General features: G+C 48.7%; 4 protein-coding genes across 5 annotated transcripts; 2 read left to right on the top strand and 2 right to left on the bottom strand.

The window, feature by feature from the left end:
* Positions 1-8,798: 8,798 nt before the first annotated feature.
* On the bottom strand, positions 8,799-26,516 carry DCTN6 (dynactin subunit 6). Its single transcript, XM_021008329.1, is given in 8 exon segments — positions 8,799-9,297; positions 9,726-9,847; positions 9,850-9,867; positions 15,161-15,208; positions 15,920-16,008; positions 18,240-18,345; positions 24,533-24,597; positions 26,350-26,516. Coding segments are annotated over 8 exon segments (570 nt in total). The 5' UTR covers positions 26,373-26,516; the 3' UTR covers positions 8,799-9,198.
* A 2,048-nt stretch (positions 26,517-28,564) lies between these two features.
* MBOAT4 (membrane bound ghrelin O-acyltransferase MBOAT4) lies at positions 28,565-37,624 on the top strand. The gene is made up of 3 exons (XM_021008359.2): positions 28,565-28,688; positions 33,020-33,244; positions 34,882-37,624. The coding sequence occupies exons 1-3, from the start codon at positions 28,576-28,578 to the stop codon at positions 35,840-35,842; spliced, it is 1,299 nt and encodes a 432-aa protein (XP_020864018.1). The 5' UTR covers positions 28,565-28,575; the 3' UTR covers positions 35,843-37,624.
* Positions 37,625-38,427: 803 nt separating this feature from the next.
* LEPROTL1 (leptin receptor overlapping transcript like 1) lies at positions 38,428-66,627 on the bottom strand. Of its 2 annotated transcripts, XM_078148368.1 has the most exons (5): positions 66,517-66,535; positions 55,722-55,857; positions 47,315-47,390; positions 41,899-42,085; positions 38,428-40,771 (listed from the first exon to the last, which is right to left on the bottom strand). In XM_078148368.1, exons 3-5 carry the CDS (start codon positions 47,350-47,352, stop codon positions 40,655-40,657), a joined length of 342 nt encoding a protein of 113 aa, XP_078004494.1. In that variant the 5' UTR covers positions 47,353-47,390; positions 55,722-55,857; positions 66,517-66,535; the 3' UTR covers positions 38,428-40,654. The 2 variants fall into 2 exon arrangements, with proteins under 2 accessions (XP_078004494.1, XP_020863942.1); XM_021008283.2 differs by lacking the exon at positions 55,722-55,857 and having other exon boundaries at positions 66,517-66,627.
* Positions 66,628-80,399: 13,772 nt separating this feature from the next.
* Positions 80,400-96,657, top strand: SARAF (store-operated calcium entry associated regulatory factor). Its single transcript, XM_021008306.2, is given in 7 exon segments — positions 80,400-80,569; positions 90,464-90,642; positions 91,292-91,421; positions 91,424-91,735; positions 92,753-92,882; positions 94,113-94,264; positions 94,816-96,657. Coding segments are annotated over 7 exon segments (1,062 nt in total). The 5' UTR covers positions 80,400-80,436; the 3' UTR covers positions 94,842-96,657.
* Positions 96,658-121,896: the final 25,239 nt, after the last annotated feature.

Raw genomic sequence — 121,896 nt, 5'->3', positions numbered from 1 at the left:
AGCCAGCTGCTGCCCTCTTGTGGCCCCTCAGCCATCCTGCATGGGGAATGACTTAGCGCACTGCTGCCCTCTCGTGGCCCATCACCCACCTGCACAGGGGAATGATTTAGCGCACTGGCGCCCTCTTGTGGCTCATCACCCAGTCTGCCCGGGAGAATGACTTGGCGCCCCCCAGCCATCCTGCAGGGGAGATGATCCGGACCATCCTCTTCACAGTACCTGACCTCTGACTTTCACACTGGGCAGGGATGCACACTGAGATTCGTCCACGTATTTCCATCTAGCCAGAGAGCCGTGGCCATGTTGCCCGTGGAAGAGCCAAGACAGGCTGAGGTTGTGAGAGAAATGACCCGTCACTTCCCATGAGCACATGTCTTCCTCTGGCACGTGATTTTGGTTCCGCAGGGTTTGGAAGAAGCCCCTGGTCTGCTAACGTGGGCACCTCCCACGGAGCGCTAGTCTGTTTCATCTGAAAATTAAGAGCTAGGAAGAAAGAGAAATGGGGGGACAGGGGGAGGAATCAGGCTGTGAGCCCTGTCACTAGGACCACGAGCTCTTCTTCAGGATGGTGCGGTGAGAAAAGCTGGACTTGGGATAAGAGGCCCAGGGTTCAAGCCCCAGCTCTGTAGTTTACTACCTCTGTTGGTAAATCATTTCCCCAGTTCAGTTTTTTCATCTACAAAATGCAGGGGCTGACTGGGTTCATCTCTAAACTTCCTTCTGGCTGTGAATCCCGTCACGGCAGAACACTTGACCCCTCTGACCGCGGAGACCAGCGAGCCCGTTTCTGTGGCCTGGTGACGGGACGGTTCTCCATCCAGACCAGAGCTGCTGGTCATCCACCCTTCCACCTGCTAAAAGGGAGGGCCCTGAGCCAGAGCTTCTGGGACAGCTGCTTCCATAGCCACGCAGAAGGGCACTGCCCAATTCATCTCAGAACCGACTTCATCTTACAGAGACAGCACATTCCACTCAAGCAGCACAATCCTCAGAATAACCCATCGAAGTCGGCAGGGGGCAATGCAAACACTGAGACTCAAGAGCTGTTACATGACCGGTCCAAGGTCACACAACTAGTCATGGGCAAAAGCAGAATGTTCTGCTCTTATGATTCCTCGTTAATGTCCTCACCACATGCTTCTGAATCACTGAGATGACTGCGGGTCTGTCATTGTGTGTGTGCAGGAGACAGGCAGAGAGAAGAGGAGAGAGTGTTTTTGTGTCTGGATATGTGGGAGAGGAGTGAGAGAGAGGGGGAAAGAGGAGGGAAAGAGAGGAAGAGAAAGGAGCAGAATCAGAGAGAACAAGAAAAGGCTAGGAGAGACACTGCTGTGGTTCAGCCCATTTTTCAGTTGTGTCCAATTCTTTGTGACCTCATTTGGGGTTTCCTTTTGGCAGAGATACTGGAGTTGTTTGCCATTTACTTCTCCAGCCCTTTTTACAGATGAGGAAACTGAGGCAAACTGGTTCAACTGACTTGCTCAGGGTCACACAGCTAGTAAGTGTCTGAAGCCAGATTTGAACTCTGGAAGAGGAGTCTTCCTGACTCCAGGCCCAGTGCTGTATGCACTGTGCCACCTAGTTGCCTAGAGAGAGAGAGAGAGAGAGAGAGAGAGAGAGAGAGAGAGAGAGAGAGAGAGAGGAGAGAGAGAGAAGTAGAGACAGAGATAGAAAGAGACAGAGACAGAGACCACTGACCTCCCCATGCAGCCCCTACTCCAAAGTCCTCATTGATCTCCTCTTGTCTCTAGGATAAAATAAACACATCACATGCCTGGCATTCCAGGCCCTCCCCAGTCTTACACCCGCCCCTGGCCTGCCAGCTGTCACCTGGAAACAGCATTCCACTTACTGCTAATGTGTTGTTTTTTCTCCACTTATGAAACATTTATTTTTCCTACCTCCTACCCCTTCCTCCCCCACTGAAAAAACACCACCGCAGAGCCCTCATAACAAACATTCAGAGTCAAGCCCTGCTGGCCGTGTCCCCAGAGGCAGATGTTGCCTGCCCTCTCTGCTGTGGGCTGGTTTCCCCTAGAACTGTCGTTGGCCGGTCATTGCACTGGTCTGGATTCTTGCGTCTTTCACTACAGCGGTCTTCTCCGTCCCTTTGTGCCAATAATGCCCAATCTGGAAAATGCTGCTTCCTCACTTGGGCCTCAGAGTCCCTCGCTTCCTCTGGGGCACAGTGCGGCGGCTGCATCCTACACAGTCTTTCCTGACTCTACCCCAAGCCCCAAGCATTAGCACGCTCTGCCTCGTGAAACTGCTTTGTATTTACTTAGGGTCACAGAGTCAGAGTTGGAATGACCTCGAGGTCACCGAGTCCAATAGCCTCAGTTCATAGGGGAGGCCTGGGAAAGCTGCCCAACGTCACCCCTTATGCCCGCCTGGGCTGGTTTCCCCCTAGAAGGCAAGGAAGCTGCTCTAGAGGTCTGACTGCTCCCAGGGTGCACTCTTCCTTTTTTAATGGCATCTCTCTCCGTAACTTCCCCTTTCCACCTTCTCAATCCCATTCCCACAGGTGAAAAGGGAAAAAACAAACCTAGTAACAAGTGTGCAGAGTCAAGCAAAATGATTCCCACGATGACTGTTAAAAAGTGACTCTTCTGTGCTTTGAGTCCATCTCTTCTCCACTGGGAGGGGGGAGCGTGCTTCCTCACCTGTACGGTGCCAGACACTGTGCTAAGCTGGGGATACAAAAAGAGGCAAAAGACAAGCCCTGCCCTCAAGGAGCTGACACACAAACATATACAAAGCAAGCTCTACGCAGGATAAACAGGAAATACTTAAAAGAGGGAAGGCACCAGGATCGAGCGGTTGGGGAAGGCTGCCTGTGGGAGGTGGGACTTCAGCTGGGACCTGACGGAAGCCGGGGAGGCCAGGAGCCCCAGCAGAGGAGGGAGAGCGTCCCCGGCACGCAGCCATGGTCGGTTGCCGCATCCATCGGAGTTCTTAAGGTTTCAAAGCTCTTTGTCTTCACCGTGTGATCGTCATCGCATGATTTGGTCGCTCGGCTCTGCACGCTTTGCTCTGCATCAGATAACAGAAATCTTCAGATTCTCCTCAGCTGTCTCTTTGATCATTTCTGATGGCGCAGTGACATTCCACTTCATGAATATTCCATCACGGGCAGCCTCCTCAATTGACAGACGTGTCCTGTTTCTGCTTGGCCATTACAAAAAGAACTGCTATAAATAACTTGGTACGTATAGGTCTTTCCCCTGTGCTTTGATCTCCTTAGGGTATAAGCTTAGCACTGCTGGGTACCGCTGGCTCTACACAAGGCCCTGACTTTCTCAGCACAGTTCCAGCTTAGCATTGCTGGGTACTGCTGGGTCTGCACAAGGCCCTGACTCTCTTAGCACAGTTCCAGCTGAGCACTGCTGGGTACTGCTGGGTCTGCACAAGGCCCTGATTTTCTCAGCACAGTTCCAGCTTAGCACTGCTGGGTACTGCTGGGTCTGCACAACACCCTGACTTTCTTAGCACAGGTCCAAAGCGCTTTCTAGAATGGCTGCACCAAGTCATAGCTCTACCAAACATGGCGTCAATGCACCTGTTTCCCAGCAGCCTCTTCAACAACTGTCCTTTTCCTTTTTTGTCATCTTTGCCAATCTACTGGATCTGAGGCAGAACCTCAGAATTGCTTCAATTTGCCTTCCTCTATTTGTTGGTGATTTGAAGCATTTTAAAAAATATGGCTGTAGAAAGCTTGGGTTTCTTCCTTTCAGAACCATCTGACTATTTTTCCATTGGGGAATGGCTCCTGGTCTTATCAATTTGAATCAGCTCCTTCTATATCTTGCATATCAGATCTTTAGTAGAGAAACTCCCTACAAAATTTTTCCCCAGTAAATATTTTTACTGTTTATCTTCCAGCTTTCTTGGTTTTGTTTGCACCAAAATGTTTGAACTTCATGTGATCAGACTTATCCATTTCATGTCGTTTTCCTCTCCATCCCTTGTTTGGTCCTAAACTCTTCTCAATCCCTAATTGAGAACATTAGGCTCTTCCTTGCTCCTCTGATCTGCTTATTGTGTGACCTTTTATTTCTAAGTCATGCATCCACTTGGACCTTAGCTTGGCATACAGTAAGATGCTGGTTTGTACTTAATTTCTGCCAGACTCTTGCCTGTTCGTTTGTTTTTTTTAGCAGTTTTTGTCAGAGAGGGAGTTCTTGGCCCAAGAGTTGAGACCTTTGTGGCTATCAAACATCATCCTACTACATTTTTCAGCTTCTGTACATTGTGAATGTCTTCTGTTCCACTGATTGTACCAAGTCCTTCCAATGACTGTGACTGTGTGGTGGAGTCTGAGTTGGGGCTCTGCTAGGCCCCTTCAGGAAAAGGGAGAAGAAAGGAGTCTAGAAGTGGCAGAACGTCCAGGTGCTCAAAGCTAGGATGCCTTGGGGAACTTGAAATGAGAACTTTCCAAGTAGATGCCTCAGACTGTAGCCACAAGGGCTGAAGGGCCAGCCCACTGGCCAGGGTGGGGTAGGCAGAAGGAGATGGGAGTTCCCACCATGGGCTGATAAGTTGATCTTCAGTTACCTTTCTTTCCCCTGCAATCCCCCTTCTTGCTATTGCTGAGTTTTCTGATCTGGGGGCTTACTTCTAGTATTTGCTGTGGTGGTGGTGGTGGTGGTGGTGGGGGGAACCTTTCACTCCAGAATCTTCCCTGAACGCCCCTCCACCGCTCATGTGGTACTTTTTCTACCAGGCCACAACAACTTTGGTTAAGTATGGTGAGGAATTAGAATTTAGAGCCAGAAGACCCGGGTTTAGGTCTCAGCTGGGCCGCTGAATGGGCGACATCGTGCCCAGTCATGGTACTTTTCTGGGCCTCCATTTACACCCGTAGGAAAGGAGGCGTAGACCCAGCGTCTCCCACTCTGCAGCTGTCTTCCACCAAGGCTACTGCTGATAAGGAAAGGCTCACATACCAGAAAGTTCAGAGCTCTGCTCCTTGTGATAACAAAAGATGTGCTTGATGCTCGGGGAAAGGCCCAACAAATCGCACTCTGTTAAGGTCAAGGAATACAACGGCGGTGCCCGAAAGAAGGACGAACGTGAAGAATTCAGACACTTGTACAAAATGATGCAGGGCGAGGACAGCAGACCCAGACGACAATTTACACGCTGTCTCTAACACTGGGAAAAAAGTCCACCTGGAAAGCTACAAATCGAGGCTTGAATGCAAGGGTTAGTGGCCCAAGTGCAAGGCCCAAACAGGTTTCTGTGACCCAAAAGCATAATTTTAGAAAGTACATATACTTCCAGATGGAATCTGTTGGCAATGGTATCGAATGAATGAAAAGCCTTTATTAGGAACCTCCTCTATGCCAAGCGTTACACTAAGAGTGGGGATACAGGTATAAATAAATGCAAGATAGGACGTGAGGATTTTCATATTAACACGAGAAGGTCAACGCTCAGTGAGCCAAAGGCAACAGTGTGTGTTTCTATTAAAGTGGAGGCTTATTCGTTATCTGAACCATTCAGAAAAATCTATTAGACATGAAGCCACAATGTCAGTACGGAGACTGAACAAATATTATCCGACTAACCTGCCAAGCATTGATCTAATTCATGAAACATAGTTAAGTGGCATGGAAGGGAGGACGGCTGTGGGACCCTGGGCAAGGAGCATGATCTCTCAATGCTGTGGGCAACCCTCTGTGGTTACAGAGAAAGGGCTCGTCTGCACAGGCAGAAGGAATTCTGCCTGGGAGCTTCCTGCACTGAAAAATTCCAGGTCTGGTCCCCCTCATCACAAAACCAAACCAGAGCTGGGGTCTTTGTGTGAGAGAAGAGGGAGACAGACACAGAGAAAGGAAGACACAGAAGAGGGGGAAGAGAGCAGAGAGACAGGAAGAAAGACGCAGAGAGAAACCAAGAGAGGTGGAGGCAGAAAAAGAGGAGCTGGGAAGACAGAGACAGAGAGAAAAAGAGAGAGACCCTCCCCCTGGCCAGTCCATCAGAGTTTAAGGGCAGGATCTGCTACGTGGGATGGATGAGGCAACTCTGACTCACTACCTGAACTAATTTACAGAATTAGCTTTATGCTACTCAAAATAAAAAGGTGTCACCTTAATAGAATGAGACAAAATTCAATGCAGGAATAACAAGTCAAGAAATTCAAGGAAAATAATGAGAAAAAAGTGAAAAAAGTGAGGGGGGCCCCCACTGCATCTCAGATTCTCTGAAAAAGCAGCAGTCCTTAAAACTCTGTAGCAGTGGTTTAAATGGAGACTGGTAGAAGCAAATGAATACAGTGTTTGATAAACCCAAGAAAGCAAATTACTTGGGGCAGGACTCCCTATCGAATAATGACAGGAAAATTAGAAAGTTCGGTGGAAAATCAGTTTGGACCAGCACCTTATGCTATACACTATAATAAGCTTCATACAGATAGTCAATCTGCAAATCAAAAGACATTTCATAAAACAAGGGCGAAGGGAGAACACAACATAAAAAACAGACAACTTCAACGACACCAAATTGGAAAAATTTGGCATCAATAAAATCAACGTAATTGTAACAATGAGAGCAATGTTCAATGGGAAAATGTTTGAGTTAAATAATTGATAAAAGTCTGACATCTAATATAGGGATGACCGGGGTTCATCCCTCAATGGATGAGTGGTCAAAGGACAGGGTCCTACCTTTTTCAGAAGGATGACAAGCCCTCCACAATACTAAGAGAAAAATAAGCTGAGGTTTCACCTCGCACACATCACAGAGACAAAAGCTGAGAAAAGACACGAACAGGCGATGCTGGAGGGGCTGTGGGAAGGGACGCACACCAACGCATTGTTACTGCAGCTATGAATTAGCCCAGACATTTTGGAATTGTGCAAGAGCCAGGGACGAAGCTGCTCGTGGCCTTTAACCCCCTATTGAACAACCACCTGAGAAAGGCCAAAGACGGCAGGAAAAGCCGACCGGAACACTCATGGCAGCACTCTCTGCACTAGCAAAACAAGCACGACCAGAAATAAGATTGGAATCCAACCGATCAGGGAATGGCTGAACAAAATGGCGGCACACAGACCGACTCCTACCTGAGGCCTTGTACTGATTCCTCCAGCTACTAGTGTCTTTCCCCCAAAACTGCCTTTATCTTTTCCTTTTCTCACTGGGAACTTAAATGCCAAGAAAATTTCCAAACACACAATTGAACACAAAGAGGATTCTATATGAAACCATTAATCTCCATTTCACATCACTTGCTTTAAAAAGAAGCGATCTAATAAATTCTTCCTGCTCCTTTCAAAACCACCCTCCTTGTCTGGGCTTCCTTCTCAACCTCCAAGGTGATAAAAAAAAAAGTTTTCAAGGCCCCGTTTTTGGCATCACTACTGCTATGAAGGGGGGGCAGCTTGGTGGCGCCACAATGCCCAGAGCGCCATCTTCCTGGGTTCCAGTCTGGCCTCAGATATTCACTAGCTGTGTGACTCTGGGTAAGTCACTTCACTCTGTTTGCCTCGGTTTCCTCATCTGTAAAATGAGCTGGAGAAGGAAACAGCAAACACTCCAGGACCTTTGCCAAGAAAACCTCACGTGCAGTTGTGAAGAGTCAGACTCAACTGAAATGAGAGAACAGCAAAAAAACTGCTACGAAGAGACGGGCCCGTGGGGACGGGATTGTGCATACGGACGGCTCTATGGGAGACGGGGTGAAAAACAAAGGGCACCAACAAAGACTTTACACACGTGCACACACGCACACGCCACATGCACACACACGCACGTACATGTGTGTGCACACGCGTTCCACGACAGGGCTCCTCGAGGCCTCTGCGCCCCTTACAGCTGCAGGGCTCAGGGGAGGTTCCTGGGGAGCCAGGTTTGGGGTTGAGCTTTAAGGTCATGCAGAAATCCCAAAGGCGAAGACAGCACGTGTTCGGTGCGGGTGGCGCACTGACGGGCCATGGCTCAGGGTGGGGGTTTGGCTGAGAGCCCTGGAGAACACAGCGGCGGGACGCTGCGGCTAACAGCCAGCTGGTGGCAGACCGTGCCGGGCCCTGACTGTCAGCTTAGAGCTGCACTCAGTAAAAGAGGAGAGCAGACAAAGAGCAGTGGCGTGGGTCCTCCACCTCAACGCCCTTCAGGCCCCATTTCAGATGGCCTTCTTCGAGATGTTAATCCCCAAATGCATTTTTCCCCCAGAACTGAGGTGATTTCGTCTTCATGGGACAGAAGAGGAAACTGAGGCCTGGAGAGGCTGCGGTCTCATGGAGTGTCTGACCTGGAAGAGAATCCTGACCCTGTCTAGTCTAACCTCTTTACAGATAGAGACTGAGGCCCAGGAAGGACCCCACCATCCGGCCCAGGGGTGGAACCTGCAGCCCCAGGGCCACACATGGCCCTCCAAGTCCTCCAGTGTGGCCCTCTGACCTAATCCAAACTTGATACAACAAATCCCCTTCGTCAAAGGATGTGCTCTGAAAGACTCGGACTCAGTCAAAGGGTTGCTCCCGAGGACCTAGAGGGCCACGTGTGGCCTCGGGGCAGCAGGATCCCTCCTGGCATCCCCGCAGCACCCAGAGGGCAGGTGAGCACATGAGTGCAGGCATCTGCCCTGACCGGGCCCGCCCTGTAGGCCCTGCTGGGGTGTGGGCTCCTGCCCCAGGAGCCCGAGCAAGAAAGGGCCCCTGAGGCTGCAGCCTGGCAGGGTGACTGTGGTGGCCAAACCTGAGCGGTCAGCTGAGGCTGGGGCACTGGGCACCTTCAACGGGCTTGAATGGCAGGGACAGGGGTTGTGTGGACACAGGAAGAAATAAACCCAAGGATTCAAGGTGGAGCCAGCTGTGTGACCAATCCACCCGGCACCGCCGTCTTTATTAGGCATTCAGTGCCTGTTACAAGGGGATCACAGGACCGTGGGGTGGGGGCACAGAGGCAGACACCCTGCCGAGAGCCGTGCCCCGGGGACACAGGAGACAGGAACTCAAGTCAGTGGCTCCTCGGGGGTCACTTTAATTACAGCGGGGGGGGGGTGAAGGACGGGCCATGCGCAGAGCCCTCCTGGGCCTGGGTGTTAGGGGCCGAGGCTCCAGCCCCAAGGGCACACACACAGCTACCTAGCTACAAGACGGGTTATCACGGCAATGATGAAGCATGTGAGGACACGCTGAGGAGGGACCGACCATGTAAACATGAAGAGCGGCCAAAGAGGCGGCGCGGCCTCGTTCAGCTCTTGGCGGGGGCTGCGATCGCCTTCGTGGTCTTCTTCAAGTGGTGGTAGTTGGGCAAAATTTTCATCAGGAAATCCAGCTGGAGGGTTTGGGGCTGGGGACAAAAGACACGAGGAGCCCATTAGCAACAAAATCAGCGTGCAGGCCTGCCCACCGTGGCCCGGGCCTCAGCACCAGCTGCCCCCACACCCACCTGGGAAAGGAGCCCTCGTGGCAGAGCGACCCTGAGCACCAGGGCCAAACGCCAACACACCCTCTCAACAATGCCTCAGGAGGAGAATGCACGGGGTGGGAAGCTGGGGGGCAGAAACGATCCTGGGGCTCTGAGGTCCCAAGCGCAGCCCCTGACGGCCCTTGGATGGCAGGAATGCTCAGAGCGAGCAAAGCCCACCTGTCTATCTACAGATTCCAGCCCATCTGCTTCGGGAGTACAGCAGGACCCCAGGAGGGAGCAGGAGGCGAGGATGCACCCTGAGGGGTCTGAGGGCAGAGAGGCCCCTCCCTGCTGGATGCTAGACACACCTGAGGTCTCTCTGTCTGAACCCGGCGCAGGCAGTCGGCTCCGTAGATGACGGTGTTCTCGGGGATCACTTCGAAGGTGTTCAGGTTGCAGCAGGCCCCGATGATGCAGCCACTGGTCAAATCACGTTCCTCCCTACGTGGGCTGCGGGCAAGGACACGGCTGTCAGCAGGGAGGGCCACGGGACAGACAGGGGCAGTGGAGCTCTGAGGGGGCTGGAGGAGACTTCTCTGAGAGAGACAGGTAAGAGTCAGAGGACCCCTGGAGGCAGCATGCACCCCCACGAGAAAGGTGACAGGGTCAGGCTGGAGACTTGCACACCCAGAGGTGTGAGGCCCATGCTGAGCTCAGGGGAAAACAAGGCAGGGCCCCTGAGATGCTCGGCTGCACCCCTGGGCCCTCAGCCTCCCTGGGCTGCTCGGGCAAGTGCACTGGCCAGAGCTGTCACCTCCGCCTACAAGGACCTGAGGCTGCGTCCCAGCTCAGCTAACTGGCTGGCCTGGAAGAGATTCCTTCCCTCTGCAGCACGTCAGTTTTCTCATATATTAAAATGAGGGGGCGGTACACTAGATAACCCCCAGGACCCTCCCACCCCCTGACCTCTGATACCAGCTGGGCTGAATCAGAGGTAAAGGGTAAGGCTTGTTGAAGGCAGGGGTTACAGTGGGCCCTGGTGGCCATGAAGGGGAGGCGTGGGGACCACAGGCAGAAGAAAGCAAAGACGGGGTCCAGGGGAAGGGGTTGGATGATGGTTTCAGCACAAAGGCTGGAAAATGGGCATAAAATAGAAGAATTCTATGAATGAGTCCAGTGCTGGACTAAGTGCGTGCTGTCCGCTGAGGGATGCGCTCGGGCCCCCTGCAGCAGCCCTGGCTGGGGGGGCCGCCCTGGCCTGCAGCACCTGCTGCCCCCCCCACCTCCCCGGGGCTGCTCAGCTGTGACCACAGTGCTAGGATGAGGAGCTCCTGGTGGCCTTTTCTCAGTCCTTCTCCCTGGCCTCTGCGGCCTGGGCCTCTGCTGATCCTCCTCTCCTCCCTTGGGGTGGAGGACACCCCTGTCTCCTGACTCTCCCCCCCCCCCCGACCATTCCTTCGGTCCCTCCTTCCGGTCATGCCGCTAACCAGAGCTGTCCCTCGGGTTCTGTCCTGGGCCCTGCTCTGGGGGATCTCATCAACGCCCTTGGATTTAACGACCATCTCTATGCCAAAGATTGTCACTGCCCCAGACTCTGTCAGCCTCCAATATCACATCTCCAAATGCCTTTCAGACATCTGAACTGAGTGTCCAACAGACATGATAAACTCAGAACTCTGACACTGTGGAGGGTACCCCCTCCTCCCAGTCCCTCAGGCTCCCCAACTGGGAGTCACCCTGGACTCCTCACTCTCCCTCACTCCCTTACTCAGGCTGTGCCCAGGACCTGTTGATTTCCCCTCTGCAGCATCTCTCGAATCTGCCCCCTTCTCTCTCTGATGCTGCCCCCACCCTGGTACAGACCTTCATCCACTTGCACCCGGACTGCTGCAGTAGCTGCGGGGGGGACCTGCCTGCCTCTCCACACTCCAGTTCATCCTCTGCTCAGCGCCCAAAGAGTCGCCCCCTCACTCAATGACCTCCAGGGGCTCCCTATCGCCTCCAGGATCCAACATAAAGCACTCTCTTTGGCCTTCAAAGCCCCTCATCCCCTGCCCAGGCTCCCTGCGCCTCACTCCCCACTGAGTCCTCTTCCATCCAGCAACCCTGGCCTCCTGGCTGCTTGACCAGCAAGACCCTCTGCCTCTCAGCTCCAGGCGCGCAGGCCTGGAATGCTCTGCCTCCTCCGCGCTGACCGCAGACCTCCCCGGCTTCCTTCAAGTCCCAAGTAAAGCCGGCCTTCTCCAGGAAGGCCTCCCAGCCCGCTTCACTCCAGGGCCGTCCCTGTCCACAGCTTGCTTGTATGTGGTTAGACTGGAAGTTCCTTGAGGGCAGGGACTGTCTTTGGCCCCTCAGCACAGTGCTTGGCATGTCGCAGGTGCTTACTGATTGGTTAGTAGTTCACAGCACTTCAGTTAGCGCCCACAGTCAGCGCCAGGCCCAGGGGCAGCCCAGAGCAGCTCGGCTCGGGCAGCAGCAGGGACAGCACCTCATCTAGGGCCAGGCCTAATCTGGATGAGCCAGAGATTCAATGTGGAGAGGTGACTGAAGCCTGAGATGTGAACCCTTAACAAGGCTAGTCTCAGGATACTGGAGAAGGCCTTAAGAGTCGCACAGATTTCTACAGGCTTTGAAAACACAAGGAAAAACACCACTGGGGTCTTGACCTGCCGCGGGAGCTTTGTGTCAGCGGGAAGCCTGCTAATGGCACGACGAGGGGATGGTGTGTGACAAAGGACTCGCAAGGGCTCGCGGGAGGACAGGCACACGGGTGCATGGGGGCCAAGCTGGGCCCTAGGGCAGATGTTCTGGAAAGGAGTTGGACCCGCGCCGCCAAGGCCCCAATCGCATGCTGTCACCGTGAAGCCCGTGCTCCCGAGGCAGCTGACAAAGAGTGCACACCAACCTTGGTGATGGCGCTTTCTGAGGGGGGCGTCCATCAGCTGGGGCACGGCGGAGCAGAAGATGGCCTGGGGATGGGACAGATGGACTGCTAGTGTGCTGTAAGAAATGAAGAAAGGGACACAAGCAGAGAAACCTGGAAGACTCGGGTGAACGGATACAGAGCCACGCAAGAAGCAGCAGGAGCACCACTAACAGAATGCCTATAGTCGGGTAAAGGAGAATAACTGACCGACTCGAGGCAGTCACGACCAAAGCTCGACAGTGACACACAGAGCCTTGGGGTCAGCTCGGCTGGACCAAAGAAGGCGCGGAGAAGCCTGGAAAGGTGGACAGGGGCAGGCAGAGAAAGGCTCTCGGGGCCAGAGGAAGGCGTGTGCACTTAACCCCCACGCTGAAGGGGAGCCGCTGGAGATGACCCAGCAGGGAGTGACCTGCTCGGAGCTGGCCGTGGCGGCTGTATCGAGTACGAAAGGCGGAGGGGAGAGCCTGCAGGGAAGAAGGGGAGCCGCTCAGGAGGCCATGCCTGTGATCCGGGAGAAAGATGAAGAAGGCTGACCTGGGGCAGTGTCCACAGCAGCGCGAGAAGGGGACAGACCTGAGAGATGCTGAAGAAGAGGTCGGCCGGTGGCCGGAGATGGGGGCTGAGGGAGACACAAGGTGACGACGATAGTAGTGAGGGTGTGAACATGGAAGCCTGGAGGGATGGGGGTGCCCTTGGCAGAAATGCCAAGGAGGATGAGCTCTGTTTGGACGTGCTGATGGGTGGTGACACAGGCCTGGAGCACAGGAGGGATGCTAAGGCTGGGCATGTGATGCTGGAAGTCAGAAATGACAGCTGAAGTCTGGGAGCTGATGAGATTACTGAGCACAGAGAGAAAAGGGAAGGGAGGTTGGTGGAGTTGTGAACTGATCCAACCATTCTGGAGAGCAATCTGGAACTAGGCCCAAAGGGCTATCAAAATGTGCATATCCTCTGGCGCAGCAATAGCACTTCTAGGGCTGTTTCCCAAAGAGATCATACAAATGGGAAAAGGACCCACGTGTACAAAAATATTCATAGCAGCTCTTTTTGTAGTGGCAAAGAACTGGAAATGGAGAGGAGGCCCATCCACTGGGGAATGGCTGAACATGCTGTGATACACGAATGTAATAGAACACAATTGTGCTATAAGAAATGATAAGCAGGCTGACTTCAGAAAAACCTGGAAAGACTTGTATGGTCTGATGCTGAGTGAAGTGAGCAGAACCAGGAGAACCTCATGCACAGTAATAGCCACGTTTTGCAATGACTAATATTGATAAACTTAACCCTTCTCAGCAATGCAAGGATCTAAGACATCTCCAAAGGCCTCGTGATGGAAAATGCTGTCCACATCCAAAGAAAGAGCTGTGGAGTCTAAATGCAGATGGAAGCAGACTCTTTTCTCTCTCCTTTTCTTTTGTTGTTTTGTTTCCTCTTTCTGGTGGTTCCTCTAGGTGGCTCTAATTCTTCCTTACAACATGACTAGTGTGAAAATATGTTTAATAGGAATGCATAAGTAGAGCCTATATCAGATTGCACACTGTCGTGGGGAGGGTGGTGGGGAGGAAGGGGGCGAAAAATTTTAAACTCCAAGGCTTCTGGAAATGAATGTTGAAAGCTACAAACAAATAAATTAATTAATTAAGAAAGAAAAGGGAAGGGGGTCAAGGACAGAGCCCCGAGGAACATCCTGGGCTACGGGGCAAGAACGCGGTCCCTTGAAACCACCCAGAGCCGGGCAGAGATAGACACACACGCCCAGAACAACCAGCTCTGAGGAACGGCTAATCAGAGGACTCAGCAAACACTTATCGAGGACCTGCTCTATCAGCGGCCTGGTGGCCTGTTCAAGGACCTGCTCTATCAGTGGCCTGTTCAAGGACCTGCTCTATCAGCGGCCTGGCGGCCTGTTCAAGGACCTGCTCTATCAGTGCCTGGCGGCCTGTTCAAGGACCTGCTCTATCAGTGGCCTGTTCAAGGACCTGCTCTATCAGCGGCCTGGTGGCCTGTTCAAGGACCTGCTCTATCAGCAGCCTGGCGGCCTGTTCAAGGACCTGCTCTATCAGCGGCCTGGCGGCCTGTTCAAATGCAGCCTCAGACACTGACTGGGAGATGCTGGCTGAGTCACTTCATCCTCCTGGCCTCAGTTTCCTCATCTGTCAGATGAGCTGGAGAAGGACATGGCAAACCACTCCAGCATCTCTGTTGAGAAAACCCCAAACGGGGTCATAAAGAGTCGGACATGACTGAAAAAAAAAAGCCCAACTACTCTAAAAGGCCTGGTCCTTTTACAGACAAAAACAAAATACTCACGGCCCTCAAGGTGCTTAACCCCCAGAGAAATAAAAAAGAGGAGATCTGAGGGATTCCACAAGCACCTCCTGACCACCACTCCACGCGGGGCCCTCGCACCACTCCACTGCCACGCCATCAGTGACCACCTTAGCTCAGGCCCTCACAGCCTCTCACTCAGATGACTGTGACAGCCCTCCTGTCTCAGCTCCTTGAGCAGCCAGAGGCCCTCTGCTCATGCTCAGATCTGACAATGGGCCTCCCCTACTCGACTGCCCCTGATGAGCTGGGAACGCCCTGCACAACTTGTCCCCAAAACAGGCCATCTCCCATCTCCGAGCCTTTACTCCAGACCTCCCCTAGCCCTGGCGTGCCCTCCCCTCCCACCCTGTAATGTGGTTCCTTCGTACAGATCTGCATTAATTTACTTCACAGCTCTGCTCTCTGCATTTGGCTCTACCCTCGTCATCTCCCCCTTGGAAAGTGAGCTCCCTAGAAGGAGGGATGGCTTCCTTCTTTGTCCTTGTACCCTCAGCACTCGGCACACAGTAGGTGCTTAATGAATGCTGGGTAACTGATGGTTACCTTTGGATTCGATGACGTTGTTGTCTCCCATCTTCATGGCTTCAGAGTCTGGAAATGAGAGTCAAGTAAAAGATGCAGTCAAAACTGGAAAGAATTGCAAACAATGCAGCAAATGCAGAGAGCAGCCTGCGAGGAGAAAGTAGGACCTGTGCTCGGGACATTGAACATGCTGAGAGTGAGGCTGTCATCTGAACAGGAGCACGAGACAGGCCTCAATGGAAGACGTGAGCTCATGGAGAGCCGCTCTGCCTCACCCCCCCCCCAGACCTCAGGGCCTTCCACCCTGATCTCAGGGCCTTCCCCAGGCCTGCAGAGATGCCTCCGGAGGGAGGAGCCCAGAGGGGGCACAACGACTTGAACTCAAGTCTTCTTGACTCGCGGGTCACCAGGGCTCTGTCCACAAGCCGTAAACATCAGCTGGGAAATCAAGGGGAGAAGGTGCAAGGACGGACACGTGCTGAGCGCCATGACCCCCATGCTGCCCCCCCCACCTGCCACGGCTGTGGCTCTGCCTGCAGCTCCGGTCTGGGCAGATTTCCCACTCAGATCGGGTGATGCCGCTGCAGGAGCGCGAGGGTGTTACTGGCAGGGTCCGCACTGCAGCCAGGCCTCGGGGCTTGGGGCTCAGAGCTGGAGCCACGGCCCGGCCCACGCGCCCCAGAGGCACACTCCGAGCCCGCCGAGAGCCCAGGAGCCCCAGATCCACTGCCTGGAGCACGGCAGCCACCCTTGGGGCAGCGTCCTCCCCGCAAAGGATACAACAGCCAACTTCAAACACGTTGTTGGTGCCGATGACCATGGGCTTGGGCTCCACGTCCTCTGTGTCAGGAAGGATGTTTTCAGGATACCTGTGGAGAGGACGAGCACCTTTTCAAAAGCCTTTCTGAACACGTCCCCCCGATTTACAGAATCCCAAACATCTGGATCCCATGGCTTCCAATTTAGTTGTCGGTAAAACTCCAGGTAAGTGAGAGTGAAACAAGTCCTCAGAAAACACCCCTGGGAGGATGCACGGACTGGGCCAGGGCGGGACGGCAGGGTGATCAAATTGGGCGCGCCGTCTGACCCAGCAATGCCACTCTTGGGCCTGTACCCCAAAGAGGTCAAAGAAAAGGGGAAAGGACCAATCTGCATGGAAACATTCACAGCAGCTCTTCTCGAGGTGGCAAAGATCTGGAAACGGAGGGGACGCCCATCAACTGGGCAACAGCTGAGCAAGCTGTGGTGTGGGATTGTGACGGAACACTGCTGTGCCATGAGAAATGATGAGCGGGCCAACTCCAGAAAAGCCTGGGAAGACTCACAAGATGTGAGAAGAGCCGGGAGCTCACTGCATGATCAGCCGTGAGCGACTTGGCTCTTCTCAGCAGTGCAGAGGCCCAAACGGCCCCGAAGGACCTGGGATGGGAAGGGCCCTCCACACCAGGCAAGGCGCTGATGAACTCTGCCTGCAGATGGAAGCCGGCGGTTTTTCACTTTCTTCATTTTTTGCAACCTAACACGGAAATGTGTTCTGCACGACTTTACATGGAGGGTGGGATCACGCTCCTTGTCTTCTCAGCGGGTGGGGGATGGGCTGGAGGGACGGAGGGAGCTCAGAACTCAAACTTTTACAAAGGATGTTGGAAAAAACAAAGAAAGAAGAGCTATGTGGGTAAATGAGACCAAACCCCAGCTCTCTACCAAAAGCCCCGATTTGTACATGAGAAGCTCGCGGCCCTAGGACAAGAAGCCAGATTTCAAATGCTGGCTGGCTGCCCAGCATCTGCGACAGGGGACTGTTCACTGGACTTCATGAAGCTGCCCAAGACGCACATAAAAGCTGCTTCTTCCATGAGAAGCACCAAGGGAAAACCAAAGCATGATTGCCATCCTCGGCATCCAAGCTGGGCACCTTTCAGGGCTCTGGGACACATGTTCCACATGCTGCCGCTATGAAGGCGGAGACAAGAGGACCCTGGGACCCGGGCTCCCCGAGGCGGCCGGCAGGAATGGCTGGGGCTGCCTTTGGAGGGAGGCTGACACCAATGGCCGGCCCGTGGCCAAGGGCTCCGTTGACGGCAGAGCCGGCAGTGAATCCAGGCCGTCTGCCTCCCGGTCCAGACCTCCCCCCAACCTCGACGTTTCCCAGGCCCACCATGTCTGGCTCATTAATAAATCACGGAGACAGGCACATGCAGACACAGACAAACACGGGAGGCCTCGGATTCACATCTCTCCTCGGGCACTTACTAGGTGACCCTGGTCAGTCCCGTGACCTCCAGGGCCTACAGCTTGGCCTGGGACCCTGGGATAGATTGGTGGCATCATGGAAGGATGGCTATCTGTCTCAGGGAGGGCACTGCCCTATTCTGACAAGATCAAAGCTCTTTCACATATATCTTAGTGAAGAGTGTCTCCTTCTTTCCAAACATGAAAGATTTTTTACAGGGATCCCCGACCCTTTAAGCATAGTTGTAACAGCAGACAAGCATATGGATGCATTTAGAGTTAAATGTCCCCACTTGGAGCCTGGCAGAGGCAGCGTGGTGCAGCAGGAGAGGCTCCAGGCATGGCTTGCTCCCTCCCTGCAGCACGGGGTGAGCACCGGGAGCCAGCGCTGGACGGGAGCAGGCCTGAAGTCCGGACGTTTGTTTCTCAGCTGGGACCTTCAGCCTCGTGCCTTCCTCTCTGGAAACGGAGGGGACAGGCTAGCTGGCCTGATGTCCCTTCCAGCCCTGGATCTGTGACCCTGCAATTGTCCTAGCTCGAACGGCTGGGAGACAAAAGGAGCCGAGGCAAGGGTGGAAGGTGAAAGTTGGGGCTCTGTGCTTTGGGCCCAAGGCCCAGTTCACTATTTCTCCAAATCCCAGCGGCTTTGTGGACAAATCCAAAGGGGTTGAGATCTGCCCAGCATCACCCCATCCCTAAGACTCCCGTTCTCCCCCGGCAAATGCCCTCCATCTGATTCCTAAGGCCCATCATGGTCCCAGGGGGCCTCTCCTCAGTCCCTAGGGGCAGGCAGCTGGAGGGGGGCCCACAATGCAGAAGCCTCCCAGGCTCAGTTCCCAGGCTGACCATCGCAGATGCTGGTACTTACCCATTGAGGATCAGGGCCTGCTCCTCGATGAGGTTACCCTCCCCAATCACTATGGGCCCAGCTTCTGCGATGATCCGGGCCTTCGGGTGAATCACCGTCCGGGGGCCTGTGGAGGAAGCAGCACAGGATATTATCACTGGCCTTGCTGTGAAGTGGGCAAAGCTGGCCAACCCCCGGGGTCCTCACATTTACCGACAACAAACCTTTGTGTCAATGAGCAGCGCTGGGGACTGATACAAAAGATAAATTCAAGGCTATTTTCAGTGGAAAGAGACAGGGGACCTGGGTTCGATCCCCACTCCCAGATCCCCCCTACTTCCTCTCGGTGTGACCTCGGACAAGTCCCTTCCCCTCCTGGGCCTTTTCTCTATAAAATGAGGGGCTCTGAGTCCCTGCCGGCTCTCGATCAGTGACCCTGTGACTTACCGTAACAGTAAGGTGTTGCAGGCTGCAGCACTTACAATTTGTTTCACGGGTTGGGATCTGTACCCACAAAGACACGTTCACACTTTTCCCAGTTTATAAATGATTTAATAATGGCAATAATCATAAACATACATGCATATAAATGTGATTACATATGATTACATAATCTTAGAAGCAAATTCTATTAACAGAAAGACAGATAAAGAAGAAGAAATACATCACCAATCCAAGGAAGGAGGAGGAGTCCTGTCTCACAGCCATCAGGGTCTTGGTTGGGAAAGTCAACAGAGTGGGCATCCCTGTCTCTGAAACGAAGACCTCTAAAAGTCCCTTTCCCAAGTGGCCCTTTTTATATCTATGTAAACCATGGGAGAACAACCTTAGGACAAAAGTGGAGCTTGGCCAAAGCTCCAGATGCCTATGTATTATGTATGTACCCAAGGAGAGGCCAGCTCCTTGGATATGCACATGCTTTCCTAGAGGAAGCTACGCTATTCCTTGACATAAGAGCTGTTCCGCCCTGGGAACATTGTTTATTCTTTGATGCTCTGTTCTCTTGGTGCTCCTGGTCATGCATACTAACTTTAAATTACATTCCTCACGTCAGGTCACAAGGCGGTCGTGCAAAGGGCTGGGAAGCATCTCCTCAGTTTCCCTTACACTTACCCAAATAGCCTGAATCTGAAGGGCAGCATATGGGGCAGGGGGAGGCGCCCCCAAGCTGGCACAGACTGGGGGTCCAGGCACAGGGAATTAGGGCGTGAGGGGTAATTAGGCCTGCGGGAACAGGGGGAACATGGACCATCCATCAGGGTTCAGTCTGCTGAGAGGAAGCAGCGGGAAGTGAGACTGTCTGGTAAGCAGGCCAGGGCCGGATCTTGGGGGCCCTGAATGTCACGGCACTATCGGGTTTGGGCTTAGCTCGGCAGGAGACCTGAGGGACTTCAGCAGAGAAATCACAGGATCTGATCGATTTTTGCAAACAGAAGATTAATCTCGGTTGAAGGGTGGGCCCTGGGAGCTGGGAGCCTGGTCTTGTCCCCTCCCAAGTGACATATCTGCATCTTAAGAGGAGCCTATGGTAGAAACAATGCCCTAACCCGGCCATATCCTGCCTCATTTTACAAGAGAGGAAACTGAGGCACCGAGGGATGGGTCCCAGAGAGAGTGACTAGGGGATCGCAGATTTAGAGCTACCTGCTGATCATCTAATCCAACCCCTTTTCCTACAATGAGGAAACAGACCCAAGGGAAGTAAATTGGCCTCCCCAAGGGTACACAGGCAAAGCCAGCATTTGAACCCAGATCCTGTGACTCCAGATGCTGAACTCCTTCCAGCACAGAGGGACAATCCTCTCTGCAGCACTGATAATGAATCGGCATTTTTCTGCAGCCCTTTTTGCTTACCAAGTACTTTACAAACACAGTCTGGGAGGTGGGTACGAGTCTGATCCCCATCGTACGGAGGACCCTCTGCAGAGCAGGGGGCCCACAGCCAGAAAGCAACTGAGGCTGGATTTGAACTCAGGTCTTTCTGACCCCAGGCCTGCAGCTCCCTCCCCTGTGGCATCGCCAGCTTCCTTGGATCAGCCAAGAACTGCCCTTCCTCCCGGGGCAGGGAAATCAGACCCAGGGCTGCCTCCAGGGAGCCCTGCTGAAGCTGAGAGGGGGGATGCTCCAGGGAAGAAAGCAGATGAGCACTCAGACCAGTGAGAGCCTGGTAAGTTCAGGTACGACCCGTCTGCAGCTCGAAGAGCCAGCCCGTTATGGGGTAGAGAAAAGAGAGGCACCCCGATACAGGAGCCACTGCGGCACTGCAGCTAATTCCGTTTGAAAGGAGACACAAACGCACGCTTTCTCACACACACTCACACACAGACATGCACATCCATGCACACGTGACCCTAAGAAGGTCTGAGGGCTTCTGGCCCCCAGCCAGCATAAGATTCCAAAAGAACTGAAGGAAAGCCTTGAATGAGGAGGAAGGCTGGACCCTGGCCTCCTTCCCCACGCCTTGAAGTTGGCAGGACTCTGCCATCATCAGCAGCAGGTGATCCGACCAGCTCCAGTCATTTCCCACTGCTTACAATACAGTCTGTTTCAGACCCAGGTCGGTGGTCCGCCATGAGGAAGGCAGCGCCTATCCACGTCTGGCCCAGGCTCCCCCATGCCCAACGTCGCTGCTGCAATGCACCGTGAGCACCAAAGATGGGGAGGTAGGGTCCTTACCAGGCCTCTGGCGCAGGAAAGCATGATGGTGTGTGAGTGTGGCTACAAACGCAGACAACTATTGGTGCTGAGTTTGCAATGAGAAGCGCCCTGGCTGATGAGAAGCCTAGTGCTGGAATCATAAAAGATGGCTGACCGCAGTGATTTCCGTCATCTCCCAGCCATCCCACAGGGAGCTGAAAACAGGGCCGGGGCAAGGTGGACAGCGTGGGTGGCTTCTGAGCACCTGGGCTGCATGTTGGCTGCATCTGTCTTCTGAATGCAAGCCCCCCGAGGCCATCCCCCTCTTCCTTCAATGCCGGCAGCACGCTGTCTTACAGTGAAATCAGTCCCAATTCGGTGTGTCTGCATCTCATACCTGGCCCTCCGCTGTCTCCTCTGACAGCCACCCCTTAGAGAGAAGGTCGCCATGGCGACCAGCCCTGCCATCCCTCCAGGGCCGCTTCTTCCTGCAGGTGAGGCAGCAACGTTTGCAGAACAGAAAGATTTGTCATTTACTGAGATGTCTGCTTCCCAGTCAGGCCTGACCAACACAGACCGTGGACCAAAAGGCCGTGGACCGGCCACATCCCCGAGCTCCAAGTGGCTCCTCTCTGTGTCCCCCAGCTCCGACGGGGAGTCAGGATAAAGGGGGAAGGGAGGCCAGCAGGCTCCTCTCATCACCCAGAAGGCAGTGGCTAGTCCACCCCCGGGTCCCAGATCTAAGTACGTTCATCACTCTTGCAGTCAGATTTTTTTATGCTTGACTACTACTTCTGGATTCCTTCATGTCTTTAGTCTTTTTCTTAATTCAGCTTTATAAGATCCCCTGTCTGTCCCAGACGCCCATGGCTTCTCTTCACGTGAAGCCCCCGGTGGCCTCGGATTGCTCACTCACTGCCCACTTTCCATTGGGGTGGCCTGGTGCAGCAGGAGATACTTGACTTCAGGCCTTTGGTCCCGACCAAATCAAACAAAGAACACTTTAGTAAGCCAGTAAAAGATTTTGCCCCAGAGCAGTTGATAAATGATTTATCCTTCTGCCTGCAGGCAGCAGCTCTCCAGATGCACACATCAGCCCACAGCAGAGATAGCAGAATGTTAAGAACTTCAGAAATAGCCAGACTTTAGAAGACAGTTTCCAAAATGGGTCCGTCTAATGGAATACGGTTTATGGGGAGAGGGGAGAAAATCCCAGACTTCTCCTCCCCAAGGATTCATGTTGTTTTTGTGGCTGAGTGCCTGGGTGGGTCGCCAGCTAAGGGCTGAGCCCCTTTGAGATGCCTCTGGCAGCAGGCCTGGGCGGCTGGAGCCGTTGACAGTGGGGCACATAGCACTTATGCGCAGGCACTAAGTACCCTGCACAGGCTGGGAGGCATGGACAGTCCTGCCTGGATCGCCCTGGGCAAGGTGCTTTGCCATCCTCGGCCTCAGTCTCCTCATCCTTACCTGAGGAAGGTGACAGCACCAACCCCCCAGGGTTATCGTGGGGATCACAAGAGATGTTTGTAAAGCGTCTTGCACACAGTAGGTGCTTAATAAATGCTTCTTCCTCTCTAGAGGAAGGCCAGCTGTTTTCATCCTTTGGCATGGGGTGTATTTGTTTCTGACCTATTGTTAGAAAAATGGCATTCTTCAACGAGAAACAAGCAGAAATGCTTTGCCTTGCCCCTGGCTTAGAAGAACAGATTTAAGAGGAGGCAGAGAACAGAGTGGCCTGGCATGGACTGCCTGGCCCCGAGGAGATGCCTCAGAAGCTCTGCTTGTGCTCCATGACTTGGGCATGGAGGCCTTGGAATGCGCTGTCGTGTTGTTCCTGCCACTCTGGGCATTTCACTGGTATCCAGACAACTCAGGGATCTTTCCATTGCATGTGATTCTTTTGCTTGAGAAAGAGAAAGATTTGTTTATAACATTCCTTAGCAACATAGCAGCTGGCATGGTCTGGCCAGATGTTTGCAGCAGAGGACCGGTGGAAGGCCTGGGGGGTCAATTACAGCCCTTCCCTGGGGGTGGGTATGGGGGGGGTTGGGTTTGTATTTTTTCATGAGTGGTGAAGCTTCCAGGGATGTGGAGGGTCTTGTGGTCCTGTCTGGGTATTTGCCTAGTGAAGAAATAAAGGCCCAGAGTGAACTCGTCCAAGGTCAAACAGCCAGTGAACGGCACCATTAGAACCCAAGTGGCTAGAGACTCCCCCACGCCACCCTGTGAACTGGCCTTTGTTACCTTTTTTTTTTAAGTATTTTTTCCCCCAATTACATGTAAAGGCAATTTTCAACATTCTTTTATTTTTTCTAAAGATTCTGAGTTTCAAATTTTTCTCCATCTCTCCTTCCCCTCCCCACTTTCTAAAACGGTAAGCAATCTGATACAGATTATATACATACAGTAATGTAAAACCTATTTCCACACTGTCGTGTGAAAGAAGAAACAGAAGGGAAAAAAAACCATGGACAAAACAAAAAAACAAAATACAGAGCAAATAGTCTGCTTGGATCTGCATTCAGACTCCATAGTTCTTTCTCTGGATGTGAACAGCATTTTCCATCATGAGGCCTCTGGGGATGTCTTAGATCCTCGCATTGCCGAGAAGGGCTAAGTCTATCAATAGTCATCACACAATGTGGCTGTTACCGTGTACAACATTCTCCTGCCTGCTCACTTCACTCAGCATCAGTCCATGCAAGTCTTTCCAGGTTTTTCTGAAGTCAGCCTGTTCATCATTTCTTATAGCACAACAGTATTCCATTACATTCATATACCACAACTTGCTCAGCCATTCCCCAATGGATGGGCATCCTCTCAATTTTCAATTCTTTGCCAAAAATGATCTTTCTTAAATGATTGTTTCATTTCCCTTTGTTTATGAACTGCACTGCAGGAAATTCCCGTGAACAAAAGAGGGCTGTCTGGGAGCCGGGCCTCGCTGCACACAGCATGTGGGAGCCCCTGCTTTCCGTCTGGCCTCCTCTAGCTTGCTGGCATCCGGCCCCTGGGCCCAGGTCATCCCTGTCTGCCTTTGGCTCCCAGGGGTCCTTCCTTCAGGCTCCAGCTCTGTATGTCTGGCTCCGTCTCTCGCACTGATGTGGCCAGGACACTGCCTTGGCTGAGGCTCTCCTCGCGCTCGAAGGGGTTCCCCTCTCCTCCTGGGGCCCTCCCAGGCCATGGGACTTCTTCACTGTGTTTGCCTTTTTCTTCCCTTAATTCTGTTTCCAGGCTCCCTTCTGTACTCTTGGACGGTGGGCTGGACCGGCCCTGCTTGGTTCTCGACAGAAGAGCTAAGACTGGTTCTGCCTTGGGCAGGAATTCCTGGGTTTGGCCTCAACCCTGCTTTGCCCACCCTGGCCCAGGCATGGAGCTGGCTTTTTCCCTTGTTGCCTTGAGTTAACAGGCCCCACCCAGACGTTGCTGACTGGCTGGTAGCGGGTACTGCCCACACCCTTTCTCCTGCTGTGGCTTGGAAGGGCTGCCTGGGGGCTGGGCTTCCCGGGCTCTGGGCCGGTCCTGTCTCCTGCTCTCACTCCTGCCGTGGGTATGAGTGGCCTAATTTTAGGCCAGGCGCGGGCTGCCTGGGGGCTGGACGGGCCCTTCCTCCCCCAGGACTCTGCAGGGCTGCAGGCCTTCCCTCCAGCCCCGCCCCCACCACGCTGGCCTCTTACCTATGGTCACATCTCCCCTGATCTCACTCTCCACACATACCACTGCTCCCGGAGCGATCTTCACACTGTGAACAAGAGCACATGGTAACAGTGGCACGAATGGGAGCGCTTCCAGGGTCTGGGGTTTCCGTGGTGGGTTCCTGCACCCCTGCACCGGCCCAAGGGGATCCCAGATCACTCCACGTGCCCTCGGGGTCAGGCCCACGGTGAACACCACCCTGTAGGCTGGGGGTACTCACCTACTGTGTGCCTGACACATGCAATACAAAGAAAGGAGCAGGAAGACCTGAGTTCAAATCCAGCCTCACACATGTCCTAGCTGGGTGACTCTGGAATGGGGATCACCCTCCCAAGGGTGTGCTGAGGATCCAGCGAGATCTTCCCTGTCTGACCCGCTGACTGGGCCAGATCCCTGGGTTTCATAAGCCCCGGTGAGTCCAGGCGCATGGCCTTGTGCAGACGGCTGTGGGCTCAGCAGGCCCAAATCACACCTGGTATCTTATCTAAAAATGTCCTTCACACTTGAAGAGAAAAAGGCAAGTTTAATTTCTTGTGCTTGTTATTTTTCAGACGGGGCAGCTTGGTGGCTCAGTGGATAGAGTGTCGGGCCTGGAGTTGGGAAGATTCATCTTTTTGAGTTCAAATCTGGCCTCAGACACTTACTGGCTGTGTGACCCTGGGCAAGTCACAGGGTTCCCTGCTTGCCTCAGTTTCCTCACCTGTAAAGTGAGCTGAACGGCTCATTGCCCGGCAGGCGTGTCCCCGGACCCTTCAGGCGGCCTCAACTTCTGATTCATTTTAATGAACTGCTAATGTGTAACCCTCCCCGATGGCCAAAGAAGGCTAGCAGGAAGAGGCTTACACATGCTGTCTCCCCAGGACCATTGGAGCTCCTTCCGGGCAGGACCTGGCCGTGCACTTTCCTTGTGTCTCCAGCACGTGGCACAGCGGTGGGTGCACAGTAGGTGCTCACCAAGGACTGGCGGAGGGACTCGGCACACAGTGGCACTTCCATGTTGCCGACCTGATGCCTGGCACCAGGCCCGACGTGGGCACGGGCTGCCCAGCGTGTTGCAGGCCCTCCTTCCTCTTGTCAGACCCCCAGTGAGGAGGGCCTGCTGAGCCCACAGCCGCCTGCACAAGGCCACGCCCCGGGCTCACTGGGGCTTATGAAACCTGGGGATCATGAAACCCGGGGATCTGGCCCAGTCGGCGGGCCTGACGTTGAGTATCTCGCTGGATCCTCAGCACACCCTTGGGAGGGTGATCCCCATTCCGGAGTCACGTCTCAGGCCGGATTTGAACTCGGCTCTTCCCGCTCCTTATTTCGAATGGCACGTGCCCAGCACACAGTAGGTGCTTAACGAGTGCAGGCCCCCATGGGCCCGTTTCAAGCCTCAGCCTGCCCTAGCTACTTTTCAGAGCCCCTGAAATGGTAACAAACAACGTTATTTTGGGGTTCCGTGGTTCCTCCTCTCCCGCGGCTCCCTAGCACCCCCCCCACCTGCCAGGTCCCCCTCTGGCTGATTCTCCCCGCCCTCAGTCTGAGGGAGGAGCTACCAGGACCACGTGACACACCGCTCCCACCCAGGCTCCGCCCCCGGGTTCCGCAGGCGCACTACGACCGCCCTCCCTGGGCCAGCGCATGCGCACTGCCCCCCCCGGTCCCGCCCTGCCGGAGCTCCCGAACTCCCCGACCCCCGGCAGGGGAGGGTTGGCGAGGGTCTCAGACTGACCGTCCGTCTGCCTCCGTCACAGCCCGTGGGGCACGAGGGGAGGGCGGAGTAGGGAGGGCGCGGGACGTTAGGCAGACTCACCTCTTGGAGAGTTTCTCCGTCATTTTCCCTCACTCCTGGGGCAGATACCGCCGTCTCATCCAGTGACGGTGGGGTCAGCTCTGAGCTCGATTAGTCAGCTGCGGGTGGGGAGGAGAGCGCGTGCGCGGTGGATGGGGTGAGCTCCGGGCTCCATTGTTTAGCCTGATAGGCTGTGTGAGCGAGGGCGCATGCCCAGCGGGGCGGGGCGAGCCCAGAGCACAGCAGGCCAACTGGGAGGGGGGGCGCGAGTGGAATGCACATGCGCGGGCAGTTCCGCCCTGGAGGCGCCTAGAGGTTGAGTGGAAAACTCCTCGGTGCCTCAGTTTCCCTTCTGCACCTTCAGCTTTGCGATCCCCCTAGCTCTTCTCCCGAGACCCTGAGGAGGCACTGTCGGCTGGCGCTGCCCCTCGTGGTGCCTCAGTTTCCCTTTAGCAGGGGTGATCAGTCCAGAGAGCCGTGTGGCCCCCGCCGGCTCTCTCCCTTTCGGCGCCTCGGTTTCCTCTTTGTCCCTTGGGGTCCCTCGGGGCCAAGCTGTCCAGTCCACAGCGCTGTGGGACCCCAAGCTGGCTGTGCCCCTGTCTGTGCCTCGGGTTCCCCTCCCCTAGTCCTAGGACTGTCCTCTGGAGGCCCTTGGGAGGCCCCGGGGCCTGACTGTAAGACTGAGCTGAGGCTGGGCCTCCCTGTGCCTCAGTTTCCCTTCTGGGGGTCAGGGGGCATGGAGCGGATGACCGAGGAGCTGGAGGAGCCCTCCCCCCGGAGCCCCATTACCCGGGCACCCCCCCCCATCAGCCCCTTGACCCGGGCAAGCCCCCGCCTCTCTCCGGGTTTCCCTGTGTCCAGTGCAAGGGCTGGCTAGTGGGCCTGTGAGGTGCAGCTCCACACCCAGGATCCGGTTGTCCCGTGTCCTGGCCCTGAAGTGATGAGGGCGTCATTGCTCCGATCACGGGCTTTCCCTGGAGCGAGGGCCAGTGAGGAAGCAGCTTGGTCAGTGCCTCGGGAGCTCCCCAGGTGCCCTGCAGCGCCTGCTGTCCATCTTGTTCATGCCCCTGCAGCCAGGGACACCCCATTTCAATGATGCTCTGAACCAGCTGCGTGAAGCACCTGAACAGACAAGGGCTTCTGCCCCTCAGAAGCACAAGGCCTGGTGTTAAAAGCAAGCCTGTGGCCACTGCTTTAATATGAATGTTATTTTGCTCTTACTGCTTTCATGAAACGCTTTAGTAACGATCTGGAAAGGGGTGAATTAATAAGCCAAGGGACAGTAGGTGGGGACTGACCTAAAAGAGCCTGATTGTTGGACATGTCTCCTCCCAGATGGGGAAGCAGACTGCAGGAGCACCCACCCAGGGGTAGAGCTAGGGGGAACTGGGAGCTTCCTGGTTACCCACATCCTCCTCCAAGGTTTGGTGGTGGCCATCTGCCTGGAGAAGAAGCTGTCCCCACTCGGTGTCTGGCTCTTCAGTGTCGTGAGCAGCCCTGGACCTAGACTTGGGACCAGGCTTTAAATTCTGCTTGGTTTCCTTGCTCCCTGGGTGATCTTGACAAGGCACGTCCCCTTTGTGAGCTTTACCCGGTCAGAACAAAGCCAGCCTTGGTCCTGATGCTCCACCTCTGACCTTGCTTATCCCATATCCCTTCCTCACGGTGATGCAGTCACATGATACCAAAGCCAGCAAGAACTTTATTTTACAATGAGGAAACGAGTCTAGACAGGAGAAGGGGCTTGCTCAGAGCCACACAAGAATTAAGGCCATTTTTTGGTTTCCATATCACAGATCTTCATGGTCCTCTCACCCCATCTCCTTCCCAATCCTCCCTCCCTGTCTACCTTCCTTTTTTTCTAAGTATACGCTCAGATGCTGCTCCAGCTCCGTAGCCTAAGAGTGTGTCCCTATGGGAAGCTTTTTAATTCAGGGCAAACACTTTTACATTGACCTGGTGAAGGAAATATGGCAATGTGCATATGGGGAAGACAAATAAAGCAGTGCTTGCAATGAACCCAGCTGGCAGCTGCTGAAAATAGTCAGGTGCTTTTCTCCTTTCCCCCATTGCTAAGCAGTGACATTCCTCAAATGTTCCGGTCTCCCAAGTGCAGACAATCCCACTGAGGCTGCTTATCTCCACACCATATAAAAAGCCCTGAGACCCAGACCAGGGATCGCTGCACAGGGAGAAGCAGGAGGAAGACACTTTAAGAAGGCCCGGGGGCCGTTCTTCCCAGCTCCCATGGATGGGCTGTTCTACTTTGACCCTGTGACCTTTTACCAAGTGGTCGCTTTTCCCTTTGCTCTTCTGTTTAATTTTCTCTGTGCCATGGATTCGTTCTCCATCACTGCCAGGTAAGCACAGGAGTTCCTTTTCCTTTCATCTTGGTGAAGGCTTCACCACCAACTGGCTGTGTAACCTTAGGTGAATCCCTTCTCCTGGGCCTCAGTTTCCTCCTCTGTAAAATAAGGGAGTTGGACTGGGTGACCTGTGAGCCCCTCCCAGCTTTAAATTGATGACCTTCAAAGTAGATGGTGGTGCTCTGAGACTTGGAAGCAGCCAACAGCCACAGCCGGGGACCATCTGTGTTGCCAAGGAAGCAGGTGGGGCACATGACATTCACGCACAATTTCCTAAATGCCACCCTGCCTGCTTTCTCCCTCCTACTCCATTCCTGGCCTGGCTGATTGTCTTTCAAAGAGCCTGTCCCGTAGAGATGCACCAGCTCAATGGGGTGGCCTTCCAACTGTCCAGCCCAGTCTAGGCTGGTTTGTTTTCATTCATTTCATTCTCTTTGCACACAGTTGGTGATTTCACAAACTGTGCTGTGTGCTGTGTGCAGAAGAGTGAAGAGCATTATTAGACTGTGAGCTCCTTGAGGGCAGGGACTGTTCTTGCCTTTCTTTGCTGTTCCTGGCACGTAACCTACTGTGTGCCTGGTGCACAGTAGGTGTGCCATAAATACTTGTTGACTTATTGAACGTGCTTGGGGAGAAGATCCTCGGGTCTGAGATTTAGAGCTGGCAGAGACCTTGGAAGCCGTCGAATCCAACCCCCCCCCCCATTTTAGAGATGAAGAAAGAGACCTAGAGAGGGAAGGTTACTTGCTCAAGGTCACAGAGGTCGCCAGTGACAAGACCGAAGTTGATTGCTCAAAAAGGGTACCTTTATGAAGTGCATGTGCCCCCTCCATTTCGTAACTGTTTTTCTAAACTGGATCACAATTTAGACGGACTTCAGGGAGCTGTGATGGCTCCCCTTGTGAAGCCCACAGCCCTTTGGTTCTGCAGAACTTCACTCCTTAGGTGATCTCTTTGGAGAGTCAGGACCTTTGTCTGCCAGGTTTTCTGAGAGATGCTCAGACTTGCTCCCCCTTGCAGCCCAGCTGGCTGCCTGCGACTTTGTCTTGGCTGTGCAGTGACTTCCTCCTCCCTCTGACAGCCTTAGGAGACAGTCTTCAAGAGTTGTGGTGGCACACAACCCACCACCCAGTGACTGGGGCCACTCCCAACAGCAGGTTGAATGGGAGCTCCAACATGAGTCTCGATGGGTTTCTCCCACCTTTTTTCAATTCCTGTATTTGAAGACAAAGAGGGACCTGCTGGAGTGAGTGATCACGTGGTAAGCCAGCATTTGCACTGAGAAGGGAAAAGAGAACGCGCAGGCAGAAGACTTCCCATGTCCAGATGTGCTGATTAAAGGCTACTCTTTAGAGCCAACTTGGGGGAAGGAGCACTGTGACTGTCCAAGTCCGTCTAGATTGGAGTGATGGGTGCTAGGTCATATGCATGTGGTGGCCTTCCCAGCCTGGCCCTTCTGCACAGGGAAAGGCCCATCTCGGGCCTGTGTTGGGGATGTCCCCTTGCTTTTCAGGGGCTTCAGGGTGGTAACTGGCAGGGGGGATAATAATAATAGCTATCATCTATGTAGCACTTAAGGATTTGCAACACAACACACACACACACACACACACACACACACACAGGAGAAGGAAATGGCTAACTCCAGTATTTGTGTGAGAAAACCCTGAATGGGGTCACAGAGAGTCAGACATGACTGAAAACAACAAATGTGTGTGTGCATGCACACGTGCATTTGATCCTCACAACAGGCCTGGAGGCAAGTACTATTATCACCCACATTTTATATTTGCTGAAACCGAGGCAAACAGGGTGAAATGACTCACCCAAGGTCATCCAGCTTAGAAATACCTAAGGCTGGATTGGAACTCTGGTCTTCCTGACCCTAGGCCCAGCATTCTAGGTTGGAGGAGGAAGGGGAGTCTGACTATAGTTTCTTTTATTTTTTTTCAAATGTAAAATGCCATATTAAAGAGGGGCCTGTAGAGGACTGAAAAGCCGACAGTTTGGACTTTTCTTTTTGTCCTAAGCCATGTTTGCAATGGTTAAAGTTAGCTGTTCTTTGTTCTTCGTTCTTGGAGAGGGCCAGTGACATCGGGAGGGTGACGTCTCCTTTCTGTGTCTGCGGCGTCTTCGTGGGCATCCGTGCCATTCTGTCTGTTCCCCCGGCCACCCTAAGTCTGGCTTGGACTGTCGTGGTGGCCTTTGGGTCGGTCTCCCAGCCTCAGATGTCACTGCTTTCCCGTCCATTCTCTGCTCAGTTTGTCAGTGGCTGCTCCTAAAACACAGGTCCACCACATCACTTCTCTACTTTAAAAACTCTGGTAGGTCCTTTGTGGGGCCGCTAGGTGGTGCCATAGTGCACAGAGCGCAGGCCTGGAGTCAGACACACTCACAGCTGTGTGACCCTGGGCAAGGCACTTAAACCCTTTCTGCCTCAGTTTCTTCATCCGTAAACCAGGAATAATAATAGTGCCTACTTCCTAGGGTTGTGAGGCTCAAATGAGATATTTGTGGAGTATTTTGTAAATCTGTTTTTTTATTCCATCTCATTTATTTACTATAATTTGTTCAGCCATCCCCTAATTCGTGGGTACCCCTGAATTTTCAGTTCTTTGCCCCATTAAAAAGAGCTGCTATAAATATGTATATATGGGTCCTTTTCCTCGTTTTTTTAAAAATCTTTTTTTCTGGTCCATCAGTAGTTTTGAATGAATGAATAACACCTGTATTAAAAGCTTATTATGTGCCCAACGCTGTGCTAGGCTCTGGGGATGCAAACAGAAAAGCAAAACAGTCTGCTGTCAAGGAGTTCACAATTCATGTGGAAGGTTTCAGCTGCGAGTCACACTGGAAGGTCTCGTGGCCCTTAGGATGCTGAGGATGTGAAATACATGATAAACTATCTTCCTTAATGTTACGTCCACTGATAAAGCCGTATCAGTTTCAGATGCTGAACCATGTGGCAGGGCCAAAGACTGGTGGAAAGTTTTTTCTTTTCTGAGTCATCAGCGGTTGTGGCTCTAGCACTCGCTGCAGCAATTGCCAGGCTACTTCTCCAAGGAGTTTCTTCCCCATGGAGTATGACTGGCTGAGGACATTGGATGGGGAGCACCATTATTGCCAGAGCTGTTGGGTTCGATGTCCTCAGCTGTCTCCATTAGAGTCCGAGGAGATGGTCAGGGTAGGGGTGGGCACGGTCTGATTTGCCTGGCCCACGTTGCCGCCTGTTTCCCCCTCAGGGTCTCTTGCTGCTTTAGCGAGGCTGGCGTGCCTGCTTTGTGAGTGGCAACTGGTGGGGATGACTGGCCCCTTCTGCCTTCTGGAGTCTCTCCAGTGATGGCTGAAAGAATTCAGTTGGAAGCAAAGTTTAAAATTTTTCTCCCCCTCCCTCCCCCTCCCCAAGACGGCATGCAATCTGATGTAGACTCTACATATACATGCCTATTAAACATATTTTCACATTAGTCATGTTATAAGGAAGAATTAGAACCAATAAGAGGAACCACAAGAAAGAGGAAACAAAACACAACAGAAGAAAAAAAAATAGCAAATAGTCTCCTTTGATCTGCATTCAGACTCCATAGTTCTTTCTTTGGATGTAGACAGCATTTGCCATCATGAGGCCTTTGGAGATGTCTTAGATCCTTGTATTACTGGGAAGGGTTAAGTCTATCAATATTAGTCATCAGTGGCTGTTACTGTGTACAACGTTCTCCTGGTTCTGCTCACTTCATTCAGCATCAGTCCATACAAGTACTTCCAGGTTTTTCTGAAGTCCACCTGTTCATCATTTCTTATAGCACAATAGTATTCCATTACATTCATATACCACAGCTTGTTCAGCCATTCCCCAATGGATGGGCATCCCCTCAATTTCCAGTTCTTGGCTTCCACAAAAAGAGCTGCTATGAATATTTTTGTACATGTGGGTCCTTTTCCCATTTGTATGATCTCTCTGGGATGTAGTCCTACAAGTGCTATTGCTGGGTCAGAGGGTACGCACATTTTATAGCCCTTTGGGCATAGTTCCAACTTGCTCTCCAGAATGGTTGGATCAGTTCACAACTCCACCAACAATAGTGCTTTGTAAATCTTAAAGCATTATATGAGTGCTATTTTTATAAACTGTTATTATGAAGTGATTTGTGCAGGGCCATATAGCTAGTGGCTGAGGCAGGATTTGAACTCTGGTCTTCCTGCTTTCAACTCCAGCACTCTATCCACCGTGCCTACCCTCCCTTAAAGGAGACCATCCAAGGCGGGCCTGTCTCCTCATGAGGGTTCTGCAGGCCAGGGTGCCAGGGACCTCTCTCTTGTTCCAGACACATCTTCCTCATTCTGGGAGGCTGCCTGCTCGCCTGGATGGCCATGGCCCAGTATGCGGTGCTGGTCTTCATCCCAGCTTTCTGTGCTGTGGCCCTCTTCCAGTCCGTCAGCCCAGAGAAGGTTCACTGCTGGACGTTCTCCTTCCAGATGACCTGGCAGACCCTTTGCCACCTGGGACTACATTACACTGAGTATTACCTTCAAGAACCTCCCTGCATGAGGTAAAGGAGGGCCCCGCCCAGCCCATCTGTTGGCAGTGGCATCATTTGTAGGGACTGGCTATAGAGCCTTCCCAGAAATCTTTCCATAGCCAGGCACCTCCTTTTTTATTACTGACTGTTCTCAGCCAGGACTCCAGGGAGACCAGCTGGGACAGGCAGTGGGGGGAAGAGAATTATTTCCCTACATTGGGACAGGAGAGGTCAGGAGGGGAGCTCATGATGGGGAGAAAGTGAAGGAAGTCTGTCCCAGGACATCTTGAGGTTTCCCTGCTACCGAAGGACTGGGGGTAGGGAGTGGGTGAGAAGCCAAGGGTGTGACAGCTGTGGGAAGAAGAAAGCAGATCTGAGCTGGAGCTGTCATCACTCACTCCTGGGACTTGAGACAAAGACCACACTGCCCGGCCCTAGTTATGACTCAGGGAGGGAGGTACTGTGTAGTGACTGCAGGGAGGGGGAGGAGGGGAGTGTCAGCTCTGTTATCTGAAGGAGCTGGGTAAGAGGCAGAAAACCCTACTCAACAGGAAAGACCAGGGCTGGGGTTGAGGGGGAAGATGCAGAGACTAGCCATGGAAGGCCTTTGGAGGAAGCCAAGAGAACAGGTGAATGACTGTAATTTCCATTAATTACCCTCCCAACGTCAGGGAGGTCACCCTATTCTATAGATTATGAAACTAGGACGGCAAGAGCTCGGCCACATGCCCAGGGACTGGCGGCTGTGCTCCCATAATCCTAGCGCCTCTATCGAATCCAGCCCAGTCTGCCAGCGCAGAAGGAATCACTAAGTCAATCAGCAAGCATTTAAGAGCCTACTACGGGCCCGGCAGTGTTCTGGCCTATCAGAAGTAAATCCCAAATCAGAATTATACAGTCAAGACACACTTCACAGTACAATTTTCAGCTATGTTTTCATTTCTGGGACAACAATCTGGGAGGGGCTGAACCCAATGATTTTTTTATGGTGTTACACCACTTCTATCCAAGTTGTTTACCAACCGATGGTTTTAATTTTGTTTTCTTTTCTTGCTTTTTTTTTTTTGGTGGTGGTGAGGTAGTCGGGGTTAAGTGACCTGCCCAGGGTCATACAGCTAGTAAGTGTCAAGTGTCTGAGGCCAGATTTGAACTCAGGTCCTCCTGACTCCAAGGCCAGCGCTCTATTGACTGTGCCCTCTAGCTGCCCTTTCTCAGTTGTTTTCTAAATATAAATATATTTCTAAGTGTATATGGTTACCAAAATCCAGAAAAATACACATAAGGGAAAAAAAATCTCAGGACACAAACGAATGGAGTCGTTTTCTTCCTGTCTTGTCCAAGCTGAAGTACTTACCTGCTGGAGGGCCATTCTGGGCAAGAACTCTCCATTCACTCCTGCCTGGTCTTGACCAGCCAGCTCCAGCTGCTCTGGTGGCCGGTTATTCCAGAGGGAGCTCGGGCGGAGGGTTTGCCGTCCATCCTGCTAACAAAGGGGAATGGAAGGGAGCCCCAGGCCTCGGCGGTCCCTCCTGCTTGCAGCAGGCTGCTGCTCCCAGGACATGGGACAGTGGAGTCCGTGTGGGTCAGGCCTCCTCTCGCCCTTCAAAGACAGTCAGTCCATGCTGGGAGGCAGGCTTTTCCCAGTCTGATTTCTCCATCTCTTCCAGGTTCTGTATCACCCTTTCTTCCCTCATGCTCCTGACCCAGAGAGTCACCTGGCTCTCTCTGGACATCCGTGAGGGACAAGTGGTGGTAAAGGAAGCCTGGCGAAGCCCCTGCATCCTGTCATTTTGCAGCTATCTGCTCTTCTTCCCGGCACTTCTGGGTGGTCCTCTGTGTTCCTTTAAGAGGTTTCAGACTCAAGTGAGTCGGTCAGAATCACAGTGGAGGCCGCTGTCCTTCCGCCCTGCTGCCAGGAGGGGCCTGCTGCTCCTGGGGCTGCAGCTGCTGAAAGCCTTGGTGAGGGGGCTGCTGGGAGCCGGCAGCAGCCTGGCCGACTGCCACCTACTTGGCTGCACCTATGTCATGTGGACCACCGCTGCACTCTTCAAACTAACCTATTACTGTCGCTGGATCCTGGATGAATCTGTCCTCTGGGCAGCAGGCTTCAGCCTGGGCCCTGACCCACCCCTCCACGGGGAGGGGGACATCTCGGACGCAGACATCTGGACCTTGGAGACAACTCACAGGCTTGCCCTGTTCACCAGGACTTGGAACCGGAGCACCACGAGGTGGCTCCGGAGGCTTGTATTTGAGCGGGCCGAGGCCTGGCCGCTGCTGCAGACGTTCGCCTTCTCCGCCTGGTGGCATGGGCTCCATCCGGGGCAGGTCTTTGGTTTCCTGTGCTGGGCGCTGATGGTGCAGGCCGACTACCTGATTCACGGCTGTGCCAAGGTGCTGGTCTCCGCCTGGCCGGGGAGGCTGCTCTACAGGGCCGTCACCTGGACCCACACGCAGCTCATCGTCGCGTACATCCTGCTGGCGGTGGAGCTCAGGAGCGTCTCCTCGCTCAGGCTGCTGGGGGCTTCCTACAACAGCCTCTTCCCGCTGCTGTACTGCACGGGCCTGATTCTGTTAGCAAGGAAGAAGAAGCGAGCAGGAGCCTCCCCAGCCCCCTTCACCCAATAAATAGGGCCTTGCCAAGGTGCTGGCGTCCCTGCCCTGAGGGGCGTTACGGCCTCGTTGGGGACCATTTAGGACATTTTGATCAGAGACCAGTGACAAGACAGTGGCCAAGGGAGAGCTAGCCTGGTGGGTTGCATGGAGATGACTGGATGTAAATCTGGAAGGAAGAACGGAAAAGTGAGCACATAGCACCCAAACCAGCAGAGTGGTGGGAGCAAAGGCGTGGGGAGGGTGCGGTGGCACATGTGAAGCAGCCAAGTTGGGGCCGAGCTGCTCAAGGTCACAGTGCTCTTGCCACTGAAAGGAAGAAGCTTAATCCGGTTAGGGTGCGTCAGCACTCGGTCCTTTCCTGTTCTCATGGCCCGCAGGATGCTCCGCTGCCTTGCTCACTCACATCACCTCTCGCCTCACGCCTGCCACCATCTTTGGCTGCTTCTCAACTTGTGGAGGTGGTGGGCTTTGGTGGGATTACAGGCCAAGATGGGACCACCCTGGGGTCTGACTGTCCTTGGAATGGAGGTCAGGGAAACATGAAGCCCTCCTAACTCAGCCTCTTCTCACAGATGGGAGGCTGGAACAGTTCTTTGGTCTTTTGTAGTTTCTGACTAGGTGATCTCTGAGGATGTTTCCACCTCTAAAATTTTTTTTACTAAATGGCTCAAGTTTGAATACAACGTGATTTTTAAAATATGAGATTTTTATGTGTTTCATCATTCCAGGACCCATGATTTCATAAGTCTAGGAGCCTGACCATACTTCCACAAAAAAAGTAATAACATTGTTTGGTGATATTACAAGTTAAATGAAATCTAAACACTCCACTTCATCTTGAAAGAGCCTTTTCATAACAGGCCCTGCTGGCTTCTGTTCTGGAAGTTTCCACTTCTGTGGGTCTTTTTAACAGTGAGGAAGGTCTAAATGAATGGTGGCATGAGAATGTAATAGAATATTACCACAGGGTAAGACACAAAGAGATGAAGAATTCAGAGAAGCACGACAGGACTTTCCGTACTGAAGCAGCCATGTAAGTGGAAGGAAACAATATACACAAAGACATGACAAACAGGATGGTTTCAGAAAATCCTGGCAAGACTTAGATGAACTGATACAAAGGAAAGTAAGAAGAACCAGAATGTTGTACACAGTAACAGCGATATTGTAATGAAAATCAGTTGTGAAGGACTCAGCTAATCTGATCAAGACAATGATTTGAGACAATTCCAAAGGTCTCATGATGAAAAATGCCATTTACCTCCAGAGAGAGAAAGAACTGGTGAACTCTGAATGTAGATTGAAGCATGTTTTTTACTTTATTTTTCTTGTTTTTTTTTTGTCTGCGTTTTCTTTTACAACATGGCTAATGTGGAAATATGTTTTACATGATTTCACATGTATAACTGATATCATATTGCTTGCTTTCTCAAGGAGGGATGGGAGGGAAATGAAACTCAAAAATTTAAAAAAATGATGATTGAAGTCTTTTACATGTAGTTGGGAAATATTTAACAAAATAAATAAAAATATATTTTAAAAAATGACAACAAAGTAAATGGAAAGAAGAAAAGAATGAATTCTGTTTCAATTATAAGGATGAAGCCCACCCCACAGGAAAGTTGAGAAAATTTACCTCCTCCTTTCATTGCAGAGGTGGAAGACAATCAGTGAAAAATATTGCATAGACTATGGTATTAGTTGATATTGCTGAACTATTTTCCCCCTCTTAAAACCTTTGTTATAAGATTGTTTTTTTTAAAAAGGTTTATTATATTGTAGAAGAAGACATCAATTTTCATCCAGCTTTATTCCTATATGTTGCTTTTCTCACATTTGGTTTAGGACGTGTTGAGACTCTTTGTATCCCAAGATAAAGTGCATGACTGGATGTTAAATCAGGTGTCCTGATAAAGTTATTTGACTGGTCAGACCTTTTCATCCAGGGGGGCCTCAGAGTGAACACAAAAAAGTGCCTTTACAGTCTGACCTTTCTGAATACTCCCAACAAAGACTGAAACAACAGGGGCAGAGAAAACAATCATAGCATTGGAAATGTGGAATTTCATGTGGTGTTGACATTATTTTGCAGCAGTACTCACATTTGCAATGCCAATACATATAGTTTTTCAGAATAAACAGAGAAAATAGTCCTTTGATGTTTGCCTAACCAGAGCCAACTGAAGTGACAGTACCAGGAGCACTGTCCCACAAAAACATGATCATGCATTATATCTGCAGCAGTTTTACAGCAGAAATGCCTTGAGCTCATGCTCTGACGGTTCTGAGACCTGCCTTCGGTGACTCATCCGTAAACATGTTAGGCAAAACGCCATTTCCTGTCCTCATCAGCCCCCTTTCATGAATGCTCTACATCAGGGAGTCTCAACCACGGAGAAAGGGCCATTGGTTACTATGGTTTCCGTTTTAATTTTGGAAACAAAACTGCCTGCAAGGTTACCATTAGCGAGGCAGCCACGGTACGAGTGTATCCTCAGCTTCTTTAACGCTTTCCTTTCCTTAGGAGTAGGAGCGTCTCAGAAACAAAGAACAGGATGTGGTATGTTTTTGCTTAAAAACAAAATCTCACAAGCGAAAACAAGAACTTGAAATCTTTATTGTTTTGTCATCAAAAGTTTTCCCTCTCTTGGACAGCAATGTTCTATCAATGCATATGCTATGGAAAAGCCACACGTTAAGGATCTTAGCCTAAAAACCAGAGGCTGGGCCAGCACTATGTCAAGCCTACTGGGCAAGCTCTGAGGCACGGTGCTGCCCCACCACCGCAGTTAGTATATGACAGGTGTATGCAACAGGTAGAAAAGAGGCCAAGTAAATAAAGGGGAGCGGCAATGAGCCACCCTGAGGAAGACCACCACCAACGGGACATGGGGAGAGGCCAGGGGGGTCACAGGCATAGCCACAGCTGTCTGACACATACTGCCTCAGCACACTTGGACTAATCCAGGTCACAGACATTTAACGCTGCAGGTCAGTTCCAGCCCGCTGGGGAGGGGTACACAGTCCACCGCCCACTGGCAGTCCCTGCGATCTTGGGGCTCATTTCCCAGCCAGAAAAACAACGCAGGGTGATTTCACACATCTCTAGGAATAAAGTGAACGTGCAGACATCTGTTCCCACTTCCTTCAGGAATACACTTGATCAAAAAGCAAATAGTAACTGTCATGATCATTGCTCATTGTCTGAGAATGAGCCATTTTTAGGCATATACATCAGTAACTGAGTAAACAAAACAAACAAAGGCCTAACAGAATAGTCAGGTGAACTCAAGGTTTTCGAGAGTTCAACTTAACAGTTATTATTTACGTGCCTAGTACACCAGGGCCTCAAGTACATCAGAAGGTGTAACTCTGTCCTCTCTCTCTCCTCTCTCTCTCTCTCTCTCTCTCTCTCTCACACACACACACACACACACACACACACACACACACAATTTGATCACGCTCAGTTAAGAGTAAGATATGCAGCCGAGCATTTTGGGATCCGGTTGGGTCTAAAGTGGCAACAGTGGCGGCGAATGACTTTACAGGAATTGGACGCCTAAGGAAAGGGCAGGCCTGACAGGAAACTCTCAGACCGCTGAGGGGTATGCAGGAAACTTGTCTTAAATATGAAGTTACATGTGACCTAATGTTACAGAACACCCACTACAACTGTCATCGACTAAATGTGAAGATTATTAATGCGAGAGCTGCAAGACTGACAAATCACTTGGGAAATCATTTCAAGACTTGCAAAGAGAAAAACTGTAATGCTCTCACTGTGCAGGATGGCAATCCTGCTCCTTTAGTATGATTAAACTACATCTGAAAAGTTATTTGAGTTCAGATATACTATGTATAAAATAAACTTTAAAGTGGGCACGGGAGAGGGAGGGCTTTCTTTTCTAGATGCTGCAAACATAAAACTTTTCATCATCAGTAGTGCCATCAACATCTATCTCACCCAGAGTAAAACATGAAAGGCTGCTGACAAGATCAAAAATCTTACATATAAATAGAAACAGGCCTTTAAAAATGGAATTGCAACATCGGTTGCTCCCCGCAATGAAGCTCAATCTATTTATCACCACAAGAAACACAAATAAAAACCAGGCATAACAGATCTCTTTTCTCGCATCTTCAACCCCAGCATGGAAGTGCAACAAGGAAACACTCCTTCTGAGCAGCTCCAAAAAGAATTTCTCACGACGCAAACTCACAACCTGGCCCTGGCCACTGAGACTTATCCGTCCCGTTGAGGTTGGGCCGCCTGCGATTCTTTGGCACCCGCCATGTTTTCTTCCACGCGTGTCGCCGCTGACATGGCTGCTCAGCAACAGGACCCGTCGCCTGTCTGAACAGGCGCATCATCTGTGTCACGCGGGAGCCACTGTGGGAATTGGGGTGATTTCTGGAGGCTGAGCTGGACCTCGACCCCAGGACCAGGGCCTATTGGAGGATGGGTCTTCCCTTGGCATACTCAGGTGGTGCTTATTCCATTAAAAAGGGGTGGGGGCACGGCCTATGGAGCTAACACTGAACAGGGACAACGCCTGAGATGGACATCCCAACTCAGCAGGCTCCATGAAAAGCAGAGAAGCGAGGAGTCCACCATAGCTCTGAAAAAACAGAAGTCTGTGAACCCTTTAGTGAGTCACGGGGGAAATGCTCTCCCAGCCAGCAGCAGCGAGAAGAGTCTGTCCCCAGAAGAGCAGCCCCCGGGGCTGCTCGACCGTCTCCTCTTCTCGTCCAACCTTTGGGCGGCCTGGATGGCCACCAGTGACAAGAGGTCCCCGGTGGGAGAGTCTGGTAACGAGCTCCTCACCACTGCTGCCAGCTGAAATCATCGTTGCTGCCAAAGACCAAGAAGAACCCGAAGATTGTCGCGAAGATGACTGTGTTGCCCGTGAGAACCAGGGCACAAGCCCCCCACTCGATCTAGGGAGACAAGGAAAGAGGGTCGAGTCACATCACTCAAGAAGCCGGCAAGCTCTGATGCCCTGACCACAACTGCTGCCAGGCCCCTGGTGGCTCAAACAGATGGACAGACAACCTTGGACCCCACCAGCTCAGACAGACAGACACCTCCAGATCCGGCTGGCTCAGACAGACAGACAGACACCCTTGGATCCTGCAAGCTCAGACAGACAGATATCACTGGACCCGGCCAGCTCAGACAGACAGACAGACACCCCCAGACCCGGCCGGCTCAGACAGACAAGACATGCTTGGGCGGCTGTTGGGAATGAGAGGGTCTCCTCATCTAGTCTGGGAGACAACTGGGCTTGGAGATGGAGAAAGGGAGGAGCAGCCACAACCCTGCCCTCCTGTTTCTGCTTCTAAAGGCATTTGCCTTAACTCATGTTTAGCTAAAAAGAAAAACCTGACACATTTCTGGACAGACTTCTCACAATGTGCTCAAGGCTGAAATGAGGGCAGAAGAGAGGAGCTGGGATGGTTGGGACAAGGAGTGTGTGGTAGGAAGTCTACTTGACTTGGGAGTCAGGAGAGACCTGAATTCAAATTCTGCTGACCCGTCCTGAGTGCCCCTGTGGGACTGACTTCCCCTCTCCCAGCTTTAATTTCTTCATCTACAAAATGGGGAGACTAGTGTCTGCAGTACCTATCTTCCAGGAAGGCTGGGGGGAACACAAGTGATCGTGCTTTTAAAGTACTCTGGGAAAACGTCAGCTAGGAGGGGAAAGAATAAAAGGCGTACGCTTGGGTGACATTAATGGGGACACTGACAGTAGAGTTCAGTCCTCCCTGAAAGGTGGCCTCTGCTCCACCGTGTTCTTCTCTGATGCCTCATCAGGGGGCAGAGAGCACAAGATCAGGTGGGGTGTACTTAGCTGGAAAGGCTGCAAGGACGGTCCTGTCAACATGCTCAAAACAGCAGGAGACTGGCACCAAGGGATGAAGTCTTTGGTTGTGGCAACCCAGGAATGCTGGGCATGCCTCCGTCCGTCTGTCTGTCCATCTCTCCCCCTTCCTTCATGAGTCCCAGTTTCTCTGTCTCTGTATCCCTCTGCCTTCTTCCCCCCCCTACCCCATGACACACTTACCAGACGTGCCCTGGCAAACACAATGGGAAGTCCGAAAGCAGAGACCACAATGCCAGTTGTGAGAAATATGGCGAGTTCCTTACAAGCATTGCTCATGGCATCTGTGTCATCCACTAACCTTCTGGCGATGCAATATGGAATGGGAGAAAGGACATAAAAAAACAGAACAAACAGGGGCCAGTATTGGCTGCAAAAAAAAAAAAAAGAGAGAGAGAATGAGAAAATCACTCAGGCTTCTGCTGTCCAAGTCCTTCGCTCCTCTAACATTACAACAACATTGACCTTTTCAAAGAACCAGGGCACTTGCCCTTCCTTAAAAGAGGCCTCTGCTGCTACAAGCACCAGGCCAGCCTGCTTCATCTCTGTAATGCCCCCACCCAGGATCACAACCAAGGAGGAGGCTTCTTGCTCGGATGCTAAAAACTGTGAGGCTTTTTACAATCTCAACAACCAAGACTCCATGTCTTTATCCTCCATGTTAAGTTACAAACGACAAGTTATAGAAGGCAAAGGAACTTTACAATAGTCACAGAGCAGCTGAAGGTCCCTGTTGGGCTCTTCCTTGCCCCCACCAACACAGAAGAAACCTGTCCTAGACCCAGGTCACTGCTTCCAGGCCTGTTCTCCAAGGCCTTTCAAATACCTTCCACATTTAGATAATGCTTGAGGGCCTGTAAGGTGCTTTCCTACAAACAGCCCCGTGGGATCCAGTGGGACAAAGATGACTCCCATTTCACAGAGAAGGACGCCAAAGCTCTGAGGTGGCGGCATGCCTGTAGTCACAGATCTCGTGCCGACTTGGCGCCCAAATACTTTGGCCCTCCCCGGGATTCTCTCTTTTGTGTTCTCCTTGCTCCCCCTGGTTAGCCTGCGGACCCCTTCTCAGAATGTTGGGTTTTTTAAATGTATAAAATAAAACAGAACACACGAGATTGCAAAGAAAACCTAATGAAATATAGTTATCAAACATTTACAAAACCAAAGCAAACCGAGGTTGGATGGCTGCCATCTTTTCTCCTAGGGTCCCTGATTCGCCACCCTAGGGGTGCCCCCTGGACAGTTTTCTTGGAGCCCGGCCCAAGTATCTGGGCATTTTTTCATTGTTTCTTTCTTCTTCCTCCCTAAGGACCTTCCAGCCTAGATCCTCCTCACTGCGGCTCACACTCATCTAGCACTTCTAAGGTCTGCAAAATTCTCTACCATGAAGCCTGTGGAAGAGGCAATGCACCAGGCATTGCTGAAACTGAAACCTGTCACCACTCAGCTCCCAAGTGTCTGATGTGGCATCAGAAGCTCAATCTCCGGACCTGAAGGCCAGCACACCTCGCTCCTCTCAGCATGTGATGCTGGACAAACCTCCCAGATGGCTTTCCTCAGTCTAGCCTCTATAGTCCATATGCTAGGGGGCCAGACTGTTGGGCTCCACAACAACAGGGCCTTGGGGCTTCCTGCCTCACAAAGCAGAAACTCCTGATCTGGCCCTGCCTTCCTGTCAGGACTGACTTCCCACCACACTCCACAGAAAGTGTTTTAGTCCAACTAATTCCTTCCTGTGCCCCCCCAGCCCTTCCTCTCAACGCCAAGCCTCTGTGTTTGTGCTGTTCCTCTTTATCTGAGACGCTCCCCACCGCTGCCCCCTTCTGATTCTCTAGACTTACTTAACTTGTCAAGCTCCCAGGGAGATCTCCCCTTGCCCAACTCCAATACGCTGTCACTAGTACTTGTCTCTGGAGTTACACACAGTGCCTGGCACTGTCTACCCCACAGACTGCAAGGCTGCATGAGGAATCCAGCTTTATTTTCTGTTGTTCCCTTGAAGCAATGGACAGACTGCTGGCTGGGGAGTGAGGGGGCAAGAAAACCTGGGACCAAATCTCTCCTCTAGCTGGGTGACCCTAGCTGGTCACCACACCTCGAGGTGCCCCAGAAATGATCTCAGACTAAGTCCTGGGGCAGGGCCCGAGCTCTATCAGCGGACAGAGCTGATTGCTGGCACTCCCCATGCTCAGCCCCCCAGTGTCTCTCTTAGCACCAAGCGCCTCACGGGAACCCAATCGATAACTGACTGAATGGCTCCAATCGCTGGAAATTCCAATGCAAATAAGGTTAAACGCCCACGGTTCCACCTCCCACCTCAAAGGGTCACTTCCAACATGGCCAACATCTGATCTGAACAAGTGAGGCGCTGAGCAGAGACGCCCCCTTATTTAGCTCTGACAGTGCAGAATCAGCACGCTCATGGATTCTCCCCAAGGTCCCCTTCGGGTTCTATGAGGCAGACTCACCACTTGCAGCCATCAGTTGTTCTTTTTTTTTTTAAAGGCAATTGGAGTTAAATGACTTGCCCAGGGTCACACAGCTAGTTAAGTGTCAAGTGTTTGGTCTGAGGCCAGATATGAACTCAGGTCCTCCTGACCTCAGGGCCGGTTCTCTATCCACTGTGCCAACTAGCTGCCCCCATCGGTTGTCCTAAGGCCTCACATAGTGACAGTAGGTGGCACTTCCTCCCGTAGCATTCCTCACCCCCCCTGCCCGCTACCATTTTATGTAGGATTTCAAAGCCCACCTGCTGAGCTCCAGATGTCACTGCTCCCTGCTGATGCCTCTAGTCCACTCCTAAGTGTTCTCTTCTTTCCCATGGTTAATGGTTGGGAACATTTTCTTCCCTCATCCTACCTGAAGCCCAGCAATCCTAACACTTCTTGGCCTCCACAGAATCCAGAGACCCTCAGCAGCCATGCAGTCCTGGCTCCAGTCCCCAAAGAACCCTCTACTGGGGCAGCTAGATGGCGCAGTGGATAGAGCACCGGCCCTGGATTCAGGAGGACCTGAGTTCAAATCCGGCCTCAGACACATACTAGCTGTGTGACCCTGGGCAAGTCACTTAACCCCACTGCCTAGCCAAAAGAAAAAAAGAATCCTCTCTACCACACCCTACAGTTATCAAGCAGCCTTGGGCTGGAGATGCCCACAGAGAGTGAATCCTCTCCCTCCTGCAGGAGCCCATCCCACTGTGACTTCTTCCTGACATCGGCCTAGGTCATTCTTCCCACAACTTCCCCCTGTATCTCCTAGTTCTGCCCTCTCGATCCACGCAGAACCAGCTGGATCCTGCTTCCGTGTGGCAGCCACACACATGCTCGAGGCCAGCTCTCATACGCCCCCTAAATCTTTTCTCCAGGTCCAATGTCCTTGCTTTCTTCAGCTCATTCTCCTACAGCAAGTGCCTCCATCTTCTTTTCCCTGGAGGTCCTCTGACAAACTCCCTCCGTTTCCTGCTTTTGGCCCCTCATCTCAAGGCTCCCCAGCATCACTCCTCTCCCCACCAACGATGATCTCTCACTTGGGCCTCAGATGGCATGCTCTCCTATCTCCTCTCTACAATGACCAAACAAAGTTTCTTAATGATCCGCAATCTCCTGTCTCCACTGCCTTTTCCTACTACCTTTAAAAAAGACCAAGTCTTGCCAGTCCTAAAAGGGTCACATAGCTGGAGGTGAACAATGGTTCCAGGTTTTCCTTCCCCTCCTCCCCCAGATCTTGGCCAATCCTTGGCACTGTACACCCAAACTTGTCACTGTCCCATTTCTGGTTTTGAGAATGGGTGAATGAGTAGACCCAAAGAGTGGCAATGACTGGGTCAAGGTCAACCTGTGAGTTTCACTCTTTAGTACCCCAGAAATCTGTCTTTGGTCCTATTCTATTCACTATTATCATCAGTAGATTTCATAAAGGCACAGTTGGCATATTAGTCAGATCTACTTATGACACAAAGCTGAGTGGGAGAGCTAACGTGCTGGAGAAGAGAGGCAGGATCTCAAAGAATCTGGGCAACTTTACTGATGTGCTTCATTAAAGACACAATTTAGGTTTTCGGGTGTTTTGCTTTTTGGTGAGGCAGTCCAGGTTAAGTGACTTGCCTAGAGTCACACAGCTAGTAAATGTCAAGCATGAGGCTGGATAGGAACTCAGGTCCTCCTGACTCCAAGGCCGGAGCTCTAGCCACTGTGCCACTTAGCTACCCCCAACTTACGTATTTTAATGGGGATTTATAAATGTAAAGCCTTATGCTTAGATTCAAAAAGTTAACTGTACATTTGTATGAAAAGAGATTTAGGGGTTTTAGTGTACTGCAAGCTTAATGTGACAAGTCAGCCACAAGCTGATGCGATTTTTGGCCACAATGGGAAACAGCATGCCTAGAATGATAATTCTCTTTGCCCTTGGCCCTGGTCAGGCCATCCTAGAATACTGTGTTTCAGCCTGGTCCCACGTCTTAGGAAAGGGTCCACCAGGATGATGAGAGGAATGGAGTTTCCCCAATCAGGACAGGTTCAGAAACCAGGGATGCTGGGCCCAGAGAAGAAGGCTCAGAGGGACACGGCTGCTTGACAGCTCTCTTCCAAGCATCTGGCAAAGGGATGTCACCTGTCAGTGGTGAGGCTCATTCTGTTTTGTGCTTGAGGGAAGAACGAGGAGCACTGGATGTCCACTGCAGAGGCTGATTTCAGGCTGAAGAAAACTTTGTGACCAATTAGGAGCTGTTTAAAAGCAGAAGGTGTCTCCGGAGGTGGTGGGCTCCTCCTCACTCTAGTTCTCGGAGTGAAGCCTGCATAACCATTTCTTGGGGCTGTAAGGCTTACCTTTCCACCTGCCTATGCTCACCTCCTCCCCTGGAGGCGTTTCCACCCTCAGGCCTCTTCCTTCCCTCTTCCACACCAGCCATGTTCACCTCTGTCTCACCTTCTGACCCTCCAGACAACTTTGCACCTTGACCCCCTGAAGGCTCCCACTCTCCTCCACCCCCATTTCAGCTCCCTTTTACGTGATGTCTTCCCCATTAGAACGTGAGCTCCTTGAGGGCAGATAGATGCCTTTTTTTAATTGAAATTTTAAATTAATTAATTTTTAGTTTCCAACATTTACTTTTATGAGATATTGAGCTCCAAATTCCCCCCCCCCCCAAAGATGGCCTGCAATCTGATAAAGGCTCTACATGTACAATCGTGTTAAACATATTTCCACATAAGTCATGTTGTGAAAGAAGACAGACACATTCTTTTTGCTTGTATCTGTACTCCCAGTGCTTAGCATAGTGCTTGGCACGCTGTGTTTATCTGTCTCTGTCAACAGAGACTCCTGGCCTGGTAGAGGTTGGAACAGATGACTGCTGGGAGACTTGTCTTCCAAACGCTCTGACACTGGGACATTTATTGCAAGACTTAACTCGGTTTGGTAACTTTTTACAGCCATTATTATTTTGATCGGCACAAAGGCTGGGTTGGAAAAGCACAGTCTCTGACCCCCATGTTGAGGGGGGATATAATGACTTGGTACTGACTGCTCTGGAGATCATTAAAACACTGTTTTTAAAGACAACCTTCAACACGACCAAAAATAAAACCTTCATACATACTTGTATAATGGAAGGGCGCATCCAAGCATCAAAAACATGAGCCCGATTGCTCCCCCGAAGGACAAACTGATGAGCGCTGCAAGGCAAACACAAAACAGAAATATTCATTCACCAAATTAAGTCACAGCTTCAACAGTACTATTATATGGCTGAACATACCCAGCTATACTATGAAAAGGTAGAGTTTGTGACCTTGTAAGTAAAACATTCTGCTTTCCTTTTTAAAAGAGGAGGGGGTATTAAAATTAGGCCGCATATGGAACTGAGTACCTCAATCGTCTAGCCTCCAAATGATGTTCTCTTGTAGTATTTTGAAAGATAAAGTGTATCAATTTTCAAAACCTTCACATCATATCACCACATTCTTCAGTTTTGGTATTCTATTCCAAACTCATTAAACTAGGCATCTGAGTATAACAAATCTTAAGTGTCCTAGACTGAGGTTACTTACAGATACTTTGGATTTTTCCTAGTTACATGGTGTGTGGGGGAAGGAGGAGAGGAAGGGAAAGGTTTAACAAGAGTGACTGCTGTGGCAGCTAGGTGGCACAGTGGATAGAGCACCGGCCCTGGAGACAGGAGGACCCAAGTTCAAATCCGGCCTCAGACACTTGACACTTATTAGCTGTGTGACCCTGGGCAGGTCACTTAACCCCACTGCCTAGCCACAAAAAGAAAAAAAAAGGAGCAATTGCCGAAAAGAAACAATCCTAGACAAGTAGGAGTTTTCAAAGTAATGGTGATTGAATGAAACATTTTTATAAAAGTAAGCAGAGAATCTGTTTTTTCTACTCTACTAGGGATGCAGAAATGTTCTTTTGGGGGGTACTTAAAAGAGAACTAGAGACTGATACGACTAATGAATATTGATGAAAAAGGTACAAATAAAATTTCAGCAAAAAACCTCTAACAATATACCCCTAAATGTATTCATGGTGAGTGGGCTGGGTTTTTCTCAGGAATGGTTCAACCCCAGGAAAACAATGAACATTACTGACATTAAGGCTGCCAGCAATGGCTATTCCTCACTAAAGATAATCCCTCTCCGGGTGGCTTAGGTTGAATTTTCTCCTGCCTCCTCTTCAAGGATTCTCTTCTAGCAGTCAACTGATCTCTTTCAGTGACTTCAATCTCTTTCTCCATTGGCTCTTCCCATTTCCTTTCCCTTGTCTTCAAATATGATCAGGTTTCCCTAATCCTAAGGGGAAAAAACAGAAGGGAAAAAAAACCCTTTCTACCCCCAACCAGATCTAGGGTATTTCAAAGAACTGACTTTGACTAAATCAATAGATGAAAAAAAAAATCCTTTGAAAAGGATGGCAGGGGACAGGTAGGTGGCACAGTGGATAGAGTATGGGCCCTGGAGTCAGGAAGACCTGAGTTCAAATCCAGCCGGAGACACTTACGAGTTGCATGACCCTGGGCAAGTCACTTAACCCTGATTACCTTAAAAAAAAAAAGTAATGTCAGGAGGCTCCTTAAAGATATCAATCCAATGGCTTTTACATGTGTAATAAATAATACATGCAGCTCAAGAAGACTTAATTTCTTTTTCTTTTTTGGTGAGGCAGTCACACAGCTAGTGAGTGTTATGTGTCTGAGGCCACATTTCAACTCAGGTCCTCCTGACTCCAGGGACAGTGTTCTATCTGATTTCTTTAATAGAATACTGTCAGACTGGACTCTGCACGATGTACCCTCATCATGTGATGGCTAAGGGGGGTTGGAAACGCACTCCCCAAGGCCCCAGATTACACTGCCTGAAGACAAAAAGGGTGTCTCAAGGCGGAAAGTGTCCTGCATTCCCAATTGGTATTTGTGGATCATGCTGAGTATGAGCACATTTCTTCAAGTACAACAGTATCACTTATCTACACTGTATTTAAAGCTCACAAAATTAGCAATTTTTACACAGGCACATCACATCTGATATCCTTCACTGGTTTCATGAAAGCCTGTTAGGCAAAATGGATGGACGGAAGCCAGTGAGTTCTATAGTGACATTGTTATACAACAAAAAATTATCGGAATCCTAGGCTCTGGCTATGACATGTTAATTATAGCACTGGAAAATGAGGCTTGTTGGTGTACCTTTTACAGGGAATGGGTGTACAATCAGTCAGTCAGTCAATAAACATTTATTAAGCACCTCTATGTGTGCCAAGCACAGTTCTAAGTACTAAGGCTACAAAAGGAGGTAAAAGACAGTTCCAGCCGTCAAAGGGCTCTAGTCTAACGGGGTTGGGGGGAGACACCACATGCACACTACTAGTTACAAACAAGCTACTGACAGGATAAATAGGACATAGCAGAGAGAAGGCACTAGAATTAAGGAGGTTTGGAGAAGGCTTCTGGTAAAAGAAGGGATTTTCGTGGGACCTTAAAGAAATCCAGGGTAGTGAGCAGGCTGCGTTGGGGAAGGAAGGCATTCCAGGCATGGGGGACGGCCAGAGCCGAGAGACAGCGAGTCTTGTTTACAGAACCCCCTGGAGGCCAGTGCCACCAGATGGAAGAGCACAGGTTGGGGAGTGAGATGTGAGAAGACTGTGAAGGCAGGAGGGGACTAGGTTATGAAAGACTCTGAAGCCAAACAGGGCATTCTGTATTTGATCCTGGAGGCAACAGGGAGCCCCTGGAGGTTACTGCGTAGGATGGAGATGCCAAGGTCAGACCTGTGCTTTAGGAAAATCACTTTGGTGGCTGGACAAAGGATGGACTGGAGCGGGGAAGAGAGTCGAGGCAGGCAGCCCCCCAGCAGCTCGTGCAATAATCCAGGCGTGAGGTGCTGAGGGCCTGCATCAGGGTGGGGGCAGTGTCAGAGGACAGAAAGGGGCACACTCTGCAGGATGACAAGGGTGAAACCGACAGGTCTTGCGGGGCAGTACAACTGATAGCCACGTAAGCACAACACCAAGGGGGAGCAGATCTGTCTGTCTTCTTACAAACTTGGCCAACAAAAGTTAGGAGAAAACTCAAAACGGATCTTCTGGGCCACTGAGCTAATGCTGCATGTGGGCAACTGTGATGTGATCGAACCCGGCCACGGAAGAAGGCACATTTACCATATTTATCAGGTGAAAGATGCTAACAAGTTGGGACATCCTGATTAAGAGGTTTTTCACTTCACATTTCTATCCTTTCCACAAGCCTCAAGAAAAGAAAGAACTGCGTCTTTAAGATTTTCTCTTCTTGCTGTTCAGTCATTTCAGCCCCAACTCTTCATGAATCCATGTCCACGGCTTTTCTTGGCAAAGATACTGGAGGGGTTGGCCATTTCCTTCTCCAGTAGCAAACAGAGATTAAGTGACTTGCCTAAGGTTACACAGCTGGGAAATTTCTGAGGCTGGATTTGAATCCAGGTCTTCCTGACTCCAAGTCCAGCCCTCTATCCACTGTGCCCCTTTGCTGTCCTATCTTAGGAATTTGTTATTACTATCTGACAATCCAAATAGGATTTTCTCATGAGTACTCATAAAGTGCCTTAAACTCTGAGGTACTACCTCACACCTATCGGACTGGCTAATATGACAGAAAAGGAACTTTACAAATGTTGAAGGGGAGGTGGGAAAATTGGAACACTAATGCACTGCTGGTGGAGTTGTGAACTGTTCAACTATTCTGAAGAGCAATCGGAACTATGCCCAAAAGGATATATAAAATTGTGTATAACGTTTGACCCAGTAATGACACTTCTAGGTCTGTACCTCAAAGAGCTCAAAGAAAAAGGAAAATGATTAAGAAATTGGAAATTCCAAAGAATTGGAAATTGAGGGGATGCCCATCCATTGGGGAATGGCTGAATAAGTAGTGGCATATGATTGTGATGGAATCCTATTGTGCTATGAGAAACAATGAGCTGGATGCTTTCAGGAAAATCTGTGAAGACTTACATTGATACAACTGATGCAAAATAAAGTGAACAGAACCAGAAGAATATTGTACACAGTAACATGTATGATGACCAACTGTGAACGATTTAGCTATTCTCAGTAATACAATGATCCAAGACAATTCTGATGGACTTAGGATGAAAAATGCCATCCACCTCCAGAGAATAGAACTGATGGAGTCTGAATGCTGAGACAGGCGTTTAAAGAAAACTTTCTTATTTTTCTTACTTTTTTTGGGGGGGGGAAGGGTCTATACTTTCTTTCGTAACATGACTAATATGGAAATGTTTTGCATGATTGCACATGTATAACCTGTATCAAATTGCATGCCTTCTCAATGAGGGGGTAGGGGAGGGAGAGAATTTGGAACTCATAAATTTTTTAAATGAATGTTAAATTTTTTTTACATGTAATTGGGAAAAAATGAAATATTTGAAAAAAAAAACCCACCCTCATGGCATTTATTTTCATTATTACTATAAGATCACCTTGAGCTTATATAGTATTTTATCTACCCGGAAGGAAAAGGTTACCTTCACAACATTCCCAAAGGGCAACCAATGAAACACACCAAACAGGTTAAAATATTTTCCCCAAAGGTCAGGAATCAAATTACTGTTCAAGGTAAGACAAAAAACCAGTTCTCCTAACTCTAATCAGTGTTTCTCCTGTAAGATGACCCAGAAACCCACAACGACCTTTCAAAGATTTCCTGGTTATTTAATAAATAACAAGAGTCCTATCTGATCTTGGAGTCCCTTTGTCTGAGTAAGGGTTAGCTGCAGTTTAATGAGTCTCTTATCAGGAACATAATACTGGATCTCATTCATTCTCTTTCCCAAGGAAGCAATGCCACAGAGCAGGGGTCCAATTCATCACCATTTGATGTTTGCACATACAAGACTAGTTTAACTGAATTCCAAGAAAAAAATTTGTCACTAAAGTATAACACCCAATCACGCTGGGCATGAAATAGTAAAACAAAACTATGCGTGAAGTGTTAAAATCAAGCTCCTCTTAATCCTAAATTACACAGAATCAAAGTAAGAAGTAACCTCACAGACCCTAGGGTCAAATCTGAATCTTCATTTTTTTTTTGTTTAAAAATTGTTTTAATTTACTTTTCTCAATTAACGAGGATTTTCTCTCTCCCCACTAATTGGACAAAGAAGAAAACCCTGGCAAACAATATGTAGGGTTAAGTGAATTTTCTTTCCCCTATATTAACCATGGCCAAAACTGTGTCTTTTATTCTGTACCATAAGTCTATTAATTCTGTCAGGTGGTGGGTAGCATGCTTCATTGGTCCTCTGAAATCATGGCTAGTCACTGCATTAGTCAGAAGGAAAAAATAAAAGTTATGATTTTTTAAAAAGTTCTAAAGTTGTTCAAAGCTGTTTGACTGTACAGTATTGGTACTGTAAAAACTGTTCTGGTTCTGCTCACTTCACTCTGCAGTAGTTGATACAAATATCCCCAGGTTTCTTTGACATCCTTTCTGTCATTTCTTATGATGAAACAGTATTCCATTATATTCATGTGGCATAATTTAGTCACTCATTCCCCAATTGATGAGTATCCTCTCAGTGCCCAGGTCTTTGCCACTTCCAAAAGGGCTGCTACTAACATTTTTGTACCTATGGGTCCTTTTCCTTTTTCCTGTGCTCTTTACCTGGGTCAAAGGGGTTACAGTCTGGTGACTTTGGGTATGTGGCTCCAAATTATGTTCCATAACCACATAGCTCTCCCAACAATTGTCATTTGCCTTGTTGGGGCATCTTTTACAATCTGATGGGTATGAAGTAGAATGGAACATTTTTTTATATATCCATAAATCCATAGCTTGAATTTCCTTTGAAAACTGCCTATTTTATCCTCTGATCACTAGTCTATTAGGCAGTGGCTCTTATGTTCAAAAAATTTTGTATCAGTTCTTTATATAAAGGAAATGAAATCTTTATTAAAGAAACTGACTGCAAAGACTTTTTTCCCCAGCTACCCTTCTAACTTTAACTTTAAACCGGTTTGATTTGTGCAAAAATTTTATGTAATTAATATTATCATAAATTGTATGTAATCAATAGTTTCCATTTCATCCTCTTTGATCATCTTATTTGATTGGGAAATCTCCTCGTCTATAGATTTGAAAGGAAGATTTCCCCTGGCATTTCTTGTTTACAACGTGACCTTTTACATCTAAGTTCTATACAAGGCAAGCAGGTGGTGGTGGTGCAATGGACAGGGCACTGGGCCTGGAGATAGGAAAACCTGAATGAAAATCCAGCTCCAGCTGCTTATGAGCTGTGTGACCTTGGTTAAGTCACATAACCCATCTGCCTCAGTTTCCTTATCTGTACAATTAAGGTAATAGCACCTGCTTTCTATGGATATTATCAAGATAATGAGATTTACGAAGCACTTTGCGAATGTTAAAGTCACATAAATGCTAGCTATTAATGTTATTCCGTAGTATCCATTTGGAGCTTGTCTTGGTATGTGATATATAAGTGGTAGGTCTAAATCTAGTTTTTGCCAGACTGCTTTCTGCTTCTCCCAGAAGTCTTTGTTGAATGCGTCCTTACCCCAGGAATTGGGATTTCTGGGTTTATCAAACATTACGATATTTTTTGCTTACTTCTATGAGTTGTATACCTATTTTATTGGTCTGTTTTTATCAGTAACACATATTTCTGATGATTAATACTTTGTATTACAGCTTGAAATGTGGTACTATTAGACCCTTTTACTTCACACTTAAAAAATGCCTTGAGATACTCAGCCTACCTGCGCCCAAATGAATTTCACCACTTGTTTCTAGCTCTCAGCAATCCTTTGGCAGTTTCACTGATATGACATTGGATAAGTAAATTCAGGTAGTGGGTTTTTAAAAAAATTATATTGGCTTGACCTACTTATGAGAAATTAATATTTCTCTTTTTATTTCTATGAAATATTTTGTAGCATTTTATATTGTTCCTATCTGTTTTAGTAAATGGAAAAGTAATATTTCTCTACTTTGGCCTACCTTTATTTTCATAAAGAATGATTTGTGGTGTTTAAATAGCCTCTGCATGTGTCTCGGTAAGTAAATCCCCAAGTATTTTCTATATTCTGTAGTTTGAATTTCTTTATCTCTTCTTGCTAAGTTTTGTTAATATATAGAAATGCCAATTTATGTGGAGTTATTTTATTATCCTGTAACTTTAAAGTTACTACATCAATTAATTTGGAATCTTCTTTACAATGTGATAAACTGAACAACGTTCCCAAACCTCTAGTGAAAGTGAAAAAAGACCTTCTGCTAAGTAAGGCAGCACCCATTCCACTTGTGAAGCTGTACATTCTTTGCCAAGTCTGAGGTCTCTCTCTGTAACTCCCACCTGTGGTTCCCACTTGTACCCTGTGGAGTCAAGGCAACCGCTGATGACGGGTGACGGCAGCTGTCACATTGATGAGAGATTTATTTGTAAATCACTTAGCACATGGCAGATGTCCAGTAAATGCTTATTCCTTCCCTCCTTCTGTTTACCTGACTGCATCAGCTCACACAAGCCTTTGCAGGTTTCTCTGCAACTGGCCTTTTTGTCATCTGTTATCATACTAAAGTACTCCATTCCATTCCTACGGCATGAATTGTCCTGTCCTTCCAAACTCGATGGGCACCACCTTAGCTTCCTGTTCTTTGCCATTACAAAAAGAGCTGTTAGAGATGTCTTTGTAGGGGTAGTGAGGTGGTGCAGCAGATAGTGCACCAGCCCTGGAGTCAGGAGGACCTGAGGTCAAATTCTGCCTCAGATACTTGGCACTCATTAGCTGTGTGATTCTGGGCAAGTCACTTAATCCCACTGCCTGGGAGGGAAAAAAAGGCGTCTTTGTACTTGGGTCCCTCTCCTCTCTCTTTGACCTCTCTGGGTTACAAGGCCTAGTACTGGTTACCTCTGCAGAGTGTAGTGACACGTGGGGCATTGTTCCAAGTAGTTTTCTAGAGCAGCTGGACTGATTCCCAGCTCCACCAACATGCAAGCCTTTCTAACAACTGTCATCTTGCTTTTCTGTCACTTTGCCAAGCAAGTGGGAATGAGACGTGATTTAGAACTGCCTTCATCTGCACGTCTCTAGTTAACTAGGGATTTGGAAGGTTTTGTTTTCATACAGTTGTTGGTAGCTTGGATTTCTTCCTCTAAAAACTGCCTGTTCATATCCTTTGACCACTTCTCTACTGGGGAATGGCTCTTGTTCTCATAAATCTGAATCCATTCCTTAAATATATTCTCTTCTGCAGACTCAACCTTCCCAGTTCCTTCCATTTATCTTCAGATAGAATACTCTTAAGAACTCTGCCCAGCTAACTGCTGGTCACCCTCCAGCTTGTCAATGCTCTTCTTCAAATGGAGCAGGTGAAAAAAACACAATTGTCCAGAAGTGTTGTCCAACAAGGGGAGACCTAGGCCTGCGTTCATAACGCCCAAGACCATCAGTTGTCTCTGCCAGCCTGCCATGTAACACAGCTAACTCACGCTGAGTGTCGAGTCTCCTCAATTCCTCCAATCATTGTCACAGGAAACTTGTCTACCAGGCTTCCTCTAGTCACACTTGTAAAAGTTTGATTTCTGAATCCAATACAATGCATTTAGACAGATTTCACACCATAACCTGCATTTAAAAAAAAAACACCAATTTATCATTGTCATTGAATTTGAGCATCACTGTAGACTCGAGACAATCCAATTATTCTTATTGCTGAGGAATTTCCCTTCCCAAAGATGAGCACTGCACGAGTCACCTCTTAAGTGCAAAGCAAATGCTTCCTAGTGTGCTGTAAGAGTAGTGATACAAGACGTGGCCAGTTAAACCAGCTTCATAACAGCCTGTATTTCCCCCAATCATCATATTCACTAATGAAAAAAGCTCTGAAAAAACTGCTTTGAGTGCCTGACTCCATCCATCCGGACACTCTCTCCATTCAGGTCTTCTTTTTACATCACTTGGCCACCATCACTAAGGAAGCTGAACGTGAATGTGAAAAGGAAGCTGCCATGGCTTAAAAAAAAAAATCAGGTCAACAAGTATTTATCAAGACACCTACTGTGTGCCAAGCTAACCTCAACAACAAAAAGCATCCAACGAACCTTTCTGGGAGGTAGGCTGCTTTGCCATGTGCCGTCCTCAAAGGCCACGGAGCTTGGGAAAGCCGGCCCAAGCTTGCATATCACCGGCATAGCCTTTGAGCACCCAAGGTCATCTTCATTCCTCAATGTGGGGTTACTTGAAGTAGGAATTTAGAGGCGGCTGAAACATTAAAGTCTCCAGATTTACAAAGGGATTAAGTGTGGACTCAATGGACAGAAAGCTGAACCAACGGACGCGAGTTCTACCCCTGGCTGTGCCTCTCCATGTAACCTTACAAGATGCTCAACTCCTGGGTCTGAAGTTTCTGAACGCGTGAAATGAAGGGAGTGGCCTGAATGGTCAGTCTCCAAATGCCCATTCTGGAGTCCAACACATCTCTGGGGTCCTAACCCCCTACTGGTATCTCCTATACATCACCTTCATTTCCAAATATCCCTCCGCCCCCAACTATATAGCCGTCCATATCTTGTGACAAAATATTCAAAAAGAGTAAAAAGCAGTGTGGCAATAATATCAGCAGAGCCTGCCAGTGAAGTACACGACGTTCCACACCCAGAGGTGCTCAGCTTTCTGATGAAAGGAGAAGCACTCGCATCTCTTTTCTGGAGACAAGCTCAGTCATTCTAAGTTCAGAGTTTATTTTGACACTGTTTTCCTGGTTCTGTTTATTTCCCTCTGCCTCAGTCTACATGACTTCCTACGTTGCTGTTAATCCTTCCCATTCACTTTCTTACAGCAGGATAACATTTCATTCCGTTGTTGACCAGTTTGCTCAGCCATGCTCCAATCACCAGGCATTCACCTGGTTTCTTCGCTCTGAGTGTCAAAGTACCGATTAAGATGGGCATTCTTCATCTCAGGCAAACCTGCGCTGTAGTATCCAACCCACTTCTGCTCTCTTCAGGTACATGAACAAATCTAATGTGTGATTTTCAAAGCAGTCCTGTTTATCTTTGATCACCTGTTTCCAGTTTCCTGCTCTGAACATTTTGGTGAATGTATGAAATCTAGTTTTCTTTCCCCGACCTACCTGGGGTACCTACCTACCATGGCTAGCAGGGCCATCCCTGGATTGAGGGGTATGAAGAACAGATTTTTAAAATTAAATTTTATTTTTTAAAATCATAAAGCATTTTGTCTTCTTCCCATCTTCCCACTTCCACTAAAAATTACAAAAGAAAAACAAAATCCATGTAACAAAAAAGTACAGTCAGGAAAAACAAATGCCCGTGTCTGGCCGTGTCTGGGCATGTCTGGAAATGCGGCTCAGTCTGCATATGTATCACTTCTCCGCCAGGAGGGAGACAGCATTCCAGACACTTCTCACCACAGTCCATTATTCTAAGAAAGTTTAACTAAGGACTTAAAACGAGTTTTGCACGTAATCTCTACATGCATAATAAATTAACTTCTTAAATATTCAATTCAGTAAGTACTGGCCTGCTACACACCAGGCACTGTGCCAGGCAACCAGGGCACAGAGACAAAGTCAGGCCCTGCCCTCCAGGCAAGGTTTACCAAACATCCTCCCTCCAAGGACCAGGCCAAGCAGGTGGCACAAGCTGTTTGTTTCTCCACGGAATTAAGGAGGAAACTAAGGCTTGGGGAGGGGTCGCGTGGCCCAGCAAGGTCTGCTGCTCATCCGTGAAGGCAGCCAGGCTCCTGCCTCCATGGCATACCCTCCCCTAAATCACGAATGCCTTAGTGTCTATGGAGCCACCTGTGACAAGGAATCTTTTCCTTCCCCTTGAGGGTCCTTGATGTATCCTGTCCAGACCCTGCAGCCAGCACAGAGATGACTTAGCACGGTCCCCACTTATCCCATTTGCTCTCCCTTTCCCTTACACACAAGGGTGACAATGCACAATGATTCCGATGGCCCAGCTCACCCCCACCAACTCTGGAAGGTTTCTGGAGGGGGAGCTGGGGGCAAGGGAGGTGGAGAAACTGGGCTTCCTGGGAATGAAGTAAGGTTTATTACGGAGCAAAATTGTGTGTGTGTGTGTGGGGGTGGGGGCTTCAATCAGGCTGAATGACATCACAATGTGTGTGTGTGTGTGGGGGCTTCAATCAGGCTGAATGACATCACAATGTGTGTGTGTCTGTGGGGGGGCTTCAATCAGGCTGAATGACATCAGAATGTGTGTGTGTCTGTGGGGGGGCTTCAATCAGGCAGAATGACATCACAATGTGTGTGTGTCTGTGGGGGGGCTTCAATCAGGCTGAATGACATCACAATGTGTGTGTCTGTGGGGGGCTTCAATCAGGCTGAATGACATCACAATGTGTGTGTGTCTGTGGGGGGCTTCAATCAGGCTGAATGACATCAGAATGTGTGTGTGTCTGTGGGGAGCTTCAATCAGGCAGAATGACATCACAATGTGTGTGTGTATCTGTGGGGGGGCTTCAATCAGGCAGAATGACATCACAATGTGTGTGTGGGGGGGCTTCAATCAGGCTGAATGACATCAGAATGTGTGTGTGTCTGTGGGGGGCTTCAATCAGGCAGAATGACATCACAATGTGTGTGTGTATCTGTGGGGGGGCTTCAATCAGGCAGAATGACATCACAATGTGTGTGTGTGGGGGGGCTTCAATCAGGCTGAATGACATCACAATGTGTGTGTGTGGGGGGCTTCAATCAGGCAAAATGACATCACAATGTGTGTGTGTGTGTGTGTGTGTGTGTGGTGTGTGTGTGTGTGTCTGTGGGGGCTTCAATCAGGCTGAATGACACCACAATGTCTGTGTGTGTGTGTGGCTTCAATCAGGCTGAATGACATCACAATGTCTGTGTGTGTGTGTGTGTGTGTGTGTGTGTGTCTGTGGGGGGCTTCAATCAGGCTGAATGCCATCACAATGTGTGTCTCTGTGGGGGGGCTTCAATCAGGCTGAATGATATCACAATGTGTGTATGTATCTGTGGGAGGGCTTCAATCAGGCTGAATGACATCACAATGTCTGTGTGTGTGTCTGTGGGGGGCTTCAATCAGGCTGCATGACATCACAATGTCTGTGTGTGTGGGCTTCAATCAGGCTGTATGACATCACAATGTCTGTGTGTGTATGTGTGCGCGCACATGTGCGTGTGTCTGTGGGGGGCTTCAATCAGGCTGAATGACACCACAATGTGTGTATGTATCTGTGGGAGGGCTTCAATCAGGCTGAATGGCATCACAATGTCTGTGTCTGTGTGGGCTTCAATCAGGCTGAATGACACCACAATATGTGTGTGTGTGTGTGTCTGTGGGGGGCTTCAATCAGGCTGAATGACATCACAATGTGTGTACGTATCTGTGGGGGGGCTTCAATCAGGCTGAATGACATCACAATTCATTTCCTTGAACAACAAAGACCACTTGCTGAATGGCTTGTCCTCCTCACAGACACCTGGTATTCAGGAGGAGCAGCCGCGCTCTTCCCTTCTCCCTGGAACCGGCAGCTGCTGCCTGGATTACACCTAGAGTGGAACAAACTGGAAACCAGCACCGGCTGTGAAACCTCTCGTCCCTCTGGGCCCCCTGAATACCGAGCTCTGGTAAAGTTCTCTCGGCTGCCAGGGCTCCATGTTGATGTGGCTCTGGGGACACAGACCTTGGCACCGCGCCCTTCTCCAATGGATGGCTGTGTGGCTTCACGGATGTGGCATGCCTTTCCTGATGCCTCCCAGGACCCAATTCTGCTTCCAGCATTACTCTTGTCCGCGTGCTCCTCTAGCACTGCCACAGGCAAGCCGCCCTTCAGGGGCCTTCCTCACATCCTTTTGCCATTGCCCTCAATGTGTCTCTTACCTGTCATGAGTCCCCCTGCCTCAACACCCTGTAAAATGAAGGAACTGGGGGGCAGCTGGGTGGCTCAATGGATAGAGCGCCGGCCCTGGATTCAGGAGGACCCGAGTTCAAATGCAGCCCCAGACACATAATAACGCTCACTAGCTGTGTGACCCTGGGCACTTCAGTCACTTAACCCCATCGCCTAGCGCCCCCCCCCCAAAAAGGGAAGGAACTGGACAAGATGGTGTTAAGTGGTCTTCTGGCTCTGACACCCGACACGTCTATGACCTCTTAGCGATTCACATTCAGGGAGCAAGGTAAGGTGGACACAGTGTTTTCCTCTAAGCAGCTTTGTGAGGTGGCACTGCACGGAAAACTGGCTGTGGGAAACAGGCTCAAAGCTCACCGACCTGCCCCACGTCACACAAAGGCCCCTTGTCAAGAGTTAGGACGCTCGAGTGTCTCCCACTCTTTCTTCTCGTAACCAAGCTCTTTCAAGTGTGACACTCTGTTAGGAACAGAAGGTCAACAGCTTATTTACCTGGGAGTTAGTTATCAAGAAACCATCAATGTCCAAGAGACTTAAAAACCTGAAGAGAAGCACACTGGTCACAAAGTCAAAATGCCCCTAATGTTTGCCTTGGGCAAACAAAGGAGGCTCCCAGAGCCCCCAGAATTCTCATCTCCTAGGCCTGGCCCCAACCTAGGGAGTGCACAAGGAGGTCTGCTGAAGTGCACAGATGAACCACAGCACACCATGCCCCACACCAGAAATGGAGAGCTAGTAACAGCTGACGGTGATAGCAGCACGTGCTGATTGATGGTCATTAGCCCATGCCTCCACTCGATTTCTCTCAAGGCTGGGGTGGTGCTGACTGGGCCTCCGCTTCTGGATACTCTCCTCCTGCATTTCATGGTGTGTTCTGGGACTGGCTCTCCTCCAGCTGTTGCACTGACCTTGCACAACCCCAGCCTTGTTCCTCATGGGCAGCTAGAACCCGGGGCTGTCCTGTGTCCCTTCCTGCCTGTTTCCTCTCCATTCTCCTGTGATCTCATCTGTTCCCATGATTCACAGAATCACAGAACTTGTGCAATGGAGGGACGGCAGAGGCCACACAGTTCAGCCTACAGATGAAAGGAATCGGTGCTACCGTATTTGTCCCTAGAGGTCTGTCTCTAAGAAGGAGCCCACCCACCGGCTTCAGAGGCAGCTCATTTTCCTCTGGGACAGTCCTAATTAGTAGCAAGGTTTTCCTGACATCAGGCCTAAATTTGCTTTTAATTCGCTGTTCCCATCCAATAATCCTAATCTCTCCTCCACGTGACAGATCTTCAAACATCTGAATGCAGACATCATGATACCTTTGGTTGTTTCTTCTCCAAGGTAGGTGCCAGAGATAGAGTGACCTGAGTTCAGATACTTACCAGCTGTGTGACCTTGGGAAAATCATTAGCCTCTGTCTGACTCAGTGTCTTCAAGTATAAAATGGAAATAGTAATAGCACCTATTTGCAGGTGCTTGGCACAAAGTGGGTACTCTATAGAGAAATGCTTATTCCCTCCCTTTCTCCCTCCGCCTTCCAGAAGAAGCAAATTCGGCTTCTTCAAATGATCTTCCCATGCCACAGACTTGAGGCTCCCCCCATTCTGGCCGCTCTTCTCTGGACACTTTCCAATTGACCAATGTCCTTCTGAAAGCACGGATCCCAAACACAACACTTCAGATGAGGTCTCATAAGAACAAAGTACAGTGGGGCTCTAGCCCTCTGCTTGGAAATTCTGCCTTTCAGCAGCTCAAGATGGAATACGCTGTTTTTGGCTGCCACATCCCACTGCTGACTTGTTGAGCTCGCAGTCCGCTTTTCAAACTGCTGTCTAACCCTTAGTGGGAACAAACTGGGCCACCACATCGCCTGCCTGGCCTTCCACACCAGGGCCATGACCCAGCCTTACATCCAATCATCCACCCAGGTCTCTGCCCATCAGGTATCCCACCCTCCAACTTCTCCAGTCATCATTCCTCTGGATGGGCTGTTGTCCCTCATCAGAATCTAAGCTCTTTGTGGGCAGACTTAAAAACAAAAACAAACCAAAAACCCCACAGATACTTAGCACAGTGGCCCCCACCTTATATTTGTGATTTTTTGGCCCAAATCTAAGACTTTACATTTATTCCTACTGAATTTCATCTTGTGAGATTCAGCTCAATGCTCTAGCTTGTCCCTTCTTTTTGAATCCTAGCCCCATTACCTATGGTCTCAGTTATTCCTCTCAACTTTGGGTTAAAAATCTGAGGAGCAGATAGCTGAGGGCCAAGCACAGAGGCTTGGGCAGCTTCACATTGATATATTAACACTGAGTCCAGTCAATCAAACAGCTCTGACTGGTTTTAATTGTATTAGTATCTAACCCAACGATTAGATACTTCTCCATCAGACTGGCAGAAGATATACGCCAACAAATTTTATCAAATGGGCAGCTGGGTGGTACAGTGGATAGAGCACCAGGCCCAGAGTCAGGAACTCTTCTATCTTAGTTCAAATCTGGCCTCAGATCACACTACCTGGGTGACCCTGGGCAAATCACTTAGCCCTGTTTACTTCAGTTTCCTCATCTGTAAAATGAGCTGGAGAAGGAAATGGCAAACTGCTCCAGTATCTTTGTCAAGAAAACCCCAAATGGAGTCATGAAGGGTTGGATACGACTGGAAAATGACTAGATAACATTTCATCAAAAGTTTTTCTAAAATACAAACTATATCCACATTATTCCCCTCATTTACTAATCTAGTAATCCTCTCAAAACAGGAAATGAACTTAGTCTGGAACAGCCTGTTCTTGATGAAGCCTGGACAGCTCTTTGTGAGCACTACTTCCATTTCTAGAAGTTCACTAACCATCTCTTTAATGATCTGCTTTAGAATTTCCTCTGAAATGGAAATCAAGCTCACTGGTGCATATGTTGCAGATTCCATTCTCTTCCCTTTTTGAGGAAAATCAAGGCATTTGCCTTTCTCCAATCTTATGACGCCTCACCTGTTTTCTACATAATCTTTACTCAGAGAACTCCCAAATGAACACGTCCAGCCATCATCACTCTTAAGACCACATCCAGCTGGATGTCCTTCTCCAACTCTACGTCATTATCCTTCCACCCAAATCTAGCCTTCCTACAACAAACTTCCCTGTGCTGGCACTTCCATCATCCAGGCTGGTCACCTAGGGCGCCTCCTTGACTCTTCTCTCTCAGCTCCCCAGAACCAAGAATTGCAAAGTCTTGTCAATTCCACGGCCTCAACATCTCTCCCGTCTATCCCTGCTACTCTTTACATTGCCCTCATCGGCTCTCTCCTGGGCTATTTGCGATAGCCTCCTAGAGTCTCTGTTCCCTTCTCGCCAATCCATCCTGCCCATGGCTGCCAGTGGATAACCCTGAAGCACTGCTGACCATGTCACTGCTCTACTCAAGAAGCTTCAGTGGCTCCCTACTACCTTTAGAATAAAACACAAGCTCCACACTTTGGCTCCAGACTGTCTGTCAGGGCTGATTAGAGAGTTCCCTGCACCTCAGTGTGCTCCTGGCCATCTGACCCACTTGCTCTTCCCCATACAAGCTACAGTGCAGCCAAATTCTGTTTGTTTCTAGGTTACACAATTTTGAAAATAACTCCAATTATATTCCTCACATCATGTTACTTTACAAAAGTAAAAAATAAAATCTAAAAACTTAGGTGTCATATCCAAGTTCTTGAGCATGAAAGTGAAGGTGTGTCAGTGTTGTAAAATATAATAAAACCTACCCAAGGAGTTTCGTTTCACCTTCCTGCCTCCATTGCTTTGCAGGCTGTCCCTACATCTGCTTATTCTCCCTCTTCCCCTTCCCTTTTTGGAATCCCTATTGCTTCTGTCCAGGCCAAGCTCAAAGGGCACCTAGCCCAAGAGGCCTTTCCTGATTTGCCCAGGCAATCTTCCTCCTGACATCCCCTTCCCTATCCTGGCATTGCTGGGTCGGTTCTTCAGGTTGGACGTTTTGTCTGCTGGGCCCGCAGTCTCTCACTCCTGGAAAGCCTGTGGAGGGCAGGGGCTGACTCAGTTGTACTTGTATTGGCACGGCACAGCAGTGCCTGGCATGAAGTAATCCCTTCGTGCTCGCTAACTAATGTAGGAGAACCAGCCAGGGCAAAACTAGACAAAGTGGTCACAAAACTCAACGGGTGAGACGATCTGGAGCTATGTGGGCACGTGGACACCAACAACTAATGCCAGCCCGCCCTGCCACGTCACAGAACCCAAGGCCACAGTCCTAGGTAGACTTTTCTGCTCTTCGGAGAATGAAATGCTTGCTGGGGAGCCAAATTCCAAATGGGGCGGAAGGACACCAATCCACATCTCTTCTTTTCAAAGCTAGTGAGCACCAATGTATTCCAGGTACAGTACAATAACCAATATTGAGAATGATGGCTTTAAGTACAAGGTTCGACTCTGCCTGGTACACTGTTTAAGAAGCTGGAAAAGCATGTTGTCTATTAAGCATCACTTCCATGGAAAATGGCTAAAGCTGCAGCAAATTCAAGAGTAAATTGGAATAAATTCACTTATCTCAACACAAGATCTCAACTTCCCTGGATAAATGACAGATTCCTGTAAAAACGTCCCAAAGGTCTGCCAAAATTGTAGTTTATCTCAAGGCTGGCACGAACCAGGCAACTTGGCTGACGCGGAACCAACATTTGTACGTTGCCTTGCAACCCACTAACAATGCACGCCAACATAATACGCCAATAGAACCCACTAGCAATGTATCATGACAACCCAACGAGGCTCAAACATCGACGTGACTGGTCTGCTTCTGAAGCCTCCACCTAGACTAGGGCTGGACGGAAACACTACGCAGTGTCTAGAGATGGTGTACAGATGAGACGAGCACCAAAGGACCTGGCTGCCTTCTCTTAACCACAACAGGAAGCACGCAAAGGGCCTAGCAACCGTAGCTCTTTCGATCCTCACAACTACCCCGGGAGGCAGGCACAATGATTAGCATTAACCCCACTCCACACAGGAGGAAACGGAGGCTGGGAGAAGTCAGGTGACTTGCCCACAGCTGGGAAGTGTCTGGGGCAGGCCTGCCATCCTTCCTGACTCCAAGCCCTTCACCTCTCTCTCCACAGCCGACTGTAAGGGGGGCAGGAATCACCACGGCTGTTTAATTCAGATCCGCAGAAAGTGGGCTGGGGAGCATCATTGTTTAAATTACTCTATTTTCTTTGGCAATAACTGCGCCGTGGTTAAACCTTGGCAAAGAAGCTTAACCAGGATCGGGTTTAAAGACACTCGAGCACGTCTGAAACCCCTCAAAAGAAAGCTACCACAACATAAGCTCCCCGCCGCCGGGGGCTCACCCTTTCCCCAAAACAGCAGCTCCAGGAGGGACTGAGCCGGCCTCCCCCCCCCACCAGCCTGTCCTGGCTGTCCCCGGGACACCACGGAAGGCGAGCACACGGTCCCACTGCACGTGCACTTCGCCGAGTCTGGACGCCCCATCTCCCCTGCCCCTACGTCACTACCGAACTCTCGGACCCGAACCGGCAAAGCTGGAGGGGACACAGATCGAGACTTCCGCCTGCGGACGCCGAGCTGAGTCACGACCTGGGAAGCCCCGGCTGGAGCCCACAGAAGATTGGGGGGCAGAGACCCCCAGAGTGGAGCGCGGACGGAAGGGGCAGGGCCCGCCCTAGGACGTCCACAGTGGGAGCTCGTGTTCGTGGGGAGGGGGCGTGATCCAGACCCCACCCCCGCTGCCCCGTCAGGGGGCTCCAAGGTCATCTCTGCCCTCAGCGGGGTCGGAGCGGGGCTGAACAGAGGAGGAAACTGAGGCTGGCGGCGCACGCGCGGAGGCCAGTCACGTTCCTGGAAACCTCAATTTCCCTGAAGTTCCTTGAACTTCTCGCGAGGGAACGGGCGCAGAGAGCGGTTAGCGGAGGGGAGGGGCAAGGCAGCAAGCATTTATTAGGCACCTACTGTGTGCCAGGCACGCGCCATGCGCTTTACAAAGACCATCTCATTTAGGGAACAGAGAAGGGGGGGAAGCCGCGACATTAGGCTTGCGGGGGGAGCTCCACGTGAAGGGGGGGCAGCGATAAGAAGGGGGAAGCGACATGGAAGGGGGGCACGCGACATCAGGCGGAGGGAGCGACACGGAGCCGGGGGGGGGGAACGATATCAGGCGAGGGGGAGCGACACGGAGCTGGGGGGGCAACGATATCAAGCGGGGGGGAGCGACATGGAGCTGGGGGGGCAGGGACATCAGGCGGGGGGGAGGGAATAGGGAGAGAAATGAGGCGGGGCTGGAGGAGGCCGAGGCCCCGGCCCCTCCGCCGCCTGCCCGGCAGAGCCGCTCGCCGCCCCCTCACCTTTGATACCGGCCATGGCGGCGCCGACGCCCCGAGAGCCTCCACGCAGTCACCACACAACCAGCCAGACAACAACCGGAAGTGCCCAACACAGCACTTCCGCCGGCCGGGTGGGAGCGGGGCGGTGAGACGTACTGACGTCAGGGCGACGCGCTCCGCCTTCGCTCCCGCCCCCTCCGGGCGGCCTCCCCGCCCTCACGTCGTGATTGGGAGGTCAATCTCGGGCCCCGCCTCAAGACCCGCCCCTCGCCCCCGTCTCCGCACCTGTTCTTAAAGGGGCCGCGGGAAAGCCCGCGGTGAGTAGCACACCTCCCACTCAGCGCTCACCAACTTACCCGCACGCAGGCACTGAATCCGCGAGGGCGTCCCCTGGCTCGGCCTGCCCTCCAGCGTTAATGTCCACCTGGCGCAGGACCACTCACTTATTCCTGCCTTGGCTCATTCCCTCTCCCATCCATCATCTCTAGCCATCCCTCAGTCATGCCAGAGGAAAGGTCTCTCCAGCCTGGAGCAGGAAGGCTCCGGTTTGAAGCCCACCCTTCCTACTTACTGTGTGACCCAGGGTAGGTCATTGCCCCTCGCTGGCCCTCTTTTTCTTTATCTAGAAGGGATAGAGTGCTGGACCTGGTGTCAGAGAGACCAGTGCAAATACGGCCTCAGACACTGGCTAGAATGAATGAATGACCCTAGACAAGTATCTTAACAGCTCTCTGTGCCTCAGTTTCCTCATCTGTAAAATGGAGATGATAAAAGCACCTACCTCCTAGAACTGTTGTGCAGATCAAATGAGATAACCTATCTTATGCAACGTTATTTTGTTTTGCAAAACCTTAACATACCATATACATGCTAGTTATTATTATTTAATATAATTGTATGTGTACACTCAATAAACTTCAAAGTCCTTTTCAGTTGTTTTAACAATCCTTTAACTTGGTGTGCATAACCTTGTCTGCATCATAGCTCCCTTTAGTTGCAGTCTAGTAAAGCCTATACTCCCCTCCTCAGAATCATGTTTTAATAATAATAAAAATAATAACTATTATCAATAAATAATATAAATTATAATAAAATTATAAATAATAAAATAAAATCCATAGAATTCCAAAGGAAACTGATTACATTGAAATACTGTTATCAAAAGATTTTTTAAAAAAGCAAGTTCACAGGCCCAGGTTGACCCCCCCCCCCGAATTTAACTGGCCCCTAGAAAAGCGGAGGAGATACAAGCCCCAGAAGACAAGGGAGCCAACTTCATTCCTGGGAGGGAACCTCTATGTAGGTAAATCGATTAGGAGTAAGAGGGACAAAGGAAAAGCTCCCCAAACGGTATCGGAGGAGGGAAGAAATACGTTCGGTTGGAGTGATCAGAGAGGGCTTCCCAGAGAAAGCACCTGAGCTTTCTGAGGGATTCTGAAAGGTGAAGATGGGAAAGCAGTGCCTTCTGATGGATGGGAGAAGAGGGTGCCTGACAAGCATAAGCTCCTCCTATGTGTCAGGTACTGCGTAACACACTGGAGCGCAGTGCACCAGGGGCCCACGGAGCATGCTTGGATTGGGTGTTCCTGGTGGGTTATATGGAGCCTTTGCAGATGTTCCCTGCTTATCAGTCCACTGCACGGAATACTATTTCTGACCAGAGACGATTCAGGGGCTTTGCACTGGATGATGAAAAGTTCTCTAATCAGCTGCTGAGCTGGACCTCAGGCCATCTGCCAAAGGAGGCGTGTCTCTCCATTTGCTCTTTTCCTTTTAGCTTTGAAGCATCGGGACTGCTGTGAGCTGCCCCCCAAGAGTCTAGTGAGAAAAAGGCAGCTAGCCCCAATCCCCTTCCTGACCACCAGGTGTCCATGAACACACGGCAGCCTCTGTTTATCCTTTCTTACCTCAGGTAAACTAGCATCCACATTGGAATTGTCAAGGGATCTTGGGAATGCCAAGAGGGCTGCTGGTCACAGGGAGCTGATGAGGCAGCAGCTGTGGAATCTCCAGAAAGGCAGTAGCTGATGGCTAGGGAATCACTCACATATGGAGTGGAGATGCGTCCTGGAGTTCGATGAACTATAGAGAGATACCAATGGAGAAAAGGTATCCTGCGGGAACAGGACACTTTGTGGCAGAGACAAGTGTTGGAGGTGAACTCAGAAAAGGCACAGATCTTCAGCTCCTAGCTGAACTGTTTGCCTAACGGACAGCGTCATCCTATCTATGAAGAGAGAAACAGATTTCCAGTGCTAGGAGTTATAAGGTGTCACTTTACCATGCTGTTTGCCTCGCTGCCATCATACTCTCAGTTAAGGCCGCCATTCCCATGGACCTGTGTGTATTTGCCAGACGGAGTGCCCTAGAGGATTTTTCGGGGGGGGGGAGTGTGTGTGGTGAAGTGTGTTTTGTCCCTGCTATTTTTACTGTACCAACTTAGTACCACTACCTTACCATATCACCTTTAGCTTTGCTGCAAGCTAATTGTTTATTGACTAATTTTTGATGGGGAGCACACCAGTTGGGGCTTGGGAGCAATAGTAGCAGCCACCAGTATGACTAGTCCTAGAATCTAAGGTAGCAGTTGCCCATTAGAGAGCCAACCTACGAGTGCAAATTTTGTATAATATACTGTCTGGTGCTAGCTATTGAAACTGCCTTTTTCTAGCTTTCTTCCTCTCTTGCGACCTCCTAGAAAGAGTTCTCCCGGTCACTGCCTCCACTTCCTCACCAATTTATATTACATAAAAATCAAAAGTCCCTACCCACTGGGAGCTCACCTTCTCTGCTGAGCTTATGATGTACATTCTGGTGGAGATGTCCAAAAGGTAGTTTGAGATTCAGGATCTGGATTTTAGGAAAGAAATTAAAGTTGGAAATACAGATTATGGAGTTTTATGTGCAGAGATTATAATTAAACCCAAGTAAGCCGATGAGACCAATCAATATGTCTTAGTATTATATTAGTATTTACTAATATGCGGGTATTACTATTACTCAGGGAGAAAGGGTAGAGAAGGAAGAAAAGAGAGCCAGGCCAGAGCCTTGGGGAGTGCCATACATAAGGGGGGGGTAGATGACGATCCAGTAACAGAGAAGGAACAATATGACAGGCAGGCAGGCAGGAGGAGAACCCGTAGAGATAGGGCAGCCAATGTAGGAATAAAGTGTGGTCAGCAAAGTGAAGATTTTCAGAGACGGAAATGAAGACTGGGAAATGGCCATTAGGGTTAGCAATGAAGTGCAGCCTTTGTATCAGAGACCAAGGCCCAGAGAAAGCCCTGATGGACTTTCACACCCTTCTCATCTCTGGTTCACTGCCCCACCCAAGTGAAACTGGAAGTTAAGCTTGAGATGCAAATGGGTGAGAAGGGGAGGCAGTGGCTGTGGAGAACTCTTTTGAGGAGGCCTCAAGGGAGGAGGAAAGATAGAAAAAGGAAGTCTGAATGGCTAGCAGCTGGGTCATTACCAGTCGCCTTGACCTTACGTCTTGCCACTGGACTCTGATGAGCCTGGAGGAAAGAGCGGGGCTGGTGATGTTGCACAGTCCTACATCACTTACATCCAATTCACGGCATTGTGACGTCACTCTCCTGATGTCATTGGTGCTTGTTGAGAATGAAGGGCCAGCGATGGCAGCATCTGGTGGCAGGTTAAGACTGAGGGTGCCCTGCCTGCGCAGAATCCTCAGCATGGTTCGGGGAGACCTCACCCTGGAATTTCCAAGGCTGTATTCACAAAGCACAAGGTTTACGGCATGTCCCTGTTGGGCTGGAAAAGCTCTGAGCACCTGGTAATGGACCGAATGTGTTGGCCAACTTCATTAAAGTTGGAGGCAGAGGCATCCATTTTCTGGCCACGGCAGCTGTCAGAGGCCATCAATTGAGTAGCAAGGGGACCATGAACAGGCTTGCTGGAGGAAATAATGACGCTGCTGAACCATAGATCCTGGGAGTTCTGAAAAGGAGGCCAGAGAGTGGAGCAGGCCTCAGTGCATAGGGAGATTGATTGATGGGCAAGCTCCCAAAGGAGATGGAAAGGGGAGGGGGAAGTTCGAAGAGAAGGGCCACCTCTTCCTCTGAGGCTGTGAGCAGGAGACTCATGAAGAAGGAGGTGGGGTTTGAGAGGTGGAGGAGGCAGCTAGTTCATCACAGATGGCGGCAATCTCCTCAGCAAAGCAGCATTACCTGCTGAGCGGAAGGATAGGGGGGAGTGGGTGGGTGCTAAGAAGAAGTTCAGGACAGCTGTTGCTTGGAGTGTGATAGTTAATCAAGGCTGAAATGAGGATTGCTGTGCAAGCGAGCCAGGCCAAGTAGGTGGAGCGCTCTGTTGGTGACATAGTGCCTACGAATGGCTTAAGAGCCATAGCGCAGAAGGTGGAGGCTAGGGGTGACCCAAGGCTGGGGATTTGCAGAGCATGAACACTGGGGTCAAGAGAATCAATGGTGGAGAGCAACACTTTTAAAAAAAATTGATTAATGTCAAGATGATGAAGGAAGGAAAGTGAAGCTAGGGAGGAAGAGAGTCCAGGAGAAAAAGGGGGGACCAGAGTCCATGGTGAGAATGAAGGTCAGGTTTAACGGAAGCAGTGGCTGATCTGGGGTTTATTCCTTTATCAAATTCAACTTTATTTTCAAGTCCACATTCTCTTCTTCCCACTTCTCCCTCTCAGCCTCCTCTGAGAAAGCAAGAAAAACGATCCCCCTGTTACAAACACATATAGTCAAGCAAGTCAAATCCCTTTGTTGGTCACATCCAAGCAAAGCCAAACAACTGTCTCACCTCTCTGTTTGGAGGCAGACAGCATGTTTCATCATGAATTGTCCGAAACTGTGGCTGGTCATTGTGGTGATCGGAGTTCCCAAGTCCTTCCAAAGTGTTTGTCTTTCCGATAGACAAGTTGTCATGGTATAAATTATTCTCTTGGTTCTAGTCATTTCACTCTGCACCAATTCATACGAGTCTCCCAAAATGTCTCTGAAACCATTCCCTTTATCATTTCATGTAGCACAATCATATTCCAGCATATTCATATATCATAACTTGTTCAGCCATTCCACATTTCAGGGGCACCCCCTCAGTTTTCAATTCTTTGCTACTGTGGTGATTCCAGTGCTCCCAAAATGTAAAAAGGCAAATGGGATGCTATGGAAGGGCATAACCGACACCCACAATGTGTACTATTTGGGGCCCTCATCCTTCTCACCTAGGTATAGGGACCACTTTACTTTTCTCTGGGTTTGGCTCACTCCTTAACCTGCTCTTACGTTAGCAGGTCTAAGTCTCCAGTGATTGATCACTGCCACAACACTGTTATATTCAGACTGTTTCAGTGTCCTAGAGGCAACACTATTGAAAGTAAATATATTTCTCCTACTCACCACTCTGCCTCTTGAACCCCCAACCATTTTTCCCTTCCTTCTTCTCCATCTCCCTCTCCTTCCTTCCTTTCTTTTTTTCCTCTGGATCTCCTTATCTCACCCAGGCGGGAGGTGCAGCAGGTATTCATGGGCCCAGTACCACGACTGATCAGCAGGGAAGCTTTAACCTGCTCTGTTTCCAACCCAGGCTAGCTTGAGCCTCCCTAGGCAGCCTAGTGGCCTCCCCCCCACCCCCACCCCCAGCTCGCGATATTGGTTGGCGCTGGACTTAGTGCAGACACTGGACCAGATTTAGCCCTACTACATTTCGGGACTCCCAAGCTCAAGGCAACCACTCAGCCTCTTCAGTAGCTGGGATCATACTATGCCAGGCCCAATATGTTTTCCATCTACACAACCAGCCACTCACAATAATGACATTTTAAAATCTGCAATGTAGCCATTTGCTTAATAATAATGTAAAAGAAATACTAATGCTATAGTTACTAAAACATTAAAGCCAATGCATTAAGTAATAAATACATCGCCATACAGGTAGAAACCCAGATCACAGCCTTTCCCCAGCGCACTCAGTAGCTGCAGTGACTAGAAGGCACACGGTTACAAAGAACCTCAGGCGTGCAGGGAAAGTCAGACTCCGGACTGCTGGCTGGAATGGTTGCTTTGCTTTTGGCGCTGACTTTCCTCCTTACGTGCTTCAGCTGGGGAAATCTCTTCCTCTTCACTCCTCCAGCATAGCCTGAATAAACTCTTTCGACTCCCCATCACTCTGAAAATGAACTTGAGAAAGCATGAGCTCCGCACATCAGTGCGAGTTCTCTTTCAGCTAAAGAAATGCCAGGCTCATCAGCCTACGGTCTAATGCGCTCGGCGGCTCGCTGCTCCACCCAATCAGAAGGGAGCTCACAGCCTTCTCCGAGATGGCTGCAGAGCTCTTGTGCGAAGCGTTGCCCTTCTGCAACTCTAGGTGGCGCTGGAGGGAAACACCACAGGAACTCGTGGCAAATAAAACCGACTCTTTTTAACCAATCAGGAATCACTCAGCTGAAGCCTTCTCTCAGTTGACCGCTTCTAACTGCCCCAGCCCCAGCCTCCGATCCACCCCACTGATCATCTGCTCTCCCAAATTGTCCCAAACCCACCTAAAAGCTGTTTCTTCATGCATGTGTCAGCAGTGCATAGGAAAACATGTGTTTTTTCTATAAGCATTAACTTTCTAAGTGTCCATCCTTTACATTCTTTAACATTAGTTCTTTCTCCAGGGATGGATAGCATTTTTCATCATGTGTCCTTCAGAATTGTCTTGGATCATTGTATTGCTGAGAATAGTTAAGTCATTCACATTCCCATACAATATTGCTGTTACCGTGTACAACATTCTCCTGGTTCTGCTCACTTCACATTGCATCAGTTCATATATGTCTTTCCAGGGTTTTCTGAAAGCATCCTGCTCACCATTTCTTATAGGGCAATAGTATTCCATCACAATCATATACCACAACTTGTTCCACCATTCCCCAGTTGATGGGTATTCCTTAATTTCCAATTCTATGCACAAAAAGAGCTACTGTAAATATTTTTGTATATATAGGTTGTTTTCCATTTAAAAAAAAATCTCTTTGGATACAGACTGAGTAGTGGTATTACTGAATCAAAGGGTATATATAGTTTTCTTGCCCTTTGGGTATGGTTCTAAATTGTTCTCCAGAATAGTTAGTTGAATCCGTTCACAACTCCACCAACAATGCATTAGCATGACTATTTTCTCATATGTTCTCTAGCATTTGTCATTTTCCTTTTCTGTCATGTTAACCAATCTGATAGGTGGTATCTCAGAGCTGTTTTAATTTGCATATCAATAATCATTAGTGAGTTTGAGCATTTTTCGATATGATTATTGATAGCTTTGATTTCTTCTTCTGTAAACTGTTCATATCCTTTAACCATTGATCAATTGGGTAATGACTCTTTTTTTATATATAAATTTGGCTCAATTCTCCATATATTTGCGAAATGAGGTCTTTATCAGAGAAATTAGCTATAAAAATCATTCCCAGTTTCCTACTTTTCTTCTAATTTTGGCTGCATTGCTTTTGTTTCTGCTAAAATTCTTTAGTTTTGGGGCATCTAGGTGGCACAGTGGATAGAGCACCAGCCCTGGATTCAGGAGGACCTGAGTTCAAATCCAACCTCAGACACGTAACACTTACTAGATGTGTGACCCTGGGCAAGTCACTTAACCCCATTGCCTAGCCACAAAAATAAGCAAACAAATAAATAAATAAAATTCTTTAGTTTTATGTAATCAGGTTTAGTCACTTTATCTTCTGTGAGCCTTTGATTTTCTGGAATTTCTCGTTTGGTGTTTAGCAGGGAATTTTTAATTTTTTTTCTGGTTTATTTTTAGTTGTATGCCCAGTTAATTGTTCATTGATCTGCTCTCTCTCTCTCTCTCTCTCTCTCTCTCTCTCTCTCTCTCTCTCTCTTTCTCTCTCTCATTGATTTAAGTGTTTAAATTTTCCTCTAAGTATGACTTTAGCATACCACAAATTTTGTTATGTTGTCTCATTGTTGTCATTATCATTAATGAAATTATTGATTGTTTCTATGATTTGCTCTTTGACCCATTCATTATTTAGGATAGCCTACCTAGTTTCTAATTAATTTTTATTCTAAGCTCCCAACGCCCTTAATTGAATGTAATTTTCAGTTCATTATGGTCCCAAAATGGAGCATTTAATATTTTTGCTTTTCTGCATTTATTTATGAGGTTTTTCTGCCCTAACACATGGTCAATTTTTGTGAAGCTTCCATGTACAGATGAGAAAAAGGGATATTCCTTTCTGTTCCCACTCAATTTTCTCTGTAGGCGTATAATGTCTAAGTTTTCAAAAATTCTATTCATCTCCTTAATGTCTTTCTTATTTACTTTATGGTTAGATGTATCTAGTTCTGAAAGGGAAAAGTTGAAGTCCCCCAGTAGTATAGTTTTACTGTCTATTTCCTTCTGTAATTCATTTAACTTTTCCTTTCAGAATTTGGATCTCTTGCCATTTAGTGAATATATGTTTAGCATTGATATTACTTCATTGTCTATGGTACTTTTTAACAAAAATAAAAATTGTAGTATTCCTGATTATCTCTTTCAAATAGATCAATTTTTGGTCTGAGATTGTGATTGTTGCTCCTGTCTTTTTTACCTCATAATAGATTCAGCTGCAGCCCTTTATTTGAACTCTCTGTGTGTCTTTTTGTTTCAAGTGAGTTTCTGGTAAACATATTGTTGGATTCTGGTTTCTATTTCATTTTGCTATCTGCTTCTGTTTTATGGGTAAGTTAATTCCATTCACATTTACAGTTATGATTACGAATTGTATATCTCTCCATCCTGTTTTCTTATATTTCTCTGTCTGTCTGTCTGTCTGTCTGTCTGTCTGTCTGTCTCTCTCTTTACCTAGTCCTCCTCTTAAATCTGACCCCAGCCTCCCTTAATCTACCTTAACTTTTATCACTCCCCTCCCTTTTTCTTATCCCCTCCCTCTCCTACTTCCCTGTTGGGCAAGATAGATTTCCATACCCAACTGAATGTGTGTATATATTCTTCCCTTTTGAAGCAGTTCAGATGAGAATTAGGCTTAAGCATTGCCTGTTCCCCACCCCTCTTCCCCTCTACCATAAAAGCTCTTCCTTGTATGACTTTTTTATGTGAGATAATTTTCCCCATTCTTCCTCTCCTTTCCCCCTTTCCCTAGGGAATCTTGCTTTCTCACTCCTCCATTTTTTTGGAGATCATTCCAAAGTAGTTGACTAACATTCATGCCCTCTGTCTTTGTAGACTCCTAACTGCCTCAACAATGATAAAATTCTTAGGAGTTACATAGAGTTACATCTTTTCATATAGGAATGTAAACAATTTAACCTTATGATTCCTCTTTCATGTTATCTTTTTGTGCTTCTCCTGAGCCTTGTTTTTGAATGTCTAGTTTTCTGTTCAGCTCTGGTCTTTTCTTCAGGAATGTTTGGAAGTCCTCTATTTCATCAAATATCTGTTTCTTCCCCTGAAGGATTATCCCCAGTTTTGCCAGGTTGTAATCCTAGCCCCTTTGCCTTCCAGAATCCATTCATTCACCCCTTGTCATCTCAGTTGCAAAGTCCAGCTGGGTTGACTTCTCAGTATCTCCTTCATCCTCCTGCATCTCCATGCATGAGGGAGTCTATTGAGAATAGAGGTGAGGTTATCGCTCTTTTGCATTCTTCCCTGCTCAGCCTCTATCTGGAATACCAGATGTGGTCTGTGCACTGCATTTTAGGAAGGCAAATGACAACCAGAAAACTGGCTGAAGGAACTGAGGAGAAGAAAAAGCTTAGTGGGGACCATAGGGCTGGGTTTGTTTGGTTTGTAGACCAAGTCTCCTAATCTTTCCAACCTAGGCTGAAAGTGCTGCCACCAAGTTCTGCAGGCTGGCTGCTTTCAAGTGTTCAAGGAGCTGTCCAGCAGCAGGGTAAGCTTTGTCCTGCCTGGCCCTGGAGGGCAGAGCTAAGTGTACTGGGTGAATGTTGTAGAGAGGCAGATTAAGGATCTATAAGGAACAACTGCTTAACAAGTAGATCTGCCCCAAAGTCGATGTGAACTGCTTGTACTCAGGGTCAGAAGACTGATACTAAGTCCAGATTCTGCCACTAATGACCTGTATGACCTTGGAGGGGTCACTCTTTCTGGGCCTCCATTTCTTCATCTGTAAAATGCCGGACTGGATCAGAGTTTCTTAACCTGTGGGTCAAGACCCCAAATGGGGGGGCACCTACAGTTTGAGAAGTACTGAAGGAGTCGTGAGTGGAAAAAGATGACCTTTCAGCTTTAGATCTAGGATTCTGAGAGATCACTTCTGAGATCCCAGCTTGCTCTAAATCCAGAAGCCCTCCCAGGCCATCCTTCAGTAGAGGCTGGAGGACCCCTGTTTGGGGGCATCCCTGAGGGCATTTCTGTTTGGTCCCAGATGCATCTGATAGCCTTGACAGCTCTGAAGGTGTGAGCCTCCTTCAATTTGTCACTGCCCCAGGCTCCCGCAGCAAAGATATCTTGCCAACACTGCCAATGGCTTTCTGACTCCAATTGCTGTATGCTTCTCTGGCTTTTTCTGCTGTCTCTGGTTTCCTTTGGTTCCTGAATAAACTTGTTTGTGTTGTGAACTCTGTGTGCTTGTATGCCTTTAATAGAGCACGTTAACTGTGTCAAATTACCCAAGGATCTAAAAAAATAATTTTTAATAATTTCTCCTATCTGTACACTGCACTTTAAACACAAATACAAGCAGATATTATAATTTATTTTGAAACAAAAGCATTTTCATCCTGCTATCTCTAGTATATGCAGATGTGCTGTGTGAATTGGCCCAGCTCAATCCTTCAAAGTTTTTTTTTTTTTGTGAGGCAATTGGGGTTAAGTGACTTGCCCAGAGTCACACAGCTAGTGAGTGTTGTCAGTGTCTGAGGCCGGATTTGAACTCAGGTCCTCCTGACTCCAGGGCCAGTGCGCCACCTAGCTGCCCCCAAGGTATTCTTAAAATCAAGTCCTTTTAGTGTATTCAAGGAGCTGGTGACCCCACTACAGGTGTGTGAGGGCAGATGTTCAAGTTCCCACAATCATTTGGTCATGTGATACAAGGGTAGGTGCACCTCTGAGCAGAGCTGGGTGTATGTGTGTTGAGATTGAGGTGTGTGTGTTGGGGATGTTTGTTTTCACTGCACAGTTCTCCCAGGATTCTACAGTGCTTTCCCGATGCCTCCCCCATCTCCCATTTAGTGATGACCAGACGCTGGGCACGTCATGTTAGGGCCCCAGTTCCTCCCTCACAGGGTTCCTGTCCTTCTGAACTTCCCGATTGTTGCCAAGGATCCTGCTGCTCTTCCAGCCACCTGGGGTCACCTTGGCACCCAGGGGGGAATCCCTGACTCCTCATTTTCACCCCCTCACCCATGTCCAATCAGTTGCCCAATCTTGCTTGGTGACCCTCCTAATAGCTCTCTTCTAGGTAGCCCCTCCCTTGTCTGCAGTCCCACAGCTGACACCCCAGTATAGGCCCTCACTCTTGGACTAAAGAATGCAATAGCCTGATTAGAATTGATCTTCCCTTCCCCAGGGCAGCTGGGCAGCATAGAGTGCTGAGCCTAAAGTCAGGAAAATTCATCTGGCCTCAGACAGTTATTAGCTGGGGGACCCTGGGCAAGTCGCTTGTGAGGTCATTAGCCCCACTTGACAGATAAAGTGAGGAAGCAGCTTCCTCATTATGACAGCCCAAATCAAGAAGCATTTCTTAAGTGCTTACTAAGAACCAGGCATTGTACAAGTTCTGGGAATAGAGCACCAGGTCTAGAGTCAGAAAGATGAGTCCAAATCAGGCCTCAGGCACTTACTAGCTGTGTGACCCTGGGCAAGTCACTTCACCCTGTTTGCCTCAGTTTCCTCATCTATAAAATGAGCTGGAAAAGGAAATGGTGACCCACTCCAGTATCTTTGCCAACAAAACCCCAAATGGAGTCATGGAGAGTCAGAAAAGACTGACTATGACCCAACAACCCTCCCCAAGTCTCTCTCCTCTCTAACACACTCTTCACACAGCTGACAAAGTGGAATTTTTTAAAAACACAGGTCTGACTGTTTCACTCCCTTCTTCAGTAAATTCAAGTGCCTTCCTAAAATTTCCAGGATCAAATATAAATTCCTTTGACATTCAAAGCTCTTTGCAACCTGGCTCCAACCTACTAGCTGCCCTAATACAGAAATATCCTCAAACTGAGCTTCTTAGGATTCCTCATATATTGGCACTCCATCTCTGCTTCTTTGTCTTTGTCTTGGCTCTTACTCCTGTCTGGAACATACTCCTTCCTCACCTCCATCAGGATGAATGAGGACATTTTTATTAAGCATTTATTAAGTGATTAATGTTTAATTGATAAACAATGCTTAAGTGAAAAGCATCATAATATTGACACAAATATAGTGCCAAATAAGGAGCTTATACTCTGATGGGGAAACAACATACACAGGTGAATAGTGGTCAAGGAGGGGTAATTTGGTACCAGAATTTAAAGGGATACTGAGAGGGACCACAAGGAAGCCGAATCCAGGCACAGTGGCAGAGGTGATTTGTTCCTGGTTCTACTTTCCAGAACTGGAGGAGGAGGGGTCTGAGGAAAGCCTGCGCTCTTAGCTCTCTGGTGGTTGTGGGAATTGGCCAGACAGGGAGGAACAAAGTGAAATCCCCCTTCGAATCTCTAGTTTCCCTCAGGGCTCCGTCCAGCGCCATGTTTTACCAGAAGCCCTTCCTCTTCTAGTCATTAGGCGGCTTCTCCCCAAAGTTCCCTTGTTTATTTTGTATCTTATCTATGGAGAGATAATGTATCTAGTACGTGTGATAGCTATGCATCTATATGCAGTATATGTTGTATGTGAACTATGCAATGTGTACTGTGTATATTATATATGCCCATAAAGGGTGTCCCAAAATTGTTAGTGTAGTTTTAAGCTTTAATAGCTTAAAATTATATATTATTTAATTGATCTATCAACTATTGTTATATTATATATTATATTACTATATAATAAGGTACTATATTAGACTATAGAGTATGTTATATTCTGATATAAAATCTATTAATGTAATTATAAATTTATCGATCATTATTAATTACTATTTAAACGAATAGTTCAAAACTGTACTGATTTTGGGACCACCTCTTAACATACACCTTGTCTCCCCTTCACTTTTGTATACATAGAAGGCACTTGGTAAGGCAGGTACAGATGGTGCAGTGCACAGAGGAAGACCCGAATTCAAATCCTGCCTCAGACACTTGCTAGCTGTCTGATCCCAGGCAAGTCGCTTAACCACTGCCTGCCTCAGTTTCCTCATCTGTAAAACGAGGATCACACTAGCCTCTACTTCCCAGGGTTGTCGTGAGGATCAAATAAGTTTGTAGGGTGTTTTGCAAAGAGGTCTGGAAGTGCCAGCTGATATCATCGGTATTATTTGTAAGGTGGGGTAACCGGCAGCCGCCGCCCCAGAGCGCTGTCTCTGCGGATGCCGCCGGTGCTGATACATAAATGCTCGCGCGTGCACGGAGGGATGGATGCCCAAAGCCGGCCTCGAAAGGGGGGCTGTGGTCTCGCCATTACGGGGCTCAGCAGCCCAGAGGCTGCTCAGCGGGGGGTCGTGGAAGGCGGCGGGGAGGTGTGGGGTAGAGAGCGCGGCTGCCTCCTTAGGCGCCTGCGCCGTCGCCGGTGGCTGGGCCCGGTGGCTCTCCTCGGCGGGAGCGCCTGGGCGGGAGTGGGCGGGGCGTGCGGCGGAAGCAGCCACTCAGCGGCCGAGACGTGGCACCGCCCCAGTGCCGCAGGCAGACGTCGGGGGCGAGCGTCGCGCGCTCCCGCCGACCGTCTCCGCAGTCCGCAGTCGCAGCCTCGCAGATCGTCCGCAGCTCCCAAACGTCCGACTAGCTGCGCTCCAGCCCGGCCCCGAGCCCGCCCGCCCGCCCCCGCCTCCGCCCCCGCCCCGGCTCCATGGCGCCCGCGGCCCCCGCCCGCGCTGGGGCCCCGCTGTGGGGGGGCCGCCGCTGTCTGGCCCTGCTCGGCTCGCTGCTCGTGCTGCTGCTGCTGCCGCGGCCCAGCCCGGCCCTGGCCTGGGACCAGTCGGGTGAGGCCCCCGCCCCTGCCCCCGCCCCGGGAGGAGCTCTTCCCCCCAGCCCGCCGTCGCGGTCCTCTTCTGGAGGCGGCCACATCTCTCCTGAGACCGCTTCCTCATCCGCTGCTCGGGAGCTTCCATCCCTCCTGCCGAGGCCCCTCCCCCGTCATCCCCTCTGCTCCTGAGACCCCCTCCCCCCTCCTCTCGAGACCCCGTCTACCATCCCTTCCGCTGCCCGATCCCCCCTCCCCGCTCCCCTTCCTCGTCATCCCCCTCTCCTGAGACTCCCCCCCTTCCCGCTGTCAGCCCCCTCCTCTCTCATCATCATCCCTTCTACTGCCTGGCCCCCCATGCCCAGCCCCCCCTTCCCCTCTCCACCCTCCCCGCCGTCATCCCCCTGCTGTTTGTTCCCCCTCCCTCTCCCCTCCTCGCTCCATCTTTTCCGCTGTCATCCCCCTCCTCTCGTCGTCGTCATCCCCTTCTACTGCCCGACCCCCCCCCCCGCGTCATTCTCTTTTAGTCAGCCCCCTCCCCGTCGTCATCCCCCTCCACAGTCCTCTCTGGCCCCCTCCTCACTCCACCCTCCCCGCTGTCATCCCCCTCCCTCTCGTCATCCCCTTCCACTGCCCGACCCCCATACCCAGCCCCCCTTCCCCTCTCCATTCTCCCCGCTGTCATCCCCCTTCGTCTCTCCATCCTCCCTTCCTTCATCCCCCTCCACTGTCATTCCTCCTCCCCTGCTCTTTCCATCCCCTGTCACCATCCTTATTCCCTCCTCTTGAGGCACCCTCCCCTGTGGCCTCAGCCATCCCTCTGTCCCTTCGCCCCTCCTCTCTAATCCCCACCCCCCTGCTCCTCTTCCCCCTCCCACACTGCGGGTGAAGGGGGGGTGGGGTCTCGTCCTCTGTTGCCATAATGCGCATTCTTCTGATCCTCCATGTTTCTGCCCTAGCTTCCCCCCCTTCCCCCAGTAGCCTGTGAGCGTCCCTGGGCGGGTCTCCTGTCTTTGTCCCCTTTGTTCACCTGTCTTTGCCTGGCTGATGAAATCGGCCAGAAATCCTTTGTCTCCCTGGGAGGGGGGAGGGGATGGTGAGGGCCGGGAGGGGGGGGTAGGGAAAGGGGAGGAGGGAGGAAAGGAGAGGGGGGGAGGAGGAGAGAGGCCTGGCCACTGGAGGCCCCTCAGATTTTATTCGCAGTGCTTTTTATTTTTTAAAGCACATTTCACCTGGTCCTGAGAGGTGGGAACCAGGTCTCCTTATCCTCACTTTACATTGAGGCAACAGGCACTTAGCTGAGAGGCCAAGATTCTTTGTCTCTGTGCCCATATGCGTAGCCCTAGACGCTGAATTTAAAGGCTTACTGGATTGCCTCTGCTGGTCCTGGACTGCACTGAATGATAGTGGCACCTGCTTTACAAATAGCGTATCATTTTAAAAATCCTCTTAGCAGCCCTGGAAACTGAGGCAGACAGGCGAAGTGAGTCACATTGCTAGTAAGGGTCCGAGGCTGGATTTGAACTCAGGGCCTGCTGACTTAAGTCCATTGCTGCAGCCACTGTGCCAGATGAACTTTGCTGTCCCTCCTTTAATCCATCCTCTGGTGGCTGAGAGAATATTCTTCTTTAGAACCTTTTGTGGTTCTCAGGTGTGTCCAGAATGAAAGCCAGTCAATCAGTTAACAGGCATTTATTGAGTGTTAACTAGAGGCCAGACACAAACACCAGGATGACACAGGAGAAGCACGGTCCTGTTCTCGGGGTGCTTGCCATCTAACGTCCCCTAAATCGAAGGTGGGGTGATTATTTGGTTTTTCCTAATGAATTACCACTGCTCATTAAAAGGTTGCTAGGGATGGCTAAGCCCTCTTTGTCGTTCATACTCTTATGTAAGCGACCCTGGACCAGTCACCGCTCCTGTGTGCCTCAGTTTCCTTACCTGTCAAATGGGGATACCAACATCTTCAGTACCTCCTTCACAGAGTTGTTTTGGGGCTCTTGGCGGGACCATCTATGTGCACAGTGTGAAAGTTTGCTGTCTTTGTAAAATTTTTAGGTCGTGCTCACTTGGGTTTCCCCAGACAGACATTCCCTCTGGGGGACAGCTTGACGTAGCCTGTCTGGGCCAACGTGTTGTAGTTTTTGGTCACTATCCTTGGTCATTTCCTCACTCATGGCCCAGAACCTTTCTTGAGCCTGGGCCTCTACTTCCTCTGGTGGTTCAAAGATGTCTGTGATTGGTGAGAAGCACATGGGCCAGTCAGTAAATCAGCAAGGTCAGACCAGTGCTTTGGAGAAGTCCCTTTGGTAGCTGAGTGAAGGACGCATCGGAGCAGTGAGAAACTTGAGGAAGAGAAACCAATCAGAAGGCTGCTGTAGTGGTCCAGGCAGCAAGTGATGAGGCCAAGCTAGGATTTTTGGCTGGGTGGGTGGAGAGAAGGAGATGGATAAAAGAGGTATTCTGAAACGCTGAGATGAGATCTGGCAGCTGGTGGGCTGCGAGAGTTGAGGATGGCACTGAGGCGACGGGGAGGGCGGTGGTGGCCTTGACAGCTCAGAGCAGGAGGCGGGTTAGGGGGAACGATGGCGAGTTCTCTTCTGAACACGTTGAGTTTGTGATGTCTGTGGAACGGGAGTCCCAGGAGGCAGTTGGTGGCGTGTGGCTATAGCTCAGGAGAGAGGCTTGGGCTGGATGTCATCTGCGTGGAGGAGATGAGCATTGGAGCTGATGAGCTCACCAAGTGAGCAGGGTATACAGGGGAAGAGAAGAGGGCCCAGGTCAGGCTCGACCTTTGATTTCATTGACATAGACTCTTGGCTGAGGGGCCTCCCTCTACCGGTGCCAATTTGCAGAAATAGGGTTTGAACCTGGTCACAGAATGTGAGTATTGGTAAGGACTTTTTGTCTCCATTTTTCTTTTCTTTTCTTTTTTTTAAAGGCAGTTGGGGTTAAGTGACCTGCTCAGGGTCACACAGCTAGTCAGAATGTGAGTGTTGGAAGGGACCTCAGTGGCCACCTCCAGACCCACATGTGAAAAGAATCCCCACTATAACAAGGGGTCATTGACTTCTGCTTCAAGGGCAACCCACCACTTCTGGCTTTGAGTGGGACAGCTGCAAAGCAAGCCTACACTGGCTTCAGTGCAACTTCTGCCTGTGCGCTGCTGTTGATTCTGTCCTCAAGGCTCATCTCTTCTCCCCCAGTCTTCCCTTCTTCAGGCTGTTGACATCCCAGTTCTTTCAGCTACCCCTCCTGACGTGGATGGAAGCCCTCATGCTTGTCCTCCTCTGATTACCCTCCAGCTTGTTTATTCATGCCCTTTTAAATTTGTGGTGGCCAGAAGGAGGACATTTTGCTTTAGGTGTGGTCTTACCTGAGTTGGGTCCAGTGGGACAATCAGCTCCTTCTTCCTGACAGTGCTGCCCACACTCCCATTAGCATTCTTGGCCCCCACATCACACTGCTGACTCATCCAGCTTGCAGGCCCCGAAAGCCCTCCCCCCGTCTTTGTCCATTAGCCATGCCTCCCCCATCTTGTATTTGTGAAATTGAGTGTTTGAACCTGGGTGTGTGACTACATTACGTTTACATCCCTCTTGAATTTGGCTTTATTCACCTTAGCCCAGTGCTCTAGGATGGTGGTTGAGGGCCTTTTGGATCCTGAACGCACCATCAGATGTACTAGGCATCCAGTCTCCCCAGACTTTGTTTCACTTGCAGACTTGATGAGTGCACCATCATGTCTGTATCCAGGTTGTTCTTAAAGATGTCCCACAGCGTAGGGCCCAGCACAGCTTCCTGGGCAAATCCTGCCACCCAGCACTGACATCCTGCTACTACTCTACTGCAGATCGTGCCCCCCCCCCAACCCTAACACCTGCTCCCTGAATCCTGCCATCTAGTCAGTTTGGGCTCCACTTGATTATAGATCGTTTACATCTGTTTTCTCCCCAAGAATAGCAGGAGATGCTTTGTTGAAAGCTTAGTAATCCTGTCCCCAAGAGGAAGTGAGGTTAGTTTGGCATGACCTGTGCTTGATGACGCCCGGCTGGCTCTGTGGAGTGAATGCTTGCCTTTCTAGGTATGCACCAACCACCTCTTTGAATCCTGGGACAATTCTAGAATGGATCATCAGGGCCAAGCTCACTGGCCCTGTAATTTGATGACTATCACCTTCCCTTTTTGTAAAATCAGGATGACATCTGCCCTTTGGCAGTCTTTCAGTGCCTCTCCTGTTTTCCATGTTCTTTGAACTATCACTGACAGTGATTCAGACATTATGTCAGCTGCTGTCTCAGAGCTAAGAGACTTAAATTCATCCAGGGAAGCTAGCTGTTTTCTTCCCATCTCCTTATTTATCTTGAGTATCTCCCCCTCATTAGTCATTTCGGTTCTGTCGTTTGCAACGTCAAGGCCGTTCTCTTTTGTGGAAACAAAGTAAGAATGCTTTCTCTGGTGCCAGTGGTCCTCTTCTCCACTCCGTGCAAGGGTCCTGTCTCCTCTTTAATCCTCTCATTTGTCTCAGTATACCTGAAATCCCTTTTTTTTTGGTCATCTTTAGCTTTCTTTGCTAGCCTCTGCACATCTTTCTTTGCTAGCTTGCGCATTCTTGATGTGAAGTTAGAGTTAGAATTCTAACTCTGTACCTAACCTAATCCTCCTATTTGTTATGAGACCGTACTGCTTTCTTGTAGGATGGTGGTCCGCATCATTCTCAGACAAATCTCAGTTTTTGGTGGCTCGGTGAATGGAGCACTGGACTGGGACTCAGGAATAGCTGAGTTCAAATCTAGCTTTCAGCATTTAGGGTTTAGGTCTTTTAAGCTTTGTGACCCTGGGCAAGTCACTGAATGTCTCTTAGCCTCAGTTTCCTCATCTGTAAAGTGAGGATAATAATAGCACTTGACTACCTCCGAGGGGTGTTGGCAGGGTCAAATGAGATGTAAGTGCTTTGCAGACCTTAACGTGCTGTATAAGTGCTAGTTGTTCTTCTTCTCATTTGGAATTGTTTCCATGCGTCTTTAAAATTTTGTTTGTGAGAATCTCCCAGCCCTCCTGGACAGACTTTCATTGTGACATGTTAATCCATGGGATCCCCCAATCCCTCCCTGTACTCCTTCGGAAGCCTTCAAAGTCTGTTTTCTCTTGATCTAAGATTTGTGTCTGCCCATGTGGTCACTTCCTCCCCAGATTGTCCATCATTTCTACTTCAGCAGCCAGTTCCTCTCTGTGAGTGAGAACCAGATCCGGAATAGAGTTTCCCTTTTTTGTTCCGTCCCCTTTTGAAGGATGAAATAATCATTCAGGCAAGTCAAGAAGTTAATTGCAGCTCAGCCTTTTTCGGGTCCAGCAGGAGGCAGGATGTCTAAGTGCCTGTCGCTCCTGTGTGATGCCTCTGTGTCAGACTTGGGATCTGTTTCATTTGCTTCATCTGTTTCTTCCTTGGGGCCAGACAGTCTCTAGCATACTCCAGTGACAAATTCAGGCCTGTTTCTCCCTCCTTTGACCTTTGCCCAAATAATCTTCACCATGCTCCCTTTCCTTTGTGGTTCCTAAATTTCCACCCATGAGCACACCTTCCTATCTTGCCCCTGCTTTTACCTGCCTTGTTTATCCAATAAGGTGTGCCCATGCAGAGCCGTGGCACAATCACAGTTTCGTCCCCCAGGCCTCAGTGATACTTAGCACCCCATGGGTGAGGGCTCTGGTTTGTTGCCTGCACTCTGGACCTTTGTGTGCGTGCTCTTGAGGCCACGGCTTGGTCGGTTTGTTTTTTCTACTCCTCTTTTCTTGGGTTTTGTCTCCTGGGAATTTCTGGGCGTCTCACGGTTATTCTTCCTTCTTTGTGGCTGCTTGCTATAGTATCTAGCTTGGAGGAGGATACACGCAGGCACTCTTCTCCGTCCTCCATCCTTTTTGGTTTAAAGTCCTTATATATTTGTAAAGCACCCAGCAAATACATTTTTGTAGTTTTTGTAGCTATGTGCCATCCCTGACCAGGACTCTGGCAATCTCATGCTTAAAGTCAGGGATCCAGATGTCCAAAAGGCCTTCTCAGGCACCCCATCCTGAGTGCACTCGCTGGTCATCTCATTTCAAACCAAGCACCTTATCATTCTGGGAAGGTAATTTGTATACGAAGCGGCCATGTAGCACTGTGTACTGGAGTTAGGGAGACCCGCGTTCTAAGCTGGCCATGGGACTGGGCAATTAACCACTTCCCTTTTCAATTTCCTCATGTATAAAATGGCGATTATAATAGTCCTCACCTCCGAGGGTGGTTGTTAGGATCAAATGAGGGGATGTTTAAAATGCTTTGCCAGCCTTAAAGGTCTCTGTAGTTGTTCTTCTTTTTAACGACAACCCCACTTATGGGAAGTTTGAATACGTTTGTATCCCTGTTTTAAGCACGCGAGTAGCAAGCGCTATTATTTCTGTGGGGCTTCAAGGTTTGCAGAGCGCCTTCCCGAGGCTCAGAGGAGTGACATAGAGGGTCTTAAATTTAGAGCTGGAGAGGAGCCCCCTGCCCCACCCCCCCATTTTACAGATGAGGAAATCAGGAAGGTCCAGTGACTTGTCCAGGGTCTCACAGCTAGTAAGTATCCGACGAACTGGGTCAGCAAGTGCTTCTTAAGCGTCTACTACAGATCAGCTGTGGTGCCAGGGGCCGGGAATACAGAAGTGGGAACGGAAGAGATGCTGCCCTCAAGGAGATTACAGTCTGCTGGAGACAGTTAACATTTCCATTTACAAAGAATAGAAAAAGAGCATTCTGTTTGGGGAAACAAAAGGAAAAGATGTCAGTGTTCACCCAGTGTTTGTGAAAGCAGAAGTGTGTATTAGATTTAACAACATGGTGGTGGTGCTCGTCTGTGCCTGCTCCTTAACTTCCCTCTGCTCTCTGCTTGGCCATCTCGGAAAAGGTAAGTACCAGTGTGCACGTGCAGTCTGCCCCCTCCTCAGGGGTGGGTGGCACGCTCCCCTGGCGCTCCTGGAATTTGTCTTCCTTTGCATTCCTTTGCATTTTTGTAGTCATTGTGGGAATTGTTCTGGATCTGATTTCTTCACCCTGCCTCAGTTCATGCAAGTTTTCCCAGGTTTCTTTGAGTTTACCCCTTCTGTCATTTCTTGGGGTTCAGTAATATTCCATTATATTCATATGTCATAATTTGGTCATGCATTCCTCAGTTGGTGGGGACCTGCTTTGTTTCCAGTTCTTTGCTATAACAAAAAGCTGCTGTAAATATCTTTGTATTTACCTCTTTCTTTGGGATGTATGTACCTAGTAATGGGATTAGGGAGTCAGATGGTGTTCACACAGGTTAGTGACTTTGAGGGGCATAAGTCCAAATGAGTTTCTGGAGTAGCTGAGCTACCTCCGAGCCCGAGCGATGGTGCATTATCGTGCCTGTTTTCCCACAGATCTTCCAGCAGTTTGTCATTTCTCTTTTTTGTCGCCTTTCCCGATCTGATAGGCATGAGTGGAACCTCTCTCACTGTTAGCAGTTTGGAGCGGGTTTTATGTGGCCGTGGGGGCTTTGGAAGTCTTCTTTTGAAATGGAATTATTTTTCTTTGTTATATGAACCCAGCCTTTATTGCAAGAATTTGATACAAAGTGTTTTCACCATTCAGCTCTTTTCCTTTTCCTTATTCTGTGTGTGTTAATTTTGTTTGTACAGAGGCTTTTCAGTTTGATATAATAAGAATTATCTATTTTATCACCTGTAACTATTTCTGTACTTTGTTGATTGAGTATTCTTAATGTATCTCCTACTCAGCCGTGAAAAGTATATGATCTGCTTTTGTTCAGATTTTATAAAATAGTATGTACGATCTTTAAGGTCATAGATACATTTACAGCGTATTGTGGAATATGGTGTATAGGGTGTTAGTCCAAGCCTAATTTCTGCCACACTTCTTTCATTTTCCCAGCAGTTTTTTTTTAAACAAAGAGGGAGTTCTCTCCTAAGGAGTCTGTGTTTTCTAATTTATTAAACACTGAGTTATTGAGCCCTGTCGTTCCTGGGTCTCCTTTGTGTAGCTGTTCTGACTGAGCTGCCTCTTTTCTTTCCTAACCAACAGCAGGTGGTTGTTGACGGAGGCTTTATATAATAGCTTGAGGTGTGGAAGTGCTATGACACACCCCCACCCCCACCCCAGACCTCTTTTCATCATTTCATGTGACATTCTACATCTCTTATTTTTCACATGAGTTTTGTTGTTATTTTATCAAGTTTTGTAAAATATTCCTTTGGTAATTTGATTGACATGCATTAAAAGCATAAGTTAACTTTTGATACTGTGGACAGTTTTGATATGGGCCAGGCCCCAGGAGTGCCCAACTCATCCTCCAGCTGTTTACACTGTTCTTTGTTTCTCTGCTGAAGGAGTGATTTCTAATTGAATCTGAACAAGTCTTTCATGTGCCTCTAGATCGATCCCCAGTTGCTTTGTGCAATTTGTAATTACTTGGAGTGGGATTTCCCTTTTTTAAATTGTTATTCTATAAAGATGCTGTTGCTTTTTGAGGGTATCTTTTGTAGCCTCCAACTTTGTCGAAGCCATGATTGTCCTGATGCCATTTTCACAGCGCTGTGCCAGGCGTTTATGTTCATCCTTTGTTCTGGCCTCTCTTCCATCCTCTGTCTATTTCTTTGTAAAATCTGCCAGTTGGTGAGTTCCCCGGGCATCCACATGGACCTCCACAGACAAATTCTGTTTTTCTTCTTCTTTGAAATTGTTTCTTATTTTGTCTTCAGAATTTTATGTTTGAGCAACTCCCATCTTTCCCAGATGGACCCCTTCTGAAGCATCTCAGTCCATGGGATTCTACGTACCTTTCCTCTGAACCCTCTCCTTCTTGATCACAAACTCTAGGGTGGACTGAGTGGTCACTTTCCTGAAGGGTTTCCATAATTTGCACCTCAGTGATAATTTCTTTTTTTTCTTTCATTTTTTGAGCTAAATTATTTTTTTCAATCTGTAAGCATTTATTTTCTTTCCCTTCTACCTCTTGCTTCCCTATTAGGAAAAAAAAAAGAAAAACAAAACTTTTGTGGTAAATATAGCTAAGCAAAACAAATGTCTGCACTGGCTGCATCCAGGAAGCATCTGTCTCTTTCTGTGCCCTGCGTCCCTCCGCTCTCTATCAGGAGGGGAGTAGCACGCTGCCTCATCAGTCCTCTGGCACGGCGGTTGGTCACTGCATTGATTAGAATTCCCAGTTCTTTCACAGTTGTTCATTTTTCCAGTGTTGCTGCAGTTGTATAAATGGTCCTAGTGGTTTGCTCCCTCCCCGCTGCATCAGTTCACACAGGTCTTCCAAGGGTTCGCTGAAATCATCCCTTTTGTCATTCTCACAGCGCTGCATTATTCCATTACATTCATACACCACAATTTGATCTTTTAGTCTCCAATTGAGATTAATATCCAGCCTTTTACTTGACATTTCTTTTTGGGAGACACTGTTAATTGCACTTTCTTTAAAGGCATGCTTTTTCACATAAGAAAATTCTCCTCTGTGTTCTGTTGGTGTTTTATTTTGTGGGAGGTCAGGTGGCATCTCCCAGTCCCTGCTTGTAACCCGACCTAGCTGCCCAGACCTGTGGGTTTCTAGCAGGAAGGGCTCTAGAGATGAGCTGCTCTGGCCCCATTGCCGCCCACCTCCCTTGGGGAGGGTCTGGGCCCGCGGCCTGTGCTGTACCTTCGGTGGTCCTCTGCCACCTTTCTGACCTTGTAGAAGTCTGTCCACGGGCTTCATTGCAGCCTGGTGCCAGGCCCGGGCCCAGGAGCCGTGTTGGCTGTGGAGGTTGCCGGGAATGACCGAGAAGCTGCCGTATGTGGTAGCCAGGTCGGGGATCTCTTGTCCTCTGCCTGCACCATGCTGATGTTTTCTCTTTTGCTCTGTAGAGAAAATTCTGCTACGGGACATCCAGGCCTTGACCCTCCACCGAGACCGCTTCACCACTGCGCGCAGGACTGCACCCATCCCTCAGCTGCAGTGCCTCGGCGGTTCAGCTGGATGTCCAGCCCACATCCCTGAAATCGTGCAGTGCCGCAACAAAGGCTGGGACGGCTTTGACGTTCAGGTACCAGCAGCGGTGGGCTGGGAGCCACCGGGAGGGGGCCTGGCCAGGTGTCGGGGCCGGCAGCCGCCTGATCGGCCGTGACTTGTCTAGGGTCATGTGGGGAGTCCCACTGAATCCTCTCCCTTCACTGCCTTGATCCTGAAATCCTCTGGGATGGACTGGGACCATTCGGCCTCACAGGACCTGCACTCATTTGCCGTCCTGAGGGGCAGCATGTCCTGGTGGTCAGTCTTCCTTGGTTGAGGTCTCTTGGACCTGAGTTTGAGCTCTGACTTCCCTGTATACTGGTTGTGTAACCCTGGGCGAGTCGTGGGACTTCTCTTCCCTGCCCCCTGCCCAGGGGGAGGGGAGAGCAGCTGTTGATCTGCATTGGGAGGGGGGCTTTCCTCACTGGAATCTTGGGTCTGGTTCCCTTCCCATCTTCTCCCCCAAGAAGAAGGCAGAATAGATTTTATACATCCCAGGATCTGGAAGCTTTGGTGTCAGGGATTGTGGGATCACAGCTGTGGAGCCTCGAGAGATCCCCTAGTGCACGTGGAGAGAGGCAGAACAGAGCCTGCGGAGAAGGGCTTGCAGGAAGCTCTGGAGGCAGGAAGGGCTTTCCCAATAGCAAGAGGAGGCCAGCTGTCTTTCTTCTGCCCCTCTGCAGTGGGAGTGTAAAGCAGAGCTCGACACGTCCTACCGATTTGGCAAGACCGCTGTGAGCTGCGAAGGTTACGATTACCCCGATGATCCCTATGTGCTCCGCGGCTCCTGCGGCTTGGAGTTCAACTTGGAGTTGACGAGCAAGGCCGGAAGAAATACAAAGATGCCAGTGGTGGTGACGCCAACAGCCACGGGAACACCTATGGCTCCAATTACTTCCCCGGGTACGTTGAGAAGATGGATTCCCCTGTGCCCTCCAGCACCAGAGGCCTGTTGGCCGTCGTCATCCTGCTGGTGCTGGCCTTGGGCGTTTATAAGCTCTTTCTGAAAGCCCAGAATGAGGATCTCCCCCCGCCCTACACTGAGCATCCCCAGGACCACCAGAGGTTCTTCCAGGCGTCCCCACCCCCGCCTCCTCCTCCCCCAGGCTTCAAGTCCTATTTCACAGGTATGTTACCATGGCTCCTTTCCCCCAAGGGATGGCTTGCAGTGTCTCTTGTGAGTGTGGTGACCATTGCTGAGTCCCTGGAAGGGACTGGATGTCACCATCCCCCAGAGCTCACGGGGTTGGGCGGGGGTTCCAGGGCATTTTGAAGACCCCGTGATCCTCAGGTCAAAAGTGGCACTGCAGGGAGATTGAATCCTCGGCCATGACTTAGGGCATTCGTATGGTGTTGCCACATCTGTGGTGGATTAGGTTAGCGGTGGGCCTGGAATCAGAAAGACTCATCTTCCTGGATTCAAATCTGGCCTCAGACCCTTACTAGCTGTGTGACCCTGGGGAAGTCACTTGATCCCATTTGCCTCAGTTTCCTCATCTGTAAAATGAGCTGGAGAAGGAAGCAGCAGGCCACTGCAGTGTCTTTGCTGAGAGAACCCCCAGCGGGGCCACGGAGAGTCGGGCACAACCAAACCGCAGCCAGTATCGCCACGCCACGGTGGCGACCCTTTTTCTCATTTGTGAAGTAGGTGACCTTCAGCGTTCCTTCCAGCAGTGACCCCAGGATCCTGTGGAATCCAGGGTGGAGCGACCTGGCAGATGGTCCGGTCCAGACCCCTCATTTTACTGATCGAGAAACTGAGGCCCAGCTTAGTTAAGGGAGAAGAGTTAGAGAACCTGGCGGTCAGGAGGACCCACCTAGGGAGAGACCCCTGACGGGGGGAGCCGGTGAAGGGGGGTAGACAGACGGGGCCGGCAGAGCCAGGACACGTTGGTGTCACTTCTGAAATCCCCTCTCTGGGCTGTGTGCTTTAGAGGAAGCGAGAGTGGATCGGCAGGGGGAGGGCCTGGCGTCGAGTCTCGTCCTGGGCGCCTGGCTCTTGTGGAGAACCTGGGCTTTCTGAGAGCCGATCTGCCAGGGGAGTGGAGGCAGCCTCCTCCTGGGCGGGGGGCCTGGCTGGTCCTGGGGTGGCCTCCTGGGGAAGGGTATTCCGGGCTGACCCTTGTCTCTGCTGTTTGCATTAGCATCGGGTACCCCAGGCTGGGGCTTTGGCAACTCTTTCACGGGTCCCCGAGCGTTTGGCCAGTCTGGCCCTGGATTCTGGACTGGATTGGGGACTGGTGGCCTTTTAGGCTACTTGTTCGGAAACAACAGGTAGGGCCCCCCCCCGCTACCCCTCTCCTCCACCCCCCTTTGGTCTGGGTGTCTGGGACACCTTCTTATCCTGGGGTTTAATGGGAGTGAACAGGACTCTTTTCTTCAGGCTCCGTGAAAGTAACAGGATGGGTATGGGACACGGTGGAGGGCTTGGGGTCAGGTTTTCCCTGTAAATACAGGGGTAAGACTCCTTTTCCTGCTGTTGCTTGACATTTAGGCAAGAGAAAGAAACAAAGACGTAGAGGCAAGCCAAGAGGTGATCGTTTACTTGGACAGTCTCAGGGAATGACTGAAGCGAGCAATTGCCAGTGATTAACAGTGTCTGGCAGCAGTAGGCAGTTAATGAATGCTGGTCGACTTGTCAGTAGCATTGTGATAAACATTCATAAAAACCAGCAGCATTTTGACAGTGTGATGACAAGCTCCAGGGATACTGGTAGCCGGAAGGAAGCCCTATCCACAATAACTACAAAATGCATCTGCTTTGTGGGAGTCAATCACACTCAGTACCCGTGTAGCTGCATTGCCGGAGGCAGTGTAAGCCAGGGGTGGTGGTGTGCACCTGTAATCCCTGCTCCCAGCACGCTGAGGTTGGTGCATCGTGTGAGCTCGGGAGCTCTGGCTGCTGCAGGTTAAGCCATAAGCTGTTTGCGCCAAATTGGGCACCAGTATGGTGAGCCCCCAGGAGCCAGGGCAGGGGGAGGGCACCAGGCCGGCCTGTGTTGGGAATGGAGCAGGTCAGACCTGATGGGCAGTGGGATCGGGGCCCGGGAGCGGCTGCTGCTTTTCCAGCCAAGGTGGGGCAGGGAGATTTGGTCTCCAAACAGACCCGACAAGGAAATACCAAAAGACTTAACTAATGGGATATTTGCCGATAAAGTTAAAATGGTGTCCGATGTACTGAGCAGATCTGTGCTGTGCCAATAGGCTGACCAGGTGGAGTGTTTAGAAAGCTAGACAGAGGAATGGTGAAGTCCATTTGGAGGACACTGGAGATCTGGGCCTCAGGGGAAACAGGGTGAAGGGGTGGCTGGGCCCCAAACGTTGTTTGGCTGCATTTCATTTCTGAACTTGTTCTTGAATAAACATTGGAGCCCTGCTCCTCGCCCCTATGATCACATTAGCTTGAAACACGAGACGCACTGTTTCTGAAACTGGGTCTGAATCGCCAACTCAAAGCAAAACCCCCAGAGCTGAGTCTCCCCTTTGTCCCTTCTTGCTTTCCAGGGCCACGCCCCTGTCGAACACTTGGACTCATCCTGCGTATCCTCCCCCGTACTTCAACACCTGGAACAGTCCGGTGCCCCCGTCCGCGCCCGCTAATTCCCGGAGCTCTGGGTCTTCCTCGAGCTCCAACACGGGGACGAGGACCACGTCAGGTGAGTTATGAGCCTCCTTCTGCAGCCTGGGCTCCCTGCTGGTGGTCACTGAAGTCAATCCAGACCCCTCTTTAACAGAGAGCTCCTCCTGGCCCCCACCATCTTTTTAATTTTGGACTGACTGGATCTGGGATAGCCATTCCCATGACTGGTCAAGGGAATGGTGCCTGATGAGGCAGGTCCCTCTTACTGATGGAGGTAGGGGCCTTCCTGTTCAGGGTCACACAGGTGGGAATGACCAGAGCTAGGTGTCAGACTCAGATCTGATGAGGAGCAGTAAATATTCTTTCTCCGTCCACTTTGGGCTGGGTTCTGACCAGTCAAGTTAATGAGGAAGGGAAGATTTTTAAGTTCTGCCTTATAAGGAGCACTTGGTGGAAGTCTGAAAATGCTGACCCTGTGAAAATGACTTGGATGCAGGCATTGTGTGCCTGCTGCCTCTGTGCCGTTCGGGCTGGCCTTTGTAAGAGGGCCGGTGCCAGCGCCTTTGTTTAGCTGCCTCCCGAAGTGTTGAGATTGACCTCCTGGTGCTTCTGTTTTTCTCGTTCCAGGGTTTGCCGCCACCAAAAGACGTTAAGAAGATAAGGCGGATGAATAAACCCTTCAGACGCAAATTTCTTATTTTGGGGTCACTTTCTCTTTAAAAAGCTATGTACTAAGAACTGTGGGAAGAAACCTTGTTCAAGTTTAGAGGCGGATGATTGCTTGTAACACTCTTCGTCGTCAGTTCTGTAATATAGCTAAGAGTTGGGCTTGTCTGTAGGTGGGTCTGGCGACCCTTGGCCGCCTCAGGCAAGTGGTTTTGGCAGCTTCCGAAGGATGCACGCTGTCCTGGCCCCTTGAACATCTGCCCTCCCCTTCCCCCGCTGCTTTCTGCATTCCCGCAGCAGACAGGACCACCGAAGGAGCCTCTGGCAAGGTGCTGCCTGCAGAGAAGTCTCTCTCTGGCTCGGTTTCCATCTCAAGAGGCTCTCTAAACCGTTGATGGGAAATTGACCCCAAGACCCCATCTCCCATATTTACAGTTTTGCTGCATTGCCCTGTAGGGTTTGGTGATTGGGGCAGGTTTTTCAGGCACTTCCCAAGCTTGGGGCTCACTAATTGGATCAGGCTGTCTGTGCAAAGGGAAGCTTCTGGGCGTGGCAGGGGAGTCAGAATGGGGAGACCGGGATGGGGTGGGGGGGGTGCTGTAGCAAACCTTAGAGAGGTGCCTTTTAGAATTGGAAGGGGTGGGTTTTTAAGGGTTGCCCAGGAAGTTCTGGTAGCAGCCCTTGTCACCTGGAGGGATGAGACCCCCCATGCGAGCCTCCGAGAAGCGAATTGTGATGCCACTTTTTTCTTTCTGAAGAGCCCCCTGTTGACATTTTTGCACCCCAGTCCTGCTTCCTCCAGCCGTTTTCCCTGTCGTGTTGTGAGACTTGGTTTCTTGGGCCCCAGGCTGGTAGTAGAAGTTCTGAAAGAGCCGGTTGTGATCTCCCGGCCTCAGATGGTCCCAATGCTTGTGGGTTGCCTCTGGCCCGACCTCTGTGGCTGTCAGTACAGCTGCGTGAGATGGCTGGGAAGCACTGGGTGTGCGCCATCAGCAGCCTCTTGTTTCTGAAATGCGGGTTGGAGGCGGGTTGCTGGTCAGTGGAGCTGGAATCATCTTGGCCTCGTCGGCAGAATGGAAGTGGGGAAGAGCACTTTTCCTTTTGGCCAGGTGAGCTGGTTCAGTCCTGGCCCCTGATCCTTTCTGAGTAGCAGGGAGTGGGTGCTGTGTTCTGTTTTTTCAAACACTGCTGGTGGTTTGGCAGTAGGCAGCTATTTTTCAGGTGAGAAGAGTCAGGAACTAGTCTGGGCTCCACGTTGGGTTGCTTTAGGAGGTGTGGCTGGGGACCTGCGAAGTCTGGAGATGGTGTGATTCAGCCTCTGCCCTCAGAAGCCCAGTCCTCCTAATGCACCACCACTGTCCATGGTGCTGCTCAGGACACTTGGGGGCTCCAATCAATAGATCAATTTAGCTCCTCTCTGCCAGGCACTGTGCTGGGAGCCCTCGCTGGACTTACATTCATTCCAGCAGGAGGCAGCTTGTCCATAGCGTAGGTGTAGACGTGGAGGGAGGGCGGGAGGGATGGGCAGGGGGGTCCTGGCAGAGGGAGGGGGCGAGGGGGAAGGCTGCTCTGCCCAAAAGGCAGTGCTGGAGGGGTGGGAGGAAGTGCCTTGGGCACGGCTGCTGCTGCTGCGATTGACCTGGTGTCGAGGGTGTTTCAGATCTTCCATTCCCTTCTAAATCTGTGTCTTTGCTGTTGGTGCCCACAGCTGCTTGTGCTTGTTATGTTCTTGTTGTGTTCTGTAAGACATCTCTTTGCTCTTTTTCCCTTTCTTGAACTTCAATAAATTAAGCTTGGCCCCAAGGGAGAGTCCTGCCTCCACTTTGTTCCCGGTCGACCCTTGTGTGGGTGGACCTGCAGTTCACCGAGATTGGCCCGGCCTGGCCTTGTTTTGGTGGCATTGGTATCATGTGGGCTGCCACGGCTTGTGGCAGTGAGGCTGGGGGGAGGTGGGATGCCTTGGTTTACGCTGAGCTTTGTGGAGGTGCTGAAGAGACTGTGACAGTCCTGGTTGTGATGGCCATGAGTTAGAACCTTACCCTCATGCAGCTGATGATCTGATGGGATTCTTTGAAGCCACAAATGTCCTGGGGAAGATACAGGATCAGTCAACAGACAGTGCCTACTGTGTGTCACCCTGAGCAAATCATTGACGTTTCTAGGGCCTCGAAGTTATTCTGTAAAACGAAGCAGCCCAGCTTTAAATCTGTGACCCTCAGTTGTACAATGGAGGTCACAACTTGGACTACCTGGTGGCCCATGGACTTTGCGGTGTTCCCCCTGAAGCTGTGATCTGTGTTAATCATGGGATTGGCCCCATTTGCCTGGGGGCTGAGGTGGGGGAGACTGGGACCAGGCAGCCCTGCTTGACACAGGCCCTCAGGATCTGAATAAGGACCCACAGTGTAGGGGGTGAGCGGTGGGGGTGGGGCAGATGGTTCTGCATTCCCTCTTGGAGTGTCTGTAAGCAGCTCTAGCCATAGCGCCCTACAGAGCAGACAGTTGTCTAGGAAGAACACGGCATCTGGTGATGCAGCCATGAGCACTGACCTACGTGATTCTGAGAAGAGGTTGAGAAGAGGTTGTTCGCTACACTGCCCCACAGGGATCCGTGACACAAAAAAGACGAAGAACTGCTGGTCTGGTTGCTGGGTGCTTTTCTTCATTCAGTTTTAGCCATGAGGCTAGTCTGTTCAGTGTTCATGGATCTCATCAAGGTCTTGTATCTTCCGTAAATGAACATCTGAAGACCCTCTCCAGTTGCGAAAGCCGTCTTCCACTGGGCCCTTGTTCAAGATGTCCTCCATGACTGTTGGCTGCCTGTTTTATGCCTTACTTGACCATAGAGGGCCATTGAACAGTTACATGGTTGCCTTTATCAAGGAATCTTGTGATAACACATGGAGGAGATTCCCTGGTGGAAGGAGTAACAGCCCACAAGCTCTTCTGCTCTCCCAATCAAATCCTTTTTTTTTTTTTTGTCATGGGGAGGGGGAGGGAGCAAGGTTTACTGCCAAATGGAAATTCTCCAGGAGCTTGATGGAACCGACTCCTTTTCTTTCTGTCTCCCCTGGAGAACCTGTGAGCCATCCTTTAACTGAACCACAGCTTCCCTGGGCTTTCATCATAGCTCAGTTCATCTAATAGAGTATGTCAACTCCTTGGTTGTTGGGTAGAGATCTTGCATTGAGAGTGTTGGAAAACTGCATGATTAACACTCTCAGCTGCCTTTTCTGCCACGGTCACCTCATAAGTAAAAGGACACCACATTGGAGTGAGGGCTTATTTATTTTAAAAGAATTATGTTGTCATATCCAAAGGCAGCATCCCTAAGTGGTCAGCCGGCCAGTGATGAGCCTTTGGGATTTGGCAGACCCACTACGTTGCCAGGATTCCACACACAGCCTTACTGGCATGGCAGAACATACCCAAGCTGGCCGCCATTGACACAGTCATTGAGAGCCCAGGTCACCTTCATATCATGATGAGGCACCAGAGGAGACCTTGTGGAGGATGCAAATGATCATTAGGGAATGGTTGTCCATTTCACAAAAGGATTTCTATGGATGAATTTTTCTACTCTATGATCTCACTTGGAAAACTTAATTTATACATAACTTTTATATAGTATATAATTGGTACATAACCCTTGTGGCCATGGTGCCCAAGCTCCCACCCAAAGCTGGCATGCCGTTGCTTCTCTCTGCACACTCACAATACTGGAAGCTACAGTCCATTCCATCGTTGGACAATCATAACAAAGCCGATATCGGTGTACGTTTCATTTTCACCCATTGGTCTTGCTCCTGTTGCCTTCAGAAGCCACACAGAACAAGGTTAATCCATTTTTAACCCCTAAGCCCCCAGAAATATTTGAAGATAGCTTCTTTATTCATCTCTAAATATGCCAGCTTCCTCGGCTGCTGCTCAGATGATGTCTCCAGACCCTCCTCATTAGTGGTACCCTCTTCACACGATAATCCTGTTTCTCAATGTCCCTTGTTGATAGCAGTACCCAGAATGGTGCACCATGCCCAAATTTTGGTTGACGAGGGGCAGAGTACAGTGGCACTACTACTACCCCCTCTATCAATGAATATTTATTAAGCACCTCCTACTTGTCAGGCAGCATGTAAGACATTGGGGATATAAAGATGAGAGTGAGGCTAACCCTGCCCTCCAAGAGCTCAACTTCTAGGAGAATGTAACATTAATGCAAGAGCAAATGCAGGATATCTACAAAGTAATGGTTTTTTGTGTGTGTGTATTTTATTTTCTGAGGAGGAGAAATAACAATTAGGAGAATCAGGAAGGGCATTGAGAAGGAGATGGTCCTTGAGCTGAGCACTGAAAGGAGCTAGGAGTTCCCAGAGTCAGAAGGAAGGAAGGTGGTAGAGCATGTTAGGCGGGGGAAGGGGGGAGGTACATACAGCCCATGCAAAGCTATGAAACTAGGATTAGGACTTGAGAGGATGGTAGTGTCACATGAAGATTTTTAAAGGATGGGTGAGAGTTGGGGATCCCATTTCTGAAGGTTGCTGCCCATGGGCAAGTTGTGTAGCCTCCCTGGGTTCAAGTTCCTCATCCATATGAGATAATGGAACTCGATGGCCTCGAGGCCAAATACTATGACCCTATGTTTATAGAAAGCATGGAAGGAACCAGTGGGTGAAGAGAGGTTAAAAATGATGGAGGAAGGGATGATTTTGAGAGGCCAAGATCTTGGTGGAGATGGGACTCATTTGAGGTGTTAGTGTTGTCAAGAGGAATGGTCACCTTATCCTCTGAGACTGGACCAAAGGAGAAGGGGGAGGTGTTGTTGAGGTGATTTCAAGTGTGGGATTATGGAGGAGGGAAAGCTTGCCACAGATGGCCTTCATTTTTTTTTTTAGTGAAATAGGAGAAGGAAGGAGGTGGGATATGTGGCTTGAGAAGAGGTTTACAGTCACGTTTGGAGAACAATTTGGAACTTCGCCCAAAGGGCTATCAAACTGTGCATACCCTTTGACCCAGCGGTGCCACTAATAGGTCCATATCCAAAGAGATCAAAGAGAAAGGAAAACAACCAATATGTACAAAAATATATATAGCAGCTCTTTCTATGGTGGCAAAGAATTGGAAATTGAGGGGATGCCCATCAATTGGGGAATGGCTGAACAAGTTGTGGTATATGAGTTTAATGGAATACTATTGTGCTAGAAGAAATGATGAAGAGGCTGACTTCAGAAAAACCTGGGAAGACTTGTAGGGACTGATGCTGAGTGAAGTGACCACAACCAGGAGAGTGTTGTACATAGTAACAGCAATATCATAACTATGAAGGGCCTAGAAACTCTCATCAATATAATAATGCAAGAAAACTCCAAAGGATTCATGATGAAAATACCATCCACCTCCAGAGAGAGAACTGATGAACTCTGAGTGCAGATCGACGTATATATATTTTTACTTGCTTCATTTTTATTTTTTTGCAATGTGGCTAATAGGGAAATATGTTTTGCATGATTTCACATGTATAATTTTAATATTAATTTATTTTTGAAATTTCAACATTCGCTTTTAAAAGATTTTGAGTTCTAAATCCCCCCCACTCCCCTTTCCCCAAGATGGCATGCAATCTGATATACACGTATGATCATATTAAACATATTTCCACACTAGTCATGTTGTGAAGAATCAGAACAAAAAGGAAGAACCATTGAGAAAGAGAAAACAAAAGAGAGAAAATAGTATACTTTTCGATCTGCATTTCAGACTCCATAGTTCTTTCTCTGGATATAGACAGCATTTTCCATTGTGAGTCTTTAGGAGTTGTCTTAGATCCTTGCATTGCTGAGAAGAGCTAAGTCTAACAAAGTCGGTCATTGCACAATATTACTGTTACTCTGTAAAGTGTTACATGTATAATTGATATCATACTTCTCAGTGGGTGAGGGAAGGGTGGGAGGGAGGGAAAAAATTCAGAACTCAAGATTTTCCAAAAAAACGAGTATCAAAAATAAATAAGAAAAGAATGTATTCATTTAACCAAATAAAACAGAGAAGAGAAAGCTTGGAATTGCCTATTGCTGCCCCATGTAAAAAGTTGATCAAGGATGAATAAAAGGATTGTTGTACAGTGGTGAGGGCCCAGGTGAGGATGGACAAGTATGGTCATCATGGTTAAATAACTGCCTCCCACTCCATGCAGCTGCATGTGACCTGGAGTCGAGCAGGTAGATTTGAAAGGGCACGAGGGACTCCATGGTTGAGGTAAAGTTTACATGGATAACTAAAGGACTGAGATTTTGAAGAGAAGTAAGGCCCTGGAAGGACGATTGGATGCAGTCAGGACAGAGAACAGGTTTATGTGGAGGTGAAGCATGGGGAGGGCTGGAAGGACGAGTGGTTATAGTCAGATAAAAGAACTTCAGAGTTCTGGGTTGTGGAGTCAGAACCCTTGTGGGTGCTGACAAGGGTGATTAAGGGTGCATCTTCCCTTCTATGGAGATTAGTCCTGGATGGGGATTCCATTGGTTTAGGGACCTCCCAGGTGAGGAAACTCCTACCAGTGAAGATCAACATGTACAATCTCAGAAAGCTGCCGAGAGCACTGAGAGGTGAACTGAATTCAATTCAATCAACATTTATTAAGCACCTACTGTGTGCCAGGCACAATGCCAAGTCCCACATCTAGGATGTGTCAGAGGCGGGGCTGGAGCCCAGTTTTCTCCGGCTCTCTAGCCATTACTGTAGACTGGTTGAGAAGGATGAGGAGCCAGAAAGGGTGCCATGTTGCTTGAGATTGTATTCTTAGCATTTTTGCTTTTTGAGGCCTCTGAGTCACACGACTGGCTCCCAGTGAAGTTTTGGTTTATTCATTTTGAAGAAAGGGATCTGGGTGTCTTTCTCATGAGCTGCTGTCAGGCCAGGCTTCCCCCTTCCTGTTTGTGCGCAATTGACGTTTTGGATCTTAATATACGACCTTCACATTTTCCTCTCTATTATTAGAGCCAGCCAGGATAGAGCGCTGAGCCTGGAGTCAGGAAAACCCTAGCTTCAGACACTTAATAGCTGTGTGGGCAAGTCACTTACCCTCTGTCTGTGTCAGTTTTTCCAAACGCAAAATGGGGATAATACCAGTACCTACCTGCCAGGGTTGTTATTAGGATCAAATGAGAAAAGATTTATAAAGTGCTTACTCAGCACAGTGCCTGGTACCTAGTAGGCACTTAATAAATGCTTGTTCCCTTCCCTTCCTCCAGTTTTCATCTAGTTAGTTTTGGCCCTGCTGTTTTCAGAGAGGATGCAGGAGAGGATGGTGGTCATTGAGAATGGTGACATTCCTGTCCCGTCCTGTCCTTGGAACCAGCCTCTCATTCCACCTGCAGCCCCTTGGCTGCTTGGGTTTCCATCCTTGTATCTCCAGTGCTGAGCCCTGGGCCTTCCCCTTACCTGCCTGCTCCACAGATGCCGGAGGAGTTGAGGTGAATGGCTGGTGAGATCCTGGCACTTTCTAACTTAAAATTCTTGATACCTTGAATTCTCCTGCCATGTGGGACCCAGGGTAGCGTGGGGCTCAGTGTTGGAAAACCTGGGCTCAAACCTAGGCTCTTCTTACTGTCTGTCACCTCAGTTTCCTGTTCTGTAAAGTTGAGCTAGGTGACCTTCTAGCTTTAGACCTAAGATCCTATTGCCCGAATGACCTTGGCTAAGTCCCCTACCCTCCCTGGTCCTCAGTTTACTCCTCAGTGAAATGGACTCTCTGGGCTCTGACAATCCTACCATCTCTAGTGGTCAGTGTTTTCTAACTTCCAGGAAGCAGAGCCGCTCGGCATGTTCTACGACCGTGGACTGGGGTCCTCCGGCCCAGCCCAGCTTTTCTATGTCCATTGTCTTTTTTAATCACTAGAGGGCGACAAGCCTCCATTGCCTAACTCTGGGAGTGGTCAGCAGCGGCATCCTCAATGCCAAGGCCTTCTCTGCTGCCTCTGGTAGCCTCTGTCCTACAGAGAGCTTCCCTTCGCTTTGGGGGGGGTGAAGCAAAGGTGGTAGGATGGGGCGCAGGGCATGGCTGGCCCGTGGAGGTGGTGATGGCCACACAGATGTTCCCAGAGAGCTGATGCTGCAGACACTCGCATAACACCGTGTTGCTCTTAAGGAGGGAGCCCTTGGTTTCCTGTGGGTACAACATTGTAGCCTCTGTTTCAGCGGGTCTTCCCTGGGAGCTTCCTCTTCTCTCCTCTGTGTCTCAAAGCCCCCTAACATCGTCTCCCAATCTGTCTTCCTGGGTTCCTAAACAAAGACGAGAGAAGGAGTGGGAGTGGTCCCAGGATACATGGAGGTGACCCATGCTGGAGCAAGGCAATGCTGAGGCAGCAGGCCTCTGAAGGAGGAGAAGATGCCAAGGGCAGGGAAAAAGTCTTGGGCCTGGCTAATCCCCTAAGACAACATCAGTAGCTCCTGCCCTATAGGCCCGCACGCCCATCTATGTACAGAGGCTTTACAGGACTGGTTCATTCTTTGGGCTTGTGTGCCCAGCGTACGTGTGCACAGTGCCAGCAACATTGGAGACATGGAATGAATACTGGTTGGTTAACTAATTGATGAGAGTCCTCTATAAGCGAACTCAGGGCGTCCTCAAGCAGGATGTTAGAAGGGAACAAACAGGCTTGCAAGAGGAATATTCGACTATCTCACAGTTAAATATAAAATGTTTATTGATTAGCAAAGATCATTTGGTTTGGAAGAAGCGAACACAGCATTGCCAGCAGGTTTACGGAAAGGTGTCTCTCATGCATGCATCCAGTCTAGATTCCTTGGGTGATAAAACAGAAATAATCCCGCTTAATGACTTTGATAATAAAAGCCAGGTGAGGTATGGAGCAGAGAGATATAAGGTGACTCTTTCCACGACATACTGCCCCCCACTTGAGCCCAGGTTTTCAAACACCCCATTTCTTCAGCATCAGAACCTTGGACTCAGGGATGCCGGGCTCTGATGGGTGAGCTTTCATTTATCCTTCCCAGAACCAGTCCTCTGTGCTATTTCCTTCCTCTCCACACATTCCTCTCATCCTCTTTTCCAGCTTTCCTTTATATGTAGTCTGTACCTGTTAGAATGTAAGTTCCTTGAGGGCAGGGCAGGGACTATCTTCTTTGTATCACTGTGCTTAATAAATGTTCCATTTCTCTCTTTCTCTGTCTCTCTCTGTCTCTCTGTCTCTCCAGACTGTTATTAAATGATCATTCACTGAATTTACTGACAGTTGGAGTAATCTTGTCTTGTTAGCCTTGCTTTTGTTGATTTTGATTTTAATAAGTGGGTGATCACACCCAATAATTTTGGCCATGATTTTATGTCCCACTCCCACCCCTCCATTCCTCAGAAGTTCTTGCCGTTAGAATGACTTTCCTTTACAATGCTATGCAAATGTTGACTTTGCTTGTCATTAGGGAAATGGATTTGCAGCCCTGGACCATGAGATGTAGCTAGGTCCATCCTCTCTAGGGCAAAGGCCCTCTGCTGCCCAGCATGACTCTAGTCTGTTCGGCCACTTCGCTCCTAACTTTTTTCCCTAGATGAGCAGGCAGTATTCCTCAGTATGACTCCAAGTCCGTGCCATTCACCCAATTTCTTCATCTCTTCCCAGAGTTTATCCCACAGCGGGCACTTAATAAGAACCTTTGCCGATTCTCCCATGCCAGTTCTTAATGGTCTCTCACTCCCCAAATTGTCTTGCATTTCTTTTGTGGGCACATGCTGTCTTTCCCCCAGTAGAATGTAAGCACCCTGAGGGTAAGCACTGTTTCCTATTTGGTTTTGTGTCCTGGCACCTAATTCAGTGCTTTGCCCACGGTAGATCCTTCTATCTTTCTTGGTTACTTGGTCTCCTGCTAACCCCCATCTTCGGTCTCCTTTTCAGCCACATTTGCCTTGATCTCTCCCTCTTTCCTGGGCTCCCCTTCTGCTCCCACCCTCCACTTGCTATCCTTGTTTCACGGGCTACCCCTTTCCCTTCACTACCATGACTCCCCCACTTAACCCTCTTTTTCTTTGGACCTCACACATCTAGGAATCATCATCTGATGACACCGAGCTCTTTCCTGGCCCCCATGACTCTCTTCTCCAGTGGCTGCCTTGTGGAGAAGTAGATGTGACTTGGGGTTCTGAGAGCTGTGCTAGTGGAGTGGGAGACCTGGCTAGCTCTGCCAAGCTTGAGGGCAGGCCCAGTGTCGCCTGTGTGTGTCTCCTGCTCAGTGCTCTTGACCATGAGGCCAAATAAGAATGAATGAATGAATGAGGGACAGCTACCTGTGTGACCTTGTGCAAATCACTTAACCCTGAAAACCTGATTGCCTCACCAAAAAGCCAAAAAAAAAAAAGAATGAATGAATGAATAAAGCAATTATTAAGCACTTACTATGTGCAAAGCATTGGGAATGCAAACTAGGAAATAAGGCCATCACTGTTCTCTTGGAGCTCGCATTCTAATGGGTGAAACAACACATATGGACACCCATTGATTCAGGCATAGGGGGACTGACTATACCCGAAGGGAGGAAGAAGCCCCATGCAGAGAAAGGCACAGAAGCTCTGAAGTATTGCCCCACATCTGCAACATTCCAGGCCAGGCCCTGGGCCACATTTGGCCCCCAGCCCAGCCTGGCAATCAGCAGCATCCATGCAGGGGCATTTCAGGGCACTGCTTGGCCTGCTCCTCCCATTGGGTCATGTGTACTTCCAGAGTAGGTCTCTGGCTTCTTGGAGAGACCTTTGTAATACAGAATGGCATCTTTCAACCTCTGCATAGATGCACGGGATTTAGGGCTAGGAGAGACCTTTGAGATCATCTAGGCTCTAGCTTTGCAGATGAGGAAACTAAGTCACAGTAAGAGACAGCTCTCCTGCCTCCTAACCCAGCAGTCCTTCCAGGATATGATGCTCCCCAGCCCCAATTCTCTACCGAAGAGGCATCTCTATGCAAATCAAAATGACTCTGAGGTACCACATCACACCTATCAGACTGGCCAACATGACAAAACAGGAAAATGATAAATGTTGGAGAAGATGTGGGAAAATTGGAACACTAATGCATTGTTGGTGGAGTTGTGAAATGATCCAATCATTTTGGAGAGCAATTTAGAACTATGCCCAAAGGGCTATAAAAATGTGCATACCCTTTGACCCAGCAACAGCATTTCTAGGTCTGTATCCCAGAGAGATCATACAAATGGGAAAAGGACCCACATGTACAAAAATATTTACAGCAGCTCTTTTTGTGGTGGCAAAGAATTGGAAATTGAGAGGATGCCCATCCATTGGGGAATGGCCGAACAACTTGTGGTATATGAATGTAACGGAATACTATTGTGCTATAAGAAATGATGAGCAGGCAGACTTCAGAAAAACTTGGAAAGACTTGTACGGACTGACGCTGAGTGAAGTGAGCAGAACCAAGAGAACATCGTACACAGCAACAGCCACATTGTGTGATGACTAACTTTGATAGACTTAGCCCTTCTCATCAATGCTGGGATCCCAAAAGTCTCATGATGGAAAATGCTATCCACATCCAAAGAAAGAACTAAGGAGTTTGAACGCAGATCAAAGCATACTATTTGCTATTTTTTTCTTCTGTTTTGTTTTGTTTCCTCTTTCTTGCAGTTCCTCCTATTGGTTCTAATTCTTCCTTACAACATTACCAATGTGAAAATATGTTTAATAGGAATGTATATGTAGAGCCTATATCTGATTGCATGCCATCTTGGGGAAGGAGGGGGAGAAAAATTTAAAACTCAAAAGCTTATGGAAGTGATTGTTGATAAATTAAAAGAAATTAGTAAAAGAAATCATTAAAAAAAAAAAGAGGTGTTTCTGAATGCCAGAGCAGGGTATATGGAATGGCACATTCCCCAGCACCCCAGGGCTACAGGGCATCTCTCATTCCACTTGGGGTCTCTCTGTTCCAGGACAGGAACATGGTACTCTGCGTAACTAGGGCTTTCCTCCTTCATGCATTGGCAGGGTTGTATCTTTACCTTGCAGATCCCCATATTTAGAGCTAGGAGAGATGAGAGGATCTTACAATGGAGACTCACCTCAGTTTCCAAGCATCCACATACAGCAGCTATGGGGTGTTTTTGGTGGGGGGTAGAAGCCCGCAAGCATATTTCAAGGATGGAGGCTTATGCTCAGACACCTAATGGCTGTTTCATGAACATTTCTAAAATTAAGTCAGATGATTGTTTGAGACCAAGGATCTTGACTTAGTCCAAGACAAATATAGTCAGAAAGACAGACTATCTTAATCTGGACCATTCTGCTTTCTTTTGTTTTCTGCTACAGACTGAGGGTAGTGGTTTATAGTTTCTTTTATGCCCTCAAAGAGTGGTAGCCTCCTCTGGTCTGGAAAGGCTTCCTCATCACTGTACCCCAGGAGCACAGAAAAGCAGATGGTCCTAGAGAGGTGAAGCCCTGCAGATGGTAGCAGAGAGCAATGACCCAGACCCAGCAGAGAAGCCCATCAGAGACAATATGGTGGAAATTCATCTTCTAGCACACCCAACTGAGAGGGATGGGGAGCATTCCTGTCCCTGGAAGAGATGAACAGCTCCGTGGTGCTAGAGGGGTGAAGGACCACCAGCCTTCAGACATATATTCTCTTTCTAGATATTTCCTGGTCATGTGGATTCTGCCTGTGTGCCTTTCTCCACTGATGATGCGATAACCTGGGAAAGTGTGCATGGGTGGTGGTGGTGAGTCTTCTTGTCCCCTAATTTTCTATGCTGTTTACTTAAATATCATTTGTTTTGAATTCATACATGCTCTGGCTGCAGCCATTTGTGGGGGCTCAGGGGTAGTGTTTTGAGTTGATGTAGTCTGACAAAAGTGCCTTGAACCTGGTATCATTTTTCTGGGGCCCTATGTGGGAGAGGGGATGCTCTAGGTACTCCAAGATGAGTCAGATTCCCCCAGGCCAGGCTGCTTTGTGCTGACTCCTCCTGTCCCAGAGCTCTGCAGCTGGCAGAGACAATTTGCAGTTCTGAGAGTGCTCCTTTCTGTGACCTAGAAAATATGGCACTGATATGGTCATCCAGTGACCCACAGATCTAGGCTGTCTTCATTCCCAGATGGCGGCACTGGGCATAGAGTGGAGACAGATTCCTCAGAGAGCTGGCCCAGAAAGGCCCAGGAGGGGCCAAACACAACTAGAAAAATAAGGCCAGCTGTAAGCCTGAATTCCTGGCCCCTCTTTCTGTGCCTTGACAGAACCAGGGAGGAAGGGGGGCCAACAGAAGGAGAGAGACTGAGGCAGCCAGATGGCCAAGAGCCAACTAACTCCCTGAACTCTCTCGACAGAGTGTTGGCAGGCTGGAAAGGTTGGACCGAGTCCCCAGGCCCTGGGTCGTGGACACCACCCACATAAGTGCCTGATTCCTATCTTTTGTCACTGCAGCTAGAAGAATTCTCTGGTCTCTCTTGTTTTCTCCTGTGTAGACAGACTCTTATTTTCTAACTTGTATCATCATTATTTGTCTACCTGTCTTATCCTCTGACTAGACTGTAAGCTTCTCGAGGGCAGGGACCACCTTGATTGTCCCCCTCCCCACCCCTTTCATGTCTTTGTATCCCTAATGTTCAGAACCAGGACACATGATAGGCGCTTTAACTTGTTTGTGGATTTGAATTCCTCCCCCTTAACTCCAGCCATCTCTCCCCCACCCCGTTTCCCGACCTCCTTCTCCCCTTTACCCACTAGTTCCATTCTCCTTCTTTGACATCCAGAGCCATGATGGGCTGAGTTAGTGAACTGAAATGTCAGAAGGCTTGGGTTTGGACCAACTCTATGACTTGTTGCCTTCTCGGGGCCTCAGCTGTCCCATTTAGAAAACGAGAGGACTGGGCTAGTTGATTCATAAGCATCCTTCAAATTCTCCATCCTATCATTGTGGAGGAAGAGGAAAGGGGGGGAGGAGGGGGAGAAGGGGGAGGAGGGAGGGAGGAGGAGGAGGAGGGGAAGGAGGAGGAAGGGAGGAGGAGGAGGGGGAAGGAGGAGGGAGGGAGGGAGAAGGAGGAGGAGGAGGGGGAGGAGGGGGAGGAGGGGGAGGAAGGGTCATCTGCTAAAGCAAGTGGTTGAGATTTGAATCCGAATCCAAAAATGGGTGGAGGAAAGGGCAGGCTGGCTGAGAGAGAAGGTCCCCCAGGTGGCCGAGGGGAATTTAGCTGGAAAAGTCTTCCTGGACCCCAGCAATCTCGTGCAAGACAATTGACTGCTCACTCTTCCCCCTGTTGCTTCCTTCCCCTCTCACTGTGCTGTGAGTCAGGCAGGAAGACTAGTCAAGGGAGTGTCTGGGCTTTAGGAGAACTTTCCGAACATGTTCAGCTAAATTTGTGCTTCTATTTTTTTAGTCTTTGGTGGAATACTTTCTTTTGGGTCTCTTTTTAGTCATTTAAAATAAATCACAAATATTTAGAATTATTTTATGGTCAATAACCGTCCACAAAATAGCCATGCACAATGAGAATAGCAGTAGAACCCAGCATGCTCTCTAACAGCGTAGGACCAGGTCAGCTAAGCAACAAGAAACCGATCGAAACGGGTCTGGGCTTGGCGCTTCGCTCCATTGCTTGGACTTCCTTCCCCTTGCCTTGCCTATTCCTCAATCCCTTACACGATGTGCTCCCCCTCCCCCCTTTTTTATTACCATGAAATACTCGCAGAAGCTAATGCAGAGTGGAATGAGTAGGATCCGGAGAAAAATTTGTAAGGTGATGACAATAACCTGAAGAAAAATAACTTGGAGAGACCTCAGAACTCTGATCCGACAGGAAATAGCAGTGCCTCTGCAAGACGGATGACCATCCAACCTTTTCCGCCCCTTGGAGGAGAGGAGGGGAGAAGTTGAATAAATGAGCTGGGCATTGTCAGACCCGGCCACACGAGGCTTGGTTCTGTTGGAGCGCATCTATCTATTACACGCAGGGGTTTCTACTGGGGAGGAAGATCTGGGGTGGTAGGTTAGTGGGCAGTGATGTATGGGGGGAGAAGAGCATCGATAAAACGTTTTTTAAAATGCACAGAAGAAAAAATTACAAAAGAAATAAAGATTACCCTATTACATTGTATGCATATACGGGGAGTCCAAAACGTCTTAGCGCATTTTAAAACTAATAACTTTAAAATGCACTGACTTTGGGAACACATATGTATACACAGTTGTTCGTCATTATTTGTGGATTCTGCATTTGCAGATTCGCCTCCCCACTAAAATTTATTTGTTTCCGTTGCTCGTGACTTGCCCAGTCATTAGCAGAATGGCAAAAATTTGGTTACCCAATGAGCACATTGAGGTCGATCAGCGCGATGCTCCACCTTCTTGTTTCAGCTCAGGCTGGAAACGAGTGGCCTTTCTGCTGCTTCTTTGGTGCCATGGATTTCCCCCTCATATTTTTGTGCTTTGTGTTGGTGATTTGACTGTTTAAAATGGCCCCCGAGCATCATGCTGAAGCTCTTTGTGGTGTTCATAAGCACGAGAAGGCTGGGCTGCGCCTTATGGAGAAAATATGCTCGCAGAGCTTCATTCAGGCACCGGGGACAGCGCGGTTGGCCCGGAGTTGAATGGAAACGTTTCAACAGTATGGCAGATCCAGAAAAAGGAATAGGAAATTTGCCAATTGTATGGGAGGCTGCTCCAGAAAGGGCTAAAATAAATCAATGCTGTGACCAGAGGCCCACGAGCAGCTAACCCTGTGTTTCCCCGAGGAGCGATGGTTCAGTGTTTGGGGCGACTTTACAGGATATAACTGCCACAAACGATGAGAATCAACAACTGTATATACACATATTTAGATATGGATCTATATGTGCATATTTACATAGATGTGTATACATAATACATATACCGAGTATAATATATGCATATATAGATTTGTGTGTACGCACACGTATGTATGCAATACTTACATGTATGCAGGTATGGTACACATATGCACACACACAAGGATCTATGTGCACATATACACATGTATGTATATACATTATCTGTATACTGGGCACAATGCACACATGTATACATATGTATATATTATTATAACATATACAATACAGATAATACGCACACTCGGTATAACATATTGGCCATATACACACATATAGATACAAATTTATATGTATAACATATATGCGCATGTATGTATACAAGGTACAATACATATATGTATATATACACTTATATAGGTATGGCTATATACACCACCCACTTGTGCATATGTGTTTATATGTGTATCACATATCTGTATGCCAGGAAAAATACATATATGTATATACATGCATTTTAAAAATGCAGTTCACAGTTTCTTATGTAAGTCTCTTTTCTGTTCTTTTTAATGTATTGAAAGGCTTGTTGGTGATCTTGTTCACAACGAAAACAGAAGAACCTGTACAGATCCAGGTGTAACTGCCTGCCTGGACACACCCCGTGGCCTAACAAGGAGGAGCCCTGACAATCTACTGGAGCACGCTCATTTTACCCAACACGGTGCTTGCTGCATCCTCTCCCGTGTGGGTAGGCGGAGCTCCTTTGACCGACTGCCTGTGTCTTCAAGGCCGGACAAACTGAGCTGGTCAGTCTTTATCAGCTTCTTTCTTCCTTCCTTCCTTCCTTCCTTCCTTCCTTCCTTCCTTCCTTCCTTCCTTCCTTCCTTCCTTCCTTCCTTCCTTCCTTCCTTCCTTCCTTCCTTCCTTCCTTTCTCTCTCTCTCTCTCCTCTCTCTCTTCTCTCTCTCTCTCTCTCTCCCTTCCTTCCTTCCTTCCTTCTCTTCCTTCCTTCCTTCCTTCTTCCTTCCTTCCTTCCTTCCTTCCTTCCTTCCTTCTCTTCCTCCCCTCCCTCCCTCCCTCCCTCCTCTCTCTTCTCTCCTCTCTCTCTCTCTCTCTCTCTCTCTCTCTCTCTCTCTCTCTTTCTTTCATTATATTTGAATTTATTTTAAACTTAAATACAAAATTAAAAAAACATTGCCATGTACTCAGCAGAACATAAGAGAGGACTCAATATGCAATAAGTTTCCATTTCAACAAGACCTAGATAATAAAGACTCCACATTATTTTCCAAGCTGCCCAGCTTTTCTTTGCTTCCTTGTAGGTTTTCTTTTGTCCTCTGCTGTGCATTTTGTACTTTACACACACACACACACACACACACACATACATATACACACATATACATATACACACACATACATATATACATACATATCAATAAACATGAGCATACCTACACATATACTCAAACGTGTACACATAACACTGCATTATACTCATTCCCAATTACCATCTGTTTCTCTGAAGGTGGATAGCATCTTCTTTTATGAGGCCAAATCTTTCCATATTTTTCTAAATCCACCAGCTCGTCATTTCATACACCACAACAATATTCCAACCCAATCACATTCTATCTGGGAGACTGTCTATGAGAGTTCCCTTCCCCACCCCCCTGTTGTTTTTTTTTTTTGCATTCCTTCTATTCTTGGCTACATAGATTTTATTCATACAGGAAAATTTTAATATAAAATAATCAAAATTATCCATTTTACACTTCAACATTGCTCCCTTCTTATAATATGGTTTAAGGTCTGATACTGCTGAATCTAGTTCCTTCACATCTTTTTCCCCTGGTTTCCTGGAAATTCCTGACCCTCTGCTCTTCCAAATGAACCCTGTTATTATTTTTTCTGACTCAGATAATTTTTTTTGGTAATTTAATTAGGATGGTATTACATAAATAGATTGGTTAGGTAAAATTGTCATTTTTAAAAGTATGTTAGCTTTACCTAGCCATTCACAATAAATATTACTTCAATTATTTAGTTTTCTTCTTCTTTGTACCAGACCATTTCTGGTGACTCCTAGTTGCTGCACACCATGTGGAAACGATGAACTGAACTGGTCAAAGGGGAAGGACTTTCCTTTCCCTGTTCCCTCTCTTTGACTTTGGCCCCAAGAAATGGGCCTGAGAGTGCTTGTTTCTGTCCTGTATTGTTGGGGCCCTCCAGTTTCAGGTGCTGGAAGTGACCCCCATGACCCAGGAGTCTAAGACACTGTAACCGTGGAGTCAGAATGGTGGTGGGATGGGGAAGTGAGACAGCCTGATAAGGAAGCCCTGAGAAGCCAAGTTGTCTGAGACTCAAGCCGGAGGCTTGGAACTGGGGCTGCATTGTACAGGAACTGAGCTAAGCTACAAACAATCCCCTTCCCCTTCACAGGGACTGAGCTGGTGCAAGGTGGAATGAAGATTAAGCCTCTCACGTGTTGTGAGAGTTAAGTTTGTATGTTTGTGATTACACTTTTCAGAGTAAATATTTCTGTGTAAAAGCTAAACTGTTAATGATTCAATCAAACTGGGGTGCAGGGGATCACTTGCACCTGCAAATTACAATTGAGGGGCACACCACTGGTGGGAACTAAAGCCATTAGCAGAGCGCTTAGACACCCTCTAATCCCCTTAAGGGGATATCAGAGAACCGTGGAGTAAAATCTAACATGCCAGCCTGCAGGCATTCAGGGCCAGGGTGGTCTGTGCTACATGGTTGTGACTGAGAGACAGTGTAGCACAGTAGATGGCAAGCCAGCCTTCGAATCAGGACACCTTTCACATATTCTGGCTGTGTGACCCTGGGTAAAATGCTCACCCTCTCAGTACCCCTGGCAAATCTCTAAAACTACACATTACAGACCAGTTCCTAATCAGCAGGCAGCATTACAGGGAGTTTCATCTCTGAGTTTGCCCAGACTGATGAAATCACTGGTCTCTCCCCCCAAATAGTTGTGCTCATTGTGAATGCTACTCTGTTGATAACTTTCCACATTTCTTTGCATTTTTTATATTCTTCAGAAGTCTTCTGTCATCTTTATTATGTTCTTTGGTATGCTATTTCCATATTTCTTCTTGTAGCTTGCAGGATTTTTTCCCCTTATTATTGTAATGTTGGAGTTTACCTTTCAGTCTAACAAGGATTTATTCAATATCTTTTTGGATACTCTGTGCAAGGCACTGTGCTACCCCTATGGAATACAAATGAAAAAACAGACCCAATTATACATGGGGACTGATGGCCATTCCCTAATAGATACATTGTCAAAGGATACAAATAGTTTTCAAAAAAAGCACAAAGTATTCACAACCACATGAAAGAATGGTCCAAATCATGAATAAGAGAAATGTGAGATATTAATTTACACCTTCCAAACAAGCAAAGATGACAAAAAACAGCAACACTCAGTATTGGAGGGGTTGCAGAATGAGTGCACAAGTGCATTGTTGGTGGAGCTGTGAAAGGGTGAAGTCATTCTGAAGTGAAGTTTAGAATTATGCAAGTAAAGTGATTAGGATATTCATACCCTTTGAACCAGGGACTCTATTACTGGGCTTGTGCCTCAAGGATGCTACTGATGGAAAGGGGGTCCCTATATACAACAGAATATTTATAGCAGCACTTTTTGTGATGATGGAGAATTGGAGGCAATGGGGGAATTACTGGACAAGTCATGTTGCATGAATATAGTGGAATGTTGCTAAGCTGTAAGAAGTGACATATGTGTTGAAAGAAGAGACGTAGAGAGATCAGCATGAACTGATGCAGAGACAAGTCAGCAGAGCCAAGAAAATATTAAACACAAAAGACTACAATATCTTAAGTGGAGTGAACAGCCACATGCCAGGAAATCAGAGGTGAATGTAGTAGAAATATAGAAATCAAATATGACTTGAATGAAGAGGTAGGACAAGACCCTCCCAACCCACCCCTTCTGGAAGAGGAAGATTGTAGGTGCTACACATTGCATGCCTTGGGAATTTTTCAATCAGTTGGGCTGATTTTTTTTTCCTCTTAAAAAAGTACTATTTGTTATATGGAATGGCTCTCTGGGAGATGGAGGGGGAAGGATATCGGGGATAGCTAGGATGATGTAGGAAACAAGATATCAGACCCTATTTTTGTGTGTTAATTCTTGAATTTCAAGTTTCTTTGAATGATTTCTTGAATGAATTCTTGAATTCAAAGTTTCCTTGAATGATTTCCTGGAATAGAAGATTAAGGGGTTTTTTTGTTTTTCTGTTTTCTGGGAGGTCAGTAGTTCTATGGTTTCTCTATAGCCTATCTCCTAGCATGGTTATCTGACTCCCCAAGTTTGCCAGTTTTTCCAATAATTCAGTGATTTATGAAGACTTTACTTTGACTTGGTCTTCATTGGCAAATCTGTTTTCTGGTATAATAAAACTGTTGTTACCTGTTTCTGTTAATTCATCAGCGTTTTCTGTTGTGTTTCATATTGGTAATCTCTTCTTTCATTACTTTCTCCTGATCCCTTTTAGTGTATTTTAATTCTAACATGAATTTTTTTCTGCCAATATTTTTCCTTAGTTAACTTCTATTCTAATTCTAGCTGAATTTTTTGTTTGTGCAAAACCTTTTCTTTTTTATGCAAAATGATCCATTTTGTCTCCTGCAAGCCTCTCTGTCCCTTGTTGGTCAAGAACTCTTCCTCTACCCATAGCTTGAACTGCATCTCCTTCCTTGCTTCTTTATTTTGTTTATTGTGTGACCTTTTCTATTGAAGTCATGTATCCGTTTGGACTTTATGATGGTGCATTGTGTGAGATGTTGATCTAAGCCTAATTTCTGCCTAACCATTTTCCAGTTTTCCTAGCAGGTTTGGGTTGCAACCTACGTAAGTGCTGGGCATAAGGAAGCTTGATGAATTAGTTAGGTTAATCTCAGCCTTCAGTAATAAAACCTTGAGCTTATCAACTCGCCTCAAGCCACATGTCCAGGGCCAGATAGTGGCCAAACCATGATAAGGCAGAGGAGGATGATCAGGTCCAAGAATGCTGCAGCCAGCCTGCTTGGTCTGCCAGCCAAGCTGCCCACGAACATGGGCTCCAGCTCTTGGAGGATGGAAAGCTGAGGAAAGTGAAGATACAGTGAGCCCCACTGGTGACCTTTAGAAATAAATCCTTATCTGTAGGGACAAATCCTCTTCTTTTCACTCAAATCTGTGGTCAGCAGCCAGGCTGTGCATAGGTGCTTGTCATGTCAATGAGCCCTGCAGTGCAGATGCTGTAGAGATGGGCTGACACACACATCGTCAAGGCAACAGTGCCTGGGGAGGAGGCAGGGCTGCCGGGCACCAAGCTGCAGGGCTGCTCTTGCTCACTCTACCCTTGTTTCACTGCTTTCATGAGGATTCTCTCTTTCAAGAGAGCCTTCAGTAGCCCCACAGCCCTGTTGCTGCCAAATAAAAATGGTGTGCGAGTCATGCACTGACATCCCCTCAGTGGATCAGGGTTTACATAAAGACTTGTGTGTCTTTTTCCTTTCGGGGAAATTCAGTGCGGAATGGTGGCATGCCTACAAGCTTTGGAGAACAAAGGATTTTCATTGGAGGCTTCCACTGGGTATGAACCAGAAATCTAAGGAAGGATGGGGGCCAGTTGAAGTTAAGCTTTTACACCCTGGCGTTTGGGGATGCATAGAACCATAGTATTGAGGATTTGGGGGCATTGAACTTGTTGAGGAAGGAAGACGAATGACCTGGAGGTGTGTGGGCAACAGCTACCAGGATTTGGTTTGGGTGGCAGAGATGAATAGCTTGAATCTCACAGTAAGAGATTTTTCACAAAAAAAGAGATTGCCTCCCATAATACTTTGCCCCTTTCCTTGTTGTGGGGCTGGGGGACTGGCCTGGGACTCTGGAAGCCTGTATCCAACTAGGAAGGCTTCATGTCATAGGAGCAGAGTGGGCAACTTGAAGGGACCTCAGAAGCTATCTAGTTCAATCTCTTCATTTTACAGATGGGGAGACTGAGGCTCAGGGAACTTTAAGTGATTTGCCCAAATTCTTACATGAAGTGAGTGGCAGAGCTGGGATTTGAACCCAAGTCCTCTGGCTCTAGATCTGGGTCTCTATGCTGTGCCAAACTGCCCCTAGGAGCCAATGATGTCTCACTGACTGAAAGGCAGTTCAGCTGAGCACAGAAGGCTTCATCTCCAGAGGGTCAGTCCCAGCTCTGTACTGGCAAATGTTTAATAACTGGTTTTTTTTTTAAAAAGTGCAACATAATTTTAAGTTTAATCTGCATTATTAACATTTTTATTCTTCACTTACTTAAGTTTGGACAATTAACAGAACAATAAAGCAAGCCAAGATTTGTAGCATTTGCCAATTTTTGAAGTGTAAATGCTCACCCTGAATATTTAACAAGTGACTCTTGTAAGCCACATCACAGGAGGGCTGGCTCCAGCATGCCACTGGTTGATCACCAGGAGGAGGCTTTTCTTTATTCACAGTAATTCATGGACCTAATTGTTTACTAAAAGGAGGATGCAATCTGTGCTTGTGGAGGTTGTGCCCACAACCTGGAGATTTGCAGGTGATCATTACTAACCCTCACCCTAATACATAATTACTGTATTGAAGTGGACACACTGTTCTGGGGTCAGTTGGTAGCTAGATGTGTCCCATTTATAGTTTAAAATGAAAAGAAGGACTTTCGGTCTTGGAATCACAGGACTTAGAGGCAGGAGAGACTTTAGGCTTCATCTAGTCCAAGCCACCCATCGTCCAGATGATGGAATTAAGTTGGGTTGGATGGCTACCCTGTAACAGAACCCGGAGCCAGGGAGCTGCTCTTGTAACTGGCCAAGAAGATGGGCTCTCTAGAGGGAAGAGCAGAAGAAGAATCTGGAGGCTTGAAGGCAGGAGTCATTTCTAAAATCAGGCTGGAGCTGGCTGTCCTTGGGTGAGATGACTGAGCAGACTGGAGTTGGCTGCTGGGGCTTCTACTTGGGGGCTGTGAGGAGGACCCAGGTCTGGGCCAGGATGAGAGACTTGAACCTGGTGGCTGGGTGGTCCACTTCCACTTTGCAAGGTCTACGAGATGTTACTTCCTCAGCAGTGAGCTGCGTGGTTCCATCACCCACATCCTGGTTCAATGAGTCTCGGTGATTGGCTCTCATGCTCTGAGGTCTGACACTTGACAAGATGAAGCTTCCTCTTTCAGCTTTCGTTGGAAGATACCTCACTTTGATGGGGCTGCTCATTGGCCTGCAACATGCACCATTTTTTTTTTTTTGGTGAAGGTCTGGGTCTAAGGGGAAGAACACTGGCTATGGATCTAGAGTAGGGTTATGCTTCTTACTTCCTCTCTAGGCTCTAATTTCTTCATCTGTAAAAAGATGGAACCAAGTGATATTTTAGCTACATTTTGGCTCTAAAGCCCCATGGCCTTGATGCTAAAACTAATTTGGTGACTAGCTGAGTGACCCTGGGCAAGTCACTTCACTTCTGGAATGAATGTATCCACAATCTTAGACCCAAAGTCTCTTTTCCTTGACTCTCACAAGATGTCTCTCCCACAGGATCTCTCCCACTCATCATCCCATTCTCTCCACTCACACAGCTGCTGACCTAGTTCAAGCACTTATCTCTTGCCTAGATCATTGCAATGGGCTCCCTTTCTTCAGTCTCTTCTTTTCCAATCCATTCCTCATACAGTTGCCAAAGCCATTTCCCTAAGACTCAGGCCTGACTGTGTCACTCTCCTACTCTATAAACTGCAGTGGCTCACTTTCAGAGCCCTTCACAATCTGGCCGTACCCTACCTTTCCAGTCTTATTATACTTTACTCCCCTTCCTGCATTGTTCAGTCCAGCCAACCCATCTTTCTTGCTGTTTCTTAGGTGTGATCCTCCACTTCCCATCTCTGAGCCTTTGCATCGGCTCTTTCTCATGCCTGGAATTTACTGCTATCTCTCCTCCAGCTCTTACACACCCTTGTTTCCTTCAAAGCTCTGTCCAGCGTCACAAAGCCTTTCCAGATCCCCTCCTCATCCTGGTACTGCCTTCCCCCCAAATTTACTATATGTTAATTTGTCTATATTTACACAGAGAGAGGCAGCATGGCATAGTCACTAGGGAGATGATCCAAGCCAGAAGGAGCTGGCTTCAAGTCTTGCCTCTGACACTGCTGAATGTATGACCCTGGAAAGTCACTTAACCTTTCAATGTTATAGGTAACTCTCTAAGACAGTAAGTTTCAGAGAACAGTTACCAAACAGCATTGGAAGAGGGTTTTTCATAACCTGAGAATTCCCCCTATGACTGAAATCACAGGTCCAGTCCTTAAGTCTTCTATAGGGCACCCCAAAAATCTTAGCGTAGTTTAAGGGGAAAGGAATAAGCATACATGTAAGCATACACATACATACAGATATGTATACATACATATGTGCATATATATGTATGTATATACGTGGCTTAGGAGAAAGGGAAGGGAATAAACATTTATATATGTATGTATACAGTGTATATACACACACATGTATGTGTATATAAATGTTTCTATTGCTAAGTACTAAACACTTTACAAATATGATCTCATTTGATTGCCAACAGCTGTGGGAGGTAGGTGCTGTCCCCATTTTGCACTGGAGGAAATTGAGGCAGACAGAAGTTAAATGACTTTCCCAGGGTCACTCAGCTAGTATATATCTGAGGCTGAATTTGAACTCATGTCTTCTGGTCTCTAGGTCCAGTGCTCCGTACACCATAGTGCCACCTGACTGCCTCTAGTTCTACTAAGTACATTTTTGTTGGTTGATAATGAGTGCTTTCCAGTGCCAAAGTGCTGACCCTGTAGCATGGCCTAGCTTCTCTGCTACCCTTGACCATGGTGCTGAATGGAATCCCCTTAAGAACCATCATCTTTGAGAGTCCCTTTTGAGAAGTTTGGAAATTTAAAGAATCTCAAGGAGAGGGTTTTCCTGGTAGAGCTGGAGAGGATGCTGGCCCAGGATCATCTGCTTTGAAATCCATGGATAAATGGACCTATGAAAGAGCTTCCTGTTGCTACCAAATAGGAAATGCTACTAATAATGAGAACTAACACTGATAAAGCTCCTTAAGATCAACCTTGTGCTTTCCTCATGACAACTCCATGAAGCAGGTAGAATGAGTATAATTATCCTCATTTTGCAGGTGAGGCAACTGAGGCTCAGAGCCTTTAAGTGATTTACCCAAGGTCACAGAGCCAGGATTTCAGCGAAGGTCTGCCTTGAGTCCAAGCCCAAAGCTTCCCCCACCATTTGGGGAGAATTAAAAAGAACAGAAAGACACACAGGGAATTCTGCCCATAAAACAAATAGGAGGATGAAGTACTTTAACAGAAATTCATCAGGCACTAATTAAGAGCCGAGTGCAGTGCTGTGAACCTAGTACAGCTTAATGGGAGCACCACTAATGGCTTATGATTTGTAACTTGAATTAAGTAATTAATTCTCCCCAAACTTAATTGGGAGCATTTACTTAATTGACACCTGGCATGAGGAGATGGGTGACAATGAGTTACAGCTGTTTGCTTCCTTTTGATTCCCTGGGAAGTCATAAAGAAACAACGGAACACCAGAGACTTCCTCTGGCCTAATGGAATGGAGGTTTAATGACCCCAGGAAGGCTTCATTAGAGGATATATTTTCAGGTGTCTGACTCCGGCATGATGACTGATGTGGGGAGGTTTTTCTCCCCCAGATCAACCTGTTGCTGGACTTGTAGGCTCCACTGAAGAAAACTGCAGCAACACCAAGAAAATGAATCCATCCTTTGCCCTACAGATGAAATTTGTTCTGTAAAAACTCTCCTGAGGTGAAAACATGTATTAAAAATCTCTGTATGTGTCGCATGTCTCCTATCTAGAGGAATTTAACTGTGCTGATGAGCAGTGGTCCATGTAGTAAAATGGGGTATAAGTTACTATCGTCTGTTAAAGCAAACACCTAGAAAGTGACTGCCCACTTAGAAGGGGATGTACGTACTGCAGTTCTGGAGACTGGCTGATGTTGTGTCTTCCTAGGAAAGTATTGGCAGTTTCCCAAATGTAGTACAGCCATGCTTTTCCTTGCATTCACTTTAAAGCTCTGTTCCTTCATCGATTCATTCATCCATAGCTATCATTATTTAATAATAGTAATAGCTAACATTTAAATAGCTCTTCCAAGTTTGCAGTTTATAAATATTCTCTCATTTATTTGATCCTCACAATTACCCTGGGAGGGGACTGCCACTCTTCTCTCCATTTTACGGTTGAGGAAATTCACTCTCATCCCAGGGTTGTTGTGAGGATTAAATGAAGTAATATTTTAATTAAAAAAGAGCTTAGCACAGTGACTGGCACTCAGTAGGTGTTAAATAAATGCTTATTCACTTCCCCTTGAGGCAGATAGAGGCCAAAGGACTTGACCAGTTTCACATATCTAGTAAGCATCTGAAACTGGATTTGAACTCAGGTCTTCCTGACTCCAGGTCCAGTGAGTACTTTTAGGTTCGCAAAGCAATACGTATGTATGTATGTATGTACACATGTATGTATATGTCATGTCATTTGATCCACTCATCCATTTAATCAATCAATAAGCAATTGTCAAGTACTAGTGGTAGGTTCTGAGGATACAAAGTACAAAGTGAAACAGCTCAAGCCCTCAAGGAGTTTTCAGTCTCTCTGGGAGACTAGATAGATAGGTGTGTGTGTGCATATAAAACTGTATGTTATTGTCTGAACTATAGGTGAGAATCATCCACTTTGTTTTTCTTGTGTGAGTTGTTTTTTGTGGCTGCAGATCTCACTGAGGTAGCCCTGGAGTATTCTGGAACATGATACAATCAATACAGTGTTATTCAAAGCCAGGAGCCTCTAGATAAGGTCACCACCCACAGGGAATCCATTGTCTATTTGAACTCTGACCTGGATATCCATCCAGATAGGGGTGAGGGCCTTTGGCAAGCACACAGCTCCTCATCGTATACCTTGCTTGGTGCTGATCGTTGAGGCTCACTGCATAATTATTAGTATGATTGCTTCTGTCAAGGGCACTTCTATAATCTCAACACACACTCAAGCTATCTTGTCAGAGGAGAACCTTTGGTGGGCTTTATGCAGTCAAATGATATTTTGAGTGGTAATAACAAACAGGAAACCTGGGAAAGAAAGCTTGCCTGTTCCTGCATCTCATTC

This window comes from Phascolarctos cinereus, unplaced genomic scaffold (assembly GCF_003287225.1).
Source record: "Phascolarctos cinereus isolate Bilbo 61053 unplaced genomic scaffold, phaCin_HiC Scaffold_9;HRSCAF=440, whole genome shotgun sequence".
NCBI lineage: Eukaryota > Metazoa > Chordata > Mammalia > Diprotodontia > Phascolarctidae > Phascolarctos > Phascolarctos cinereus.
The sequence above is the reverse complement of the archived record's forward strand: the minus strand, read 5'-3'. Positions and strand labels throughout refer to the sequence as shown.

Excerpts from the sequence above, each read along its gene's own strand:
- MBOAT4 (XM_021008359.2), top strand. The coding sequence starts at position 28,576 with ATGGATGGGCTGTTCTACTTTGACCCTGTGACCTTTTACCAAGTGGTC. Across the intron at positions 28,689-33,019 it reads TCGTTCTCCATCACTGCCAG|ACACATCTTCCTCATTCTGG; the intron begins GTAAGCACAGGA and ends CTCTTGTTCCAG. Across the intron at positions 33,245-34,881 it reads CAAGAACCTCCCTGCATGAG|GTTCTGTATCACCCTTTCTT; the intron begins GTAAAGGAGGGC and ends CATCTCTTCCAG.
- LEPROTL1 (XM_021008283.2), bottom strand. Across the intron at positions 42,086-47,314 it reads TGCGCCCTTCCATTATACAA|CCAATACTGGCCCCTGTTTG; the intron begins GTATGTATGAAG and ends TTTTTTTTGCAG. Across the intron at positions 40,772-41,898 it reads TGTTTGCCAGGGCACGTCTG|ATCGAGTGGGGGGCTTGTGC; the intron begins GTAAGTGTGTCA and ends TTGTCTCCCTAG.